We start from the raw sequence: 101,070 nt of genomic DNA, 5'->3' as shown, positions 1-101,070 counted from the left end.
CACTGTCCTCACTGTCCTCACCTTGTCCTCACTGTCCTCACTGTCCTTACTGTCCTCACGTTGTCCTCACTCTCCTCACCTTGTCCTTTCTGTCCTCACTGTCCTCACCTTGTCCTCACAGTCCGCACCTTGTCCTCACTCTTCTCACCTTGTCATCACTATCCCCTACCTTGTGCTTCACTTTATGTTCTTACCTTGGACTTTCCTATCTGGCTTTTAAAGATAGAGCTTCTTTCCTAGTTTGGAAGAGGAGATTGGCAGGAGGTAAGAGAACCCAGTTTCTCCTGAGGAACTGCTCAATCTTTTATCCCACAGTTGTGCTGGATATTTTAACTGTCTTCTTCACTGTCCATGTAGAATTTAAATTTGTGCACCAAGAAAATACAGATAATTTTCGTAACAAGTTTTTGAAAAGATAAAGAAGGAAAGAGAAGGCATATATTCCAAGGGGGTCAAGAAAACAAGCAGGAAAGATCCTCTTGGACTGTAGCTGGTGTGATATTGGATGATTCAAAGTGGGGAAGAAGGAAAGGAGGGAGAGGGGAGGACATAGGGAGAGAGAGAGAGAGAGAGAGAGAGAGAGAGAGAGAGAGAGGACTCACACTTTGTTTCTTTGAGTGGAACCTCCCCAGCCTCCAGCTAGGAGCTGATGAGAACACCTGCCTGAGATCCCCACCTGGGGTTCATAGTCTCTTCCCACAACCTTGCTTCTGCTCCAGTGTGGCCCTTTCACAGACTTGTCTTTGAAATGATATAAAAGACTGCCTAGGAAGCAGGCGTAGAATCACCAAGGACTGAGGGCAGCACGGTTCTTTGGGCTCTGCCCATTTTCTTGAGGTTCTATCGCCTTCCTAGTCACACAGCCACCATCTTTTTTTTCCCTACAAAGCTGTCAGTATCAATGCCTTCTCAGTTCCACTGTGCTCCAAGCCAGATTATTAGAGTACTGTGAAGCATTTCAGCTCTTCTAAGTGGTTTATCTGATATTTTACAACAAAATTAAAACAAAATTGCTTTAGTGGTTTTGCTGGAGAGATTTTTTTTTCAGACAGCCTCTTAGGGTGCCAGGGTTGTCCTAGGATTTATAATCCTCCTGCCTCAGATTGCTTAGTGCTGGGATTGTTGGAGTGGACCGTCACTACTACCCAGCTACTGATAGAGAACTTTGGGCTGTGCATAGGTCCATGTTTGAACTGACCAGCTTTCCTGGATGGCCACAGCCCTGGGTGCTGAATCTGTCCTCTTTCCTGGTTTCCTGTTGGTCTTTCAGTCTTATGACTGCCAGTGAGGACTGAGGCATACGGTTGTTTGTGCTCTGTGGAAACTCCACAATCCAGGAGCATGAGACAATAAACAAATAAATAAATAGATAAATAAATAAATAAATCCAGCAGAGCAAATTCTGGCATCACTGCAGTCCCAGTCTGCACATTTACATGTGGCCACCAACCCTGGACATGTCCTCTATGCAAGGTCGAGCAGGCAGGGTCTCCAATTCCATTCTCAGCTGCCACCTGAAAGCCACATTTGGTTGAAGCTCATCATGGCTACCGTGAGCCACAGCCTCAGAAGTGTCTGCTCCCTGGGTCACATTAGCACTGCTAGATAGTCGAGGAGGACTTGACATGAGTCACTCACATTCACTGGAAGCTCTTAGGTTGAGTGCACTGACCTTGTTCATATAGTAATTGGACTTCAACACAAGAATTATCGCCTAGAGTCCCAGGGTTCCCAGGTGCTGCAGTAGTCCTCCACTAGAAACCAAGGATGGTGTCAAACAGGCCCATGAAGTTCCTCTACATGCTGAATCCTGCATTTTGATCTCAACGTGGAGCATCCAGGGCCAATACACATCTCCAGTGAGTCTGTCTGGCTCGAATGTTGTGTGTGGAGGTAGGTTTTGATGAAGTCTCTTTTTACACAGTTCCACTTCACTGTGATCCAGAGAATCATTTTAGCCTAGAACAAAAAAATCTTAACACTTACCAGCTGTGAATCCAAAACAGAGAAGCCTACTGTTTGTGCCAGCAGCCTCTGCATTTCTCATTGCCACTGCAAAAGATCAGCATGTTCATGAAGAGCATGTCCTGAGCAGCTGTGAGAAGCCCTCAGAGCAGTAGTTTCCAGTCTTGTGTGTCAACCAGTGGCCCACAGACACTGTAAGGGGAACTGGGGCTCTTCTTTTTTCCATTTAGCTACTGCTCAAATAGTTTTGAAAAAACCCAAATGCTAGTCTTTCAAGGGTTGTTAGGGAATGTCACCGAGTCTCTTCTAAGAAGAATCTTGAAATCTCCTGAAACCCTATCTCTTTGGGGTGGCATTGGGTCAGGACAAGGGTGATCCAAACCTGGACTGGGGTGGATAGAATGCAGGATCGCCTTTAACACACGGAGAAGTCTTTAGCCTTCTTCTCAGTATTTGTATCTTTTGGGGACAAGAGAGGCGACATCTGGGAAGTATCAACTGCTGGGCAGGCTACCGAGGCTCAGGGTAAGGTACAGCTCTACCTCATAGTTCTGAAGCCTTGAATAAACATTCTGGGGCTCACTGAAGTAGACGGATGTTTGGTAGATACATGATGGATGATGGATAGATGATTGACAGGTGAATAGATAGATATGTACATAGATGATAGATGAATGGAAATAGATAGTAGATAATGGTTGTATAGATAGAGGATAGATTTTAAAAAGGTGCTTGCTGGATGGACCATAGGTAGGTAAGTGGATGACAGATGACAGATTTATAGGATTTTTTTTAATCTTACCATTTTAACACCCTGACAAAAATACCACAATTTAGCTTCAAGGAAGCTGGGCTTGGGAGGGAGGAATGCTCTGGAAGATTCCTGGTCATTAGTCTTTAAGGTGAGAGCCAGATTAGAAGAGCATGTGCACATGTCCACACAGTTTAGGAAAGAAGAACCTGCACGTAATGTCATCATCTTGTTCTGAAGCCCCAGAGACGCAGCCACGTCTTGGCAGGGGCCATTCCCTGAGTGTTACCTTTCAGGACAGGGCAGATCTTCCAGACACCAGCAGCTCCTTCTCTGTTGAATTGCCCTAGAGCCAGCTCCATGTAGAAGAGCGGCATCCCGGCAATAACCATGAAGAGCAGGTAGGGCACCAGGAAGGCACCTGTGCATAGGATAGCAGCTTCAGTTTGGGGCCACAGAAGGCGCTGCTTTCATTATCTGCACATGGGTCCCAATGATATACCCTCAAGTGTGACCTTGTCACCCAGTTTCCTGTCTAGAGCAGAAGGCTCCTGCATAGCTACCACCTAAGGGGATATACTTGATGGGAAGTGAACCCCACCTTCTTGCCCATCCCAGCTGCTATCAGTGTTGGACATGCTCCCCTTAATGTCTCAGGTTGTCCCCAATCCCACATCCTATATTCCTCCAGAATCAAGGCAGTCAAGGCCCTGAGCTGCTTCTCAGCCTTATTCCTACCTAGCACTGTCTGCCCCTTCATGCCCAGCCCCACTTTGTCTTAATCCTATTTGCCCCCTGAGAGTTGTGGTCCTGGGATCTGTGACCCAGTCTGGCATTTAGAGACTGCCTCTCTAGGGACTAGAGCTGAGTTTCTGCTGCCAGGAATTTCCTAGAGCTGGAGTGCAGGGTTTTGTCTGCTTAAACTGTGCACTCTACTGCACAAAAAGGCCACACTCACCCAAGTCCTCTTGCTCCCCAAGATCTGTCCTTGATTGAAGCAGAGGTTGACCACACTTTTCTCCTGGCATTTGGATGAGGAAGGTGGGAGCCCTCTCACCTAAGTTTTTGCATCACTAACTAGAGCTGCTGAGACCCTGGGCTTCTCACCTTCAAAAGCATGTAATGAGGCCACTGTACTGATGGCTTTGCTTTAGCCTTTTCTTTCCAGAGCAATTCTTCATACCCTGCAGCTAGTCAGGGTGACCATGCCATGAAAACAGACTGCTGGACTCAAGTTGAATTTCTTTTTGTACCCTGCACCTTGCCTTCTTTTTAGGTCCACTGCACAGCTGTGGCTCAAGAACTGAGATAAGAAAGTAGGGGAGCCAGGCTTGGTGGCAGAGACCCATAATCCTAGCTGCTCGAGAAGCTAAAGGAAGGGAGACTATATGTTCAAGGCCTGCCTCATCTACAGAGTGAGGTTAAGAATTGCCCAGGAAACAGTGGAATTCTTAATCAAACTGAAAACTTTCAGAGGGCTATGGATGTGACTCGGTGTTAGAGTGTTTGCCAGCATGCAGAAAGCTCTGTGCTCAGTTCCCATCCCTGTATTTAAAGTAAGGAGGGGAAGAAGGAAGGGAGGGTGGAAGGGAGGGAGGGAGAGAAGAGGTAGCAGAGATATTTCCATTCAGTGGCATCTTCTGGTCTTTTAGCTTGAAATTTTGCGAAGTTCAACAACTCTATAAACACTGTTGACATTGACTGAAAACATGTTGTTTGGCCTTTCCAAAGTAAAACTTCTAGTGGAAATAGGAGTCAGGGTCTGATGCCTCCACTTCCTTCCTTCTCGCTTCTATTTTCTGGGTTCCACGTTCCCTGGCTGTTAGATTTTTCTCTGAGCTCTCCAGCTTGGAAAAAGTGAAAAGCAGGGCTGCTGGAGAGGCAGCCTCACCATCCTACAGGAAGACTGGATTGACCCACTTTAAGCAATTCTTGTGCTCATATTCCTGTGTATACAGGAGCATGTTTGTACATACCTGTGAGGCCAGGCATCATGCTTGGGTGTCATTCCTCAGACACTTTGTTTTTTGAGACAGTGTCTATCATTGGCCTCTTCCTGGATAGGCTAGACTGAACCTAGATGGCTGTCAATCCTCAGGGTTCTACATGTCCCCACCTCCCTAGCACTAACTAGCATTACAAGTGCATGCCACCAAGTCCTGCTTTTCTATGTGGGGCCTGGAGATCAAACTAGGGTCTCCATCCTTGCACGGGAAGCACTTCATTGACTTAGTTGTCTCCTCAGCCTTCAATGTGAGCATTTCTTGACAGCACATCCCTCCCCTCACTGTCCCATGGCTTCCATCTCCTCCACTGTGTCTCTGAATTCCCTGCCAAGGCACAGGAGGCCAGGCAATACTCACCTCCACCATTTTTGTAGCACAGGTAGGGAAAACGCCAAACATTGGCCAGGTCCACAGCAAAGCCAATGACTGATAGCAGGAAATCAATTTTCTTGCTCCAGGTCTCCCGCTCTTGAGCCTCCACTGGTGTCTGTGGTGGGTTGATGAGGGTGGAGTTGGTCAGCTGCACTCCATTCTGCTCCTTGACCAGGATGAGCTCCACTTCTCTGGGGCCCACGGCATTGGGCTCTTTAGCTGGGGCCACCACAGAGGACATTGGTCCCACGGAGCATTTACTCTTACTCATGGGTAGACTGGAGCCCAAGGAATTCTGCTTCTTTCTTCTTGGACTTCAGCCAACAGAAAAACAAAAACAAAAAACCACACACACAGCAATGCATAGATTCAATAGCCATGTCTACAGGGCACCTTGGTAGAGCACAGAGACCTGAGGTGATTCAAGCATCTAAGATGCCATGGCCAGCATGAAGGATAGCTGGGGCATGCTGGGAGAGGCTCACAGAGATGAGAGAGACTTGCTATAGAGAACAGAAACAGACACACCCCTGAGCTTCCCTTTCCCATCTAAGCCCTCATTCTCATCAGTGCAGGCTTGTGTGATTTCTAATTTTCTTCCTAATAACAATCCTAGGTGTTGCCTGCACCGCTTATCCACATTCCCAGGGGGAACTTTACACCTTGCCAATAGCATTCCACTCACTTTAGTCTTTGTAAGGGTGTGTGGCTTTCTTTATGCTCAGTAGCACAGTAAAAAGCAAAATCAATAGATAACCAAAATCAGCCACAGTAACTGAAAGTTTAAGACAAATGCTCATCAGTTTCTCCAAGTGTACAAAGCACCCTGCCCATGACCATGGCTTCACGGGCCTTTGAGCTGACAGAGTTACCAGAAAGTCACTGGGGAGGGATCAGCCCACTGCTATCCCAGCAGCACGCCCGGAAGAAGCCTGTCCTAGGCTTCTGCAGAGCCAGGGCCCCGAGGCATAAAGGAGGCAGCAGCCTCACACCCAGTGACAGCCTGTTTCCACTGAACTCAGACAAGCACACTGATGGAAGCCCCACATCTGCGTGGCTGCTCTAATGGGGTGACTTTCCTCTGCATCCCTCAACAAAAACTCCTGACAGAAGTTATTTTATGCACCAGTTCTCTGTGGCCTCTTTGTGACAAACCCAAATGCAAATTCCTCACATGTGTTGGAAATGGGATAAAGGGTTGCGGCTGCGAGGGGCAGGTAGGACTGCCCGAGTAGGTTGGCTGGGAGAAGGCAAGGGGCAAGGGCAAGGGGCAAGAGCAAAGGGCCCCGCCCCAGGCCCTGCGCCCAGCTCTCTGACGGACATACAGGTACTGAGGCACCTGTTTGCCCCACCCTACTCAACCCATGGCTCAGAGACGAGGTTTGGGCACAGACAGATAAATGGCCCCTGAGAAAACATCTCTTTTCACCAGCTGGATCAGGACACAGGTGGCTCATAAGCCAAGATTCTCTGTCTTCCCCAACAACCTGAGTTCAGCCTGGCTTACAGAAAAGACAAAAAACAAAATAACACAACAAAACGGAGAAGGGAGATGGAGCTTTTGACACGTTGTGAAAATAACCCCGAGGAGTGTGCTTCCTCCAGATCCAGGCCGCTGAGGTGGAGTGAGTCAAGCACCAAGGGTCTGAGGTGCCCAGCCTCAGCCACAGACATCCATGTCCCCCGGGAAGCATCATCAACCTTTTGTGAACAAGGTCTTGAGCCAGGGCTCTGTGGACCCCTACTCTGAGTGCACACCCCTTAGCTCTGTGTGGATGGAGCTGCTCTCCAAAACCCTGGCTGTTGGAGACTTGGGCTAGGATCTCGGATGGCTCTGGTTCCTGCCCCATGCTCCGGGGCACGGCCGTCCAGGGTCAGAGTGGAGCATGGATAGAGGAGATGTCACTGAGGAGGATGCGTAAGAAGAGACCCTGAATTCTTACCTGCCTCCTGCGCCAGTCCTCAGCCCTGTGGTCCTGTAAACCTTCAGTCCCACTTCACAGCTCTGACGGGTCTCAGCCTTGAGCTCTTATTCTATCGCGGGGTCGGTCCGCCTAGCCCCGCCCGCCGTCGAGGGCGCCCACTGACACTGGCTCCGCCTCCGTCCCGCCCCGGGTGGGCGGAGGACGGCAGGATAGCGCCCCAGCATCTCTTGGGGACTACGCTGGCTGCGGGAGCCAGAGCCCACTGAACCTGGGCAGGCAGAGTTTGGCCACTGTCTTGTGTGGCCAGAGAGCTTCGACCACGTGGGATCAGGAGACCTCCAGGCTGGACGCGTTGCGGACCAGACGGACAGTTGCTTCCAGGAGGAAGCAGTCCAGGTCTTTGGTCCCTGCTTGTTCTCCTCGGGGTTGGCCGGCCAGCGCCTGCAAGGGACTTCCAGCCGCTGATTCCAGCAAAGTCGGAGAGAAGCAGATCCCGGGAAGAGAGCTAAGTGGCTAGCGCGGACCTGCACGAAGCTCCCGGGGCTCTCCCCACTTCTCCATCCTATGCCTTCCGACTCTCCCCATCCCCCAGCTCCTGGGGTCCTGAACAACCTGAGGACAAGATTCTCCAACTTCAGGTCCTCCGGGACAAAGCAAGTGGGATGCGCCTCACGGCGTTGTGGTGGTGGCTCGCCTGTGTTTCTAGCCAGGTCACAGCGAGGGCCTGGACAGTTTGCTCAGGGACTCTTCCCTCCTCATGCAGTGAGCGCTGACCTTAGGGCCTAAAGTACCAACACTCTTTCCATGGATGCGCCCTGACTCCCTGCCACCTTTCTCAGGTCCCATGGTCACAAGTGCATGTTTGTAGAGTGTGTGCCTGTTCCCAGACCCCCCCCCCCCCCCCCCCCCCCCCACAACTTGTTTGCTGGAGCCTCTCCTGAGCATATTTGTTTACATGAAGCCAGGTCATCTATCTAACTCAAACTCAGAGGCTCACTCCTCAGAAACCGACTTCCCTGAAAGGACCTAGAAAGCCTGTGTGGTCCACAGCCTGCTTCAGGGCCCAAAGGACTAGGAACTGAATTCTCCCGCCCTGATGTGTGTGACATTCACCATCTAGGGAGGTTCCAGAATACCCACATGTGAGCAGGTCCTAGGGTAAGCAGCGCTTGTGAGCCCTTTTCAGAACCCAAGTTTCCTTTCTGCACTCCTCCGTTCCCTGCACTCGTACCTTCTCACACCCTTCTCTTCCTTTCACCCTTCCTTTCCATTTCTGCTTTCCCTGAGGATAGCTGAGAAGTTTGCCCAGAGCAAGGGGGCCCTGGAGGGGGTGTCTCACCTGCCGGCCCCACCAAACCAAGTTCCTAGCAGCATCTCTTTCTGCTGGGACTCCAAAATGGCCTGGCTCCTCCTCCTCCTGCTTACTCCTCGGTGCCCATGTCCTGTCATCAATTCCCGTCAGCCCCCCAATAATGGGGCTGATGCCAGGCAGGAGGCCCCTAGAGCTGTTCTTTCATGTGGAATTAATGGGGAGGGCAGACTGCTATGGCTGTCAGTGGTCAGCTGGAGCTGCTGTAGGGAAACAGCTCAAGGTTGGAGTCAGCCAGTGAACATTTATTCCTGTAATGACTTGGACGACTCAGATCCCCAGGGAGGATCTGGGGAGAGCCGCTCCCAGATGGCAAATGGAAAGTTCTCTAGGGTCTCTCCAGGGCAGAGGTGAACAATAAGGACCAGCATTTCTGAAATGGAGCCATTAAAACCTGGTCGCCTCCCAGGACTTGATTCTGACTACCATCTGACAGGAAAGGGCATGATTTCCACATGAAGAAGAGGTGGGGATGGAGGGCATGATTTCCACACAGAGAAGAGGGTGGGGATAGAGGGCATGATTTCCACACAAAGGAGAGGGTGGGGATGGTCTTAGTCCTTGACACTCGGCTGGCAAGAGGGACGTCAGGAGACACCAATGTACCTGGCCTCTGCTCCATAGCAATACAATTTTATGCAAATATCTCTTACATTCAAAAAGACTGGCTTTTTCTGGACCTCACAACCAAGTTAATAATACACTTTGAGATCACTGAAGTCACAACCTGCTATCCTACTGTGTAATCAGCCTGTTGAAGTTTAACTTGCCCTTAAGAGAACAATGTAACAACTAACCTTACTTGCCTCAGTTTCCCAACAATGCACTCTTACAGCCTACACTAATGCACACCCTGATCCAGAGTAATGCATGTGTGTATGTGTGCATTGTGGTAAGCATTTGTTGAAAGTAGCCCACAGCTTGGAAGCAACCATTTACAATGAATATCACCACATCATTTGAATCAACTTGTGGATATAGCTTGATAAAGTGTCTTTGTGGTACTGAGTATTTCTAGTTTGATTAGAATCAGTAACATAATACATTGAAAACTATTGATTTTTGTAAAGAATCTCTCATTTTCCATGTTATGCTTTCTGCTCTGTTCAATAAATACAGAGCAAAGCCTTTTGTTTGGGACAGACGGGAGCTCCAGGAATAGAAGGAGAGGAGTCAAACTTGGACTCACCAATCAGTCAAACTAATCCAAGATGGAAGTGTTGGCTTTTCCTTTCTTTAATGTGACACTGAAGCATTTTGATGACTCTGAGTTTATCTTCAGAGTATTTTACCCACAGACTCTTCCGTAGTAATTCTTATGTCAAGAAAGGGGCAGGAGCCCACCATAGGCCCAACTGAAATCATCAGGAAAACAAGTGGCTGAGTAAGGAAGAAATCGGGAATGACTAAAGGGGTCATTTAAAAACAGAGACACAGGGCAAAAATTCAGGTTCATACAACTCTTAAAACAGAGAAAAGCCAAGAAGTACAGCAGTTTGAGCCCTGAGAACAGAAAAGAATGGTTTGCACTACCCAGGGTGTATGGAAAGAAATACCATGGGGCAAGGGAACTCTACACCACCCCCGGTACAAGGAAGAAAATACCGTAAGGTGGCATATAGACAAAGCACACCAGTTTGGTAGTGTGAAACTCAGTGATAGGGAGTGATGGAATGTTGCTTATATTGGTCAATGTCACATATCCAGGAGCCCTTTATTCCTGCCACACCTGACTCCTAACCATGCAGCTAGGACAAATGGGACTTTGCATGTTCTCAGAGAAAAAAAGCCTGTGGGGGGGGGGGTTTGAGCCTTCAGTCTCACTACAAATGGCAGAGAGCTAAGAGTACACATATCTCCACCTCATTTTCTGGGTTTGTGCAGGTAGATGAAGTGTGATTGGCTCTGAGTTGATTGCACCCAATTGAATAGCTGATCACTGCATGCTGGAACTTTGGCTAAATGCAGAGTTCTATTCCTTACAGTTGTTGCTGAGGCTGTTGGCTCAGAGCATTGGATGAAAACAGGGGGTACTTTGAGGTGTCTGAAATGTGATGATGGAAAGGGGAAAGGAGGTAGTGGAAGGGAACAGAGGGGTAGACAGCTAAAATTAAAGAGTATTTGAGGGTTAGTATGGAAACCTAATGCAGTAGAGACCCCCTAAAACATACACATATATGAAGGTTAGCTAAGTGAAGCTGACAAATAATGGGAGACAGAAATCCAACTGGCCATCTCTTGACACTGTATGAAGCTTCCAGTACTGGGTTTGGGTTACATCTGATGGAGTTGCTGGCCAAAGGGGCTCTACAGGAATCCATAAGCAACCCAGACTGTTGCCAAGACTATATAGGTTGCTCTCCACAACTGACAGCAAGTCCCCATAGCTGAAGACAACACATACACAACTCATTGCACATGGAGATGATGAGCTGGTGCCCACACAGAGTTTTTACTCCTATGTCCTAGGATCTTTGTTACAGGAAGGTACTGTGCATGCTATCAAAAGAGAAATATAAACACCAAGCCAGCCACAAACCCTTTTATCTGCAAGATATGCTAGGGAAATGGTGGCACAAAACTTGTGGGAGTGACCAACTCTGCTGGCTAGTTGTATGTCAGTTTGACACTAGCTAGAGTCATCTGAAAGGAGGGAGCCTCAATTGAGAAAATGGCTCCATGAGATCCAGCTGTAAGACATTTTCCTAATTAGTGATCACTGTAGGAGGGCCCAGCCCATTGTGGGTGGTGCCATCCTTGGGCTGGTGCTTCTAGGTTCTGTAAGAAAGCAGGCTGAGCAAACTACAGAGAGCAGGACAGTAAGCAGCACTCCTTCATGGCCTCTGCATCCGCTTCTGGCTCCATGGTCCTTCCCTGCTTAAGTTCCTGCCCTGACTTCCTTCGGTAATGGACAGAGTATAAGCTAAATAAATCCTTTCCTCCCCAGCTTAATTTTTGGTTATGGTGTTTTGTTGCAGCAATGGAAACTCTAACGAAGACAGGTTGTAACCAGCAGTCAAATACTGCTGTGACAGACAGATCTGACCATGTTATGAAGAGAATTATGAACAGACTTCGAAACTTTGGGATAGAAAAGCCATTGAGCATTGATATCTCAGTTAGATGTTGTTTGGAAGATAAGAATGGTAAGAGCAGTGAAGATGATGGAGGCTTGGCTTATGAAATTTCAGAGCAAAATTTAAAGACTCTATCAGGGCCATTTGCTATTTTGAATTAAGATTCTGTCATTCTGGTCAGCTGGGGCTGAAGAGTCAGCTACAATTAACAAGAGACCAGCATCACTGAAGTGAAAACCTCATTACTGAGTCAACTAATTGATGCTGGTTAGCTGGAACTAAGAAATTAGCAGTGATTAAGTAGAGACCAGCTTCATGGCGTGAAGTCTTCAGGAAAGTGATTCTTGAGAGTCTTGCACACACAAGCTGTGCTCCAGAGGCGGCCACGCTTGTACCTTGTGTTGGTGGCTGAACTTGGTAATGTGTAAGAGTCACCAAAGTAGGAAAGGTTTTGAAGGCTTGAAGGGGTCATGGAGATCAGCTGAGGCTTGGCACTGTGAGAGGCCAGGAGGGGTGAAGGTGCAGCCCTTCAGTGTTAGTTGAAGGCCCAGGACTGAAGGGGTCATGTAAAGAAGTTGAGGCAGGAAGAGAACCCATGAAAGGCTATTGCTGAAAGTGCTGCCTATGCAGCAAGGGACCCAGAAGTTATGGAGATGCCGGTACTATGGGTCAGCCATCAAGAGGAGCAGCAGTAGTGGAGTGCAGCCAGCCAGCCTAGAAGACAAGTGTGTGTGTTACTAAGGGCAGGGCCAAAGAAGTGACCAAAGCCTTTTGGAGGAGTCCAGAAGATCATGAGTGAATTCCAGACACTGGACAGTTTTCAAATTTGGTTTTGCTTTGCTTTGATTGTGACTGTGCCCTGATTTTTCTCTCTTGAAGTAAGAAAGTATTTTACTGGAACCCATAGTTGAGAGATTTTGAATTTTAAACAACTTTTGGATTTTAAAGTAAATTGGCTATTTTAAAGGGATTGAGACTTTGACACGTTTGAATTTGTAAAGACTGTGGGACTTTGAAGTTATTTATGTTTTTCATGTGAGATCTTGAGGATGAATAAGAAAGAAAGTTAAGTGTTTTGGGGGGACTGGAGAGATGGCTCAGCGGTTAAGAGCACTGGCTGCTCTTCCAGAGGCCCCAGGTTCAATTCCCAGCAACCACATGGCAGCTCACAACTGTCTGTAACTCCAAGATCTGACAGCCACATACAAGCAGGCAAAACACCAATGCACATAAAATGAAAATAAATAAATTACATATAAAAAGATTTATAAAAATAGTGATATGTTTGTGTGTCAAGTTGACAAGGATCAGTTGCACTGGCTGGTTTTGTGTCAGCTTGACACAAGCTACAGTTTTCAGAGAGGAAGGCACCTCAGTTGAAAAAAAAATGCCTGCATTAAGGTCCAGATGTAAGACATTCTCTTAATTAGTGATTGATGTGGAGGGCCTAGCCAATGATGGGTGGCACCATCGCTGGGCACTTGGTCCTGGGTTCTATAAGAAAGCAGTCTGAGCAAATTCATTGGAGCAAGCCAGGAAGCATCAGTCCTCCACAGCCTCTGCATCAGCTCCTGCCTCCAGGTTCCTTCCCTGTTTGAGTTCCTGTCCAGACTTCCTTCAGTGATGAACAGCCATGTGGAAGTGTAAGCCAAATAAACCCTTTCATTTCTCACTTGTTTTTGATCATGCTGTTTCACTGTAGCAATAGAAGCCCCAACTAAGACAAATACCTCCTTTTGAAGTTCAGGGAGCCCCACAGAAGAGGATGCGAAAAAATGTAAGAGCCAAAGAGCATGGAAGACACCAAGAAAATAAGGCCACCTAAATCAACACCAGCAAAACTCATATGAACTCACAGAGACTGAAGCAACAGGCACAGGTGTGCACCAGGTCCTCGGTGTATAAAGTATGGCTTCCAGTTTAGTGTTTTAATGAGATTCCTGAGCACATGAATGAATGGGTTTCTGATTCTTGTACCTTCTCTTGGGCTCTTTTCCTTCTGTTTGTCTCTCCTGTCTGAAATTGATATGATAGTTTTATTTTATTATGTTTTACTTTGTTATATATATTTAAAAATGAATGAATGACTGTAAACCTAGCCACTAGGTAAATGTTAACAACAGAACTGCCATGTACACCTGCTGGGAGAGGAAAAAGTCAGCGTTCTCCAATGGAATGACATTGGGAGAGGTGGAGACAGAGCTGGAGCTAGAGACAGAGAGATAATAAACACCTGGTGCCATATGTGGTGGTTTGAATGAAAATGGCTTCCATCAGCTCATCGGAAGTGGTGCTACTTGACAATAACTAGGAGGTGTGTTCTTCTTGGAGTAGGAGTGGCTTTATTGAAGGAAGTGTGTCACTGTTGGTTGGTTTTGTGGCTAAATGCTCAAGCCAGGCCCAGTCTCTCTCTGTCTCTGTCTGTCTGTCTGTCTGTCTCTTTCTCTGGCTGTGGATCAGGATGTAGCTCTCTGCTACAGCTTCAGTGCCATGAGTGCTAACATTCCCCTGCCATGTTTCACTGTGTGATAATGGACTAAACCTCTGAAACTGTAAGCAAGCCACCAATTAAATGTTTTCTTTTATAGTAATGGCATGGGATATCATGCTACTAATCATAGACCCACAGAGGCTAAGTAACAAGGAGGGCTCAAGGAAGGTGCATGGATCTTCCTGGAAAGGAGACATAGAATAGATATTGTGGGTAGACAGGGGATGGCAGAAAGTAGGGAAGGGGAACAGGAGGGATCAGGTTGGGGAAGAATGGAGGGAAAGAGTACTGGGAAACAAATGGAATTGAGGGTCAATTCTGGAGCCAAATGGAAAGATAGTGCAATGGAAACTCCCAGGAGTCTATTAGGGTGACTGGAGCTAAGATCCCTAGTAATGGGGAATATGGAGGCTGAACCAGCCATCACCTACAATGAGGTGAGGCTTCTAGTTGGAGGGATTGGGATACCAACTCAGCCATAAAACCTTTCACCTGTGATTTGCCCTGCCAGTATGATGTGCTGGGGTAAAGGTGGTTCAGAAATTGTTGGATTGGCCAACCAGTGACTGGTCCAGCTTGAGACCCGTGCCATGAGAGGAAGCCCACCCCTGCTACTGCCTGGAGCACCAGAACCAGAGGCCAGATGGCCCAGAGACCTAGCATAGAACCAAACACACATGGCATTATGCTGTACTAGTAGACAGGAACCTGGTGTAATCACCTTCAGAGAGGCTCTACCCAGCAACTGATGGAGACAGATGCAGAGACCCACAGCCAAACATTAGGCGGAACTCAGTGAATCCTGTGGAAGAAGGGAAGGAAGGATTGTAGGAGTCGGAAGAATCATGGACTCCTTAATAAAACCCATAGGATCAACAAGCCTGGACTCACAGGGGCTCACTGAGACTGAAGCAACAATCATGGGTCTGACCTAGGCCCTCTGCATATATTTGTGGTTGTGTGTCTTAGTAGTTGTGTGGGACTCCTAACAGAGGGAGTGGGGACTGTTTCTGATGCTTTTGTCTACTATTGGGACATCCTCTTACTAGGATGCCTCATACAGCCTCAATATCAAGGGAGGGAGGTGCCTAGTTTTATTACAATTTGATATGCCATATTTGGTTTTTATCCCTGGGAGGCCTGCCCTTTTCTGAAGGGAAACAGAGGAGGAGTGGATAGGGAGAAGAGAGGGGGAGAAGGACTTAGAGGAGTAGGGGAAAGGGAATGTAATATATGAGAGAATAAATGAATGAAAATAAAATAAAAAAGTTGTGTTGGCCATGGTGTCTTTTCAAAGCAATAGAACAGTGACTAAGACAGTAGTGGATTGCCAGTGTGAGTGGATTGAGGTGTGCCTAGGAGATCAGTGAGATGTACCATTGGGTTTGTCCGTGAGAGCATTTATAGAAGAATTACTAAGAGGGCAGAGCCCCCTAGGCTAGAATAGAGGAGGAAAACACGGAGCCCACCCAGCACAGGCATTCTCTTCACCCCTGGCTTCCAGAAGGTTAGCAGCTTTCTTCTGACACTCCTTTCTGTCAGGACACCTCGGTGTTGGGTGACTCTTCCCAGAGAGGTTAAAACAAACATTTGTTCACCCCAGGTAGGGCACTGACAACAGATCAAAGAGATGATTCCACCCAAGTCCAGCTTGGTGAGCCAATGAATATATACGACTTACTCACAGAGGCATCAGGGAGGGGTTACTTAGAAAAGTGTGAGTCACCACAAGTGGCTGCATTCTCAGAAGATCCCACTCCTCTTGGGTGACAGCATCCTGTGAGCCTCAGAGAGAGCACTCCTCTCTTCACACTGACTCAGAATTCCATATAGCTGGGGCAGGAGGGCACAGGCAGGGGTGGCTGGAATCCAGGGTATGGGTTTAATGATGCTCTCCTCACTCTCCTTTTCTGATACATTATCAACAAACCCAGTCTTGTTGAGGGTAATCGCCTCTGGGTAATCACAGGTGCTCTAATTAAGACAGTAATGACTATGTGGATCACGGTTCCACGAATTTGGTAAGACCCACATTTGCAGAAGTTTAGAAAGAAACAGAAGACAAGCAACATTTGCCCCTCGGTGGAGTTTCTGTGTGCTGGTGAGCTGGGATTAACCAAGACGCTTATTAAAAAGATCCCACTCTGTACCAGGTAGACATAGTTCAGAAGGAAGTGGGCCCCTGGGAGTGTCTGGATTTTTTTTTTATGTGAAACAACATGGAACATGAATGGAAATGCCTCCCACCCATTTAGCATGACTTCATTGAGTGTCAATTTTGAACTGACCAGAACAAGATGGCTTCTGGAGGTGCATCTCACTGGTTTTCATGTGACTCTCTTACAGTCCCAGTTCCAGTTGTTGGGAATGTGGTCCTCCCTCTACCAGATCTCTGCTGCACTTTCCTTGAAGTCAGTTCAGCACACAGCTGTGGTCTGCAATTGGGCTGAAGACTCAACCTTCCAATATGACAATGCTAAACTGTACCCACACACGCTTCCCTGTCTGCTCCTTCCTACCTCGTGTCTTCATATGTGCATTGTGCTTTTTGTGAGTATGCTGCTTGGGTCTGGCTTTCCTATCCAATTGGACACCTTCTGCTCTTTAATTGGGGCATTTGTATCATGGACACCAACATAAAGACTGGTTGGCTGGACTTGTGTCTACCAGCTGGCTCTTGGTTTTATGTTTTTTCCTCTCCTGTGTTTTCTCATCCCTTTTCAGCTTGTGTCTCATTGCTGTGCCATTACGTCAGCTGCTTCATTGCACGCACTATGCACCATCTCACTGTATCTGCTCTTGCTTAAGCTTTAGCTTAACCTGTAGCATGAATGCTTGACCAGAGTGCACTCTTTAGTTTTTGTGCTGGTAGAATCAAATATTTTGCTGTACATGTTAGGAATGGCAGAATGAATTGCCCACTTGTTAAGAGATGACCGTCCTTTAAAAGAGATCTAAATAGTGAAGGAAGGTTTTCTATTATCTTCATAACTACTTTTTCTTTTTTCCCTGTTTTGAACCCAGATTTCCAAATGCTCTCATCTTTCTTGCTCACAAAAGACTTGATTTTGTGTTGAGAGGCTGCTGCTGAGTTGTTTGCTTAGCCTCCTGTTGTCTGGAAGTCTGATTTTTCTGTTTTATAAGTTCTTTTTGCTGGGCAGATCCTGACTGGTTAGCGATTTCTTTCCTGTCGCTGCTTTGCAGATGGTCACTTGTTGTCTAGCTCTTGTCTGCACCTCAGAAAGGTGTCTTCTTCTGATTAGATTTTCTGTATTGTCTATTTGGTGCTGACACTGAGCATTGTTGAGGCCTGGGGGAAGCTTCCTTCATGGTCCTCATTTTCTTTTCATATGAAAAGAAAATGAGTTTGCATCAAATTGGGAAGATGACTTCCTGGACAAATTTTTGCTTGGGTCTTTTCTGGGAGCCTGCTGGTACATAAATTTACTGGCTTGAGTCTCATAGATAGGATAATCCTATTTTCTTTATTTCTTCGTTTTGTTTGTTTTTGGTCTTTTTTTTTTCTTTATTTCATTTCTAATTTGCCTCTTTTTTCAAGATATTATTCTGCCCTGTTGGTCACTGAGGAGTGGGCTGACACTGGGAAGGCAGCTGTCGGTCACTGAGGAGTGGCCTGACACTGGGAAGGCAGCTGTCGGTCACTGAGGAGTGGGCTGACACTGGGAAGGCAGCTGTTGGTCACTAGCCAGTGGGCACTCATCAGTCACTGGAGCAAGCTTTGGTCCTTGGGGACATACACATTTCTACAGTGTGTGTGTATGTGTGTGTGCGTGCACCTGTTTCTGGCACACAAGTGAAGATCAGAGGATAACTTGTGGGAGTTGTCCTCTCCTACCACGTGGGCCCTGGGGTCAAGCTCAGGTCATCAGGCTTGCTTGGTATTTGTTCGATTTGGCGCTCACTGAGCTGCTTCTTTTATGTCTGCATTTATAGATTTGGGAAAATTATAGCTATTATTTTGTCAAATATTTTTTTCTCTGTCCCCAAAAAGGTATCTGACCATGTTTCTTGGGCTACTCATTTCCATCTCTATATTTCCTGCCCATGCTTGCTGGTACTGCACATTGCTAACCTCCAGGTTCCTGCTTTTTCCTTCAGTGCATCCACTAGGACCTCTCAGGTGTGACAGGTGTGAGTTTGTCTCTTCCCACCAGCTCAGTGCTTACTTTATAGGATCCTTGCCAAGTGGATAGAAAGGAGAGATGGAGGCAAAATGTGGATCAGTGGTAAGACTGGCCATAAACTACCTAGCCCATTCCTTGTCCTTGAATTCCCAGACCTGAGCTGGCACCACTCTTAGAAGGACCTTGCAGCTCCCCCAGGCAGGTTAATCTTTCTGGACTTTTCCATAATGACTGCAAAGCTTTCTTGACTGAGACACACCCAGGATACATATCTAGGTTCTTGGTTTTTCTGCCAACACAGCCTTATTCATTGTCTATCTCCCACCTACTAAGTTCTGGCTACAGAACTTAGTAGTACACAGCCAAAGCAGCCTGGAAGGACACAGGGCTGGGCTCTGACACTGGAGGTGGACCTGAAATATTGGGCTGCTTTCCCACAAACAGAATGGTGCCTTACCTGGGGACTAGTGCGTGTTGCTAACTGTGGCCAGAAGAGCATCTGTAACTGAGGAATAAGCAGTGGTTCAGTTTTATCTGGGGATGAGTGGCTGTGCTAAAAGCTCCCTTCACCTTCTCCAGGTCCTTCTTCATTCACTGTGCTCCTGCCTATGGCCAGCTGACCATTCTGCCCAGTCAGGCAGGTGGGTGACTGACAGCCTGAGACACAGTGATAGTAACAGTGGGCAGGGGTATATGGGAGAATTTTGAGGAAAGAAAGGGAAAAGAGAAACACTGTAATGAAATCACAACTCAAACCAAGTAAATGGTGGGAAGAGCTGTCCTGTCCTGAGTGAGAAACAGATCCACTTAGCTGACCTGACTCTGTTACTGTGTAACTTGGCCTGGGCAGATTCACATGCCCTTCTGGAGATTCTTCTTCTCCTTCCATGTTAGAATACTTTGCCCCAGTACCCAAGACTAGAAGTTTCTACCTGGGACCATGAGACACATGCTACACCAAGCTCAGCAGCTGTCAGCCCTGGGGTTGCCTTTTTCCTGAGTTAAGGCCCAAGAGAAATGTCCTAATGATGTACAGGAGGGACCAGTCCTGAGACTGGATAGGATGAGCAGAGAGAGGTGATGTCACTGCCTTTGGAGGCCTGTGGCTCTCCATGTGCGTCCCGGCATTGCCATGATAAACCCTGGGCCGAGAGTGCTGCCGTACGTAGGGCGAGGGAAACATCAGTAAGTACTGGAAGGATCTGTAAACACATATTGCCATCCTATGGTGGGACACAGGGCAGACTGTATACTTGACTGGGCATGTACATACCTGTGTGCAGGTGAGTTTGTGTGCATGCTGGTATGCATGCACGCTTGTGTGTGACCTTGCACATCAGCTGGTTAAATGGTGATTCATTCCTCCCACTTCTTGGGAACCCCTATCATTTTATACAGAGAACATGGAGAGTGGCGAGCAAGTGACCTTTGAAACTGTTTCTCTATAAGAAAATGTTTAGATGGGCTTGTAACCAAACTCATCTTAAGGTGGAGTCAAGGCTGGTGGAATCCATCTTCCTGGGAGAAGGTACATCTTGTGGTTATGACTCCAGCACCATGCAAGAGGATGCACAGGAATGTAACCTACCCTGTGTTTATGTGGGGGGGGGAGCTCCAAGCTGCAGGTGCTGGCCCTCCCTGCCCTGGTTTCCTCTGACTCTCCAGGGCAGGCAGCTTCCCGAAAGACTGGAGTGGCTTCGCTTCTTTCTCATGTGCTGCAGGCTGTTCCAGCCCCACTGTGGCAGGGAAGCTGGGTGATCAGAGCTGCAGACACACCTCGTCCGCCAAGCACGGTGTCCCCCTGGCTGCTCGGCCACAAGTGTGGCCAGCTCTGCATGGAAGGAATGCAGCTCACGTTTTGGTTCGAACCTTTAAAAAACTGTAAGCAAGCCAGGCATGGCGTCGTACACTTTTAATCCCTGCACTTGGAGGCAGAGGCAGGCGGCTCTCTGAATTTAAGATTAGCTTAGTCTATATGGTGAGTTCCAGGCTACTCAGAGCTGATGAGATTCTGTCTCCAAAAGTAAGTAAAATAAGTTTGTAAGAAAATCTTAGGCACACTTAAGTTTCCGAGTCGATGGCAACTTAAAGAAAGGACAAGTTCATCGAGAAGCACAAATGGTGCCAAGATGGTTCAGCCGTAAAGACACCTGCTGCTTTTCTGGAAGACCTGAGTCTGAGTTCCAGCACCGCATGGGCAGCTCACAGCTACCTGCACACTTCAGCTGTAGGTATCTGACACCTTTGACCTGACCTGCAAGGGCATCTGTATCTGCATTTAATTATGTGCACACACATAATTAAAAGCGGTAAAACGAAATCTTAGAACACATAGTGTAAATAAACCTTCTATCGGGTTAGGACATATTTTACTACATGAGGTCAGACCATATATATCGGAGTCCCACTGTTTCGGTAAACATCAGTGTCATTTATTCCTTGAAGCTAACTGCTACATCATTTTAATTTTCATATACATGTGTGTGCTTGTGTATCTTGATACCACCCATGTTCTTACTCCTTGGGCGCCCACTAGCCTGCTTTCTCATACAGTCTCTCACTGACCCTGACTTCACTAATAGCCTCAGCTGGCTGGCCAGCGAGCCTCAGGGACCTCGCCACTTGCCCAGCACTAGAGTTATAAGCTCATTTACCGCACATGGCTTTTCATCTTTTGTGGGTTCTGGAGACTCCAGTCCTCAGGCTTCTATGGCAAGCATTTACCCAGCACACCCTTTTGAGGGTGTAATTCTTCGGCTGTTTTTTACTTCTCCATCTTTTATACTGGTTTCATGAGGTGGCTCTGCTAACAAATGTGCTTGGAGTTAGACATGTATCACACAGAAAAACTCCAGGACCGTATGTGTGTCATGTGGGTGACAGTGCAGCTTCAAGCTCCAACATGTCCAGGAGAGCTTCTCCACATAGCTGTGGCACTTTCCAAGCCTAAAAGATGAACACTTCTCGACAGCCTTTCCTACCAAGCTAAGAAACATCTGTTGTGTTTCTGCTAAGCGGGGCACTTAACAAAACACACTCAAGCCTGTCAAATGTTTGCATTGTGCTGCGTTTATTCCACTGGAAACCTGGAGACCGCACCCCAAAGGAGACTGCAGGCAGGGTGGGCCCTGCGCCTTCCCCTGCCTGCTATGTACATTCACAGTTCTGATGCGCGGGCTGAGGTTACTAGCAAGAGTAATCAGGAGAATGGACATCCGTCCCAGGTCTGCTCAGGATTCCCTCCACATGCCCAGGGGCATTCCACAGGAATCCATCACCTGCAGATTGGCAGGGCAGAACCCAGCCTCGGGACATCTTAGTCCAGGAGTCTCCTTCATTGGCCTTTTGGTGGCTTTTCTCATCTAAAACGTTGTACTCTACAGTTATAAAAACCAACCCGTTAGCTACAAAGTCTGTATTCACATTTCATTCATACCTAAGAAGCTAAGAGCCCAGAAACCAGTCTCCCTGCCCTTCCTGCGGCAGTGTGGTGCTGTGTGACTGAGGTTGAGAGGTTCTGTCTATGGATTTCTCCTGGGAAAAAGCACACAGTAACACTCTCTCTGAGAAAGTTAGAAAACACCTGTTCCTGCACTTACTAGCCTGGTGGTCATTTTTTGTAAAATTTAATTTAGGAGTAAGAAACAAAATTGCAAAGCAACCTTGCTGAGGAAACAAAGTAAATCTCCACTCCCTGTGCTTGAAGGATGAGTTTGTCATTAAAAAAAAGAAAGAAAAGATGAAACCAGGTAATGCCAAAGGCATCATGGACGCTGTTCCTTCCTGACTTCATGTGGGGTGGGGCACAGTTGTGTGGCCTGTCCCCTGCAGCTGTCACCTTCACAGAAAAAGGCCACCTGTGCTCAGAGGGTGGCTGCTGTTCCCAAGTCACCATGGTTACTGGTGCAAAGAGGGGGTGGTGGGCTTCGGGCAGTGCCCCCGGACATCTGTGTGTCTGCTCGGAGAGTTAGACTGGCAGGATAAGGACGAGGCAATGCCTTCCGGTCTCTTCCCCCGCCTGGTTCTTTACCCACATTCAGTGCTTTCACTAGTTACATGAAGTAGATTTTGTTATAGTGAAACTGAAACACCAAACTGGCAACGTTCATCAAAACAAAACAAACAAACCAAAAAAACAAAACAAAAAACAAACCCCCCCCAAAAAAAAACAAAAAAAAAAAACTAATGGGGGTATTCAGGAAGGCTTAAAGAATGCAGGAAAAAATTCTGGGCCAGTCTTCATGGTTAAACATCCCATGACCTAAGTGGGAAGAGGACAGAGAGGCCCTTTTTACTGTGGCCACCAGAGACAGTCTTAGAGACTACCAAAAACAAGCTTGGAAATAAATATCCTCATGTTAACACAAAAAATGAAGTAGAAAACCAAATTTTTCTTTTTTTTCTTTTTTAAAAAATGTTGAATGTTTTCCAAAGTACCTAAGGTTTATAAAATAGTCACGAGCTCCTGCACAGACACAGAAACACTTAGAATCGGATGGTGCCCCAGCACGTTGAGTGAGAGGTGTCGGGGCGAGGTGAATATTCCAGGGTAGGTGTGTGCAGTGTATGCAGAGGCCCCGCACTGCGCACACGGCACAGACAGACAAAGAAGGGAAAGCCTGGCACAAGCTCGGGACCAGTACATCCCAGGTGAGCCACAGCCAGACCTGTGCCCACCCCGCCTGTGGAGTCCTGCCCCACAGGGCGGCCTGAGCCCCCACCTGCCTGCCCGCCTGCCGCAATGGGCATATGGGCACACACGCAGCTTCCCTGCAGATGCCCGGCTGGGCCCTAGACAGACCTGACAGAAAACAAAAGACAGGGCAAATCCTCTGCACCTCACGTCTGTAGACATGAGAAGACAGAAACGCAGATGGCGCAACACACAAGCAGGCCCCAGGCCACTGCAGGCAGGCGGTGACGTGGGGGGCACTTCGTCCCTCCAGAATCTTCCATTCTAGTCCACTTTCTTACAAAAATTCCTTCTCCCAAAGTCTGAGTTTTCAGGGCTGAAGTCAATACAGAAGCCATTGGGAGTTGGTGCTGGAGATGTCTGTGCACAACTGTCAAGATGTGTCTGATCGGGGTACAAATAGTCCTCTGCGAAGTCAGGGCACACCTCTGCAAACCCACGGAAGTCATCTGAGAAGACAAGGAAGCTGATTATTGAGAGAGCCCCATTACCCGTCACTGGTCAGAGACCCTCTAGAAAGATGAATGTGGCAAGAAAAGTTACCACCCCAACACGGGTCCAATGACCAGACATTCTTCAGGCCAGGGCCTAAGGGTGGGGCTGTAGGTGCTGGTGTTGTAACTGAAGCCTGCGGGACAGCAGCTAATGGGGCTGGGGCGGGTGTCCTCCGCTACAGGGTGCATAGATCAGAAGCCCCTATAGTTTCTGCCTGCCGTGGGCTCAAAGCTTCCAGTTTGCTTCTAAATCACAGGAAGAAACTGGATCCATGATCACCATATCTTGCTGGGTTTCGGAAGGACCTTCTTCAGGGGGATCTAGTGCTATGTGAGGGGAGGGAGCAGCTTGGTGTGTGGGGGTGGCTGAGGGGCTCCATCATGCGCCCAGGTCCCTGAGGCTATGCTTCCTTGCATACCTGGGCTGGAGCGCCCCTACATCCTATCCCTGCTTGGGGGTGACACCATTCTGCTTCACTTACCAAATGTGACTCTCCCCTTCTCCTCCTGGTCGATAGCCTGGAACAAGTCAGTCACTCTTAATTCTGATACACCCAGTGCGGTCTTGAGGATGCAGGACAGGTCGGCCTCATCGATGCTGCCATCTGCAGGTGATCCATACATCTGCAAGGGACAGTGAAGAGTTACCCTGGGGGAACCTCCTTCTGGTGTTGGCTAGGCCTGGTACATTTTCCCCAGTGGTCCTGGCCCCACCTTGTCAAAGCAGCTGGCACCCTTGAGCAGGTGATGACTACAAGTAGATGGTAAGGCCCTGGCAGAGATGTGCCTGTCTCCACAGGCCTCTGCAAGTCCCTTATGGGCACTGCACAAACACATCCTGGTTGAGACTTGGAGGCTGTGTTAACTGCGGGAGCAAAGCAACAAGCAGAGTGAGATAGAGCTGAGACTTAGCTTAAGCAGGAGTGGCAGAAGGGCTCAGTACGCCAGAACGAAGTGGCCAGGCTCTCAGAGCAAGAACCAGAAAAGCAGAACAGTGTGCCTTCTCTGCCACCTAGTGGTCAAGAGATAAACTGCAGCATCTTCTGGTGACCAAGTGACAGTGTGAGAAAGTGAACAGTAGGGGCTACAGAAGACATGCCTGTGAGTTTTCCTTTCCATTTTCCTATGCTGTGGGAGACATGAACACGGGCCTGTGCGTTTCTCTTCCCATTTTCCCATGCACCAGGTGTTTCCGAAACCCCTACCTGGAAGTTTCCTGCAGGGGTGATACTAACATGGAAAACAGGAAGAGACCCCAAAGGGGCAGGACCATGTTTCTGATTTCACCTCCAGGAGTACACATGTCCCTCGGGTCCTACTCACAGCCACCAAGCTGTTTTACATATTGACATTTGGCCCTAAGTGTGGTGTGAAGAAAGGCATCCATGTCCCATCACAGACTGCTGCAGTGCTGCACGAGGAACCTAATGAAGTCATTTACTTGCCAAGCTGGGCTTGCCGAAATCTTTCCCTGGTCTGTCTCTTAGACTGGGTGAAGAGACGTGTCTTCCCAGAAAGTCATGGAACACCCATCCTTATTATGGAACATTCCACCAAAACCCTGTCACCGTCACTCTGGTTTGCTGTTCCCAGGGCCATATGTCTTGGGGACAGCAGGTAAGGACAGGGGCCTTGCTGTTAACAGTGGCCTGGGAAGGTACAGGTGCAGGTGGAGCCTGCCGAGGTCCGAGAGGTGACAGCTGGCCCAGGGAATGAGGTGCAATGGGGCCTGGCCATCCGTAGGAACAGTGAACACATGTCTGCCGTCCTATCACAGTGGCAATATGGCCCCAGCATGACTACCAGGGTGCTCAGTTGCCAGCCACGCTTACCCTTCTAGCAGCTGTGAGAGGCTTGCACTCCACCTTCTGCTGCTTGTGTTGCCAAGGCTGCTGAGTGCTGCTCAACACCCTAACTGATGACTTTAGAGTCCACCAGAACAGAACACAGTGCAGACACAGGAGGCTCAGGCTTCCCCAACCAGCCAGCAAGTGTTAACTCTCTTGGAGTGACCCACATAAGCTACCTGGACAACTGAGGACACTTCCTAGCACTGCTGTGGAATGGTACACCAGACAAGAAGGAAAGGGAGCTTTTGGAGGTCGTGAGAGATGAGGGCTTCCTGATACCTCTCAGCATTTCTGTGAGGGTTTTCTCTCGAATCATCTTGACTAAGAAGGAAACACCCAGTCTGGATGGGGGTGGCACCATCCCATGAGCTGTGGTTTCAAACAGAGTGAAAGGAGAGAAAGCAGAATGTGGTTGGCTGGGCACCAGCGTTCCTCTAGCTGTTTTCTGGCTGTGGCTACAACTGCCTCACACCCCTGTTGCCATACTTCCTCTGCCATGCTGGACAGTCGTCCCTTAAACTATAAACCAAAACAAATCCTTCCTCCCCTAAGTGGCTTAAGGCTTGTTCATGTGTCTGTATGTATGTATGGGCACCATGAACAAGCAGGTACCCACAGAGGCTGAAGACAGACTCATGGTGTGGCTGTGAGCCATCTGACATGGGTGCTGGGAACTGAACTCAGGTCCTGTGCAAGAGCAGCAAGAGCTCTTAACTGCTGAGCTGTCCCTCCAGTCCCTCAAGTGGCTTCTTGTTAGGTATTTGGTTACAGCCATGACAAAGGTAATGAATATAGAACAATGCCAGCAGTTCTTAGGCCTTTGGAACTTCTAAGTGGGAGATTTTCAAGTTTGGAGATGCAGGCTAGGGGACACGTCTGGGCATGCCTATAACAGTGCTTCCAGAGAGGTTTGATGGAGGGAGACATCTTGAGCGGAATGATGCCACCCCACAGGCTGGGCTTCCAGGACTGAGTATACAGGGAAAAAGCAAGAAGCCCGATGAACTTCGGCATTCACATCTTGGTTTCTAATCCCTAGTGCAGCATAACCAGCCACTTTACAGCCCAGCCTTCATGACCTCCCCACTATGTCTGTATCTCTTCAAACCATGTCCCTCAAATAAACCTGCCCTCCTTCAGGATGGTTCTGCCAGGTGTTTGTGTCTGCGGTAAGAAGAGTAATAACTGACATAAAGCCCAGTCCAAGAATCCACTTGCCTTGAATGCCAGCTGCATGGTGGCCAGGGTCTGGGATGGCCTGCACACCACGGACAAGGCGACCACATATTCACGAAGATCTATCTCACCACCACCGCTCTGCAAAAGAGACACACATCCGGACGGTGGCATGTTTGCCTGCCTGTCACAAGGGACCTTCTAGCTAGCTCACTCATCCCAGCCTGACTTGGTAATATCTACATACATGAAAACTGTGATTCCCAGGCATGCTTCTCGAACGTGAAGCTTTGCCAGAAAGTGAACAGGTTGGCCAGCATCTCCGAGAGGCCCTCCCTCCCCCCGAGAATGACTTCTCCCCAGTGGACCCACCTCGTCAAACAGTGAGAACATGTCTTCCAGCGCATCTGAGACAGGGACTTCCAAGTAGGCCGCAAACTCTGGAAGCCCGATCTTCTCTCCCCTCTTCACCCTTGCGCTCTCTGAGTATCTGTCTAGATCTTTTTCAAGGTTTTCTGGCTTTAGTCTAAATAAAGAATGAGATTTACTGATAAAATCATAGCACAGAAACTAAAGCAAGGGACTTACTGTGAAGTCTGAAGACCCATCAAAATATTTTAAACATTTCTTAACAAGCAGCAGGTTAGTTTCTGAGCACGGCACATCCTCAGTTCACAGAAGGCCAGGATTTTGTCTCCGTGTCTGTTTGTCCCCTGGGTATATTCCCAGGATGGTGTACAGGGGCAGCACCCATACACACAGCTGGTGTCCAGCAACAAGGTTTTTAAGGTTCTTCTTGCGGACTGCTGATGACATCTGAAACCCAACGTAAGCGGAGAAAGGATTTCCTGACCGGTCCCCTGCAGCGTCGGCACCACTGGGTTCTAGTGAATGCAGGAGAGCCACAGGCAACTCACCCAAGTCCCCTCACAAGTCTGGCAAACTCTAGCAGGCAGGTGTCAGCAGGCAAGCGAAGCTGTCCTTCTGCCAGAGCCAGCTGGCAGTCCTCAAATGTGTAGTCAGTTACTGAGACACCCAGGGCCCTGCAAGAGAGGGATCCTTTCACCAACCCTGACAGGCCACTGCTCCTCATCCTGCAGTGACAGAGCTGCAAGGGAATGAGTGTCCAAGGGCAGCCAGGGTAGCCAGTTCCTGGTGGCCTGCAGGGGAGCACTCAGTCTAATAGACCAGCTCATGCCAAGAGGAAAGCCCAGAGGTCACCACAGACACTGATTACAGGACACCCCAGTACCCAGGCTCTCAGGTACCAGGTCAACATGGGCCTCCCAGGAGGGGAAGGTGCTGAGCATAATCACGAACCCACGTCTGAGACCAATGATGGGTGTATCCTCCCTCCTGGGACTAGACAGGAACTGGTTTACCCGTGCGCAGGCCAGGCCTTTGCTAAGGCCTCAGTGAGCTAATATTTTAGCCACATAAAACATTATTTTAAGTTATATACCAAGACAGGAAATTCCTATGAACACAGATGGAAGCCAAAATAAGAGTGGCTGTCACTTCCCAAGAACACGCACATCGGAGAACAGAGTTCTTCCGCGTCACACAGGCAGTGAGCACACAGGCTGGCAATGCTCAGAAAACCAATGGGATGCCTGCAAAACCACTCCAGAAGTGCACACTCCAAGCACTCATGTGAGCAGGAAGGTCCTCTCAACTCTGGTTCGCCATGTGCTGCAAGCCATCAGACCCTCTCTGGATCCCACTAGAGTCGAGGGCTGGCATCCAGCAGAGGCTCAGGGCTGTGGTAACACGGCATGTTTTCCCACAGAATCTCAAGGAACCTGGGGGTGGGGGGGAGCTGAGAGGGGTCCTGTCCAGGACAGGGTCCCAGGGTTACTCCTGAGCTGGACACAGACACGCAGGAAATGCCACCGTTCCCTCCGGGAAGCTGGTCCCTCCCAGGGTCTGCCAATGAAAACTTGGAGGGAACCACAGAAAAGCCCCAAACAGGAACTGACAGCCCTGCATCTGGAATGCTCCCCAGAGCCAGCCAGGATGAGACGTGTACGTGAACCCTGGAAAAGAGGAAATAAGCTGTGGCTAGCAGAAGCCCTGACTGGAGCCCTGGGTGCCGGTGCTGAGTGCCGAGTCCCCAAGAGAAGTAGTGGTGAGCGCTGAGTCCCCAGGCGTGGCTTTGCAGAGTGCTCAGACCCGCAGGAGTCACAGCTCACAACTGGCACTTGTGCTTGATGGCTATCTCAAACTTCCCTTTCTTGGCACACAGGCTGCCAGACCTGCAGCTGCCTGCTCCTGCAGCTGCATGCCCCACTAATAGCATGCATGTCTGTGGCCTGCACAGTTGCAATGCGTGCTTGTGACGACCACGGCACAGACTCTCAGATCTAACGGGTCTGGAAGAGCTATACAGAATCATCCTGAAGGACCATGGCAGGAGGCCAAGGCCCTGCACTAAGAATTTAACTGCCTGCAAAAGCTGGGTCAGATTTCACGAACAACAACAACACCGCCCCCACACACACATACACCCCTATTAAACACATTTATGCAGAAAAACTCATTACCTGCTTTATGGAGAAAAATTCATTATGGGCTTTCCACTTTTTTGAGTTATTGGCTAAAACATTATCGGCCACTGCTACTGTCCTTGGTTGCCCCCAGAAGTGGAGAGTAAGTCCCTTTGCACACAGTGGCCCCCAACCTGTATCTGACCTTACAGCCTCCTTCCTGAAGCTAGCTTTCATGTACCAGACTTGCAAGCTTCCAGAGGAGGGAAGTAACCATCAGGCCTGCTAGCTATGTGGCTGATGAACCACAACACTAGCTGTCACTGTGACCCCATGGGTGCAGGAGTGGCATGCATACCTTGGCAGTAACCAAAAGCTCTCTGATTGATTTAATACCTGCCTAACAAGAGGAAAACCTGGTCTGGTACTGGAAACCTAGCCAACTACCAAGGGCTACTGAAGTCATAGATCTTAAGAGTAGAACCTCCAACTGCCACTCTACTAAACCAGCATGATCCCTAAACTACATTCTAAATATTTGTCCTTAAACCCACAGATAAATGTAGTTCCTACCCCTCATCAAAGAAACTTCTCTTTGCAACAGAGACCCATTACAGAAAACCACAGCCGATCAAAACAGTTGTGGAGACCAGCGGCAACTGACGCATCTACAACACAATTCCTGCACCTAAGGATCAAATATCATGGAAGAGGGGGCAGAAAGACTGTAAAAGCCAGGGCTGCAGGACGTTTGCGGAAATCTTGCCAACATGGCTACCTCAACACGACCTGAAGAAGGAAGGGTGACACCGACAGTTATGTTAACACAGATGGAAAAGCTTACAAGGCCTCAACCTCACACAAGGAACAACTGGCAGCCAGAGAATGCTGAGAATGGGGGAAACAGTCTTCCCAGGGATGAGATCACTGACTGGTTATTCAACACAGAACGGTCATAGCTGTAAATGTACACAGAAGTAACATTAAAAGGACCAAACAGGTTATATTTATGTATTTACAACACACACACACACACACACACACACACACACACACACACACACACACCAATGAAAGAAAAAAAGGCCATGAGTTTGACAGAGACTAGGGCTTGGGAGGGTACATGGGAAGGTTTGGAGGGAAAAAAAAGAAATGATGTAAGTTACTGTAATCTCAAAAAATATTAATTTATTGAAAAATTCTTTTCATACACTATATTTTGATTGTGTTTTTCCCTTTTCCCAACCCCTCCAAGATCCTTCCTATCTCCCACTCCACCCTACTTATGTTCTTTCTCTCTCTCTTTTTTTTTTTTAGAAGAAGAAAAAAAGAAGCAAAAACAGAAAATGGCTTCTGATAGTGAAAGTCTGGTGCTGCCCAGTGATGTCACTTAAGCAAGCAACCAGAAAGCATGTGATCATCTGGGTCAGGAATGTAGACTGCAGACTATTCCACAGATGAGGCTGGAGCAGGAGGCGGGGATGGGCATGGGACAGGTCATACAATACTCAAGATCCAGGTGGATGGGATGAGACTTTAAGAGAATATTGCATTCTCTGCACCAACTCCTTAGAATCTCTTCAAATCTAACTGAAGTAGGTGTTATAATCTGGCAGTAAAGCATGGTGGCAATCATGTGCTGAGTTCTAAAAAGATCCAATCTCTCCCCCAAAGCAGATCAAATCTCAGTAGAAGACCTTGGCCTGGCTTGAGTGTTCTTTTAGTCAGCACGTGTTCAGAGTTGTCTGTAGACTGTTGTCCGTGGAACTGCGGGGTTGAGACCGCAGCAACCGAGCTGTAATCTGGGCATCTGCCCTTCTAGAGGGGTGAGGGGGATGTGGGCAAGAGACTGTTATAAACAGTGATTAGAGAGCTGAGCTGGGCCTAGTCAGAGATGCTCCCGGAACTCCCTCTCTGGGTCTGTGCCAGGACTGAGGGTGGGACTCCCCCGGTGGAGAGACTAGAGTTCAGTTCCACTTTACACGGCCCGTTCAGGGGAATCAACACGGCTGTCCCCCATGGGGCTGCAGTGGGGTGCAATCACCGCCTGGTTTGTATCAGAAATACTGGAAGGTCTATTTTAGTATACGTATGGGAGATGGGGCTCAGACGGTGGAAGAAATCAGAGACGCACAGCACGTGGGAAACATGGCTGTTGTCCAGACTAGGAGGAACCAGAGAGTGAAAACAACACTTATGCTCTCAACTGTGCACAAGAGTCAGGTGGCAGCACAGGACACCCTAAGGAGATTAAACATACAAACACTATGATTCCTTCAGCAGGAAGAGTGACACTGTCAGCAAAGAGTTCACAGACAAAGTGAAGCCTCAAAACATCTGTGACCTGGGACTGACATCTGCCCACGTCAGTGCACGCCCCAGAAAACACGCCAGGGCTGCTGATTACTGGCAGGTTTATAACTTGCAAAACAAAGCAAAGATTAACCATCTCCTAAATGTTAAACAAGTCAAAACACCATCAGATAAAAGTAGAAGACACAAACCCAAGGCCACACACTCTCTCCCGCTAGCATATGCAGAACCTGCCTGCTCACTCTTGTACAAACCCATCCCCCAGCACCACTGGCAGCTGCTCACTCACTTGGCCATGACACGCCGTACATTGCTGGCATACAGGGCGGGATTCCTCTTCTCCTCCTCAGAAGGGCAATACACAGGCAGGAACTGAGGACAGGAAAACTGTGTTACCTCTGTTAGTACAAGAAACTGTTCCCACCAGAGCCACCATAAATGGTAACTGTGACAACATTAAGACTGGCAGAACCCTTCTTCTGGGACAGTCCACCCATGCCCACATGTTTTCATATTCACACCTACAATGTCAGTTCTGCACATATCCAGACCCACACACGCACGTACACACACACACACACAGCTGGAAACTTTATAGCTGCGCACTGCTAACCAGGCCACAATGTCTAGCTCCTAGTCTTTTGCATACCTCCATCCCTCAATGACAGTTTTGTGTTGAGGATTACACAACGGTACTTCTACAGTTTCTACACCTGAAACCCACCTGGCAGCTGACATCTACTACATCAATGTGATAAATCATGCTATAAATACAGCATTTTAAATGACTTAGTGGTCCATGCAGCTGACTCTATATCATCCACGAAAGGTATGGCAAAAGACTATCCCTGATTTCTGTTCTCGGAGCATCTTGAAAGCATATCAATTCTCACAATATACATAAAAGCTTTCAGTTACATTTTAGAGATTTCTAAAATTACAATGTTTTCCACATTAACATTGGTACCGTATACCAGCAATGTGAATAAGGTCACGCACAGCATGTTACAGGGCCACTCTTAGTCTCTCTTATGTGAACATGAGAGACCCAGCTGGAAATAAGTCTGCTCAAAGTCACAGGGGTCCCAGTATGAGACCATGTTCCTTCTCAGACCTGATCCTGTTCTCTCCTAAGAAGAGCCATGGAAGCATCCAGAGCAGAAGGACCAACACTGTCTGGGCTGTGCTCTTTGTAGGAGCCACGTTAGCCCGTCTGCTCATTTTGTATGGCTCTGCAGTACTTACAGGAAATGAGCAGACGATTTCACCGAACACAAAGGTGCATAGGTCTCAGGTGCAGGTCCATCAGAATTTTTTTTTAAAAGAAAAACAACTAAGAAACAAACAAACAAAAACAATACTCTTTCTACTCAGAGAAAGTTCTACAGGCCACACATACATGATGTGTTGAATTTAGCGAAGAGGGTGAGTTTAGGACTTAGGAACCTGCCAGGGGCTGAAAGCTGAGAAGGCAGGTATACTCTACAACCAGTGCTTAACAGGATGAAGATAGAATGAATTTAGTTATTCAAATCTCGCTGCAATGGTATTAATAATGAAGGCAAAAAGAAAATGTCTCTGTTTTGGTTTTTTAGACAGGGTTTCTCTGTGTAGCCCTGGGTGCCCTGGAACTTGCCCTTGTAGACCAGGCTGCCTAGAACCCAAAGAGCTGCCTGCCTCTTTCTCCTGACTGCTGAGATTAAAGGCATGTGCCACAACTGCCCAGCTGGCAAAGAGAAAATGTATGTGTCAATTTTATATACTCTTAGGCAATAGTCATCTAAATGATGTTGCTTTAGTTTAGAATGATAGCTTTAGTTTCCTTGTAAGTTTTTTTTAAAAATCCTGTCCAGGGCTAAAGAGATGGCTCAGCAGTTGAGAGCACTTGTTGCTCTTGCAGAGAACCTGGGATTCTGTTCCCAGAATCCACATGGCAGTGAATAACTGTAACTCCAGTTCTAGAGGATGTGACACCCTCTTCTGGCCTCTGTAGGCAATACATTCACATGTGCACACACACACACAGGCAAAATACCCAAACATATAAAAATGAACAAATCTTAAAGCAACAACAAAACCCTGTCCAAATGTATTCAAACCACACAAAGGACAGGAAGCCACTAAGAAAAGTGACTATAAAGTTCCTCTAGGACACAGACAAATAAAGAGACACCCAAGGACAGATATGTAACATTATCTGCACAGATTAGATACTGTGTAACAACCTATACAGCTTTGGCTAACAGCATTTTAATGATGTGCCAAGCCGATTCCAGTGTAACAGAGCACGACACTGTGTCAACAAGAGACTCAGTGCAACATTATGTGATGGACATAGCCACAAAGCTCTGGGTTAACTCTGTTGTAACACTGTATCCCTGCAGACCAGTGTTACACTGTGTTTGACACTGTATTCATACAACTGGGGCTAAGCTGAAACACAGATCCCGACATAGCACACTGTATCCATGTAACATTGTGACACCGTACTCACACCATCCCCAAATCTAATACTGTTCCAACACTGCAAAATTTCAGACCCCAGTGGAACCCAGTATCCCAAAAATCACAACAGAGCTGGGCCCTGACCAGACACCACCCCTAACCCATCAGCCACCATGCTGCGTAACACTATGCCCACTTACCTCAATTTCCACGTGGTTTTGAAACTGGCACAGAGTGAGCCACAGGATTTTCAACCTTAAAAACAGCATTGAATCATTTTACAACATGGTTAAAAGGTTAAGACTCCTAGTTCATGTAGCTGCATGACTCCAAATTCTGCCTAGAACCCTTTAGGAGGTGCTGCTGGGCAGTGAACATGGGAGGAAGGGGAGCTTTCCAAAGTTGAAAGTTTAAAAAAAAATAAAAATATTTTATTAACTAGAGATCTTCACTTTTTTGATTAAACATTTACTTTGGTCTTTGGTTATTCCCTCCTGCCTTGTCTCCTTGTCTCCAGGATGACTAGCCACTCATCTAGGCTGGACAGACTTCCAGGCTTTAAGTCATGCCATGGCCTGTCTGTTTGCCTGACTTCTGGGGTCCTGGATCTTCGGCGTTTTTGCCACTACTCATTTGCCTGAATGGGACTGCAGGGCTACCTGGAGCCCTATCCCTGAGGGATTCTCTCCTCTCTCCCACAGAGTCAGTCACTCTTAATTCTGAGCCAATCTTTTTCTGCCCTAACATGTCAGCCTAAGCCCAGGACAAGACCCTGGAACCCAGTTCCAAGTACTCCTCTAAGTCTACCTTCCTGTCTCAGAGGTGGTGGTCTAACATCACTGCAGTGGCACTTCCCCAGCACTGTGCTCCAGACACCCTGGAAGGCCTGGAGCTGTCTAATATCTGACCTCCCCTCCTCCTTCAAGCCCCTCCTCCCTGCACACAAATGGCAACTCCAGTATTATGGACACCCTTGACAGCCAAGTGTCCCAAGTATGGCTGCTGTAGTTTTGGTTTCTCTTATTGATAATCAAAGCACAACCGATTCCCAGTGTCTGTGCTGGGAGGCTAGGAACACCAACTCTAGAGGGCCTCCCTCACCTAGTACCACCTGAGTCCCGCTACCTACACAAAAGCTGCCATCCCCAAACACCAGGTGCTGCCAGGCAGACAGTACCACACGTACTAGGTGGGTAAGGGAAGGGCTCAGTTACCTTCCTGTGGGTGCTGGTGTGAGGAACTTACATCCCCAGAATCCAGGAGTGGTACATAGCCACACGGGACCACTTAGCTTTTTCACAATGGGCTGACCCTAATTGCTGTCAAGAGTAGTTTTCACATTTGCAAAAGTAACGAGGGCACAGCGAGTCACAGCGCACTGTGCATCCGCAGCATGAGGACAGACAGGATGACACAATGCCCAACTTACGCTCCGGGTCCTTGCCACGTCCATGTGATGGTGTCCTGGGAGGGAGAAAGCAGGTGGGTCAAAAGTAGAGTCAGACACAGGAAGGCCAATCTTACCCAGTCCAGAGATTCAATTATTTTCCTCTACATTAATACAGGCAGAATAGAGGAAGCTGTGCCCTGGGTTCCAGGGCTCTGAACAACCCAATGTCTCAAATGGCCATCTTTTTCACCACACCCTGATGCTGCCAATTCTAATATTGGCCTAAGTAGGGTTGCTACCCATTACCCCTCTCTCCAACTGTGCTGTGTCTGCTATCTGCCCCCTAAAGATGCTTCCATAGGCACCTCATACAAGGTCTGCCTAGACCTGGTCATGTGATCTCATTGCTGCCTCATTCCAAGGCTGCATCCATATCCCAAGTGTCTAGCCATGACTACCAAGGCATGCTACTCCCAGGTCAACCCTGGGCTTTAAAGGGGAGCCCTGCCACCTCAGGAACCTGGCTGCCTCACCCTATGTATGTCAAGAAAGATTTCAGAAACTACCCTTAGCAGCTGTACCAAACATTTCCACAGGAGCTGTGCAACAGCTACCGCCCACCTCACATGGCTCCTTCCTTTCCTTCGCCATCCTCTATCTATTCTTCCTGCCCTGGTTTGGCTCCCCTGGCAGGGTCTGTGCGCAGAGCTCTGGCAGTGGGGGCACATCCTGTAGCTATATGGCTGAAGAAGGTCACACAAACCTTAGAAACAGAAGCATAGGCCAACTTCCTGCTTCCCTGATAACCAAGCTACCAAAGTTCTAAGGGACCAGTGAGGAATAGGGCCCTTACCAAGCTAAAGAATCAACTCAGAATGGAAACTTCACTCCAACAACACAGGCTGGCAGGCTGCTCTATTCCTGGGTGTTCTGACTCTCAGCAGAGGGCAGGGCCTTCCTCAGGAAACTGACAGGAAATAGACTCTTCTGTGGTTCAGAATACCCAGTGGAGTCATCCAGTCTGTTAGTTCTATAAACTGATGGTACAAATGGCCTCCACTGCTTATCCATTTGCCTCAGGTGACTTCACGCCTCGGCACGCAGGCCTGGCTCCACACAGGCAGACTGGACCCTGTGTGTGTGAGCTGCCTACATTTTTTTTTTTTTCCTGCCACTGTAGACTGTGAGCTGAGGCTACCTTCTGTACTGCCCTCTGCTGTTATGGTGTCTGACTGCTACAGGCAGGGAGAAGTCACTGTGGTAACCACCTCCACTTTATTATTTCCACCAGAAATGCTACACATGCCCAGCACCAACTCAGGGCCCTGGGGCTCATATTCATAGACTGGCCACTTTCATAAGCCTAAGAAAACCTGCTCCAAGAGTCACATCAAAAGGGAAATCTGCAGTTGGCATCTATGCAAAGGGCTGGCCCTTTGAGAGAAAGGCCCAGTGGTAAAACCCAGCAGAACTTGCTCTGAGGTCTCTGTTGGTATAATGTTCTTTTGGAATGTATATACCTTACCCTTGTTCATTCAAATGCTGATTTCTCTCCCCCATTCTCTGGTTTCAATGTGGACATTGAATTGTGATATTATTCTAAGCATCACCAGTCTCAACTGTGTGTAAACATGCCAAAATAAAACAACCAGCCACAATGTTGAGCAATGGAGAGGAAGGAGTAGGAGGGAGAGGGGAGGACCCCAGAGGACAGGAGGAGTGGGAGAAGAGAGCAGAGACTGGGAGAGCAGAGGCTCGAGGAGAGATCTTGGAACGCCATGGATAAATGAACTGGACCTAAGATATCACTAAAAGCAAGTATAATGGGTGAATCTGAATGTTAGAAACCATGAGGGCTTGAAGGTTTAGGATGGAGTATCTATTGCCCAGCATTGTGTTCTAGGTTAACTAAATAAATCACAGTCTCTGTGTGGCGATTTGGTTATACAGCTGTTTTGGATTAACAGCAGCATTACTGAAATATATATCAATAGTAAATAATAAATGTAAAATACAACAGGCCTCCCTCATGAAAAATCCTCCCTCCTCTGAGCCAGGGTCCTTCCAGGTCATCCAGGAGTTCTGGGCCTAATTGCTCTGTCTTACTTTAAAACAGTTGGTGACACTTCCAGCTGGGGTAAAGGAAGCATAACAAAGGCACACTGACCTCTACAGCCACCAGATTTCTTACCTACTGCTCGGTCTTCGAGAATGTGAGCAGCCCTGGATTTTAAAATTGCCAGAGGGTGAGCCAGGCTTTGGGAGCTTCTGAGGACTGCTGGGATGAGTCAGGACAGGGGCCTATGAAAGGTGGAACTCTGTGTGCCAAGGCTGAGACTGTTCTAGAACTGTCATAAACACACCACGGAGCTAGCTTACACTTGGGGCTCCACCTGTGGAGCCTGTCCTTCCCCTCTGCACTGAGACTGTGTGATGGCACCAACTGCTCTCTCAACTACTGTACATGAGTGAAGGACACAGGGACATGGCAATCCAGGCACAGCCAAAACATCTACCCAGTTCATTCACCCCGAACCCACCTCATCTCCTGTCACAGAAGAACACTTACCAATTTGTTCGGGTAGCGCAGCACCACGGGTTGGACAGGAACTCCAGGAATGAATGCACCTGCCAAGAAAAGTGTGGGGTCTCACTGCTGACAACAAAAAACAGGGGAAAGTGGGACCTAGCTGCGGCACTTTTGCTGGCCTTAGCAGACTGGGCTTTTCTGTGCCAGTTTTCCTGGTCAATTGAGGACAGTCTTTGGATTCCTGGACTGTCTCTTCTACTCCTGCATTGCCCATGAAGAGAGGAGTTGCTGGCATCTCAGCACCAACATGGACACAGATGCAGAAAGGAAGTGAGGGTCTCCTGTATGTCTCTACCTCAGGACCTCAGAACTACCAGGACCTCTTTCCATAGGTCTGCTCTGTTGACCTGGTTCGTCCTACTCACTGTCCATGACCTGGATTTGGAGTAGATCACCATGGAGGATGAGGTACACCCGGTCTCGCCTTGGGTAGGGCAGTCTAGCCTAGTCCCTTCCCCATGTGTGACCAGGAGAGCAAGCTACAGGCTGGAAGACCTCTGCAGTCAGTGGGAGCTGCCAGGCCCCGGGCCCCTTGTAGCCCAGAGGGCAAGAAGATCTCAGCATATCGTGACCTCACTGATCAGGACCTCAGAGCTCAGGCACACATCACCACCCCATGATACCCATTGCCTTCATAATCTCCCATCCTCCTGCAAACAGTCTAGAGTTCTCGGCTCAAATGCTAATATTTTCCTGGGACTCATAGAAATGCTTCTCAGAAATTGTCATAAAAGACAGCAATAGAGATTTCCATTATCAGCAGATGACATTTCTTTAAAAGTCACGATTGGTTTCCTCTTTTTGAGGATGATAAAAAAACAAAACAAACAAAAAACTACATACCAGGTTTGAAGGTAATGAGGCAGGTCCTATTTGTACATGTTCCTTCTGGAAAAATCATTATCTTCAAATAGGAAAAAGAGAGCATTAAACCATTGTAGTTAAATCAGAGTCCACAAGCGCCCACCTACCAATGTGTGTTTTCAATTACTGACAAACTTTTATTAGACTATGGCTCTTGGAAAGGGGAGGATCTTTGTGAAGCCCCCCCTCAGGGTTGGGGACGAGGGGAGTGAAATGAGATGCACTATTAACACAGAGTAAACAGCTGTGAAGGACACAGTACTTCTCAGTCACACAGACTTCACAGGAAAGAATGACAGCAAGAGCGGAGGCACTGCTGAGGTGCCACACCAGGAGGAACAGGGAGCAAGAAGGGAACTGTAGAACACTGGACAGCTACAGAGTGAAAAAACTCCTGTCCCCACAGACATGTCAGTGGCTGACTCACTGGCCAAGGTGAACAAACTCAGCCGGCACGAAACAAACTAAAACTCCCCATGGTGGGAAGCACAGCTCGTACAGCTTTCAATTCTGAGCCCTGAAGGGAGGGGGATCCACTGAGGAGGCTGGGCAGGCTCCGTGGGCATGCTGGGAGAGCACAGGTGAGGTCCTTCAAGAAGCAGTGGTGTGGAGGGAATGGGGGGCACACACACGTGCCCACATATGCATCTGTCACACCTTAGAAGCCAGAGGCCTGCAGAGGCTGCCCGTGGACACAGTTGGCACCAGAGCTTTTGAACAACTACCGACAGGGCATCTTCAAACCCTCTAGCCTCTACTGTTAGCTCAAGGGCAAAGGAAGAAACAGAACATACGTGACACCAAGGCAGCTCAGGCTTACATGGGCCATGGGCAAAGGCAGGCCTTATGGATGCAGCTACAGGAGCCAGCCAACAGACACGAGGCTCACTCCAGGAACTGTTGAATTCCTCAGGCTCACAGTTAACTTGAAAAGCAGACCATACCCAGGGCAATCAGCAGGGTGCCACCCCATACAAAGAATGTTTTCATTTTAAGTCCAGACACTGAAACCCGAAGTGCCCAACACCAAGCAAACTCTCGGACGCACACATTGCTCAGAGACAAACGAAACAACGTGAACTTCAGCACCAGAGCTGGACAGAAGCTTTGTGGTTTCCTCTCTTTCTCCCATCATTAAACTGCACATCTTTCAGATCATCCCATCAAAGCAAGTAGGATGGTTCTACCTGAGGCCACTTTCCATTAGACTGTGCCCGTCGCTTGATCTCCTCCACTGTCTTCCTTCGAGAGTCCTGGTCAGACCGGGACACGAACACCGGACGGATGTACCTTATGAGAGCTGTGGGAGTCAAGATGGGATATCAGCATCCATAGCTTCCAACAGCAGGCTTGAAGCAGAGACCTCTCAGAGGCCATACCTCAAACACACCTACCTCCCTGGGCCATGCTGATGCCTGGAGGGTAAGGGACTTTCCAGTGAACCCCCACAACCTGTGTGCCCTGGAGGAGCAATGGGTCCATAGGACCATCGGTGAGGACACATAACACATGATGGAAACCTAAGACCACTGAAACCTGGACGATCTGCTGCCACTCCATTAGCAGAACAAGGAGTTTCAATTCTCCTGGACCCCACTGTGGGTTGAACTTGCATCCTTGAAAGTCAGGGATGAAGCCCTAACTCCTGGTACCTGGGAATGCGACTGTAACTGAAGATATATGCAGATAAAGTTCTGATGGTATTCTAATTAGGGTAGTCCTAATCAATGTCTAATGTTCTTGTACTGGTAAGAAAACAGAGGCAGGGTCTTGAGAGGAGGCTACATGATGAGGAAGGATGTGCTGTGCTGTCAAGTTAGAAAGTCCCAAGGACTGCCAGCTGCCATCATGTGTACGGCTTCCTCTTGGACTTTTGGCTTCCAGGGTGATGAGAACAAACTCTTGTTGCTTCTTTAAAGGAAGAACCCCAGGGATCACACACAGCTCTGGAGTACGAGATACCCATAGTATCTCCACATTTGATTAGGTTTGAGGCACTTATTCTGCTGTGAGCTCACAGGGCTCAACTGACCAAAATGTTGGGGACCACCAATGCAAGAACATAGTGCTTGAAAGGATAGTGCTCAATAAACCCTGAAGAGATTTTTTAATAAGTCCAAGATCTGAGACAAAAGGAGCAGGGCCCACGGCTGCTTGCAGCCCCTAGCCTACTGTGTCTGTAGCTGATCCCAGGACCATTTTAGCTGTAGGTTCTTTTTGTAAGTCACTTTGAGACTTGAAAAGAATACTTTGTGATTCTTTCTAGGTGGTTTTCAAAAAAAGCACAGAAATAAAGAAAATAAAATAAAACAAAACAAAATAGGAAAAGATACAGAGGAAAAAGAAGAAAGGGAAGAAGGAAAGGGAAGGAGCGGGGAGGGAGGGAGAAAAACCCTTTGATCTTGCAATAGCCCACTGGGTCTTTATAACTCTTCTAAAGAGCCAAACATACACAGGGGATAGTGGCCGTATTTTTCCAGTTCTTAAATCATTTTATTGTTTCGTCATTTTAGCAGTTGTTGCATCCTTTTCTGTCAACTTCCTGATGCTGCTAAAATGACCAGAGTGTGAAGGGAAGAGAAATGACAGGATGCTGCGAGGTTACATCACAATCCTGACCTTGTCTGTTTTGCCTTGTGACAGCATCATTTTCCCAGAGGCAATGGGGTTTCCCCTGGTTCTCTGTCTAGTGTGTTTTGTGGGGCTGAGAACAGAGGCTTTCTGTGTCCGTGATGGCAAGGATAAGAGAACTGACTCAGTGGGAGATGCCTGCTGGTCCTTTAGTGAACCCAAGGATGGACACATGGACGTAAGAAGGGCTCCAAGGATGGAACAAGGCAACAGTAATCATCTAGGCACCCAGGATGGTGTCTCTGAGGGTTCCTGGGAAAATCACCTTCCACCAGACAAATGACTATAGACCTTGATGGGCAAGTTGCCACTAAAGACGAGACCACAGCTCCCTGCCAGCAGGCCACGCCATGCGAATGGTCACCAGAATCCTGCCTGAAGTTCCGACAGGCCTGAGAGGACACTTAGCATTTTACCTCCAAACATCATGTGACCAGTTCATTGAATGAATGGGTCCTGGGCTGGTAGTTTTGTCAGTTTGACACAAACTTAGATATATCTGGGAAGGAATCTTAACAGAAAATGATTCCCTGAGACTTTCCTGTGGCAAAGTCTGTGGGGGCATTTTCTTGATGTGAGAGGGCACACTGTCAAATAACGCTGGGTTGTATAGTAAAGCAAACATGACCTCTACAGCCTGTGCTTTCCACCTGAGAGGCTGAGCAAACCATGGGGAGTGAGCTAGTAAGCAGCAGTCCTCCACAGCTTCTGCTTCAGTTTCTGCCTCCAGATTCCTGCCCTGACTTCTCTCAGTGTGACCTGGGGTGCAAGCTGAATTAGAGCCTTTCCGCCTCAAGCTGCTTTTGTTCATGGAGTTTTATTACAGCAAGAAAAAAACCTGCAACAGACACATAATAAAAGCTGAGCCACAGAAGACTGACAATGGAGAGGCAGAAGAAGGTATGAGGTCGGTTACACTCCTGGTACTGACAGACCTAAAGACGAAAACACTTTAAGTAATTTCAACATTCATCTCAACAGTTAGGAGCCGTCAGTCACAGGATCCAAAAAAGACGGGCTGGAAGTTGGGACAAGGCATTTTCTATGTGAGCCTGCTCTGAGACAGGAACCAGAATACATCCTGGGAGGGGTGAAGAGGACCCTTAGCTGCGTGCCCAGGACAGCACCTCATCTGGCACATTGCCTTCAAAGGTAGCTGGGTAAGGAACCAAGTGGGATGAGCTCCTTTTGGAATCTAATCACTATTCCCCTCCCTCTAGAGACAAGGTCTTGATGCCTGAGTGAGGGATCCAGTGACCCTCCTGCCTGGGACTATAGGCACATACCTTTGTATCTGGACAACCAACATTTCTGATAGCCACCACCCTTTACTCTCAGGTCACTGGACTATCTATAAATGTTCAGGAAACACACAGACTCCAGGAAGAACCTCTGTGCACAGTGATAACATCTCTGTAAAAACCAGTAGGCCCTGGTGTCTTGCCAGGGGCCACATGTGGTGACGTTTAGAATTTGTGACATCTTTCGGGGTTATCAAGGTGGACTGCACATCTACCAATTACAACCCCACCTTGCTTCTGGAAAACAAACAAACAAACAACAACAACAACAACAAAAAAAAACCAAACCTTTTGGAATTCAACCCAACTTCCCAGTCATGTGGAGTACCTTCCTTTATTTGACTGATAAATATACAGCCTATGACCCAGACAGCTCAAGGAGCCAAGGAGCCTCACCAAGGTGAGACACCCCGCTTGCTCAGTTGCTTCATAGCTGATGTCTTTGCACGGGACAGCTCATTTCTGCCCACAGGCTCTGCTGCTCTAATCACGAGCGCGAATGCTACACGCAGCTCTGCTTTCTGCCTTCTTGCTGCCTCTCGGCAAGGGGCTGGCTATCTAGATCAGGGGACTGAAACAAACGGTTGACAGAGATGAGCCACAATCCTCTAGTGCTCTGTACACACAGCTAGTCAAGCCCAAATCTAGTTTCTTCACCTCTACATGAGCCAATGCTGTACTAGCACCCTATGGATGGATGGAATTTACCCAGGGTCCATGAACCTTAGAGCACTTTGCTCAGGCTACTGACCACAGTGTTACCTGAATCCATGGTGAAGACTCACATGCAGGTGAGTTTTGGGCAGGTGGTTCTTGGGTATATAAAAAAGCCTTAGCAAGGCATGAAGATCTAGCCTTAGCAGCATTCCTGTATGGTCTCTGCTTTAGTTCTCTGCCTTGCTGGAGTTCCTGCCCTGACTTCCTTCTGTGTGATGTAAGCTGAGATACTGTTCTCCCCATTTCTCAACCCTAGAACCTGTGAACAAAGAGTCTATGCAGATTAAATTGTGGATCTTAAATCTTGGATTATCCACTGACATAATTCTTAGCTAAGACACACACACGGAAGCGGGACAGAGGAAAGCTGGCCATATGACTAGACAGGCAGGACGATCTCCTGTGGAGCCTATGGAGGGCTCCCCTTACACTCGCTATAACCTGGACTTACAGTTTCTAGAATGTGACAGAAAGACCTTGTGCCCCATCAAGGGACTCAGGTTTTGTGATCTGATCATCAACCCCAAGACACTGCTGTTCCTGGTCTGTGGGAGTCACTGGAGCTCAGGAGCAGGCTGCCCAGATGCTCAAGAGACCTGAACTGCTCTCTGATACAGAAAAATGCATGCTTGCAAGACAGACCTCAGACATGCATCTCTGCAGGTGGCGGTACTAGAGGTCATGTAGATGCTGATAAATAAAAGAGCTCATGCTACAGGGGAACCACAATAACAAAACAGAGCATAGCCAGCCTGTTGTGTGATGGCCTCCTGCTGTGGGTGTTTTGGTTTATGATGGGTGAACATGTTTTTGTTAAAATTCCAAGTTGGAGATTTTAGTTTGTCCACACCTGTTAAGTGTCCTTTGTGGGGTGTGGTCTTTGCCAGATGGAATTAGTTGAATTCTGAGGACTTTATGGGGCATAAGTATGACAGCCCAGAGGAAGAAGGCATGGCTACCTGGAGGAGGACTGCTTGCTGCAGGACTTCATCCTGCTGCTGCATCTGCTGCTGCTGATTTGCCTGGGCTTCTGGACGACTGATATTGCCCCCAACTGAATCCTACAACTGTTTCCAGGGTCTACCCATCGTGCAGCCTCACCTGCTCCAGGTGGGCCACCCACTCCCGGCCTCACCCGCTCCTGGGGGCTCATCCCAGGTGTTCACTCACTTCCCCAGATTGGGATGTCTCTGCTCTCCGCCTTCATCACAATGGAGGACATGGTCATGGTGACAGGGATGGCATCAAAGTAGGAGGAGTGTGGCGCCAGCGTGAGGATAGCGGCCTCAGTAGGCAGGGCCTGCCGCCCCTTCACAGCCACACGGTGGAAGCCACCAGCAAACCACATGGTGCGCATGATGGCCTTGAGCAGGAAGTCCACAACCCTGTAAGAAATATGCAACACTGAGTTCCTGCCACTACACAGGCATGAAGAAGGGATGGGGAAACGATGCTGGGGTCTTGGCAGTTTTACAAGGAGTTGAAGGCTACTGCAGCAGCTATCCTGAGAGGAAAACTGGTGTGCTGGATTCCGGGGCACCCACAGCCAATGTCTCCCACCTCATCTGACAGACAGCTGAAGGGCTTCGTCCACCACGCAGCAGCCTGCAGGGGAGCACAGGTACTTGGCATTGATAGCTATCTGCTCATGTCAGCACTCAGCCATGCATGAGTAGACAAGCCTTCAAAGCATGTAGAACACCCACTGGAAGCCGCATGCCAATCAGCTGAGAGCAAAGGGCAGTGCCCTGGTGGGCCAGTCCAGACCTACTTCCCATGGGTCTCTCTGCCTTGGAGGCTGACCACATGAATCAACACATCCAGCTTTTGGAGGAGCCTAGAAGGACATGACTATAGAAGAGAAAAACCTGGCCTAGACCATCCGTGGTAGTTCCCTGTGACGTCCTTTCGAAATACACAGGAACTTGGACACTCAATCCACTCATCCCAACAAGCTACACCCTGGGTCGCCACTCATCCCTCTTAGGAGAGCTCTACAGTGACAGGCGCTATGAGCAGATCTGGGTGAAGCTTGGTCCCCAGAGGATTGCTGCAGAATGAGCCAGGTCTCACCAGCTGTGGGCTAACCAGGCCACCAAAACAACACAGGGAAGAAAAAAGAAAACAAATTCAAAGCCCTGTTTCTTGACTTTTCCCAATGTGCTAACTCCCCTGGAGGTTCTGTGAGAGGAGCGCCAACAGATCTAAGCAGAGGCCAATTGCTGTTGGGTACAGAGCCCCTCGAGGAGTCACCTTGGAAAGACCGTTGCTTACTTGGAGGATAAGCAGCTACTGTAGTTACAATGAGACACTGGGGAGCAGATTCAAGGTTCTATTTCTAGGGATCGTGTGACACATGGGTATGGCACCTCTCAATGTCAGCTGGACACTTGTAGAAATGTATAGAAATAAAATGTGCAGCCACTGGTCAGGAAGAGGAGGCTGCAGATGCTGGGGAAACAAGGCTCGGGGCAGGCTACAGGGGAACAGGCGCCAGGCCTGGGAGAGCAAGAGGAAGAGGGGAGCTGCGGAGTAGGCACCATCAACCCCCAGTCTTGAAGACCTGCGTCCTACTGGCACTTTCACGGGGCAGGGAGGACAGTGAGCTCTGGGTACCGACAGAGGTCAAGTCTATAGAAAGACCAGAGAAGAAAACTCCAGGAGCAAAAGGCGAAAGGTGTGGGTGGGGGCAGAACACGAGCCAAACAGCTGCTCAGTGCTGAAGATGACCTGGAGCTTTGGCCACCAGATGAAGAGATTCTGAAGAGAAGCAGCTGTTCTCCCACAACATGGGTGCGTGAGTTCCAAGACAACAGCCTGCAGCCTTCAGGTGAAGGACATGCCTGCTGCACTTTGGCCAACCAGAATGACAGGCAGAGGGGAAAGCAAGCTGGTTGTCAGTGGTTAATCAAGTAGTTGTCAGGGGCTGTACCCTCTTGCAAATCCTCTTTCTGGGAAGAGAACCCAACACTCCAGAAAGACTTCAACAAGGGGGAGAAAGATCAGGGCTCAGAGACAGAGCTACCTGAGAGATGCAACAGACATTTCAGACACTGGTAGGTCTGGATGTTCCAGGAAGCAAGCACTATTTCACAGTGAGGCCTGACCGTGGGCCCTGGAGAACGGAGGCTAAATTGGGGATTTTGATATTCTCTCTTCCACAAGCAAGAAAAAGGAGATACTGAAACAGAGAGAGAGAGAGAGACCCAAAGGCTACAGTCCAAATGCAAAAGGAAGAATGTGCAGTTTAAAACTTTAAATCATAGGGTGTGGCTATGTTGCTGCAGACAAGAGGAATTCCCCCTGGATGTGAGGACTCCTCTTTGAAGATAGGGGTAGGATACTCAGTCCTTCAGTCTCACGGCCCTTAGGAACAAGCCCTTCTCAAGCGGTCCATCAGCCAAGGACCAGCACCTGGAGGACTTGACTGCTGCCTGCCTGATCCACCCAGGACATGCTCCGATGGACAGAGGAGCCAGCATAGGGGTCAGTACTACCAAAAGGCAGCAGTATGATTTGTATGTCACTGTAACTCGAAGGAAACTTAAAATAAGCATCTTTTAAAAAACTGTGTCATTCACTGAAAGCCCAAGATTTTCAGGAATGCCTGAAATGTTGCTACCAACTTCATTCATAAAAAAAAAAAAAAAATCCTTTAACATCAATCTGTTCACGACAGCTTTCCTGTGCAATCACAACATGAGTCTGAATGAAGCTGCTGTTGTAACTTTGACTACTCTGCAGTTATTTTAAATCCTGCTTTTTCCTAATTCTGTTCCACTCTAACCAAGGCTCCTTATGGTTCCTTTCAGGAGTCAAAAGCACTCATGAGAGCCCAGGGCCACAAATCCACTGAGGTCCCACAGACTTTGAATGAAGGTGTCTAGGGCTTCATGTGGCACAGCACTGAACATGGAGGTGCAGTACACATCTGTGCACTGTACATATGACACTCAACATATGTCCACATAATCATCTACATATACTCCAACCTATATATACAATCATCTGTGTACACATGCACCTACACATGCACCAACATGCACACTCCAACATATGTATGCACTCTACACATATGTACATTTTAACATACACACCTGCATACTCCTCTCCACACACATGTATAGTACACAGGCACATTCATACATGTTCACAGTCCAACACAATTAACTATATATATATATATATATACACACATACATACATATGTGAACACCTACATGCAGTTTCATCTTCATACACACGTGCACATTCATACATACTTTCACCTGTGTACACTCAGACATGTACATACACCAACATAAACACAATAAACACAATTTCAACACTTACACACACAAACCATTCTCATCTAAACGGACACTCCAACAGGCACACACGCATTCTCTCATGTGTACACATTCATATACGTAAATGCTCCTATACACACACCTAAATACACGCACATGCATCCTTATCCACATACACACCCAGGCATAGACACATTCTCATATAGAATGACATGTACCCTGAGCAGACAACAACATACAATACAAAGATCAAGGGAAACTGTGGCCATAAGAAATCTCAGCCTCTCACAGCACGTGAAACAGTGCTTGCATCACGTCTCTGCAGTGAGGCTGTTGTGGACAGACTGGGTGACACACAGGAACAGAGGTGACAGAGACAATTCTGCTGTGGCCCTTTGCAGTTTGCTGAAGCCCAGTGACTGTGCCCACAGAAGAGCCCCAAGGGAGCACGGGGGTGGGAGGGAAGAGGTACAGCCCAGGTCATCCACTGTGAAGATGGTCCTGCTGCTCAGGGACTCTGAGCTGGGCTGGGGAAGAGAGACATGGGTGACAAGCCCTTGTGGTACCAGGCAGGCAGCATGTAGGGCAACTGTCAGCAAAGTGTCCTCAGCCTCTTGTCACTAAGAGCCGATACCAGTCACCCAAGGACCTTTAAATCCACCCAAATCTGCTTCCTAGCAGAACTTCTGCACCCAGCAAGCTCAAAACGAGGATCAGGTTTGGCTTAGATTTGATGTGCTTGGTTCTCTTCACAGAGGATTAGGAAAGTCTCAGACAAAATGAACTGAGAGCAAGCAACAACTTTACCCATGACCAGCCTCACTCAACACTCACACTGGGTGCTCACAGATCTTCAGGTCTAACTGTGACCTGACATCCAGAGAACTGAAGTTTAGAAAACGACGTCCCTTCTTGCCTCTCTCCTGAACAAATATCCTGTGCATCAGGCCCTCACAAGAAAAGAACAGCTGGGGAGTCTGGGTGAACACTCAGCTTCTGGAGCACTAACCAGATGGTGACATTTTAGGCATTGGGGCCACAGAGGGCCCCCACACCCACAGAACCTGTCTCCCTGTGAAAGTAGCCCCAGGGTTGGTCATGTTCCGGGAAAAGTTATTTGCAGAGCAGCCAGATCTGGCCTGCAGGCCTTTCTGTCAGCACCTCCAGCAAGGATTTGTCTGTCTTTCTGAGCTGGCTGACAGTGCTCTAGAGACAACAGCAGGGCATTCTTGGAGCTCTGGCTAAGATAACTGTGACAGGTAGCAAGACACAAAAACACTTGAAGTATCTCTGGCATCTTGACACCATGATGTGGTTTAATGGAGCTTCAGTTTGGCTGTGTTCCCAACACACCCATCTTCAGATAGCTGAGGTTCGTTCACATCTAGAACTGCAGTGGGCAGTTGGGTCTAAGAGAGACTCGGCCTGCAGCGGCAGTGTCCACCACTTAGGAGGCATGGGCTGCCTCAGGGTCTCCACTAGGGCAGGACTGTCTGGCTCCAGCCTATGCTAGCCAGAGCTTCAGATCTGTCAGTCCTCACCAGAAAGCGGCTTAGGGGTCAATCAGTGGATTTAGTGCAGGCTTGTTTACTTTCAGTGACCCGGTGGGCAGGGTGTGTCAACTGTGATCTGTCACTCAGAAGGTGTTCCCCTTGAAACTGCTTTAAAAATACCTGGAAGATGCGCAACCTCCCCCTACCACAGCACCCACACTCTGGGGCTGAGCCAGGGACCTGTGTCACTGTAGTGCCCAAGAGCTGTCCACTCAGGGCCCAAGCAGAGTGTGTTGCCCAACTCCACCATGAGATCCAGAGCTGGGGAGGGTGGCCTGAGAGCTCCGGTTTTAGTCGTTGGCCATCAAGAGACAGAGCAGCTTCTGGAACACAGGGGGCCATGGTGGTGGGGGTGCTCTGTGCTCCGGGGCATGGGTACTGTAGCTATATACCTGTAGAACCCTGAAGACCAGAGCAAGAGACAGGCAGGGACAGGCTCGTTTCAAAGGAAGTATCAAGAAGATAGCACTGGTCCCTGGAGAGCAGGTCCAGTAAAGCAGGCTTAGAAAGGGAGAGACAGGTCCATTCTGGTTGAGCAGTGACACTGTGACAATGAATATGGCATGCATACCCCATGCATGCACGCATGTGCGCGCGCACACACACACCATGCAGACTGCCAGCCAACAGAGCTACTTACTTCCTCCATAAGGCCAGGGGCTGCTCTGGCTCCTTATCAGGAGGTCCCAGGGAGGCCACGAGTGCAAAGGGCCAGGCCAGCAGCATCATGAAAGCAGCGAACAGGAGCCGGATGGGGAACAGCGTCAATGTCATGAAAGCCACCTGGGGAAGACAGGTGTTATTTTTTTAAGCACTCCTGTTTGAGAACATGTTGGAGCAGCCTGCGCCTTGAGGTCCTGCAGAGCCAGGTCACAGTTAGTCAATTCACAGTCATCACTGTGGCTTCCATTCTCCACTCCTGACTAAAGACACCCAGGGGACAGTGTAGGAACAACATGACAGAGCTTGATTGGCACACTCAGCTCTGCTCTGACCCTGATAGCACATCCAAGCAGAGGACCCGGCACCCAAAGCTGGAGCCAGGCTCCCGTGCCTTGCTCAACACATCATGGTACCCTCCTACCCCACCCTAAAGTCATTATGGTGGGGCTGGGGAGACAGGTCAGTCTGTAAAGTACTTTCTGTAAGGAGCTGAAGACCTGAGTTCAGCCCCAGAACCCAAGTGAAAAAAATTAGGTGTGAAATGCTAGCACTAGGCTTGTTCAGATCAGTAAGAAACCCTGTCTCAAATGTGGGTTCACAGCTGAGGTTGACCTCTAGCTTTGACACATATGTGCACATGCACAAATTGTTGATGTGAACACTGAGTGTTTATGTAGTCCCCTGGAGCAGAGAGCAGAGGAGCCAGGGCTAGGTTGGAAGAAGGGCCAGAGCCCAAGGGAGGCACAGCTCTCTAACCAGAGCTCATCTCAGGGCAGCAGGAGGCTACAGGACCAGGTGGTTGCCTGTGGCTCTGAGTTTGGAAGACATGGTGGTAGTTTGGCTCTGTGGGGCAGACCCGAATGCCGGACTGATAAAAGACACTTTTCACTGCCTTAAAAATCAGCGTGGACTCCACACAGAATGGTCGTCCACACTCACACCTTTTAAAGGCCCAACAGTCGTATGTGGCCTGAGGACAGAGCAGATTCAGATATCAATATCTACTCCTGTATGTAATTCACTCATTGGGGCAATGATTGCGCAGGGCATCTTACAGCTGGTCCTCCCCTTTCCCACAGCCTGCACTGTGCAGTCTAGACGTCTCCTGCCTCTCCTGGACATAATGCTTATCCTTGCGCAAGATGCTAAAGTGCTGTGGCCAGGTTCCTCCAGAATCAGATTCTTGCTCGCAATGCTAGGGCTTGTGTTGGGGTGCTGGACCTGCTGGTGACTGAGCTGGTGACCTCCAGGTGAGACATCAAAACACCCTGCGGCCCCCACTGTTGCACTGCCGCCTGGCACCGACACATCATCGGCTAGCTGGCTGCAGCTTCCAAGTTTCTAGGATTCCAGCCTTGTCGGCCACGCCCCAACCCTCACCCCGCTGGGTTAATCTTGTTTATTCTCCATGAAGACTTCCTAGAAGCCCTCAGCAGGCTTCCAGACAACGCCAAACTTAAAAGAGCCTCTGCCATTCCTTGTTCGGCATGGAGGGCGGATGTGAGCTAAGGAGGAAGCCCTTTGCATGGGTGTGCTGCATAGGGCAGGGGAGCAGACAGCCTCTGCAGCACTGTGTGGGTGGGTGGGTGGAGTCGGGGAAGGTCAAGAGGCCTTAGGTGCTTCCTCTGTGCGGTCCCTACCTTCACTCAGTGCTTGCCTTCCAGCTTCTGTCTGTACCCCAGGGAGCAGGGAACTCGACCCTAGGACTGAAGGGGCCTGCCAGTCTTTCTAGAACCCACTATGTTCCCTTCTGCCCCCATCTCCTGACATTTCCACTGTCTTCAGGAGTACTCAGCACAGCTCTAAGCAGCCACAAGAGTCATTCTTAGAAAATCAGGCTGGAATGTCTGACAAGCTTCCAGATGCCCTCCCTGCCAGGAGCAGATAGGCCTGGCCAGGGCAGGGCCTGTCTACCAAAGCTTGGGAGGCACCTTTTCTTGCTGTAGCTTATGGAACCAAGAGCTCTGTCCACATCAAGAGCACAGGGTGCCAGAGGGATGACAAGAGGAAGACAGTAGTCTACTTTCCATGATGCCATGATGCCCAGTGCCACGTTGGGTACCAACTTGTGATGTGTATGAGAAAGTCTCCAGGGCCAATTTTACCAAAGCCATGCGCAGTATGGCTGTCCACCAGGGACAGCGAGGTAGCATGGGGCAGATTGGATACCCTATGCAGGAACTGGCCAAAAGTATGACTGAGGGGGCAGCCAGGCACAGGCTACAGGACAGATGAAAGAGGGGAGAGACACAGAACAAAGGGCTCAGCCATGCTCCCAGGTGACAACAACCTATGCTCGCAGGTTGCAACTCCACAGAGATTCCATGGACACAGAAGGTGCAGGGACACTGATGCAGGGACCCACAGCCTTAAGACCAGCTGTGGTCGGTGAAGACCCTTATTCACTATGAGGAGCCACACTACTCTCAAAGGTGCCAAGCCAAGCAACTCATGTGGTCATCTTGCCTGTGAGCTAGAGTGAGTAATTAGACTACATCTCAGTAAGGAACTACACTGGCCTGAGGCTGTGTTAACTTAAATTGCCCTCTGAAGGTTGATTATAACAAACCAACCCATCGAGACAGACGCTGTCTGGACGAACAGGCACTGGTACACTCACAGTGCATCACAGCACCAGAGGAGATGGCCTGAATTGGGTTTTGAGGGTCCCCTTGGGAGGGAGGCTGTGACCTGGCCCCAACAAGAGGATCTGTCCAACAGCAGCCACTCCACAACAGTCCCATGAAACCTAGGCTCCCTGTGAGCTGGGTCTGGGCCAAGGACAGAAAGTGTGGACTGAACTCCAGTGTCTAGTGTAGCAAAATCTGGACACAGTAGAAAGTGGCAGAATGCAGGAGCCCACAGGCCAGGACAGAGCTTCAAAGCATCAGTGAAGACAATGGACACAAGGGCCAGGGCATGGTATGCTATAAACACACATACACACAAACACACATACACACATGCACACACACACTCAATGTAATACTAAAAAGTCTGGCCCTCATTCTGCCTCCTTAGAAAAATCAACCAAGGGCCAGAGGCAGACACTCTCATGAGCTGTCCTTTCTGGGAGGCTGCTGGAAGACTCCCAGCTTTGTCTAGGGATCGGAGGTAGGCCAATCCAGGTCGATGGCCAAGGCCTCATTCTGTCCTAAGCTGGTACCACAATGACCCAGAGACACTTGCAGAGAGTGTCCCTGCACTCGGAGGTGGTCGCTCTCTCTGTCTCACTGTCCAGTCTCTGGGCAAAGACCCCTCCATACATTTGGTATCCATTGCTTCCACAGCCTTGGCCACCCCCTTCTTGACAGGGCTACTTTTAGGATCCATGAAGAAGAGCCTGGAGGTTCCAGGACAAGCACTCTATTCGACATGGTTCCACGCAGAAGGTGACGTTGCAGGCCTTGTGTGCCCAGTGGGAATGTGGGGCAAGCTTTGTACCCTGGGGAGCTGTATTCCGCCATCCATCGGGGAGACAGTCTGAGGCTGCCAACTTCAATGTTGCTGGTGGCAGCAGAGCTGGATGCCACCCTAGGGGCACCACTGGGGGACAGGTGAGTCTAGGTTCTCTGTGGGACAGCTGAGGGTGGAGCTTCAAGTTACACAAGGCACCAAGGACAGATCCGAGGCAACAAGCACAGGGACGAGGAAACAAACAGCTCCCCAGCTGCTTGGATGCACACAGCTCAAGGGTCACACAGATGGCCAACTTGAGGAGACCCTGAAAGGCTCAAAGAGACTGGACAGAGTGCCACAACACAGACAGCAGCTTAGCTGGAACCACAGCAATGAGCTAACATCCAAGTATACCCAGCCCAAGCCAGGCATGCCGAACTGTAAAGTAAACCAACAGGGATCTAACCATTACACTCAGGGCAGTCATCAGAACACACAGCCTGATACCAGATCCTGAGGGGATGGACCAGAAGCCAGAGGCCCACATGTCACTTCTCCGTCTAGAAACTCAGGGTAGGAGCAAGGAAATTTGCTCAGGGATTGGGTGGGATGGTGTGCAAAGGGCTGCTGGACCACAAGGGGCTGTCCTAGCACAATGTACAAAAACAACAACAACAACAAAAAACCCAAAACCCTGCCCTAAACCCTCACCCACCGAGAGGGAACAAGAAACACAGATGAGCCTTTCTGAGTGGGAAAAAAAGATGGGGAGGCAGACCATGTGCCCTTATGCCCCAAACTAGCCTGCCTGCCCACTGAGGAGGACAAAGAAAATCTTATCAGGGAGGCAGTGTTGTACTATAAACCAAGAGGGGAAACAAGCAGAAACTGGCCAGAGAGAGGAACAAGGCAGCAGCTGATCAGAGCCTAAGCCAAGGTTCCAGGAGCAATGGAGACCACTTGGGGACACAGCAAGCATCAGGGCCCGGAACCCCTCCCCTTCTCAGGACGTCTCTGACACAAGGACAGTATTACCACATGACATCAACCTCCTGACCCCTGTGTCAGCAGAGTAACAATGTGCACTCCTCCGAGCATCCCCTCTCCCGGGAGCAGCTGTCCCGCCCCACAGGTCCTATCCCAAGGGACAAACAGCCACAATTGTCTTTCTCTTAATAGCTCGTTTTGATTTTTCCTACAAAACAAATTCAGAATGCAGCCCAACACGGGCCTCTGGCTCTTGGGTTGGTGGCCAAGGAGGGGTGGAAAGAAGGCTGCAAATGTCACGTGTTCCTGGTATGTATGACTCCAGCACAAGAAGTAATGGGTGAAACATTCAGTACCAGGTGACAGGAGCCAGAAGTGGGAGTCTAGGCCAGAGCCCTGTTGGAAGCAAGGCTGTTTCTGAAATGAAAGGAATTTCTTGAGTCTAGAAGGGAAGGCAGATCCCGTTCCTGTATAGTCCAAGAAGCTATCCCAGAGGCTGGTGGACAACCTGCTCATCTCAAGGCTCTGAGGATACAGCAATGGGCTTTCCAAATGGGTTAGAGAATGAAGAGAGGTTAGACTACAGGGATGCCTCCCAGGCATTAGGACACCTGGGAAAATTAGCGCTGGGGTCAACTGTGGGCCAAAAGCCCAAACTAATGACTAATGCCTGGAGCAGTATGGATGTGAAAACCATCTACAAGAGCCAGGGCCCCAAAGCAGACAGGAAAGGCAGACGCAGTTCATTTCACCCTTTCCTTTTAGAGCACATGCAAACTTTAAAAAGCACTATAAATCGCACACACATTTCTCAGCTAGAACCCAAAGGCACACCTGCTGAAGCCCACAGCCTACAGCTACCCAGAGCCCCAGGTGACTTCGACTAGACCTAGATCATCCAGAGGCAAACAAGCACACTAGCCAACAGGCGCCCCTGCCCTAGGTAGTCCCAGGACTTTAATTAGGTCCAGAGTGACTGTTCCTGTTGAACGTGGCTCTGCGGCAGGGAGCTCTCATCAGGGCTCCGCAGAACCAAAGCTCAGGAAATAGAAGAGGACGAGAACACACCTTACACTGCTGCGGGCACTTCAGTCTTCTCCCAACCAGCCCTATCCAACAGGCTCCCCTCACCCTAGCCACCTTCTGAGACCTATCCCATGGCACTTACCCACGTCTCGGTACCCTATACAACCCAGATCCCGAGATGAGGCTTGATCCAGGGCACAGGGAGCATCCACAGAACACTTCAGCAAAGTGCTATTCCCACTGGATTTATCTGTCATCTGTCCACTTCTCACTGGCATGTTAATGTCCCTGTCTTGAAGGCCTTGGGTCCCAACTGTGTAGGGCTGGAGTTATCAGATGCTTGTGCACAGCCAGGAGCGTCCACGTTCCACTAGAACTTTCCTCAGAGGCTGTGCTTATGGCTATTTATAAGTACCTCTTAGCTCTCCCACTCAAATCTAAAATTAAATATAGCTTTTCTAAGATGAAGCTATTTTTTCTTGTAAACCCTCAGTCCCAACTCCCCAGGTCTATGACAGGTCCACCCAGGGGCTGTCCAATGAAATCTCAGCATACCAGCCAATCCAGAGCGTTCCTGATGCAGGCTGATCTGAGCCTGTCTTTCAAGAACACTCAAAACTCTCAGAATCACCTTAGGGACCACACGGGCAATTACAGGAGTAATTTCCTAGAGGGCTGCCCTGCTGCATACATGCCACTGCAGTACTGCCCTCACAGACACTCTGGTCTCACAGAACCACCAGCTTCAGCACACATGCGTGTTTTCATCAACCTCTGTGGGTCTGATGGGAAGATGCCAGAAACTGTTTTGTCAGCCGGATCCTTCCAACTCAGGCCTGTGTACGGTGCCTCACCGCTGGGACACAGATGTTGGGGAAACATCCTTGGAGTGGTGCCAGCACACCCTGGCATTTGCTCCAGATCCTGGGGACACTGGTATGTGATCATGGAAGGCTGTGGGCTAAAGAAGAAGTGTGCCACAGAAGGACACACTGCACATGTGGATGCAAGAGGTTGGTTCCCCTTATCTTAGGTACAATCCTGTTTCTCTGCAGCTAACCACACATGGCTGAGCTCTTTGCAAACTGAAACACAGGTTGTGAACATATCTCCTGTTAGAGATACCCTACATAAAGAGTTGAGTCAGGCTCAGAGATGGCTCTGGATCCCCAGAACTTGACAAACAAGGACCTGCGAAGTCACCTTGTTACCTGTTCAGTTCTCCACAGGGCATTCTGTATGCAGCACTGCTATCTGCCCATTCCCTGCTCACAGCTGTGCTCACACTTAACGGGCAGGTGCTGGGACTTGGTGCCCACTGAGCAACTGTCTATCCATCTAGCTCGGCAGGTCCCACAGCACAGGTCCTGACATCATGCGGCTATGTCTCCTTATGTGCTAGGTGGGGTGTTAGGTAACCTTCACCCTTCGCAAGCCATTTATCAGGGTAGGCCATGAAGCTGTCTATCTCAGCACAGCCCATGCCCAGCAGGGAGGGCCCAGGCTTGGCACAACGACTGTGCTACATAATCACATGGTACAGCCTTTGGCAGGAAAGCAGCAAGGCACTAGACACACGGGGAATAACTGCAGGCCTGGGAACCCCAAGAGCATGCTCTATCGGAGACACTGCACTGTCAGAGAAGACCTGTGTTCCAGATAAGCTCAGAAGAAACACCCTAAGCACACCCAGGTGTGGCCATCTTGTTCTAAGACTAAGAAGTACAGTAACCTTTAGTCTTACTTTCCCTCCCCTGAGGCCGGAGAGTAAAACAGACTAGTTGTCAAAAAAAAAAAAAAAAAAAAAAAAAGGCTCTGGACCTGCCTTAGCTAGACAAGACCTTTCTAACTCTACTCTTCAGCCTCATTATGGAGGCCTCTGAGCTTTGAGAGCCCTGCAGCCTGTGCTCAAGGTAAAGAACTTGCCCAGCCCTTAGAAAGCCTGAGCCTCCAACAGTTCTGTGGCTTGTAGATACAGACTCCTAGGCATCCCTCCCTCTGGCCAGACTGGACCGTGTTCTCCCAGCTGGCAGTCTGTGGACTGGATGCTTTTACTCACAGGCTTCCCAAAACAGGGGCACACAACCCCACTGCTGGCAGAGGACTGGGCAGATACATGGGTGATGTGACTGAATGGAGAGAGGCATTTGACGGAAGGTCAAGCTGCCACTGAGCAGACACATCTCAACACCTGTGATGTCCAAGTCTATTTGATGTGGTCGAGAATGGTGCCTACCAAGACCCTGCATTGATGAGCACGAGGGGGAAGGCATGGTAAAAAGCTAAGGTGTGTACGGAGAATGCACTCTGACAGGCCTCTGCAGTGACTGGTGGCCCCCAGGAGGGCTTAAGAAAATGGGCAGAAGGCAGTGCTCCACACAAGGGGCAACTGTAAAGTTCTTAGGTGGGAGGACCCAGGCTGGGCAGCACACCAGGACAGCGCTTATTCTCTGATTCCTGGCAAGCATGTGTGGGAGCCTCTCATCTGGCCTGGGGCTGGCTTCAGCGGTCTCTTTGGGCTGCTTTTCTTACTTTCTCTCCCATACATATAATTTCAACACAAGTCCTCTCCCTGTGTCTCTGTGCGTGTGAATGTGTGTGTAGGAATGAATGTGTGTGTGTGGGGGGGCAGGCTGGGGGGATGGTTGGCTCTGTCCCTGCAGCTGAGGTCCTGCCGAAGCAGAAAGTCCCAAAGACATACATCTGGGGGCTGTATGCACTCCCTTGCAAGAACAAAAACTAGCCCTAAATCCCTCTCCAGAGCTACAGAGACTCAATGGCAGCTGCCCTACTTTAGGGAGCACTGGGGGCAGGACTCCCCATAATTACAGTCCTCCAAAAGGGAGCTTTCTAGGCTCTCAGCTCATATGTAGAAACAGCCCAAGGCTACCAGGAACAGGTGGAGCTGGGACAGGAGCCCTGCCAACAGCTTCCCAGGGCCTGTGACTGTGCAGGAGGCCCAGGCTTTCTATGGGTGAACAGTCTAGTCTCAGGAGACCATAGAGAGATCCCAAGTTAAAAGGCCTGCTTCTGCTGGCTCCCAGAGGACCCTAGCCCTAACCCTACCCTGTTCTCTGAGGATGGTGGCTCCAAGAGGTGCTTCAAGTATCAGCTGGCAGAGAAGTGCCTGTTTTAACACATTGTTCCTTCCTCGGGTCATTCCTGGCAGTGTCCAGGACATGGAGGCCCTGCCTATGGATCCCAGCCAGATAGGGCTCAGGATGAACCACACCCTCCCCAACCCAAACACCAATTTCACATTCTAACTCCAAGGTTGAAATGCAGGTGAGGTGGACATGGGGGCTGGAAGCCATGGATATCAGACAACACAGGGAGGGGACTCTGGGAAAGTAGAGGTCCACCATGCAGTGGGACACACAGACCTGAGAGCTGTGCAGGGATTTACTCTGGTCCCCTCTGAGGAGCCAGGACTCAGCTGAGGCCAGGAGACAGATCTACCACAACCTGTGGCTTTCCCAAGACCCAGCGGCTGGGATGAGCACAGGAATCACAAGATTCGAGCCCAGAGCACCAGCTGCCTTTACTCTTTGGAGGCAGGTTGTTTGGAAAGGGGAGGCTCACACGCTCCACTGTTGGTAAGAGAACTTACACAACCTGTGGGTGGGAACCTGTCTCTAGCACTCCCTGACTCCCTGATGGAGAAGACTACAGCCACCCAACCCCTACCACCTGCAGACACAGAGGGCTCCCCAGCACATCTTATTTGATTTAGTTGCTCAGGGAAGGAGGTGTACGGGGACTCTGTCCCTGAGGCTGGGTGGTCTTCTGAAGAATGGAGTTGATCTGATCCCAGAGAAGGCTCCACACACTGGCCACAGGAGCTATATAGTCTCAGGGCGCTGGCCGGAATGATGAGGCCTGTGAGGAGTAGGGGATGATGAAGCCTGTAAGGGAGGGGCCTGAGCATTCAGGAACTTTTGAGGCCATATAAGAAAAGTCAAAAGAACAACTGGCAGGACATACTACTAAGGAACCAAGGACTCTTCCTGTCAGTGAGAGACCTGTTGTACAGGTGGACCTTGGGTTTGATCTGTCCATGGAAGTTGTCTCCTCACAGGATAGCTTGGAAAGTAAGAGACTCCTGAAGTGTGGCGCTTGCTGCCTGACCCAGCCTGAGCCTAGCTCACAGGCATCTCTGCACAGGTCAGCACAAGCTCTCCTTTCTACTACACGGTCAAAGCCAGTCCTTGACCTCCTGGACTTTGGGTCACTCCAGCTCTATGTCTACCTGGCAGTTAAAATTGTGTTTTTAAGTAGCCTGTAGATGGCAAAAGTTCTCAGGGAAATAAGTCCCTTTTCTGACCCTAAAGCAGACAGGACTGAAGGGTAACACACTGACTCAGGAAAGGAGCTGTTCCCAACTCTAATGGCCCACACCAGAAGCATGTCCCAGTTAAGTCACGGCCAGTACCTCCACCCATGGTCCTGGCAGCATGCTAAAGGACCACATGGACCACATGGAAAACAGCCCAGGACAACACGGGTTAACTTTACCTCATTAGAAAATTGCCATGGTGATATAATGTAATATGGGCTGCCATTACCGTAAAATATCACGCGCATTCCAACCCCCAACACTGGGTAGTCCCTCCAGGCTCATTTCCACAATAATTCACATCTAGACTACAGGTTCGAGGAACACCAGAGATCCCAGCTCAGGAGTGGTAACATTCTGATATACTAACATTCTGAGCAGACCCACAATGTCTGAGTACAGAGCAGCTACAGTCCTGGTCGTCCAGGCTGGTCACGCTTTCTCCTAGGACATGTCAATGAAATGAGATATCCAGGAGCCCCATATATTCAGGCAAGTCCTCTTGGATCCTGGGATCAGGCATGCTTGAATGTAGCTTTGAGAGACAGAATCTGATGAAAGATTTGCTTGGACACTCAAGCCTCATAGGTCTGGGAAAGGAAGCATGGAGAACCTTCTCAGACACTGTAAGGAGTAGATAATTGGACTTGTGGGCTCTCTGCTATTACAGGGTCAAATGGAGGCACAGGACACATGTGCCAGACAAGGCCAGCAGGTGGGCCCAGCCAGGGGCCTGTAGCTGCGTGTAGATGGACACTATTTAAGGCACAAGTTCCCAACCTTTAAAAACATGAAGCACGGGCGTGGGAGATGACTCACTGATTAAGGGCTTGCCACTCAAGAGTGAGAAACAGGGTTTGGGATTCCCCTGAATAAAAAAAAAATCCCCCGTGAGTGTAGCAGCTTACCTGTAACTCTAGCCTCATAAGAGCAGAGAGAGGTGGGATCCCCAGAGCAAGCTGACCAGCCAGACTGGCTATACTGCTGAGCTTTGTGTGTGATTAAGAGACCCCGCCTCACGGAATGAGGTGGAAGAGCTATTGAAAATGACGCCTAGCCCCAATCTCGCGCCTCCGCATGCATGTGCACTCAAGTGCTCACACCAACCGACACAAGTGAGGGGGAGCACTTGCAAGTCGGCACACACGCACATGAAAATGAAAAAAGAAACAGGTAATTCAGCTGCACAAAACATAATGCATTGATGTCAGCAGGAAAGACTCAGGCTGCACAGGGGGACAGGCTGCAGAAGAGCTGCATCCAGGAGCAGCCTGCAAGCCTCCTCAGGCTCTGTGTCCACCCTGCAAGCTTCAGGCTGCCATGTGCACCAGCCAGCAGATGGAAGTCAATAACAGTGTCTGCTTGCGTGAAACTGGCACAGGCCTAGAGGGCTGGTGGCTGACCTGGGGTTCCCAGCAACCACATCTTCCCTTAAGCTGCATATTCTCAAGCCCATTCCACAAGTTAGGTATAGGTCACTGGTACTTGTACGAATGGGGACAGCCAAGGGTCAGCCAGCTGCCTCACTGACCACTTGTAGATGGAAAGGGTTACATTCAATTAAACCAAAAGGCTTACATAGGAAAGGGATGGAATGCCAGTTGGAAAACACAAAGTAAGACAACAGCCAGCGGTTCCTTCTGGATCAGTAGCACACCCCCCCCCCCCCAGCAACTGCTAAGGAAACTGTGACCCCAAGCTGTGCTCAGCAGAGAGCCAGGCCAGCAGCCAGCTGCTACTGCTAACACTAAGGACGCGAAGCCCACAGAGCTAACAGTAAAGAGAAGGCAGCACCCGGCTGGACAGATGGCTCAGCTGGTAAAGTGCCTGCTTCCCAGGATGAAGAGCTGAGTCAATCCCATCACCCACAGGGAAGGCAGTGGTGGCAGAGGGGCCTGCAAGCCCAGTGCTGGGAAGGTGGAAGGACACTCTCTGGGGCTTCTTAGCCTGTCAGAACTGGTCAGTACCAACTTTAGCAAGAGACTATGTGTCAGAATGTAAGGTGAGGACTGAGAAGAACACTCCTGTGTCAACCTCTGGCCTCATGTACATGTGCATATACTAAAAACATACCAGCTCCAAATTGGTGAAGAGGAAGAAACGATCTGCTGCCCCTTATAATCTGGCAAGCACAAGGACAGGTAATTCAACTGCACAAGACTATAGTGCAGTGAGTTCTGCTAATGACACTGGGTTAAAACAAGGTCCGTGCCTTAACTACTGGGTAGACCTGTGCTTCCTAGTCAGCTCAGAACAAAAGTGTACATTCACATGTAAAGTGTGTACATACAAACAAATTCTAAACAGCTATGAAAGTGAAAGTTAGGTCCTTCCCTGAACCATCCTTTCTTAAGAGTTCAGTTACCACCTTCTAAAACAATAGAAATACTACAGTTCCCTGCAGATAAGGGGCCCTATAAAGGCAGGCACATGTCCACACTGAGGTATGCCACGCTGCTGTGAGACAGGGACAGTTCAGAGCCTGGGTCTGCACAGCCTCATCTGAGACACAGGAACTCAAGCTGGCCTCCACCCGCCTCTGAGGCAGTGGTTCTCAACATCCTAATGATTCCTCATGTTGTGGTGACCCCCAACCATAAAATTATCTCATTGCTTCTTCCTAACTGCTATGAATCATCGTGTAAAGGTTTGATACGCAGGATATCTGATATCTGACAACTGTGAAGGGCTGTTCGACCCTCAACAGGGTCTTGGCCTGCACGCTGAGGATCACTGCTCTAAGGTGACCAAAGGCCCAACACAGGGAAACAACCTTGGGTCTCCCTGAGGCACCAATGGAGGGGGACCATTAGGTGCCACGTTGCCTGCAGAAAGTACACGCTCCACCCGACATCTGCTTCAGGCATTGCCGGAGTGCTAGGCAGTGACCCCAGTGTCTCCTCTCCTCTCCTACAAACCTCCCAGTGTCCCCAGTGTCTGTTGTCCACAGGCTGGGGAACACCTGCCCTTCCATGCAGCAAGGGTGAGGTGCAACAGAATCCTTTAAACACAGGGTGCCCCTCACTAAGTCCCCTGCAGTGCCCAGGTGCCCAGAGGGCAGCAAGAGTCAGCACAACATAGCTGTCCCTGCGCCCTATGCATGGAGCCTAGAGACTAAGCATAAAACCCCGGCCATCCACAGGAGGGCAGGGTGTGTGCTGTCAGGGCTTTGTTTGCACTGGCCATCACCATTCCTGTTTGGGCCAGGGCACAGCCTGGCTGCGCTTTGCCTTAACTTGATCACTAGAAGAAAAGCCTTCTAAAAGAGACTTCCAGTATTTAGGCAAATTACACTCAGAGCTCTGAAGTTAGGGCAGAGCTTGTCAGCCAGTTGAGCTCACCATTGCCTGGGAGGAGCTGGGTGTGGGGTTTACAGCCCCATCTGAACCCGCCACTAAGCTAGGACTGGCCCCGGAAGGTGGCTGCTGACCAGGATGTAAACTCAGATCTAGCTAAATTTCAAAACTGGGAAAACCCATCAGAGCTGTGACTGTACATGCTTGTACCACAGAGTTTGCGGGGAGTACCCCAAAAATCCTGTAACAGAAAACCACTTTATGACTTCAAAAATAACAAACTGTGAAGAACGTTAGCTGTCAGCCCAGGACCTTCTGAGGCCTGCCCTTCATCTGTATCCTTGCTGTAACAGGAAGCAGTGAGTACTTCAGTCAGACCCCAGCGTGCAGATCTTAGCCTGTTATTTTCTGTCCACTAAATGCTTAAGCTGCTTGCTAAATCTGCAGTTAAGTGACAGATGGGCTGCTAGGGGCCGAGGTGGCCTGTGTGTCCTTAATCCAAAGCTATACAGTAACCCCTCCCAGGGCAGTTTAGAGCCACTTGGAGTTGGAAGTTTATGAGCTTCAGCCTAAAGGGACTTCCTCCTTAAGGGGAAGCAGAACTCTTTTGCATGTACCCACCAGAAACTTATCAACAGAACCTTTCATAAAGGCAAACACCCTAAAAAGCACAGCTTGGGAAATGGATAACAGACTCCTCAGAGCATTTACAAATATGTTTTCTAGCCACAGGCTGTAGACACACCAAGGTTCTGGGCAGGGCCTCTGGGCACATGCTTTGGGGGACAAAGCCCTGGCCCTAGAATCAGACTAAGTGGGTTAAGACTGTGTGACAAGGACGGGCGCATAAGGAGTGGGGAGCTAGCTTCCTGGGAGGAAGACTCCATCCAGACTGAGCAGGGGCAGTACATACAGGAGGGGAGGGGCAGGGACACAAAGTCCGAGATGGAGGCAACATGGGAGTCAGGTAGACCAGATTAGGGTGGGATGGGAACCTACCAAGATGGGGTAGAGGCAGGCTAATAAGGACAGGACTGGAAAGAATAACCAAGGATTGGTTATTTATGTGACCAGGGTGGGATAGGGCAGGGTGTTTTGGGAGGGGGCCCCCAAGTCCACCCAAGCAGCAGATCTCGGAGGAGGAAGACCCGCCAATTCCTCAAGAGGAGAGAGTTGCAGGATGGGGGGTTGAGGAATGAAACATGGGGTACTTAAGTTCAAAGATAACTGCACCCTAAGCCTGCCTGCTGGACATAGGCCCAGGCAGTAAGGACCGACTGACAGCAGCAGAGGCAACCTTGCTTTTACCCTCGCCTTGTTCAACTCTGCCGACCATCACGTTCCCACGGGTGATAACCAATCCCATTTGAGGCTTTGAGAAGCAGGTGCTTGGGAAAGTGACAGATTCAGTGGACTTCAAACTTAATTTTATTTCTGATAAGTCACACATTTAAAAACATCATCTCCTCCCGGAGCTGGTTCCTCATAGTAGCAATACTACTCTGCCCATAAACCACAAGACCAAAGAAGTCTGAATCTGTGAACTCTGCTCATTACTCAAAGAAAGGCCCCAGAAGTGACCACAGCACCACAGACCTGGCCCCAGAGCAGGAAAGTCCCACATGCCGGGTCTCACGGTGAGAGCCACACGAGCAAATGGCAACTGTGCCTGGATCCCGGTTCCCACTCACTACCGCCCAACCGCGGCGGCACACGGGTTCCCTCTCACGTGAGAACTAGATTGTATAAAGTTGATTCCGCTCATAGCCACCCCAAAGGAGCGTCGCTGACAGCTGAAATAGTGTACTCGAGACAGGAAACAATCTGCAAACATGGATGTGGAAATCATACCGCTGGATTATGCCAGGGGCCCCGCACGTCCGCTGCTCCAGCCAGATGAACATCCAGGTTCCGGCACCAGGCCACTGAGACACACAGTCGGCCTCCCAGCTGAGCAGAGGCGCTCGAAAGGGGCTGCCTGATGCGAGGACTCCCCACACTCCCGCCCACCACCAGGCCTCCAGCTGGCGGGAACCCGCGCCAGGCCAGGGATGTGGGTGCGGGGCCCAGGGGATGGAGTGCAGGGTCCCGTGCTGAAACCAAAGAGGGTGTAAGTCAGCAAGCGCGCTGGCGGCGGGAAGCCGGACCCTGGCGCGGGCTACAAGGGTGCTGCAGGGGAGGGGCGCGGCTCTCGGAGGACCGGGCGGCGCCTAGCCCCTCCCCACCGCATCCCAGGCGCATCGTGGACTGAGCAGAGCGGCGCTGCGGAGAACCCACCTGGGCCTTCTGCAGGGCGCTCAGTCGAAGCTCGTGCACGAAGGGGTTCCGCCCCGGGGGCGCTAGCCGTCGCGCGTCGCCTACCCCAGAGCTGGAGGAGGGGGCAGCCCGCGGCCCGCGACCCCGCAGCCTCATGGCGGCCCGCGCCTGATCAAGGATCGTAACAGATGGAGCACAGCCGCTGGAGCTCAACGGAGCGGAACCGAGAGCAGAGGAGCAGGAGGCAGCAGACCCAGTAGAGTGCGCGGGAGAGGGCCGAGGATGCGCGGCCGCCCCGAGGCGCAGGCGCGGGAGGGGGGCGGTGTGGCGTGGGTGGGGCCAACGGGATGCTCCGCCCCGACCGCGTTTGGCTTTGAATGCGCCTGCGCATCTCGAGGCTCAGGGACTTACCTAGAACCCGGGGAAACCTGCAATTTCCTATGAGTAGGGAGACCGTGAGATTTGGGCCGCTGGAACGAGGCTTGCTGAGGCTTGTGGGCACAGTGGCCGCTGAGGGCCCCACTGACCCAGCTGAGCTGGTCTGAGCCCGCCCGAACCTGCGACTCCTGGAGGGAGGTTCTTGGAGCGACCCCGGACTGTGCCAGGCCTGCTTCTCAGCGCAGCACAACCCTTTCCGTGACCATTGTAATCCATCAGTCGCCTCTGTGGGTGAAGGGAAAGGTTAGAGAACCATAATTTGTATCTCGCTATTAAACCAGGGCTCAAAATAGCCTTCCTGCTAAAATGTATACATTTGACTCACTGAATGCCTTTTGTAGTTTTTGAATCATGTTTTTAACTAGGATACAAAATAGCTTTCCGGTCAAAATGTACACATTTGAAAAACTAACGAAATGCTTTTTGTAGCAACCCCAGGTGCATTCATTTGTGTCTCTCATAGACCCCTCCACAAGCAGGTGATGGGAGACGGAGGGTCCAGCCACAGTCACCAGACGGGAGGAAGGAGCCAAGTTCTGCCGAATTCCAGACAGACCCCCTTGGCTTCCTGTCTAACCTCACAAATGTTCCTGTGGGCACCAGCGATCTGAGACAGCCCAGCACACCCTGTTTATGGGGTGACCAGAGCCTCTTATAACTGCTAACGGAAGTGTGACCTTGCGGAGGCCGTTTGTTTGGATAAGTTGGCTAGGAGGAAAATGCACTTGCAGGTCCTGTCACTTCAAAGCTTCATGTTGTATTTGGCACCTGGCATCATCTTGAGACCCTCCTTGTCCCCTCTGCAAAATGAGCCTTGCAGCAGCAGCAGTCAGTACACACAGCCTTTCTCCGGTTAGGAGGGCTGTGGAGGCCCTGAAGAGTATGAGCAGCCTAAGTGCTCTGCTGTGCTGCCCTGTGACCTAGCCATGAATGTTGCTCTGATTCTAGCTTTTAATTCCCACTTGCTATGGTCTCAGACAGCAAAGTGCAGCATCCAAGGATCTGCAGCTCCTTATCAAGAAACTTCAGGACGCAAGTGTGTACACACCTTTCCCCAAGGAAGACAGGCAGTTCCACCTGCAGTCCACAGGCGAAGAAGCCTGAGGATATCCAGGGGCCAGGATTTCTGTAGAGTCAAAGCTGAGTCTCAGAGAGCTGTGAGCATCTTGGGTAGCTGTGTTAGCCCAGGTCGTCCAGTCAAGGAAGACAGGATGGAGTTACATATACTTGATATAAGCCTGGTGTGCTGGTACATCATTGTAATTGCACAAGTGAGGAGGTTGAGACAAGAGGATTGCAAATTCTAGTCCAGCCTGGGTTAGTCGAGTAGATCCTGTTTTAAAAAGCAGTGTACCAACACGCACACACACACACTATATTTGTGCTTGGCGTGTAAGAGAGATATGTCTTCTGACAGGAGCAGAGCCCAATTAAAACTCTTGGTTTGGGGGGACTGTTAGAATGTGTTGTGGACTGAGTTGTGTTCCCCTAATAGATGTTGAAGTCATAATATGCAGTACCTGTGGAGGCTACCTTGTGTGGAAAGAAAATCTTGGCAGATAACCAAAATTAATAAATTGGTGGGACCCATGCAGTATTAGTGATGTCCTTATAACTGGGAGGTTTAAACAAGGAGAGAAGTGCAGGAGGGTGTGCCATGTAAGACTAGAGTTTTGCTGATCTAGGCTACTCAGCCACTTGAAGCTGGAGAGAGCTGGGAGGGTCCTTCCTTAGCGACATCAGCAGGAGCTACCTCTACTTTGATCTTGGACTTCCATCTTTCTGAGCTATGAGAGGACACAGCTGCTTTTTCATCCCACTTGTAGTCATTTGTTCATAGTCTCAGGAGATTCATAGTACAGTATAGGTCCTGGAAAGGATGGAGGTAGGAGGGGCACCCTGCCCCAGCCCTGCAATCTAAACAGAGTGAGTAGGCCAGGCAGGGTCAGTGTCCAGGTCCCAGGAGAGGACTTGCCTGAGCTACCTGCCCTGCTCTGCCTTTGTGGAAGCCCCGTGGGAAATGTGGCCTGGTGGAAACCCACAGTGGATCCTTGGGTCAATGAGGCATGTTAGGAGACCAGGGGAAGGAAATGATTTGTTTATATCGTGTTTTGATGAGACACAGAGACAAGAAAGTGATGGTCAAAAGGAAAACAGTCCTGCTCACAGATCGAGGAGCGTCAGAGGCTCAGGTGGAACATCCTGTCTTAGGCTCTTTGTCGTGCTGTAACAATACACCTAGGAGTGGTTTATAAGCCACAGAAAATTATTCTCTTACACTCCCAAGCCTGAAACAGGAGCCACTGGGCTTGAAGTCTGATGAGGAACCAATCTCTGCTTTCAATATGGCACATAAGGATGTTGTACCCCAGAGAGGGCTCCTAGTACTCAGGGAGCAGGAGAGTGGCAAGAGGAAACTTTGAGCCCTTTTATAGCTGTAGTGGCAGAGTTATTTCCTTTCCTCTCTTTCACATTTAACTTGCTATCCTTTCGCTGCCTTGTGAGGGGGGTGCAGATTGTTGGTTGTAGACCTTTCTTATTTAATGTTGTCCATTTTCTTACAAGCACGGCTTTGTCTGCATTCCACAAATGCTGGCTTGCTGGTTTTTCACTTCCCTTCGGTTTTTAATTTACTTTCTATTTTCCCTGGTGGTCTCTTTGACCCATGTGTTGTTTACATAGCTGCATAGTAATGTCCAAATATTTGGAAAGGTGCCAGACACATTTCTGTCATTAATTTTAATAACTCCTTTGTGGTCACAGCACATAGGCTCTGTGAGTTCCCTGTGTCTGTGGCCTATAATTATGCATTTGGGCTGGAGTGTTCTGTGAATGCTGGTGGGTTACACTGGTGCCTAGTTTTGTGCAGGTTCCGCATATTCCTACACTTGAGTTACTTGTTCTGTTAATTACCGAGGCCAGGCTTATTTGGACACTTTTCTATTTTGCTTTTTAGTATTTTTAGATTTTGTCTTCTATTATTTTGCAACAATGTCATTATGCACATATATGACAATCAGAGAGATTGTCCCTCCAGGAATCAACCTCTTTATTATAAGGGAGACTCTGCCCCATCCTTATTGTTGTCCACTGTTTATTGGCATGTTTATGTATTTTGTGTTTTAACCGACCTTAAAATCCAGTCCTTTTTGCAGCAGTATTGAGACAGATGGGCTTGGTGATTCATCCAAAAATTCTTGCACCTAGGAGGCTGAGACAGGAGGATCTCTGTGGTTTTGAAAGCCAGCCTAATGTACATGGCAAGACTCTTGTTTCAACCCTCCCAAATAAGGCCCCTCCCCAACCAAACCAAAACATCAGAGTTAGAGCCCTTGCATGTGAGGTGCCAGCAGACGTAGGTTTAGATATTCAGACCTTCTATTGGCTTTACGATTATCTTCTGTGGCTTTGCTCTGTGCTCTTCTCTCCTGGACCAATTCAGGAGGCTCCACCTTATCTCTGCTGTTGGCTCATCAGCTTTACCTGTTTAACATTTTAGTGTCTGTTTTAGGGCTTAATATGTATTCTCTGGTGGCATTTCAAATAGTATGATGCCACTTTACATGTGAGACTTCACAATATCCATATTCATTTCCTTCCTGCCCTTCCTGCCACTGCCACTGTATTTTAATTTTATATATGCTAAACCTCTGCGGCCCACTGTTATTATTTTGGCTTTTAACAGTCAATTATCTTTTCGAGAGATTAAAAAGACTTTTGTATTCGTGCCAATGGTTGCCTTTTAAGCTCATCCATTGCCCTGTACAAATCTGAATTGTCTTGTGTTATTTTTCTTCTTTCTGAGAAAATTCTACTAAATATTTTGAAGTATAGAGCCCTTTGCTCATAATTTTCTACAGTGTGGTTGTCTGAGATATGTTTAATTTGCCTTTGTTTCTGTGGGTTTTCTTCTGATGACTAAAATTCTGTTGCAGTTCTTTTTTTTTTTCCTTACTTTTTTTTATTTATTTTTTTTATGCCTCTGTTTACTTCCAGGATCTTGCCAACACATAGTACCTAGACCAGTCTTGGTCCCAACTGGCAAGATTTGCGTGAGAGAACATATTTACATGTGCTTGCTTGTTATTTGAAACTCACCTATAGTGAGTGAACTATCTGTACAGAGCCTTCCTTTAGTTGTCCTCTCACTGTTTGAAGAGGACCTTTTGTAACATTAAAATCTTGCTCTGTTGCCTATCCTAGCCGAGACTCACAGGGTGAAGTGATTTTTCAGCCTCGCCCTCCAGAGTTAGCGGCACTGTGGGCCCACAGCACCCCACAGCACCCACCTCACCCTCCAGAGTTAGGGGCACTGTGGGCCCACAGCACCCCACCTCACCCTCCAGAGTTAGCAGCACTGTGGGCCTAAACCACCCCTAGCTCTTATACGGGAACCTGGAAGGAAACAGACTTGCTGAGCCTTTGACCCACTTACCCAGTATACAGAACACAATCTGCTTCGTTTCAGTCATCTCACTCCGCAGTGCCCGTGGCTTGCCGTGCGCACAGTGGTCGACCCCCATATGCAGTGGTTTTGCACTACCATAAATGATCCTTTTCTTTTTTGAATGTTTATTCCCAGCATACAAAAATAAGTTTGTTTCACATCTTGATTTCATGTCTTTGAGTCTTATCGGAGTTTCTTGTGAGTTCTGGTAGCGTTTTCCATTGGTTCTGGATTCCTAGGCACAGAATCATGCTTTCTGCCAATAAAGACTTCCTTTCTTGTCTTGCTTTCTTTTTCTTGTTGGCTTTTACTGCTTAGACCACTTGGTCAACTTAGTGGACCTGAGGAGTGCTCACCTCTGCCTTTCCCTTCAGTGTGGGTTGCAAACAAGCGCAAGGAGATCTGCATCTGCCTCCATGAAGCCTCTGCGCAGTGGAGGCTTTTCCCTGTGCCTCGCTTTGTTACCAGCACAGTGTCGGCTGCACGGACAGGCTTGTGCCTGTCTGTCCCCTCTGGATTTCTTGGAGAGCTTGTTCAGAGTGCTGTTGTTTCTTCTGTAAACGTTCTCAGAAGTTCCCAGTGAGGCTGTCTTCAATCCAAGATCAAGTAACTCCCTAGAAATAGGGCTGTTCTGCCTCTTTCCCAAGAAAGCTTTGACGTGTGTATCTTTCCAGGAATCTGTCCATTTCATCTAAGTTGAGAGATGCACTCTCATAATGACATATTCATTTTTTCCTTTTTATATGATTATTGCTGGGAATATATACAATCTGAACAAATAAAATTATTTTATAGCTTTAGGAGATTCGTTCACAAATATATCACCGTAAATGGTATAAATATAAGCATTACATTGTTTGCCAAATTGTCCTGTGCACAGGATACAGTATTATCATTAAAACATTAGAATTTCAATAAAGTTTAGAAAAGTAAGTATTTCAGAAAGTGGCTTATGCTAACTAAATTATGTAAAATAATAACTAAATTAGACTTCATTGAAGAAATATATTAATTTTTAACCTACTGACAGACTAGCATCAGAAGGAAGGAAAAGAAGACCTCCCCTACCAGTGGACTTGGGGAGGGGCATGCGTGGAAAAGGGGGAGGAAGGGAAGGATTGGGAGGGGATGAGGGAGGGAACCACAGGGGGATACAAAGTAAATAAAGTGTAATTAATAAAAAAAATTAAAAAGAATTTCACAGAGTCATCATGTCAGTTGTTCTGTAAAAACTGGGTAAAGAACTCATTATATTTTCATAGTTTACTCAAATTGAAATGCTTAGACATGCTTTTATCATTTAGCAATATTCTTTGATATATTCTTACAATGTCCACTGTAAAGAAGATCTGTAGAGCGCTATGGATGTCACTGTGCACGTTTCTGCCTGTGGCTTCTGTGTCCTCTCATGACACCTGCCCTGCTGTGTTCTGACGCTGCTTCTGTGTCCTCTCATGACGCCTGCCCTGCTGTGTTCTGACGCTGCTTAGTTCCCACATTTTTTTCACCATGGTTAGTCTCTCAATAGTTCCTGTTTTCTTTGGTCCCGGATTGGTCAGGTCAGATGTTCCCCTACTTTGTTGATCTTAGCAAAGTCTCAGGTTTCTCTGAGATCGTGTATTATTTCCTTTTATGTGTGGTGTATATGCGTGTTTGTTTGGGTTCGTGTGTGTGGGAGTACTTGTTCATGTGTATACACGCATGTGTAGAGGACATAAGGTCAACCTGGGTTATCAGTCCTCAGGAGCTGCCTACTTTGTTTTTGTTGTTGTTTGGTGTGTGTGTGTGTGTGTGTGCGTGTGTGTGTGTGTGTGCGCGCGCACATAGAAGCAAGAGGTTGATCAAGATGTCTTTCTTGTTTGCTCTCTAGTTTATATATTGAAATAATGGCTCCCACTTGAACCAAGAGCTTGCTGATTCAGCTAGTCTAGCTAGCCATCTTGCTCCTGGGATCCTCTTTCTTGGCCTCCCAAGTTCTGGGACTATATACACAAAGGTTACTATGCTCACCTGCCATTTACATGGGTGCTGGGAATCCTTTACCTAACCAGCTCTCTCCCCAAACCCTTGCCTTTCTTGAGGTCTCTCCCTGGGACCTGAAGCTTACCAACTTGAACAGGCGGTCCTGCCTGTCTTCCCAGTGTGGGGATTGCAAGTGCAGATCACCATGCCCAAGTTTTCATGTGGGTGCTGGGACTCTAACTCAGGTTTCAAGTTTGCAGATAACAACTGAGCCATCTTCCTCTGACTTATTTTTCAACACCCCTTTTTTTGGGTATTTCTCTCTCTTTAATTTGTTCTTCTTCCCCCTCTAGTTCCTTAAAGTAAAAGGCAAGGTGTTAATTTGACGTTCTCCTTCATTTTGTATACAGATGTGCAACAGTGTGAATGTTCTCATGGGAACTGACTTGCCTGAAGGCCAGGTAGTGAAGTGTTAATGTGCTGTGTCTTTGTTTTATTTAATTTAAGATGCTTTCTGGATTCTGTTTTGGCATGTTCTTTTGCTATAGGTTGTTTAGAAGACTGGATTTTAGGGGCCTGGGAAAATGGCTTAGCTGTTGGCTAAGTGCTTGAATGACCTGAGTTCAGATCTCTAGTACCCCTGTAAAAGCTGAACATGGTATCATATATCTGGAACCCTGCTGCTGGGGAGGTGGAGAAGGGCTTGCTGGCCAGCCAGCATAGCCTAAAGCAGCGATTCTCAACCTTCCTAACACTGCAACCCTTTAATATTGTGGTAACCTCCAACCATAAAATTATTTTGTTGCTACTTCATACCTGTAATTTTGCTATTGTTATGAATCATAATATAAATATCTGATATGTGACCCCTGTGAAAGGGTCTTTCAGCCTCCAAAGGAGTCATGACCTGCAGGTTGAGAACCACTGAGCTAAAGGGAAGAACCAAGTCATTGAGAGAGCCTGGCTCAAAAGATAAGGTGAAGAGTGATGGAGGAAGACACTCAATACAACACTCACCTCTGCCCTCCACAGATGCATGCATGGGAAGTGTACTGACATGTGCACACATGATCATGATCATATAAAACTTCCAAACACACAAAATGAGAGTGGGGTTTGGTTTCTAAATATTCAGCAATATTCCAGATGTGTTACTGACAATTTAATCCCTTAGTATTCACATATTTAGTATGACCTAAATCTTCAAATTTATGGGCATTTGTATTAATTACTCTTCTCACCACTATGAGAAAATACTTTAACAACTTAAAGAAAGCAGGGTTTATTTTGGTTAATGGTTTGAGGAGACTCAGTCCATCTGAGAAGGTATGAATTGGCTGCTCAGAGAAAGACAGGAATGCTCATGTTGCCTCTTTCTGTTACCTTTTATTCAGGGTCCAGGGTCACATCTCATGGGACAGTGATAGCCACAGTCAGGATGACGTTCCCTCCTCAGTTAAACCTCTGCAAACACCCTCACAAACATGCCCAGAGGTGTATGAGTCTGCCTAGCCGATTCTAAACCCAATCAAGTTGGCAATGAAGGCGAGTCAGTACGTATTCCGTGTTGGCAAGTATCCTTCAGGAAGCTGAGCAGGATGCACCAACCACCCTTTGTGTGGCAGCTAAATAGCAAGTAGCTAATCCTCCAGAGGTTCCAACAGAAACTTTGCGCGTTTGTCAAATCTGGGCTCCTGCCTCTGTCCACCGTGCTCCTCAGCTTGCAGATGCCCACTAAGCCTCCCTGCTCTGTGCCCTTCTTTTCTAAGTCTGTGCTTCCCCATCACACTTCCTTTCTCTTAGAAAGCACCAGGCACTAGATGAGGCCAGCATAAACTCAGCATGGTCTTTTTCTGAGATTCTTCCTCCATTCAAAGACCATCCTTTCCCAGTGGTCTCATTCACAGAGTCCAGGTTTGGGAGAAGCACATTCTAAATCAAGGTAGTTATCTAATCCAGGTAAGCCTAAGGCCATGGACAGATCCTGAGGATTAAGGATAGCTCTTGCATCTCTGTGTGGCCCTTTGATGCCTGCACATCAGCACACCGGGGTTGGGGATTGGGGTGCCCTCCAGCCGTGTGACATCTCAATATGAGGCCATGCTGGGTTTACGATGGCCTTAAATCTAGTGGTGCTGTCCCTATGGGAGAAATGTGTGGTTGTGCCGATGAGGCTGAGCCAAATGCCACATTGAGCGCGCAAGCTTGTCTGACCTGAGGCTCTGTGGCTGATGGCTTGGAGAATAACTGTATTCCCATGTGACTTTCAAAACAGCACCTTCCTTTCAAGGCAGCATGTTCATGTGGGCCCTCCACCATCCTTACCACACATGGTTTAAAAAGCCCCTTTATCTTCATACTCAGTTTAAATCTGGCCTGTCTGTGCCCAGGACCCCAACTTGTGGATTCTTTGGGTTTCTGGATCTGTTATACACTGAAGGCTCAGGAGAAGTTGAGGTGATGATGCCCCGGGCTTACTGCTGTCCCTTTTGTATATTCAGTCACTCACACCACAACAGCAGAGTCCTGGGAAACAGAGCTAGGACTGTATGGCCATGCGGCACCTCGGATACTTCGTGGAGTGAGGTTCCAGCTCTGCAGCCCTTCCTGATCCACTTCTACAAGGTGAGAAAACATTGTGTTTTTAAGGGGAAGGGAGCGCAGCAGTGTGCAGCACACACCATTTTGTGTTCTCTCTCACCTGCGACTTATGCCCAACGTGGGCTTAGTGGCTCACATCTGTAATCCTTATAGTTGGAAGACGGATTTGGGAACACTGCTTTGAGCCTGGTCCACACTGAGTTCGGTCGACCCGTGTTGTATAGTTAAGTTCAAGGCCGTCCTGGGGCCACAGGAGTGAAATTCCAGAGAATAGTAAGAAAGTGACAGGCGCTGGAGGACTTCAACCTGCCATTGCTTGAGGTCAATAAATGTTAGCCCGGTGAAAGTTATTACAGGCAAAAATGACATTCAGCAGATTTTCTCTAGTGCATTTTAGCCATTTCTGCCTACTCCCTTTAGTTTTAATGTACATAACCAAATAAAGAAGTACAAAGAAAGCACCGTTCCTTAAAGTAAATGTAATCTGATATCTCAGGGCTTCTTCACTGCCCTGAATGGAAACACATTTCCATTTCTCTGAGTGCATCAGTGTGCGTAAGCTCCCTGTGCCAGGTGCTTTCTGTCTGAGGATCTGAAGTTCCTTGGGCAGTCAGACACCACAGAGCTGGCCTATGGAATTTATAGTTCTGCAGAGGGAAGAATATTGAGGATACAGTGTCTTGGCTACAGGCATCTGCTTGGTCTCTGCTGGCCATGGTTGTGTCCACAACAGCAGACCCCCAGTAAAGACATTAAGAGAAGCTGGTGTGGTGACATCCAGCCAACAGTCCCACATTTGTGTTAGGTGGAAACTGTGGATGGAGTCCCTTCTAATGACCTTCTTGCCCCCAGCACCTGATTCTAATCTCCTCAGCTACTGGTGGACCCTAGATCTTTGCCTCCTATTATCTAGCTCTCACAGGACCTCAGAGCTGGCTGTCCTGAAAGCCTGCCTCCCTCTGTGTTCCCTGCCTTATCCTGTGAACACAGAATTCCTGTGGCACCCTCTGAGCCCTCACCTCCACGATCTTCCACCCCATTTTTCTGGCCAGACTGGAGTCTCGCATGCTGCCCTCTCATCAGTGATTACTGTCCAGTGTATGACCTACTTCTGGAGCCAAGATCAGAACCATATACCCAATGGTGATCTCACATACTGGTGTGTGGTCTGTCTTAACCACAGAACACCACAGATCATGGAGCTTAAATCCCAGGCATTTGGTGGTTTATGGTGTCTGGTGAAAGAAAGCCTGGTTTTCAGTTTAGAAATGACATCTTCTCCAGTGTCCTCTGTTGTGCAAGTTTTGGTTTATGATATGTAAACGTTTTTGTTTTAATCCCAGGTGCGGGATATGGGACTGATTCAGGTTGTCCACAGCAGCAAACTATTTGTCTCATGTGGGCTCTGAGAGGGGCTCTTTGCCAGCTGCATTGTTTAATTCTGAGGACCCTGAGAGGGAATGCAGGCCAGAGCCCAGAAAGAGAAAGGGGGCTCCAAGGAAAAAAAGGCTGCTGGTGCTTCCTACCTGCTGCTCCTGGTTGCTTTCGATGCATCTTGACAAGAAGTTGGAGATCTCCTGAGAAGAGGATTGAATTTGCTCCAAGGAACCTGACGACCCTAATCAGCAGCAGGAAGTAACTAATAAAACTATGCTCCCTCTCCCCACTAACCTTTCTCTACCTGGTGTTGGGGTGTTGGAAGGATTGGGGTGGAGGAGGGAGGTAGAGGCCTTAAGAAACGTAAATAAAATAATTTTAAAAAGTAGTCCCAACACTCTGTAGTGTGGTAGGAGTGAGGCAGCTCTCTGGACCCATCCCTTGAGTACCTCCCCCACTCTCTAGTTCCTCAATCTGTTCCCATTCCCTAGGGCTACAGTTTTAGCCCGTGCACTGGAGAAACAGCTCTGTCTGCAGCAAGGCATTGTATGTCTATCACAGTCGCTTTTGAACTCTTGAGTCCTGATTCAACCTATCACCAGTGCATGGACCTACACCACGGCAGGCAGAGTTCACATGGGTTGTGTGGGTCAAGCCCTCACGCTTCACCTCCTCACACAAGTGTTCACATCCCCTTGGTGGTTGATTTGCTTCAGAGGTAGGGTTTCTGTGACTCTGTCATGGGTGTCGGGAAGAGGGAGCCTCGTAATTTCTTGCTCCTCCAGGTTGCTAGGATGTGAGCACAGTGTGGCGCACAGCAGGAGCACCAGGTGATCCAGGAGCAGAGGAAACTGGGGAAGGTGGGCAGAGCCTCCACTTGTGGGTTTCTCGAGACAGGAGGCTAGGTTAGTGATGACCCGATGAGTTTTGTGAGGGTTGATTACAGGAGCATGGCCACCTTGCCAATGGCTACACTGCTAAGACGAGCTCTCTCCTTTCCCTGGAAACCATTAACTGATTATAGATCCTTGGGTGGGGAGTCTCATGAGTGTTTACTAAAAACCAAACCTGATTAATCACAAACCCAACCTTCCCCTCATCTGTAAGAAATTTAATGTGAATACTATTCCACAAAGTCTTAAAGGTTTTGTTATTGGGAGGAGGCTCCTGAAAAGGGTGTTCTCATGAAAAGGGTTCCAGGTCAGGGTGTGCAGAACCTCCCGAGCCATCCTCTCCCTTCTGGTGACTCAGCTTGCACATTTTAGGAGCATGGATACTCAATGTCCTAGTTAGGGTTTCTATTGCTGTAATGAAACACCATGACTAGAGCAAGTTGGGAAGGAAAGGTTTTTTTTTGGCTTACATCCCATATCACTGTTCATCATCAAAGCAAGTCAAGACAGGAACTCAGAGCAGGAACCTGGAGGCAAGAGCTGATGTGGAGGTCATGGAGGAGTGCTGCTTCCTGGCTTGCTCCCTGTGGCCTGTTCAGCCTGCTTTCTTACAGAGCCCAGGATCACCAGCCCAGGAACGAAACCACAGGAAATGGCTGGGCCCTCCCCAATTAATCACTAATTAAGGAAATGCTTTGCAGGCCCACCTAAAACCTGATCTTACAGAGGCACTTCCTTAATTGAGGTTCCCTTTTCTCAGGTGGCTTTAACTTGTGTCAAATTGACATAAAACTATCCAGCACACCCAGGGTAGACTACATATCTTAGCCTCCCTGCCTTGAGGGTGTGGTCGCGTGACTAGGTTCTAGAAGCAAATGTGACCTAAATCCAAGACTTTGAGTTTTCTGAAATGCCTTTAAAGGGAGACTGATCTCCCTGGAGGCTGGAAGGTAGAAGATATGGCTGGCGCTACAGCGATTGTGCTGGGCTATGAAACAACTGTGGGAATGCAACCTGTGAAAAACAGTGACCCTCATGGGGTTCTGAAGACTCAGTAGCAAACGCTAAGCAGTTCATTTTTCAATCTTATAATGCCAGGCATTAGCTTTAGAAAAATTAAGGGGGGGGGGGGGCGCTGGCATGCCAGTTCAGCACAAAACAATGGTTTTTACATTCCTAATTGCATTTCCCTGCTTCTGAATTCTTCACTGGTTGACATCTTCACATAGGTACAAAATTAGAGTTTAGCTAGCATAGTCCCCACCCCAAATTCCCCCATCTTCCTGGGGCTTAAGACTCCCTCCTTTTTTGATATGTGCATTCAGTCACATAGCAGACTGATTTTTTTTTTTTTTTTAATTATAAGATAAAATGTGTTTGGGTGAGCAGGCACGAGCCACTGACTAGGGAAGGCCAGGATTAAGTGCCTGCTGCTAATCTGTGATTCGCTGATGAGCTATAAATGCACTTCAAACTGAAAGGGTCTGTAATGATTCGCTTATACAGGCTACCCTTTGCCAGCCCTAGGCTGGGTGCCTCTAGACTCTACAAATGTGAGGAAGAAGTAAAGCTTTAACTAGGGCTGTTGTTATTTTGTTTTTTCTGCTACTTGCAAATGAGCCTTGTGGTCACTGAGGGTGCTGGGGGCAAGAAAGCAAAAGCCCACTGCCCTGTGGGACTTGTCTTTTCAGGCCAAGCAGATTTAGAAAATCCCTTTAATTCCTCCAAGAAACTGATTTGCAGCTCCTCTCAGCTACACTGCCTTTGCTTAGCCCACTGTAAAGAACTTTCTGCTGGACCCCTGTTCCCTTCCATGTACTGCCTCTACTCACAGGGATTCCTGGAGTCTGGTGGCCCATTCTCCCGGGCCTGACCCCTATAGTTCTGTCCCTTTGCTTTTTCCCTGCGTTCTGCTTTTTCTGGCCCGTAGAGCTGCTCTATGCCCTAGAGATTCTGCCCCCGAGGCAGGCAGCCTCTGCCGCCTTTGGTGGTCCACTGCCCTTGGAAACTCCATCTTTCTCAGCTGTCCATGCTCTAAAGGTTGGGGCTGAGCTCGTTAACAGGGTTGAACAATCTTTCACCATTTGCCATGTGAATTAGGCAACAAGCTCATGCTGGAGGACCATGGACTCAGGCTGCAACAAATAAAACTCACAATGTTTTAAGTAAGTTGTCAATTTTGTAAACTTTTGGCTACATTCCTAGCTACCTCTAGTCACATGTACCCTGCAGGCTAGACTTGGCTGAAATGCTGTAGGGATTAGCAGATGATTCTAAAGGATGTGGCTTTTGGCTCCCAACTACCAAGACATTTAGGTCAAGTGGTATTTATCATTGTCAGAAAAAAAAAAATCATTTGGAGAAGAAAAAAAAAAAACATTAGAAGGACTTACCTACACATGTCTTCATTTTCATTAATACCAATAACTATTTTTGCAACTGAAGCTCTGTCTGAAGCCTAGAATGGCCCTAAAGCAAACTAATGACTCATCACCCACATGAACTTAGAGTCTTGGGGACAAAGAAGGAACAACTCCCAGCAGTCAGAGAGGGGCAGTTTGGGAAAGCTCTGGGAGAGAGTTCATGGGGATCTCAGGGTGATGGGCCATCAAAGTTGGAGCAGCTGGCCCCATGACATTCCAGGGCAGGCCCGCTAGGTCTGTGACACACTATCATATCACAAGGAAGTAGGTGGAGTGTGTGGGACTCCACCCCCTCTCCCCCCTCCTCCCTTCCTCTGTCCCAAGTAGGACCTGACAGTGGATGCCATCCTAGTGGTGTGGTGTCACGGCCCTGTGCCCCCCGGGCACCACATGAAGATAATCAAGAGGCTGTAATCAGTCCTAAGCCAGCTAGGCACACATGCATCTGCTTACACCTGCACACATTTTATCCTACGCACATGCTAATGTACTTTCATGGTGACCCACAGGTTTGTTTGTACCCCACCCGTGCTTCAACCGAGGTCTGGAGCAGCTACACACAGACACTACAAGCGCCTGTCTGGCTCTTCACCGAGGTGGAGTTTGTCTAGTAGAACCCTTGTACATAGTTTCAGCATGGCTGGACCAGGGCATAGTCTCTGAAGATCACAGGCTTCTCAAGCCACTTGGCTTTAAAGAGACAGCATGGGAGTATATCCATCAGACTGAGCAAGGTAGCTGGGTGTTTGGGAAAGGATGCTTGAGCCTCATTCTATGACAACATGGGATGTGCCCTCCCTTCTTAGAACTCTGTGCAGTCAGAGCTGAAGGGCAAATGTTTCTCTTCATTGGTGACTTTAATTATCCCTACTGAAAATGCACTGATGACCCAGAATAGATGTGTGTTTTGGCAGGTGCTATTTCAGTTGAAATGAGTGTTTGCTTTAGTGCTCAGGTATGCTTTAGATAAACATTCCCTGAGACAATGTGTTGTTCCTGGTCACTTTCCTCTTGTGTTCAGATGGATGAGCTCAGACATACTCTGGGACCCATTGTTTCCAGAGCTGCGGTGCTGGGCATAACCACCTCAACCCCTGGATCTTTCAGTGGCCGTTCTTCTTTGTTTCCGCACCCCTCTCTGTTACAGAGCAGGTGGAACTCCCCCAAGGGCTTTCTTAAAGTGAGTGATTGCTGGTGTCCATAGTGGAGTCGGCCCTGCATACCCTATGCTTCTCGTCTACCTTCAGAGTCAATAGTCTTCTCAAGAACAAGTGGGACATTTAGGGATGGCAAGAGCAACCACTGAGTTCTTTATTAGTGGGACCCTTGTTTGTGTGGGTGCTTTGTCTATGCGGTGATCAGGGAAACCCTCACCTGTGCTCGGTGAAGGCTCTTCAGGTGTGTTCTGCTGAGGGAGGAGCACCCTAACCCTTACAAGTAACACCACACCTCAGCTCCATAAAGAAGCCGGGTACACTCACTGGTTTCCCAGAAGGAACTTGGGCAGAATTTGCTTCAGTTTGTCGTTAGGACCCAAAGAGTGGTGGACACCACTTCATCTCCTCCTGGAAAAGAATTTTAGCAACAAACCCATTAGCCTGCTTCAGGACAGAGGGCACTGGGACAGGGGGCTGACTGGGCCAGTGTGTTCTTGAAATCTTGAGCAGCATCTCCTGTTGGAGTGAGGCCTCAGCCCTGGGCTAACTATCCTTCAAAGGTCCTGGGGGCAGTGATTTGTGGGAGGCAGTGAACTCTTTAAGGCGTAGGGCCCACTGGGAGAACTCTAAGCCGTTCAGTTGTCCCCTAGAGGGAACAGTAAGGCCTCAGCTGCTTCCTCTTTCCCAGTTTTGTTTCCTGATCTCAAAGTTGGGATTTTCATGGTGAGTGCATTATTGACAGAAACAGAGACTAACATATCTGTGGCTTGTCACCATGTCAGATGTATTGAATAACAACAAGTTCACAAGGTGTAGCAGTTTTTAGGGCAATAGTTTTCCAGATAATCCCACCTACCATGATAATCTTTGAGGGGGTGGGGCAAATATAGTTTCTTATTATTCTTCCTTTTGTGTGTGTGTTTTGAGACAGGCTCTTACTGTGTAGTCTTGTCTGCCTGGCTGGCCTGGAACTCAGTGTATAGACCAGAATTCAGTATGTAGACCAGTTTGGTCTCAAACTCTGAGAAGTCTACCTACCTCCGCTTTCTGAGAGCTAGGATTAAGGCTGTGAATAACCTTTCCCCTTATATTCTCTTATTTCAATCTTAATTACTGATATTAACTCTGATATCACACAGCACAGAGTAAATATAATCTCTATAGCTATGTGTACATTTGTGGCTTATAGAATGATTACCAGTTAAAGAGGCTACGGAAGAATATAAGGGGGTTCAGAAGAGGGCTGTGAGAAATGCAAATAGAGTCTATTGCTAAGATAAGGAACTCAAAATTGGCCACAGAGAACAAGCTGTTGTTGTTAGAACTCAGGCTGAGGGAGAGTTGAGATCAAAGATGTGATCAGCTATGGAGACCAGAGGGCAGAACCATGTTGGAACATGGAATTGTGGGTGCAGATCCAGATGGACAAGAAGAGCACTGGGCAGTCGGGCCGCAGTTGAATAGACCACATTAACGTTGGGGGACAGAGTTGTGTTGAAGCCCAGGGACAGTTGTGGGTTCTCCATTGGTCCTTCATGCACACGTGAAATATCAGATGCTAGGTTGCTGGGTGGCCCCTTAAGTGTTAAATGTATATCACTTTATGAGGTTCAGCTGTGAGGAAGTTATATCTTTCCTTGCTCTGGTCTGTCTCATACAGCTGGTAAGGTCTGGTTTACCTGGTAGGATTTTGATATGCTCTTGTGAGCCTACTGTCTCAATTCCCCTTGATAAATTCATAGGTTGGCACCCCTTTCACTATCAGGAATAAATCCTTCATTGATCTCTGCTGGACAGGTGATACTGTTTTCTTGTTTACCTGGGAGAGCAATTACCCCCAAGCCTCAAAATGGAGTCAAAATCTTCTTGTGAAATGGAGTCTCTCAAGGCACAGCCTGAAAAATTCATGGTTTTATGCAGCATGGAGTATGAAGAGCAGAGCAGAGCAGAGCAGGACCTTCAACACTCTTTCTCTGACCTGTGCTTTGGGCTTCCACTATGGTGTGCTGCCTTAACAGGGGACCAGACAAGCATGGACCAAAATGAGATACAAAATAACTAATTTCTCTTAGTGAGCTTATTTGTGATGTTTTGCTGAGGTAGGAGAAAACTGGTGCAGGTTTGTTAAACAGTAAAGATTTGCTGTGGGAGCTGAGGAAGCTGAGACATAAAAATATTTCTTGAGAGCTACCTCTAGGAATGAATTCTATAGGGCAAAACCTACAGATAAAGCCAGGCAAACCGACTAGCATGCTTACATTGTAATATCCTTGCAATTTTTTTTTTTTTTTGTCCTACTGTTGCTTAGGTGCTGACTTAATTGTCTTCTCTGATTTCTCTTCCCTTTTGTTTTTCTTAAATCCAGTTATAAAGCCTTTAAAGCCTTTTATTTTGTGTGGCTGAGTGTTTGCCTGCATGTTTGTGTGCACACCACATGGCAGGCGCAGTGCCTGTGGAGGCCAGAGAAGGGTGCTGGGTCTCCCGGAATGCTACGATGGTCGTGAGCCACCATGCAGGTACGAGAAACAAAACCAGAATCCTCTGAAGAACAGCAAGTGCGCTTAACCACTGAGCCATCTCTCTAACTGCAGTTCTTTTTTTTAAAGCTTTTAATAGTAAATGGTTTTGCAAAAAATAATCTCTGGAAGACTGCCATGTGACTGACAACATAAACTGACCGTCAATACCGTACATGTCCTGAGATCCCCATTTTTCCATCTATTTGGATTTTCACTTACTCTAAAGTCGAGTCTTGCTGCTTCTGAGAAGATCCCATCTTGCTTTGCCAGAACTTCTAGCAGATCCTCAAGTGCAGTTAGGCTTCCAGTGCCTGTGGAGGAAACATGCAAGAGAAACGCTAAGGTGCTAGCCCTGCCCTGGAGTGTGGGTAAAACAAGGCTGAGCTGACCAAGAGAGACAAAGGCTGGAAATGAGGTATCAAGGACACATAGCCGGGTACTAGCAAAGTGGCCACTTTTCCCAGGACACACAGGAGGTCTGATGCTACCTCAGCCTGCTGGTGACTGTCTCCCCTTCAGACCATGACGGAACCTGTGCTCACCTGTCTTCTGGACCCTGCACACCCCAAGGAGAACAGCTCATATTGAGCTATCTGCTGCATTCGGTAAGAAACTAGGACCTGGTTGCATGATGCAGAGGAGGAGGCAGGTCATGCCTCTTTTTTTCTCTCCTCTCCTCTGCCAGACCCCCAAGGCAATGTGGGTACATTGTTGTTCTAGATGCGTCCCTAAGCCGTCAACTCCAACAAACCCTCATTGTGTGACCCTCTGGAAACAGGCTGTGCCCTGGATTTCTTCCATCCTAGGTGTGGGCACCTCAGAGGTCAGCTCTGTCAGGGACTCTGTACCATCTAGACCACCTGAGGTCTACTGGATGGTGGTGGAGTTGGGGGTTATTTCTGCCTCAGGAGGCTGGATGTTTCCTCATTCTGGATAATTAATTAATTCTGAGTGATTAAGAAGCCCATACTTGAGCTGCAGTCAGAACCATGTACTGTTTCCAATATCTCCTGCCCCCTGGTCCCACTCGGAGTCTCCCCTCTTTTTTTCTCCTCTCCTCTGCCAGACCCTGCTTTCTCCTTTCTAGATGTGTCTTGGGCTGATTCATACTGGAAGGCACCTCTTATTGGTGATCGAAGGCTTGGTTAAGGGGAGTGGGACCTGAGGCCGGATTGGGGTATATCTTAGCTGTGAGATGCTAAGAAAATATGCAAGTATTTAAGAGCTTAAATAGCCTAGCTGGTAGAGCATCTGACTTTTACTCCAAGGGCCCAGGGTTCATGTCTGTGTTTGCTTACTTGCTGGAGACGGCTGGGTGGATATGAGAGATCTGTGTTTATGAATGAAATCCCCCCAAAAGTAAAAAGGGGTATTTTACAAGTATTTAACGAAGCAATGGTTTCATATCAGCTCTACTTTATACTTGACCATCAAAACTGCTGTCCTGACATAACCCTCTGCGGCAACAGCATTTTCACATTCTGTAAGGACTACAGCTCATGGCCAAGCTTTCTCCTTTCAGAACAAAGCTGATGGGATTTGGCATCTCCATGTGGCCTGGGTGTCTGGTGGTGTCAGCACCTCATGACAGGCGGGTTTTCATGGGGCTGATAATGTCAGCAAAGGCTTACTTCTGACTGTGGCTTGGCACTGAATTTCTTAGCTAAAAGCTTTTTTGAAGAGTGGGATTTTATCTTAATTACTCCATTCAGCTTTGTGTGTTTGTGTGTGTGTGTGTGTGTGTGTGTGTGTGTGTGTGTGAGAGAGAGAGAGAGAGAGAGAGAGAGAGAGAGAGAGAGAAGGGGGCAAGTCTTAGGTTCTCATAGTTTCATTTATAATCTGAATGTAATTTCTGGGCAGGCAACCTCAATCACCACAGCCTGATGTCAGAGTTATTCTGGAAAATCAGACTTCATTCAACAAGTCGGAGCTTCATGAACAGCCGTCCTGCTTTCCCACCACGGCTGGGCAGTGATGTGGCCCCAACAGCACACACACAGATCCTTCTATCCCCGGCTGGGCACTGGCCAAACCTCTCGCCTATGGAACAAAATCACCCAGAGCCAGAGCCAGCTCTGCTCTGGAAGTCTCAGCACAACAAAAGCCCTCTGTTCCGGCCTGACCAGCTTTGGAGAGATTCTTGCCCCCCTCCATGGCCTGTGGGTGATGGACTCAGATGGGTGCTGGGTGGGGGGGGGAGTGAAGTACCTTAATTGGGTCAGTCTGCTGGGCAGTATGCATGCTACTTTTAGATCAGCAGGTCAGGAGGACACCCTGAATCTATGGATCTGAAATTTTCTGGATCCTAACAATCTTCTCTGGCTCTTTAGGACACTCCTTTCCTTTATTCCCTGAAGTGTGTGTGCTCAGCCAGTTCTCTCTTATGAGCAAATATTGGCTCAAGTCATACCCCTCAGCCAGTGAGGCTAGAGGGCCCCACCACTACCGAGTTGGATATGAGTCTGCCAGTGAAGCTGGGGGGGGGGCAACTCTCCTGGAGGGCCCCTCCACCACTCCCAAGTCCGACATGAATGTCCCACCTGTGGAGGGGTCTTTGCAGTTCCAGACCCTGTTTTATTTGTCTGTGAACCTGAGCTGTTTGGACTGTTCCCTGGCAGGAAAACCATTTGAAACTGCAATGAGATTCCTCCAAGCCCACAGCAGTGGTGTGGGGGAGGGGTCCAGCAAGGCTCTGGTGGACCTGAAGGCTAAGTCTACTGGGCCCAATAAGCTGTTTGCTGGCCACCTCTTTACCTCACTGTTGCTCTTATAGTTCAAGTTAGCCAAGTGTGCAACGTGGGATATAAGACAGACTTGTGCCTGGGGTGAGTCAGAGTATTCTCCAAGAAGGGACACATGGTCTAAACTGGGAGTAGAAGAGGTCTGGAGGCTTCATTCAGATGACCAGAGTTGGTGAGTGTTGGACTCGTGGTAGGCTTGTTTAGATAATGCTGTGGCTATTTGAGTGGGGATATCTGCTGACCCAGTGATAGGGCAGCACAGGGTGGGACTCTTTTTCCTTGTGGGCTGGGACCTCTATAGAACAGGAAGCTCCTGGTCAGTGGGAGGAGCCAAAGCTCCAGGCTAGTGGTGAGCAGGAGTCCTCACCATCTAGCACACTTGGCTACATGATGGATTCAGAGTGCAGAGGCTGGAGTGACCTTTCTTGTGCCCTCGAGAATGCTGAGGCTGATGCTGAGCCTTCATGTCAGCCTGCTAGGCTTCACCCGGGCTTTGCATTTGGAAATCAGGTGGAAAGGAGGTGGTAGGCATGCCCTCACTTCCTCCCAGGACATAATCATCAAGTGATCTTGGCTCAGGCCACGGAATAGAGGCCAGGCTGGGGGTGAGGCTGGCAGGGCATCTGGGGACCTCCCCTCCCCCGTTCCACCCTGCTGGCCCTGTGAACCACAGCTTTGAGAATAATTCAGATTTTCAACCGGTGGTCTGAAATGGGCCTCATGGAGGCCTGTAGTGTCTGGCCCAGGAGATGAGAGGTACAGTGTGGTGGCCCTGGCCCCTCACACCTTTTCATGTATTGACCCCTACTCTCGTCTCTGGGTCAAGGATTATTATTCTCCCAGCAAAGGAGAAAGTACTGATGACCAGGATGGATGTGCATGGTCTGGTGACTGACTGGTTCTGAAGAGAGGGGACTAACCCTGGGGCCTAGTGAGATTGCAGGACATGTGTGCTTATCCAAGGTCATGTGCCTGGTAGAGGAGAATCCTTTATGGTTTCAGATGTCTTACGGGTAGACAGATTTGTGTGGTATATATGTGTATGCTGGGTATGTGCGGATGTGTGCACCGACCTCTGCCATGTCGAAGCATAATCTCGGTTGCTTGTATTTTGAAACCTGGTATTTCACTGAACCTGGAGCTCACTGGCTCATCTAGACTGGCTGGCCAGCAGGCCTGGGATGGGCTGCCCTCATACCTCACACCCTGAGCTGGGGTCACCATCGCACTCAGCTTTTATGTGGGTGTTGGGTGTCCAAATTCAGGTCCTCACGATTGTAAAGACAGGCATCTTTAATGACTAAGCCATTTCTCCAGCCAACATGGATGTGTTTTAATTAGACATTGCTGGAGGGGCAAGTCTGAGTAAGGTCTTATAGGTTGGATGGAGTGCATCTGAACAAGCCAACAGCACACAAGGTGCACATGCAAATAGTTCTTCAAGTCCAACTGCATATACCACGGACACAGACGTACAGGGTCCTTGGCAAACATCTCAGCCTCCCAGCATCTCAGTCACTTATCTGTATCTGGAGTTATTGGCCTATAACCCAATGAGGGTGAATTTCAGCCACTTTTCATATGGCCATAGGCTGGAGACATGGTTAGAAGGGAAGAGGATGATGTGGAAAGCTGGTGTTGGCCAGCTCCCTCATTTCTACCTGCTCCCTGGGCAGTGGTTATGAGGTGCTATTATTGTAAAATGCTTCCATGCATAAAGATGCTTCACTTAGACTACAATCTGAAAATGGACTTTTCTGTTGAAATGAGGATCATTTCAATCACTCTGACACTGATAATGCTTCATGTTAAAGTTAAGCTGTTTTGTTTGTTTGTGGTATTAGGGATGAACCCAGCGCCTCAAGCACACCAGGTTGGTGCTCTACCACTGAGCTACAACCCAGTTACATTTTTTTTTCTTTTAGCTTCATGCACCCCTAAGAGATTAATCATGCTAAGAAGTTAATCATGTCTTCCCTGATGTGTTTTGGGAGGCTGTATGGAACTTGAAACCTGCCTTCTGCATTTTCTCTGATGAGAGTAGGGGTGAATCGTCCTGGGCTCCCCATAGCAGAGGAAGTTTCCATCATAAGGCTCAAGGTTTCATGGGTGGCTGGAGGGGAGGCCCTCGGCTGTCCAATGGATGGTCAGGCCTGTCTCCAGAGGATGTGGGGTTGTGGTATTCTGGGAGCCTGGTGGGCTGTGCACATGGGGGATGGTTGCCTGGGAACTGCATTTCATCTGGTGTCCAGGGCACCTCATCTCATGGAGCATGTGTCTACACTGGGTTGCCTGAGATCTGGGAAGGCATTGCAGCTCATTTCTCCTGAGAACCTCTTGAGCTTTGTGGACAAAAGGTGGCCCTCTTCTCTTTATCCTTTGCAAACACCAGAAGCTTCCAGAAACACTTGCAGCTTTCCTAAGATCTTAGCTCGCTAAGCACACTTCTTCAGCTCTTGTCCATTTCCTCACAGTTGCCCAATTCAGGAGTTGCTTGTTCAAAGGGCCCAAAAGTTTTTAGAGGTGTGAGGGTGTGTGTGTGAAGAGTTGGGTGGGTTTGTATCACATCAGAGTCACAGGGCAGAGAGTGCAGCATCTGCTCCTCATCCTGCTGTATTTGGGGGGTGGAGCTGGAAGGGGTTGAGAGTGAATTAAAATATAAGCCCATCTCATGGCTGAAAGACCTGGCTGAAGTCTGGGTGAGTTATGGCCTTAAGGATCTGTGTTCTCTAGGATGCATTGTGCCAGACCATTTTCTCCCTTTTATAGAGAAGAGGCTCAAGATGGAAAGAACTCCCAAGGAGAAGTGGCTGGAAGTTGACAAAAGTCCCTGACCTCTGCGGCCCCTCCCTGCTCCAGCTTCAACTTTCTGCCCTTACCAAACCTTGGAGTCATGCATTCCCAGGACATGCTTTAGGAAGAGAACAGTGTTCCTGGCCAAAAATCTCCAGCAGGATGTTGCCACTTGCTGTCATAACTGCCTGCCATGGGATGGGACAGGACTGAGACTTTGTTCTCTGCCACTGTCCACACTGACTCTGAGCATCTAAGAGTCACGCCTGCCACAGCCCCTCAGTGTAACCCACACCTGGTGAGCCAGATGATCTCCATTCATGAACAGCTGTGGCCAGGAAATGCTGCATGAGGTTCTTGTCTGTACTGAGGGCTTCTGGGGGAAGTTGATAACCACCAGACACAGACCCTTAGCTCTGCTGCTGGCTGCTTCAAAAGAAGTTTTCCTGTGAGATGTCTGCTTTTGGTGCCTTAAGAACAAAGCATTAAGGAAGTCAGTCAAAGCAGTGTTTAATGAGGCTAAGAATCCACCTCCCTATGTTGTGTATCATGTCCGATTAGCTGTGCTTGGAGCCCTGCAGTGACACTGATCAACATGGGTGTGGTGGCCCCAAGGATGTCAGGCATGCACGTGACACGGGGACTGTGGTTCAGTGGTGGAGCGCCTCCCCAGAACTGATAATAACATACAATAATGTAATAAATACACATGCTCCGGAGCGATAATTCATCCAGGACTAGCACAATCCGCTTCACAAAGGTGGAATCACCGAATTGCCAGGAAGAAGCACAGGTTAAGAATCAGTCCCTTAAACATACTGTTCAAGAAATGAATCTGAAAAGTGAAATCCCCCATACTGTTGTGAGTCTAAAGCCAAAATCCAGGGTTCTCAGGCTTAATTTATTTCTTGTGACTTCATCAATTTCAGATGTCTCTTGACTCAGCCTGGGCCTTGGGTGTCTCATCTGTGTAGTGGTGGACTGGTCAAAGGGGATCTGCCAGGCTCCCTCCCATGAGTTGCTGTTTCCTGGTTTCACATGTTGGCAGCTAGAGTTAGTCTCTAAGGGGACCAATTGTAAAGATCCAAGACTTAGAGTACTCATGGTTTCATGAGAAGTAGCATCCTCAGCTGGCTCTGGATCACCATCCTCACATCTCTGTGCCCTGGGGCTCAGGACTGTAGCAGGATTCATGGGTGAGGTGGTTGTGGAACATACCCTGGCTGAGGATTAACCAGTGCCATCAGCCCAGTAGGTTGTGTTTCCAGGGTGCAGAAGCTTGGCTCCTTGGTCGCTCATTGGTCCTACATTGTACCTTTCTACCCTCATGAGTGTCTTGGGGCTGCAGCAGCCATGAAACATAAATAAGGTGATTAAAATATCAGCAGCCATAGGTCTCCCTCAGCAGTCAAAGCCTGGGACTTCTAAGGCCTGGACAGAATCAGTCCCAGGCCTTGCTCCAGACCCTGGCAATTGTCACAGTCCTAGGTGTTTTTTGGATTGTGCACACATCATTCTGATCTCTGCTTCCAACTTTTCCCCTCCCCCTCCTTCCTTCTCCTTCCCTTTCCTTCCCCTTCCTCACTCCCTTTTCCTTCTCTTCCTCCACTTTGCTCTGCTTCCCTCTTCCCCCTCCTCTCCTTCTTCCTCGCTCCCCTTCCTTCCTCCCCTTTCCTCCCTCCCCTTTTCTTCACTTTGCTCCCCTTCCCTCTTCCTCTCTTCTCTCCTTCCTCCCCCTTCTTCCCTTCCTCCCCTTCCCTCCATCTTGCTCCTTTTTCCTCTTCTTCCCTCCCTCCCTCCCTTCCTCCCCATCCTTCCACTTTGCCCCCCTTTGCTCTTCCTCCCTTCTTCCCTCTCTCCCCCTCCCTTTTGTCCTGTTTCCTCACCTCCCACTCTGTGTGATTATGCCAGCTTTCATCAGTGGGCTCTGTGTCTCACATGTCCACTATGTGCTTAAACTCTTCAGAGTCCTACCCTCCTACATGCTTCTGTGCCTCCCAGGAACACATTTCCTTTCTTACTGGAAATTCTTCATCATCCTTTAGAATGCTTTCTGAGCATTGTTCCCAGCTCTCACTGTCATAGTCATTACCATGATGAGTTTAGGGTTTTTCTGTACTGTAGTCGACATTTCAGCAGAAAAAGGAAATGGCCAACATTTGTTTGCTATCTGCAGCATTCCAGGCACTGGCAAGGTAGCTCAGTAGGTAAAGTGCTTGCTTGTCTCACAAGCACCAGGACTTGGGTTGGATCCCCACAGTCCATTAAAAGCAGCACATTCTTAGAATCCCAGGTTTTATGACCACCCTGCCTAGCCTGACCAGCAGACCTTAGGCCAGTGAGAGATGCTGTTGCAAGGTCACAAGAAAACAAAGTGGATAAAGTGGATGGCTTCTGAGAATGACACTTGAGACCTCTGGCCTTCATACAAGCACACACGTACACACACACATCATGAGGGAGAGCAATTCTTTCATCTCTGTCTCTCCTAAAGCCACAGGATGGGATGTAGGCTGGCAGCTGTGAAAGGAGGTACTACATGCAGACCTATTGGGAGAGGATGCTTGCTCAGTCCTGGGAAGGTAGAGCCATTGCCTCTACTTGGTGTCCATGCCATCAGCCTAGGGCTACCTGCAGAGAGGTACAGAGGAGGCCATGGCAACCTTGAGAAGGGGCCCCTCATCTCTACAGCAGCTCCTTCTTCTGTAGAAGAATTTGTCTTTGTCCTTTGGATCCTGAGAACTCACCAGTTACCGAAGAAGCAGCTTCCCAGACAGCAGGAGGCTCTTTGCTGGGCCAGGCGCCAGCTGCACACACAGGCGCCTATTTTCTCTAATGCTAATTGGGGGCACTACTCATCCCTTGGGCATGCAGGGTCCTGTGAGTGGGTCAGTGAGACACACGGAAGTCCAGTATCTACTGTAATATGCCCATACCTCCTGAGGTCCCCATAGGGCTGGGAGAGCACCAGGCTGGAGGTTCTGTTCCTGGGAACCTGGTGGGGAGTGAGAGAGGGCTGCTGGCCCAGGATACCACAGCAGAGATGGGTTGGGGAGCTCCCTCCCTAAAGCTTTGCAGAAAGAGGCTTTGCTCTGTAATCTCTAGGCCTTGCTCGGTGTTTCTGTTAGGAAGTGAGCATCCTTGGACTCTCCTCAGACATCAGATACTCCTGGAGAGGACACAGCACATGGCTCCTCCTCCTGTGTCAGTGTGAGGACCCTCCAGGGTCAACTGAGTCAGGAGGAGCCATATAGATGTGCTGCTGGGGTGTGCACCCTGGTGCTTGGTATTCCGGTCAAATGCCCAGGAATCAGACTTTAATTCACTTTGCAATGCGTCCTGGGCTCAGTCACATGTATTATTTCACTCTCTGCTCTTTTGGACAGTTTCTGTCCTTGAGTCCATAGCTAATATCATCTGACTGATCAGAATGATCTTTTTAGAATTGTGATGAGACCAGGCCTGCCTGGGAGAATGGGTCTTATGTTGCTCTGCTTTGTGTTAAAGAGGCCCTGAGCTATAGTTGGGGCCCCTCTGGGTAAAGCTGTGTGGCCTATTCTGGCAAAGAATGGGTTAAAAGAGATCTTTCAGACGCTCCTGTGAAGGTAGTGGAGGTCTGGCAGGACATTTCAATGCCTCTATCCCATGCCTAGAATGTCTGCAGCAGGAAGACCCATGTACATGGTCAGGGAGTGTCCTTACCAGGTCTTTCTGCTCTTTGTTTTCCAAAGCATTCTGCTTGGTCTCTGTTCTGAGTCACTGTTTCACCTCACAGGTGGAGCCAACTTCCATGCTTCAAGCTTCAGGCTCTACCACAGTACCTTCACTCAGTAGAGAATGTCCTCTCATTAGGACACCACAATGGCCTCCAAATAACTCTGTATCCTCCCTGACATACAAGGCCTTGTAAAATCCTGGCAGAGAACACTCACAGGACTTGGAGTCAACCTCATGAAGTTCTAGTTGTACAACCTCAGCTGCCTCCAAGGCAACCACAGTCCCTGTTTGCTAGAAATCAGGTCCTTCCCTGGGAGCCTTGAAGGAAAGAGAAGCCAGGATCCCAGCCTGTCCCAATGATCATGGTTCCTCAGTGCTGTGGGCTTTCCCACTTGGCTGCCTGCCTTGTTTTCTCCTCTGAGGGACAAGAGGTATGCATTCTGTAGAGATGTCATATAAGCATGTCAACACATTTTGGTTCCTTCCAGGTCCTCACTTTAGTTGCTGGTTCCTGCTCACCTGCTCATTCCTGGTGGCCTTTTCATTCCCTCTACTCCTGAGGGCTTGTCTTGGGATTAATTCTCTATCTACCACACTTTCAGGCAAAGCCCTGTCCTGAAGAGATAGTGGCCACTGGTTGCTAAGGGACTGGGCTGGCCTGGGTTCTGAGCCCTGTGGTGTATGCAGGTGGGCACTTATTCCCCAAATAGATGGGCCCTGCTCACAGAGACTCCTGGGCCTTCAGAGCAGAGGCCATGGAGCAGGATGGGAGCAGTCTTGACACCATGCTTCACTTCAGGAAACTTATATTTCCAGCTCAACCCACAGGCCAGTTACAAAGCCCCAAACACTAGGAGGAATCTCCAGGAGGGATCAGTGAAGCTGCCTTTGCTCCCACCACGTGCCGTCCTGAAAGCCCACCTGGAGGACCTGTGGATTGTGGCCACTGTAGCAGTTCACACATTTAGGTGGGTGAGAAGTTGGATATAGCAACTAACTAAGCGACCTGGAGAATATCAGGGAACCTCGGTTCCAAGGAAAATTCAGATAGATGACCAAGCCACCAGGAGTTTAGCTGACCTGAGTCCAGATAGCATATAGAGTGCTATGTCCTTCAGGGTCACATGGCAGAAAGGACACACTAAGAAGCCTGTTAATGCTATAAGTCCTGAGCAAACAGAAAATAGAACACCAGGATCCCTAGTTGTACAAGGAAAAAGTCTCCCAGAGCCTAGTAGCTGACCCAGGACAGTATAGTCACAAGTGAAGGACCAGAATTCACCAGAGTGAAAACAAAGCTCCAGTCATCAGGGACTGTCTGACCTCCACCTTAGTTATCACTGGGTGATCAGGGCCTCACTTGTAGCCACTAGGCTGAACCCAGCTTCAAGGGGCCTGTAAGAAACAGGCCAGGCCCTTACACAGTCTTTAGATGCCAGAAAAGGGACTTGCCTGCCTCAACACATAATTTTGGGAGTTCCTGGGCAATAAAGGACCTCAGGGAGGAAGCCCTAGTCCTCATTTCTAGATGCCCTCAGAGCTTCTGGTTCATCTGCTAGTGCCCCTGGCCCCAAGCTCATGTCAGCTCTGGTTCACACCAGCCTCCCCATCTGTGGTCAGCAGCCACCTGCACTGATTTCCTCAGCTTACTCAAGCGCTTGCACTCAGAACAAAGGGAAGGTAGCTTTGTACCTGTGGAGTGTGGCCACTGTGGCAGTTCACACATGCAGATGGGTGAGAAGTTGGTTGTAGCAGCTAACCAAGTGGCCGCAGGAGCTTGCTTGTGTCTTCACAAGTGGGGTAAAAACAAGAAACCAGACAACAACCCCCATATCATCTAGTCGCCCACACTGGCCTATGTACACCAAGCATCCGACCCAGAGGGCACTGCCCATCAAGAGGCCAAGAGCTATTTACAGAGTGCTGCACTGTTTCTCTATGGCTTCCTTTTGTCAGTGACAATGACAGATGACTCTGAAGGTAGACTACAGGCATAACTTCCCCAGGACACACAGTCCTAGATGAGGCAACAGGGGTATGTGTTTGTGCTGTCCTGGTCAGTCTGTAGCTGACACGCTAGCTGGAGCCAACACAGCCATTGTTCTGTGCTGTTAGCACACTCCCCGCCCGGCTCACTTTCACTCATCCGGCTTGCTTTGACCTTCCCTCACTGCCTCTTCACAGAGACACTGACCGTTAGCTGGTGTGGGATATGGCTCTAGATGGAGGACACAGCACACTGTGGATGAGCAGAGAGAGAGACAGGGATGGATGCAGGCCACCCTCTTCCTGTGAGATCACTGCAGGTCACTGAACTTTCTTCTCGGAGAATTTTGGGGACTACCAAGGACATCGGAGAGTCCTCTGAAGAGACAAAGACAAGTTTCATTGAAATAAAGTACAGATACTAACCAAAGGCTTCCAAAAAGTCCTACAAGCTTGGTTCTTCCAAACTGGGCTCAGGATATTGATCATCTGTCTCCAAGTAGTTACTTAAAGCAGGTACTTTAAAAACTGAAACCACAGCCAGTTGTGGTGGCACACGCCTTTAAGCCCAGTGCTTGGGGAAACGGAGGCAGGTGGATCTCTGTGAGATGGAGGCTAGCCTGGTCTACAAAGCGAGTCCAGGACAGCCAAGGCAACACAGAGAAACCCTGTCACAAACAAACAAACAAACAAACAAACAAACAAACAAACAATGAAACCAATTAATTGGGAGCATTATAAACAGGCATTAACCCTGCCTGTTCTCCAGGTTCTTCCTTTAGTGCAGGTAAAAACAAAAACAACAAAACCCCATAGTTTCTCATCTCAGGCCAGCTGCGCTTGACAAATGGCTCTTCCAGGTGTCCTGGAATGCTGTGTCAGGTGCCAGGGTCCAATGAGGCTGAGCTGATGCACCTGGCACACTGGTAGCAGCCAGCAGTGGGTCAGAGCAAAAGTGCTTAGGCTGAGACTCATCCACAGTATAGCAGAGTGTCCTCTTCAGATTTCAGGGCAGGTTACAGCACTGTGTCCATAAAACTTGAATTGTGTGCTATCAGCATAAATGGCCTAAACCATTTTCTTAAAACACAGTAATGCTATAAAAACAAGTCCACCTAATTTCACCCCTGACAGTTAAGTAAGCCCTTTAAAACCAGCCAATATTTTAAACTCTCTGTGCTTTGAAGGCTCCTCAGTGATTGCAAAGTTGGTGGATTGCATATTCAGTAGGCTCTGAATCATGCTTTGCCTTTGCTTGGAGGAGTTTCCTGTATGTCTGGGGAAAGCTGATGAGACTGTGTCAGACACACACTGTTACATGTGCACAGGCCAGTGGTGGGCGTGTTTCTCATAGGTGTCCTCTTTACTCACCGTGTAAGCAGGAGAGGTCAAGGCCGTGGTCAGCAGTTAGCATGCTGTCTGCAGCAACATTCGTTGGATTGGTTTTCATTTTTGCCTTCATTTTATACAGAACACAAAGCCAATTAGAGGTTTTGGTTTGGTTTGGTTTTTTTTTTTAAGTCATAGTCAAAGCACTTCTCTTCTCCTTCCCCCACCGGAAGTGCTGTGCAGCCTCAGCCGTGAGGTGCATTAGGCAGCTTGGGTTGTAGCCCTGCATCAGTGTGGCCCCACGCAGACTTGTGTGGCTGCGGAGAAGAACACCTAACAGTTTTGTGCAGGCTGACGCAGCCAGAGGCCACAATGCTGCCGGAAGGGTGGAGGGCTGGAAGTGCCCTAAGCAACCAGGAAGGAACAGAGCTCCAGCTACACACAGTTTTGTGATGAGCAGGGGGCCAAGTTGATCCTGTGACCACACCGAAACTAGTTCCTAAAAAAGATGTGGCTTTCTCTTTGCCCTTCAGTGAGTCACCATGGGGACAATCCAGTGTCCTGAGAAAGGGAACCAAGACCTGCTGCCCACAGCATGGGAGCTAGCCACTCTAGAGCAACTTTCAACCTTGATCAGGCCTTCAGGCAACCACCCTTCCTCCCCCAATTCCATTTACAACCTCTTGAGCACAATAAACTAGAACCTACCCATTAAGCCCATCCCAAATTTCCAGACCAAAGATGTTGTACAGTCCACAGGTATGTGCTATTGTTTTATGGGGAAGCCTTGGGGGCAATTGGCCATTTGATAATGAACACCCTGAGACCTGTCTGGGAGTGTCAATGTAGGTACTATAAATGGTTGAGCACTTCAGTAGTGTACACACATGTCATTCTCAAACTGCTCTGCCTCTCTGGTGGGTCTTTGTCAGCTTTGGGCTGGCAATGGCTAACACTGTCAAGGCATGGCTGACACTGCTCTCCAAATATTTCCAAGATCCTGTTTTCCTTCCTTTTGGGAAAATACCGTGAGGAGGCTGGCTGAGTCACAGGCAGTATAGGTAGTTTTACAAGAAGCTCCCAGATCTTTTTCCAAAGTGGATAGTTCCAGAAACTTCCAAGACTGCTATAGGTGGAGAGCTGTGAACTCCCGCCAGAGTACAGGATCATGGGAGAACAGTGCAGGAGCGTGGGGGCATCTTTTTCTACAGCCCACTGTGTGTGGCGGGAGGTCCACTGAGGTTCTTTGAACAATAACATCAGAGCATGGTTCTGTATCCTCTTCTGTGTGGCTTTCTAGTGTTTTTCAGTCCCGTTGCTCCCTCTGCAGGGCAGGTGTGTGAGGGCAGGGCTGCCCCAGGGAGGAGGCTGGAGGCTGATGAAACTGTTGGGTATTGGCCTCTGTGGCCAGAGATGATCCAATAAGAGGCTCTTGCTCTACTTCAGCCTGAAAGTGATCCCATGGGTTTCGGGATGGGTGTCCCTGGGGAAGATGCTGTAGGGACAATGGATTGTTGGGCCGAGGAACTGCTACAATTAGGAAGACTGAAGTCAAGCAGGGGATTCTATGCATGAAGGCCAAACATCCTATAGGGACATGGAGGAGACACAGGGTCTGTCTGCCTGTGGCCTTGAGGATTCTTTGAGTGCTAAGCAAAGCTAGGTATGGCTGTGATGGGATTTACTCTCCAAGATGTCCTGAATGTGAGTACTGATAAACTGGCTCTAATGACCCTAACCCTCTTCCCATGGCTTGGGAAGGCCAAGGAAGCCAAGGCGGCACATGGTGACCTCATGGTGACCGCATAGATAACAAGAGATTTAGAGCTTTGTTGTCCTCGATCCCAGAAGCGGCTGATCATAGCACATAACACTGACATTGATTGACAGCACAGGGACAGAAGGGGGAAAGCCTGTCCTGGTGATGGTCAGTGTGACAGTGAAGAAGGTTCTAAACTCCTGGCTGTTTCAATCACTTGCACTTTTTTTTTCTTTTCTTTTCTTTTTTTTTTTTTTGCAAGTTCCAACAACTTTATTATTTCTCCTAGCGTTCACATATCCCAGCAAGATCTTTCAAGCAGTACAATAATCACAATGTGGTTATATTCGATTTTTCTTTAAGTGAACAATTACAATGAGAATAAGCAAGAAAAACATGTTCCCCAATACCCTCACATGATCAAATGTTTTACGTATTATGAGTGAAAAACAAATATGGAAAACCAATTATTCCCAAGAACGCGTATACATTTGTAAATAAGCAACTTGTTATCTATTAACAGAGTATGAGCAAGCAAGGGAATTTCTCAGTCAGTTTTTTCTTTACTGGCAGGCTGCAGTTTGCAGTTACAAAAAAAGAATCAATTATCATAAAAGGTAATCTTATAACAATCGTACAGAATCACAAATCTAAACTTTTATATAAAAACAATCGGTTGTCTCTACTTTAAATCTTTAAGGTGTGCATCTATTCGTTAATAGTTTTTTTTTCAATTTCTTTTTCTTTTAATTTTTTATTAATTACACTTTATTCATTTTGTATCCCCCCATAAGCCCCTCCCTCCTCCCCTACCGATCCCACCCTCCCTCCCCTTTCTGCATGCATGCCACTCCCCAAGTCCACTGATAGGGGAGGTTCTCCTCTTCTTTCTGATCTTAGTCTATCAGTTCTCATCAAAAGTGGCTGCATTGTCCTCTACTGTGGCCTGGTAAGGCTGCTCCCCCCTCAGGGGGAAGTGATCAACGAGCAGGCCAATCAGATTATGTCAGAGGCAGTCCCTGTTCCCATTACTATATAACCCACTCGGACACTGAACTGCCATGGGCTACACCTGTGCAGGGGTTCCAGGTCATCTCCACGAATAGTCCTTGGTTGGAGTATGATTTTCTGGGAAGTTCCCTGTGTTCAAATTATCTTGTTCTGTTGCTCTCCTTGTAGAGTTTCCGTCCCCTCCAGCTCTTACTATTTCCCACTTCTTACATAAAATTCCATTCACTCTGCCCATCAGTTGGCCATCAGGCTCAGCATCTGCTTTGACAGTCTATACTGCAGAAGCTTTCAGAGGCCCTCTGTGGCAGGTTTCAAGGTTGTTTCCCGTTTTCTTCTGGCTTTCAGAGGCCCTCTGTAGCAGGTTCCGAGGTTGTTTCCTATTTTCTTTTTCTTCTGATGTCCATCCTCTTTGCCTTTCAGGATGGGGATTGAACATTTTAGTTAGGGTCCTCTCTTTTGCTTAGTTTGTTTAGATGTACAGATTTTAGTGGGTTTATTCTATATTGTATGTTTATATGAGTGAGTATATACCATGTGTGTCTTTTTGCTTCTGGGACAACTCACTCAGGATGATCCTTTCCAGGTCCCACCATTTACCTGAAAATTTCATGATTTCCTTATTTTTCATTGCTGAGTAATACTCCATTGTATAGATGTACCACAATTTCTGCATCCATTCTTCAGTTGAGGGGCATCTGGGTTGTTTCCAGCTTCTGGCTATTACAAATAAAGCTGCTACAAACATGGTTGAGCAAATGTCCTTTTTGTGTACTTGCGCCTCTTTTGGGTATATGCCTAGGAGTGGTATGGCTGGATCTTGAGGAAGCGCTATTCCTAGTTGTCTGAGAAAGTGCCAGATTGATTTCCAGAGTGGTTGTACCAGTTTACATTCTCACCAGCAGTGGAGAAGGGTTCCCCTTTCTCCACAACCTCTCCAGCATGTGTTGTCCCTTGAGTTTTTCATCTTGGCCATTCTGATGGGTGTAAGGTGAAATCTCAGGGTTGTTTTGATTTGCATTTCCCTAATGGCTAATGAGGTTGAGCATTTCTTTAAGTGCTTCTCTGCCATTTGATATTCCTCTACAGAGAATTCTCTCTTTAGCTCTGTTCCCCATTTTTTAAGTGGATTACTTGGTTTGTTGCTTTTCAGCTTGTTTAGTTCTTTATATATATTGGATATGAGTCCTCTGTCAGATAAAGGGTTGGTGATGATTCTTTCCCAATCTGTAGGCAGTCGCTTTGTTTTGATGACGGTGTCCTTTGCTTTAGAGAAGCTTTTCAATTTCATGAGGTCCCATTTATTGATTGTTGCTCTTAGAGCCTGTGCTGTTGGTGTTCTGTTCCGGAAGTTTTCTCCTGTACCAATGAGTTCTAGGGTATTCCCCACTTTTTTTTCTAGCCGATTTAATGTGTCTGGTTTTATGTTGAGGTCTTTGATCCACTTGGACTTCAGTTTTGTGCAGGGTGATAAGTATGGATCTATTTTCATTTTTCTACAGGTAGACATCCAGTTGGACCAGCACCATTTGTTGAAGATGCTGTCTTTTTTCCATTGTATGGTTTTGGCATCTTTGTCAAAAATCAGGTGTCCATAAGTGTGTGGGTTTATTTCTGGGTCTTCTGTTCAATTCCATTGATCCACCATTCTGTTTCTATGCCAGTACCATGCAGTTTTTATAACTGTTGCTCTATAGTAGAGCTTGAGATCAGGGATGGAGATACCTCCAGAAGATCTTTTATTGTAGAGGATTGTTTTAGCAATTCTCGGTTTCTTGTTATTCCATATGAAGTTGAGAATTTTTCTTTCCAGGTCTTTCTTTTCCATTGTGTTGGCAATTTGATGGGAATTGCATTAAATCTGTAGATTGCTTTTGGTAAGATGGCCATTTTTACTATGTTAATCCTGCCAAGCCATGAGCATGGGAGTCACTTGCACTTTTTAATCATGACCAACTGCACAAAACAAAGGAAACTCTTCATAAATTGTTTATGGTGCATTTAAGAGGCCTATGAAGTTTATAAGCACTAAAATGTGCAATATTTCACCGTGCGCCTCTGACTGCAGCACTGCACTTGGTACCTGGCGTGTTCTCTAGGATAGTGAGTTCCCTTTCTTCAGTATAATGAGCTATGCAGTGAGCATCATGCCATGGGGATCACTGAGGCATTTCTGATTATTTCCTGAGATAAACCTGAAGGGAAGGATGAATCAGGTATGAACATTCAGGCACTCGGAAGCCGCTCATATAAATTATAGTCTGTATTGAATAAGGAAGACTTTCGTATCCTGGAATGTATTGCACAGTAAAAGCTCATGTGGAAGTCTTGTGTTTCTCAGCAGAGCTGTGCAGTCTGGGTTCTGGCTCAGGGTGCCTGTAAGAGCCCCGGTGTTCTTGTGAGGGCTCATGGGGGCTAGCTCAGGGTCATGCTTCAGCAGAGTGAGTGGAGAGGAGGCTGGAGCCTCTGGAGCCTGATATTCTTGGATGGCATCGTGGAGACTTTCCCTGGGATGTAGAATCAGGGAGAGTAGGTTCTCTCTTCAGTTGAGGAGTGTATTTTCACCCCCTAGTCTGTGGTTTGAGGTGCTTCTAAGCCCAGACACAGTTACAGCACTGTCTTCCGAGGCCAGCTGAGCATTGTGACTACAATGGGTTTGTGATAGAAGGCTTGTATCAGCCAGGAGTACACATCATCACCCGCCCTGTCTTTACAGCTACAGGCACATCCTGTCTGGAGGAGTGTGACACGATGACCTTAGATTTTTCTTTAAAGATACCAGAAATAGGATGTGGGGCGTGAGATGGAAAAACAGCAGTTGGTGAAGCACTTGCTGTGCATTCCTGAGGACCTGAAGTTGGGCCTCCAGACCCTGGTAAAAGTTGGGTGGAGTGGTGAATGCCTGTAACACTAGTGCCAGGCACAACACAGATGCAGGTGGGGATTTGAAGCTAATTGGCTAGCCAGACTGCCAAATTTTGAATTCCTTATTCAGTAAGGGACTCCATCTCATAGATAGATAGATAGATAGATAGATAGATAGATAGATAGATAGATAGATAGA

General features: G+C 48.5%; 2 protein-coding genes and 1 long non-coding RNA gene across 5 annotated transcripts in view; 1 reads left to right on the top strand and 2 right to left on the bottom strand.

Moving 5' to 3' along the window:
- Slc6a3 (solute carrier family 6 member 3) overlaps positions 1-7,084 on the bottom strand; it is a 41,973-nt gene extending 34,889 nt beyond the window's left edge. The window contains exons 1-3 of the mRNA XM_055597922.1: positions 7,038-7,084; positions 5,080-5,408; positions 3,006-3,137 (exon numbers count right to left, since the gene is read on the bottom strand). Of these exons, the coding sequence (XP_055453897.1) occupies positions 3,006-3,137; positions 5,080-5,365 (418 nt within the window). The 5' untranslated portion in view covers positions 5,366-5,408; positions 7,038-7,084. The remainder of the gene's footprint in view (positions 1-3,005; positions 3,138-5,079; positions 5,409-7,037) is intronic.
- Positions 7,085-21,158: 14,074 nt separating this feature from the next.
- Lpcat1 (lysophosphatidylcholine acyltransferase 1) lies at positions 21,159-65,146 on the bottom strand. The gene is made up of 14 exons (XM_055597925.1): positions 64,878-65,146; positions 49,534-49,676; positions 44,222-44,436; positions 39,590-39,702; positions 38,382-38,442; positions 37,518-37,576; positions 34,988-35,022; positions 33,759-33,813; positions 31,403-31,485; positions 27,232-27,357; positions 26,687-26,840; positions 26,357-26,455; positions 23,771-23,912; positions 21,159-23,243 (listed from the first exon to the last, which is right to left on the bottom strand). The coding sequence occupies exons 1-14, from the start codon at positions 65,010-65,012 to the stop codon at positions 23,059-23,061; spliced, it is 1,605 nt and encodes a 534-aa protein (XP_055453900.1). The 5' UTR covers positions 65,013-65,146; the 3' UTR covers positions 21,159-23,058.
- Positions 65,147-65,253: 107 nt separating this feature from the next.
- LOC129669704 (uncharacterized) lies at positions 65,254-82,578 on the top strand. 3 transcript variants are annotated; one of them, XR_008719062.1, is made up of 5 exons: positions 65,254-65,537; positions 72,114-72,164; positions 73,098-74,328; positions 75,648-75,939; positions 82,520-82,578. It is a non-coding gene; the product is annotated as an uncharacterized LOC129669704 (long non-coding RNA). The 3 variants fall into 3 exon arrangements; XR_008719063.1 differs by lacking the exon at positions 82,520-82,578 and having other exon boundaries at positions 73,098-73,256; positions 74,205-74,328; positions 75,648-76,035; XR_008719061.1 differs by lacking the exon at positions 82,520-82,578 and having other exon boundaries at positions 75,648-76,035.
- The last annotated feature ends 18,492 nt before the right edge of the window (positions 82,579-101,070 follow it).

This window comes from Psammomys obesus, unplaced genomic scaffold (assembly GCF_907164565.1).
Source record: "Psammomys obesus unplaced genomic scaffold, mPsaObe1.curated_primary_1811, whole genome shotgun sequence".
Classification (NCBI taxonomy): Eukaryota; Metazoa; Chordata; class Mammalia; order Rodentia; family Muridae; genus Psammomys; species Psammomys obesus.
The sequence above is the reverse complement of the archived record's forward strand: the minus strand, read 5'-3'. Positions and strand labels throughout refer to the sequence as shown.

What these genes read in the sequence shown, in the direction of transcription:
- Lpcat1 (XM_055597925.1), bottom strand. Translation starts at nt 65,012, where the DNA reads ATGAGGCTGCGGGGTCGCGGGCCGCGGGCTGCCCCCTCCTCCAGCTCT. An exon ending in CCCCTGGCCTTATGGAGGAA is followed by an intron (nt 44,437 to 49,533) that starts GTAAGTAGCTCT and finishes TATTTCTTACAG; the next exon opens with GGTTGTGGACTTCCTGCTCA. An exon ending in TGTTCTCACTGTTTGACGAG is followed by an intron (nt 26,456 to 26,686) that starts GTGGGTCCACTG and finishes TCTCTTTTGCAG; the next exon opens with AGCGGTGGTGGTGAGATAGA.